This window comes from Boleophthalmus pectinirostris, unplaced genomic scaffold (assembly GCF_026225935.1).
Source record: "Boleophthalmus pectinirostris isolate CB_2022bp ecotype Guang Dong unplaced genomic scaffold, ASM2622593v1 HiC_scaffold_22, whole genome shotgun sequence".
Classification (NCBI taxonomy): domain Eukaryota; kingdom Metazoa; phylum Chordata; class Actinopteri; order Gobiiformes; family Gobiidae; genus Boleophthalmus; species Boleophthalmus pectinirostris.
This window is the reverse complement of record NW_026571190.1, coordinates 13412436-13529965: the sequence shown is the minus strand read 5'-3', so window position 1 is coordinate 13529965 and position 117530 is coordinate 13412436. Positions and strand designations below refer to the sequence as shown.

The window sequence follows — 117530 nt, the reverse complement described above, 5'->3', positions numbered from 1 at the left end:
CCAGAAACTATTTATTGTTAGTCAGTATAGTATTGGTTGCATTTTAAAGAAGTTTTATTACATAATCTAGTCATATTTTAGAAAAAGAAATGTGTTTATTAGTCACCAAGTTTTATTCTCAGTGGCTAGTGTCTGTAGTGTTCAAAATGAGTTCAGTATAATAAACAGGACGAGTAATAATAATAAAGAGTTTATTGAAATGGCATTCTGCACATTAGCTGTGTAGTGCCCCTGCCTTCTGGTGCCTGTACTATAAGTAGAGGATGAATGAACATTATATTTTCATGTTCTTTGTCTCTAAATTATTGACTCGTGGTGTAAAATGCGTTGGTGCGTCTGCTTTAAGACACACCTCCAAACGCTGCACTCTGATTGGTCGGTGGAGCATCGTCTCGCATCTTCTTGTTTGTCCAGATCTGATCCTGATAACTATGAGCAGATTGAGTTCAAATATATTAGTTCAAGTTCAGATCTGGGCTGGAGGACCACAAAATCTTATGTCTTGTGATATTTTCATCTGATGATGACAAAAATGTAAAAACTGACCATTTTTGGTCCTAAAAACATTAAAATGTTCCTAGACTAATAATTATGTACCATACACGAGGCCTATTGCACTTGAATAAAGGATCCCTCATTATGCTGAACTGCCTAAAGCCTTTAAAGGAGCGATATTTTCTTCTAAGTTGTCCGACAGCAGCTTGTTACCATGGAAATTTTATTGCTTTGCCTGGAATGTTCAACATACTGTATATGAAAGTGTTTTTTTTTGCCTTTTTTTTTATTACAGGTGATTTTTTGCACAAAAACATTGTTTTCCCAATGATGCAGATGAGGGTTTTAGGAATGTAGATGGCCCAATAAAGACCAATCTGTGGCCAAGGCAGGAAAAAACTGCTCTTTTAACTTCAATCTAACCTAATCACTCTAGAGTAGAGCTGGGTGTCAATAAAAAGTTGCCAATATGATACATACCTCGATACATAGGCCATGATACAGTGCACTTTTGATTCAATACAATATATATTTCAAATCGATTTGATATGGTTCAGTAAAAACAAAAGCTAAAGCATGGGTGTGATACTAAAAGTATCACACTTCTTAACAACTACTTGTACAAAGTGAATATGAAAAACAGCCATTTTATCATGAAAACTGTGAAAATGTCAAATGTGTAGCATAAATGAGTTTCCTTCCACTAAACAAGCAACAAAACTGTAGCATTGTAACAAAATAATTTAGTAAAATATACCAAAAAAATACTCTTGACGATATATCGATACAGCAGCCCATGATATCGATACTGTATCATCACAGTAAACGATATGATATATCAATATTTTGATATTTTTGCACAGCCCTACTCCAGAGGCAGGTGAAAATCACTTAGAGAGACAAAGTTCAAGTCCAGCGATGCTTGTGTTTACAAAACATAAAGGCAGGTATGGAGCAGGAACAGGTAAGGAGCATACACACACAAACACACACACATACACTTAATCTCACACAAACACACACATACAAGGGGCCCTCCACCAGCAGGGACTTACAAATGAAAACACTACTTACACTAGCATAAACAAACCTCATACACTGAACATTTAGGAGACAGACCAAACCTGCATTTAGTCTCACGCCCTAAGTTTAACCATCACAACAAACAAGCCATGCCTGCACGCTCCTCTGGGTACTGACTGTGACACTTTTACAACTGTAGGGGTCAGAGGTCAGGTGAGAGGGCCGAATGGAGGAGGTATGGGGCCTTTTATAGGCTAGCTCACTGTGCCCCAACACACCCTACTACACACCTGATATGTCCCCCAGAATGGCATTAATCTATGGCCACTGACCCACGCAGGTGACTCCAGGCCAAGTAACAGGTCAGATCTGTGGAAAGGTGCAACCCCACTCAGATTAAGAATGCTTTTTTCAACATATCTTTTCATTTTGTAATGATCTCTGTTATATGTTTAATGTCATACTGTGAAACATCTCCATGGAAACAAACAGTTGCAATAATCCTGATCAGAAAAATTAGAAAGTCACATGGACCTTTAAACTACTATGTCCCCCTCCATGAGTCCATGTTGTCCTTACAGCCCCATTTCTACAGTTACAGTTTTATTTTACAAACTTAACATTTGACATAAATTCTTCCAGTCTGCTCTCCTTCTGCGTCCTGCTCTCACTGTGTAAATGTCAGCCCCCCCACAGCGCCCCCCTCCTGCAGAGCTGAGCGGTGCAGGGCCCAGCACGCCGTCCCATTACTGATTAATAGCAGCGCTTCACGGACGTTCAATTAAGAGCCCACCCCCCTGCAGCCAGCTCCCCCCAGGACCCTGTCTGCTTCAAGTGCAGCCACACCAGCGGGAAAAAACTGTGCTAACAAGCTCCGAACCAGGCCACTGTAACCACTTCAGAGGAGCACGCACAACTGGAGGCAGCACCAAACCATGGAGCATGAAGGTTTGGTCAAAGTTTGAAAAAGAAAAAATGATCTTGTACATGATTTTTTCCATGTACTTGAGCAAAATCTGTCCCCAGTGCAGATATATGGTATAAGTATAAGCTCTGGAGGTCAAAATAAGTCTGCTGTGTAACATTTGCATCTAATTAGAGAGTATTTTATTGTCCAGTAATCAGGAAGTGCATGTTAGCATGTTAAGTGTTGGCTTTATCGCCACAGCAACACTTCGCACTGATCTCTGAGAGTAGAGAAAAGGATGCTCAGAATGCACAAAAGGAAATGAGGAATAACTTTGGACCACTGCATATATTTAAATGTTTTTCATGTTTTAAAGACAGAAAAAATCAGTTACAGCATCTTGAAGTGTACTACTATTTTTTTTTTTTTTTTTTTTTTACCATTTTGGCTGTGTTTATTACACCTAAAGACATACATAAACATGCGTCCTTACTCTGAGCAGGCGTTCAACTCCACAAACCTGACTCTTATTTAGCCTGGAAGATTTATTTAGTCTTCTCCTGCTTGTTTTCATGGAAATGTTGATCCTTTGTCTATACAGTATGTAATCAAACATATCTAACAATATGATTTTAGAAACAGAAATATTTCCATGGAGTTACATTTTGATACTTTGCAGACACATCATGTTGGGGGTGTTCTGCATGTAGCCTATTTCTATTTGCAGAATGTTCAGCAGTTACCATGGAGACATAATGCACACACAGACAAAAAGTTTTAAGATAATGCGAATATCAAGAAAAAATATGAAATGGATTTAAACAACACATTTTCCCCGAGTCTGTGATCAATACTAGATTGTGTTCAAATAAAGGCCAGATTAAAGTCTTAACTGGAGTAACAGAGCTTTTAACAGAGCGGTGCTTTCAGTTACCATCACACCCCAGGGAATGTTGACATCAGCTGTAAAGTATCAATACTGTACAAGACTCTGTTTACACTGAAACAAATGCACGTATCACCGTATCACCGTATCGGAAACGATCTGCATCCACACACGTCATTTCTGTGTCCACAATCCTTCCTTATTCACACAGCTTTGAGCATATTTGTTTACGTTTTACAGAAATGAAACTTAAAATCACATTGCTAATTTGCGTAACCTGAGTGCTCAGAACAGCTTGCTATTGTGCACTGATGCGGTTCAGCTTTTGTTAGACTAAAGAACACGATTCAGTGGCATATGAGTGTTCTTTCTGTGACAGAGGGGTGTTCTGCTAATGGAGAGTCTATTCTCTGCTTCTATCGCCTTGGAGACAGTTCATGTTATTTTTTTCAGAGATTATACATCTGCAGGTCATACGCATAGACCGTATATATGAATATATTCTAGCCTCTTAGGCTGCATTCAGACTGCCGCCTGAAGTGACCCAAATCCGATTTTTTGGCCTCTATGTGACCTGTATCCGATCTTTTAATGACAGTCTGAACGACACAGATCTGATTTTTTCAAATGCAACCCAGGCCACTTGGATATGTGGTCCTGAAACCGATACATATCCAATCTTTTGACATGCGACTTCAGTGTGAACGGCCAAAGCGCATTCATTCAAACTACATATTATCAACAAGCGACAAACGTCACTATTCTGCAGTGAAGTAGGCGAAAATTGTTAATGAACTCCGTGTCACTGAAGCGAAACACATTGCCACTCACCACTCTTGGCTACGTCTCTGCATCCAGGTGCTCAATGCTCGCGTCCATGTTTGGACAACTTCTGTAAACACAGAACACGCTCACTGTGGTTGATGTCATCGTGTCCTCCAGTGTGCATTTGGGACACATTTCGGGCCATTTAACATTCACACAGGGGATCGCATACAAGTCGCATTTAATTGGAAATGTGAACAACCTCGCAAAAACATCGGATTTCACAAAAAAATCTGAATTGAGCATTAAGCCCTGCAGTCTGAACGTAGCCTTGGTGTTTTGGCAGTGAATTACCTACTTCGTGGTGCATAGATCTACATCAGTGTATCAGCATTTTCAGGTGTCCACACAGTGCTGGATCAGATCCATATTCAGATGAATTCATGGGAGCTGGCGGCACCAAATGGAGCCGTTTTCCATTGGATTAGTGTGGACAAACACTGCATCCGCAACTAAAATGACTCGAATACGTACTAGTGTGGACAGGAACCAAGATACCTGTTCCTAAACCTAACTACACCAAGGCAAAGTGAGTGTTGTGTGCTCAGGTGGGTTGGGTACAAAACAGTCTAGTTAGAAACACCTCCATGAAAAATTCCACAGTGTACCAGCCTGTTAATTACACTTTTATGAGTACAGTCTTGCTTTCGTACACCTTTTTAATACTTTCTATCAGTTCTTCACAGTGGCAGTCCTATACATACATACGCACCTTCACCCCTAAAGACACTCTGCATTCTAACTTTGTCATTAACTTTGATTCACAGTTTAATCAGACATGAAAAGTGTTCAAAGGTCAATGATCAATATTGAGAAAACCCTATGGAGAAGACAAGGCCATCCTACTCCAAAGGACAAACTGAAGACGCTCTGAATATCCAATCTACATGTGGTTGATTACAAGAGCGCCAAGGCCCTGGCTGTGAAAGAGACAGGTCCTTTCAAAATAAAAGACACTGGCAGCATTTTTTAAATTTGACACTGAATGAGGAGATAAGCGAAGGAAGGTCGCAGCTAATTGGAAATGTTTGAGACACTGCAAAGAACATAGGGGGAAAAAAAGACTTTCTTCTTCATGGTCAAACTGCAAAATATGAAATCCTGAATATGAATATAAAATGATTTGAAATGTTAATTGAGTCTGAGGTAGTTTTAGGTTTGTTAGTTTGTTGGGTCACAGTTTTTCCACTTGTTCATTGTATTTTCTTATAGTTAAAATAAAACTAAGTTGAGTTAAAGGTTTTATTTATTTTTTTGACATTTTAAAGGCGCTCCATCTAACATTTCTGATGGAGGGTCTGTCAGCTATCTGTCTCCATGGAAATGTCAAGCTAGGTTACAAGTCATATCTATAGAGAGTTCAGCCCACTCACTGCATCTAAATTGAGTAGCAATTAAATAAAGGCATAAGATACATATTTACATAATGCAATACTGTGGAACATTCCAGTCAAAGCAGCAATGCAGAGACAAGAGTGATTTTCAAACTGTAAAATTCTGGTTTTAAATCTACAGCCCTCACAAACCCTTTAGTATTCACATGCATGACTTACTGGACATGTGCACAGCTTTAGAACTGCTTTTTCAGACTGAAAAAGTCTTACTTTGTCACAAAGTGCTGCTTCACACTCTACTCACTATACTATTACCACCCACACCATTAAGTGCCATTTTCTAACTCCACCGACCAATACTTTCACTTCAATATGAGAACATTGATGGTCAATACCAGTGATTTTTGTTTCGATCCAGTACTATGGTAACGAGCACAAAATTGAGCCAATATCCAAGTTTTGCCTTAAAATGCCTTGAAGGTCCTTTACTATAAAGCATTTTACCTTAGTGTCATTGTTTTTACTTTAGTCAGCTTGAACTGATACTTTAAAAGTACATTTATTTGCAGATAAACTAAAATATGAACAATGTATTTGCAAAAAATGACAAAAATGTAAAACAAACAAAACAAAAAAATAAATAAAAACTTACTCAATACTTTAAGATCTCACATGAGTCACTGAAAAAAGATTAGAATAAGAAAGAATAGAAAGAAAGCATAATGTTTGACTAGACTTGAGGCGTGACCACACGAGGGCGTGGGGATCAAACTGATATCAATCTGTATACAAAATACTAAGAGATATCTTTCTGGATTTGTCAGGCAAATGAGTCAGTATTTATATATAGAAATATTGAACCACCCATCACTAACATTTATTGAAACCAGTCTAAAATACATTGAAGTCAAATAGATTAGTGACTAAATACGTTTTTTATACCTTTAAAATACCAAAACTCAGCTTAATCACTCAAAATATCTATTCTGAACCCAGTCATCTGCACACATAGGTGTTGCAGAGCTCCTCCTCCTGTACCACTGTAATTTGGCTCTGGATTGAATCGTGCACTTTGCCTTTGGCCACATGTTCCCATCCCCCACAGAGCTCCATTCATCCCCCATCCTTCCTCACATCCTTGTTTCCTCATCTCCTCATCTTTGACTTATTTTGTGTGTTGGAATCCAGATGCTTTCGCCGCTGGGCATGTACTGCATATATGTGTGTGTGCGTATGTGTGTGTGTGTGAGGGTGTGCACAATGGGGAGCAGAAGACATTTTTTTGTGATATTATGGGCCTATTGTTTAAAACTGAGAAGGTCAGCTCTGAATTCAGTGGTTTGAAACACAGTTTCATCTACATGGAGTCGAGCAGGTGCCAGACCCTCCACCAGAAAAGTTCCAGAGTGCTCTTTTAATAATGACCACAGGTTGCTAAACAGAGGATTTGAACAGCTCATAAAAGTGGATTTGCATATGTCTGTGTGATTGGAGTTGACTCTCTCTTTGGCTCTTTGTCCCTGAGAGCTCTTTGTTTGCTCGGCTGGGTCTGCGGCTCATGTTGTAAGTGAAATATTGTGGGATGTTTCGTGGACGCAGGAGCAGAGCCTGTGCAGCAGATGTCCTCTTAAGGCTGTGATGATGTTATTGCTCTCCAGGTGATCATTGGACCAGCAGCTGTGTCTCTGTCTTTATGAGGACAAAACAAGAGCCAAGGACATAGAAGGGGGAGGGAGCTTGACATTAAACAAAATTTGGGAAATCGTTTTTGCATATATTGATTTTTTCAGCTTTTCAATTTTCAATCTAATCTATTCTATTTTCAATCAGAAAAGAATGGAAGAATTACAAAATGTGAATATGTGTTGTTAGTTGGCGCAAATATAAAACAAAAGGGAATCAAATAATATTTAAAAACATTTAAAGGGCCTATGATATGGTATTTTCTGATTATAATGAGTTACAATGTTGTTTCCTCGTCACAAACATACCTGGAGTTGTGTATTATTTCATTCACACGTTTAACACACAAACCCTGCATATTTAGGTTGAGTTCTTCTCTCTAACAGAAAACACTCTGTTCCACGTTGTGATGTGTGATGTGAGAATGAATCAAAGCACAATGCCAGGTTTATTTTTAAGGAGAAAACAACATTCTAAAATGGCCTAAAGAAAAGTAAAAATGTTAACCTAAAATAAAGTCTTGAATAAGCACTATGTACAAAATATTATATATAAAATGTATATAAAGAATTTGTATATGTACAGAAACTTGAGACTGCCAGGTCTTTTTTAGGTTATTTGCAATTGCTACAAAACATCTGTAAATACTTAAAAGATAGGTAAGTCTAATGCTATACTGTGGAACTTTCCAGGCAAAGCAAGTGCCACATAAACAGAAAAAAACAAAACAAAACTGTTACATATCAAATGAACTCAACTGGTTTCACTATTTTCATTATTAGAGCAGTGTTGGCTAAAAAAAGGAAGTGGATAGAAAATCAAGAGCACAATCACAGGAGAAAAGTAAAGTGAACTGTTGCCCACGGTGATGAGAGAGCCAGACGTGAGGAGACAGTCACGGTAACATACAGGGTTTGTGTTCAAGAGACAATAAAAGAAATGCACGACAAAGCAGAGGAGCAGAGGCCAAGGACAAAACCACGCTGAATATTTGAAAGGAAACCAGAGGATCCATATACAGAGGAAAAAGGGAATGGGAATATGAGAGAGTGAAAGGAGTGAAAGGATGGAGAGAGGAGAGGAGGGAGAGAAAGAAAAAGAGCGAGGGGCAAAGAGCATCACAGGCCAGAGGAGTGAAGTGGCTAGTAAGATTTATAGGTGCTGTACATTTTATCGTCTTAAAACATGAAAAACAGAACTAGTTAATTTTAAATGATTTGCAGTGGTTCATGTTAGGAGATAGTGAAAAAGGGAGAGATGGAGAGAAGAGAGGAGGGAGGAGGGAGAGAAAGAAAAAGAGCAGGGGTGGGGACTTGCAAGTTGTGACTTGGGCTTGAGTCAGACTTGAGTCACTATTTTTAGGACTTGAGACTTGACTTGATAAAATGGACTAAAACTTGGAACTTGAGTTGGACTTGAAGGTCAGTGACTTGGGACTTGAGGAGTGTGACATGAGAAGTACTTTTAAATCTAAATTCTTTCTTTTCTGACCATAATGATTCACACAGAAGATCTTGTCAAGACATTTAAAAAGGACAGATTTACTTTTCTACAACTCTTATATACTCTATAAATCCTGATAAATAAATATACTATGATTTTTTTTAAGTACAATTTAGTTTAAAATTCATATCAGTTGCAGATGACTTGGACTTGACTTGGACTTATGGGCCAGTGATTTGGATTTGCCTGTATTTGACTTAGGACGTGACTCAGACTTGAGGTCAAAGACTTGAGACTTTACTTGAGACTTGCAAAACAACAACTTGGTCCCACATCTGAAAAAGAGCGAGGGGTTGAGAGCATCACAGGCCAGAAGAAGAAGAAGAATTGGCTAGTAAGACTTAAAGGTGTTGTACATTTTATTTGCATTTGAGAGTGGTTTAAAGCTAACAAAAACTAGGATGCTGATGCCTTTTTGATTTATTTTTTTACTTTTAATAAAATGCTTTCTAATTAGCTGCTGACAGCACACAGTACACTTATTTTGACCTGAAGGGCGGCTTATACAATACAATAATATACAATACAATATCTGTGCTGTGGCAATATTTTGCTCAAACACATTGAAAAATTTGGTACATCTTTAAAGTTGATCTAAAGAAAATACTTTAGATTTGAAGATCTAAAAACATTAATTAAGCATAACATTGAAATATAATGTAGTGACTATATGTCAAAGAAAAGTGACAAACAAAAGCGGTGAGCAAACTCAGAACAAAACATAACTCAAATAATCACTTTTGGGCACCATGGGTTTGTGGTTTACGCAGTGACGGAAAAAAACAAATCAATATCCATGACCAGAGCTGTATTTCCAAGATTTATTTCCAGTTTTTAGGCAAACATCAAGGATAAATGATTAAGGCCTACTCTTGCTGCCTCTCCTGTCTCCTGGGGTAAAAGGATCACTCTGGTGTACGTGTACCACTCTCCTTTATCCCCTAGGTGACCCACAGATTAAACTAAAAACAAAAGTGCTAAAGGTAAATAGTACCAAATTAGACTAAACAAATTAGCTACTTAATCCATTAGTCAGGGACGACAGTGTTGTTGAGTCCTTGGGCAAGACACTTCACACACCTTGACTAGTGGTGTGTGAGTGTTGGTGACATTATTGACGTAAGACTAACATGGTAAGTTTTATGGAGCCAGTCTCTAATCAATAATGTCAAAGTTAAACATTTGCACATTGATTGTTTGGTTATTGGCAAGTTTTATGGAGCCAATCTCTAATCAATAATGTCAAAGTTAAACATTTGTACATTGATTGTTTGGTTATTTAAGTAAATTCTCTAGAGAGTTCTATAGTCCCCTGCCCTCCATGTGAAATACAACATCAGATTCTACAGCATCTTAAACCCAAAACATGCACAGTATAACTCAGTCCTTATAGTCAAACTGAACTTATGACTTTGCAAAATAAATCAAATAGTTCAACTTTTATATTTTATTTTCTCGTCTAAATGTGTTATTTCAAAGTATCCTTGAAGTACCTGCTGTAATGGGTTCTGTACAAAGAAAGCATGACTGGGTCAAATATTTGAGCTCTATTCATGCTGGTATTCACTTGTGTTGTAAACTTCAAGGCCTCTTCACTCCAAACTTGTGCACAGGTCTGCTCTGCTCTTGACCGCTCTGAGAGGCTTTCACTTTTCACTGAGATCTGAAAGCCACACGGCCGTGACTGAGACAGGAGAATGGACGCAAATATAATTCAAAAGAAAGGGAATATAGCTCCTTTGCAATAAATGTTTGGATGGATTTGGTAAACAAATTACTGCACCCTACTAAAACTGCTGCTGCTGCTACTACTACTACTATTGCTACTACCACTACTACTACTACTACTACTGCTACTACCACTACTACTACTACTACTACTACTACTACTACTACCACTACTACTACTACTACTACCACTACTACTATACTCTTACTATGGCTACTACTTTTACTACTAATGGGCAACAGTAGCACAGTTGGTAGTGCATTCAATTCCCGCTCTCGATATAAACATCACTGCTAAAGCTGTCAGATCCACGGACCCACAGGTTGGCGGTGCGATTCCAGCTCCCACAGATGAATGATGTTGTTGTGTCCTTGGGCAAGACACTTAACCCATCTTGCCCCCAGTGCCTGTTTACACTGATGAGTGAAAGGGTGAGTGCTTGTTCCTTGATGTAAAGGGCTTTGAGTGCCTTGAAGATGTAAAAGTGAGACAGTTCAGAATTTTGGACATAGGACCTAATTTCCTAATTAGCCAGAGTGTTGGAGACGTGTGGAGACACTTTTAAAATATTCCATCCAGTCCTTGTATTTGCAGAGGTCACTGGTGCTAGGCTAGTGCATGTCAATGGCCATAGTTAGCCTGACACTAAAAACAATCTTACCCACTCCACAAAGCATAGAATAATTTTAGAAGTAAAAACAACCTTGCATTTGAAAGATTTATGTCTGAGCAGCAGCAGTGAGTTGTACTTCCTGATAGAAAGCTTGGCAGCGGCAGACTGATATATGAGAAAATATCCCTCAACATGCGATGATTCATGTGAATCAAGATTAGCTTTATTTCAAACATTATTCCGTCAACACAGACATTCACATCGACAGTCTGGTGTAATAATAGATTTGCTTCGGGTGTTTTGTGGAGTGCATAAAACTGTTTTTAGTGGCAGGCTAACTATGGCCATTAACATGCACTAGCCTAGCACCAGTGACCTCTGCAAATACAAGGACTGGATAGAATATTTTCAAAAGTGTCTCCACACATCTCCAACACTCTCACTAACTAGGAAATAAGGTCCTATGTCCAAAAATTCTGAAATGTCCTTTTAAAATGTGACCATTTACTACCACTTCTACTATTATACTACTACTGTCCATTAATATTCAATTATATACTTTCTTATTCGTTTTATGAGTTACCCTATTGCTGATGATTACCTGAACTACTACTGCTTCTGCTACATTTATTACTACTAGCTGCTTTTGCTACTATACGACTATTTAAATTTGAGTTATGAATCACAGCCAAATATAATTTTACACTATTATAAATATCAACATATTCTTCCTTCTATCATACATGCACTGACTGACCCGGGCTCACATTCATTACTTGAGCCCTGATACGGACCACTAAACAAACACACCATATTTGGGCGTACAGGAAGTGTCTGGATCCATAGTTCGATCAATGCGTTCGATCGGCGTTTCTCCTGATAACGATACATCAGGACTATTCGTTTCCTCCTCCTTCAGAGCTCTTCCTTTGTGCTATTATTAAAATCAGCAATTAAACAGCACCTAGTCCACTGCAGCGTGTGTGTGTGTAACCCTTTAATGTCCACACGCAGATCCTATGTGGTTTCCATGGAGCTCCACATCTCATAGCTATATATACTGTGTCTAATGTAAATATGATCAGAGCAACTGCTTTCATATCACTAACTTTATATCTATGCCTCCTGTTTCCTGGCAGATCTAACCTCGGCATTCTAGCCAGCTGTGAGTTAAAGGTCTTATGTTACAAAAAATTGACTCTTGTGAGTTTTTGGCCTTGCTTTAATGTTGTTACCTTGTCAAAAACATACCTGGAGTTCTGTTTTGCTTCGTTCACTTCATTGAGTAATCCTTTATTATTCAATTTACATCTTGAAAGCTCAAAATAATAAAAATAAAAGGCTCTGTTCCACCTTGAAATGTCATGTAGTGATAGTTTTCAAGTCAACATCGAGCACCTTTAGGTTCAGTAGAGATTTTCAATTCCAGGGCTGAAATCGTCTAAATGATTCTAGTGAAGGTGTATGGAGTTAAAAACACATTGGAGCCCTTCCTGTATTATCACATATTACAAAGTGGAACAGGGTTTTTTTGTTTGAGAAAAGATCTCAGGGTTTTAGCTGGGAAACATGCAATCCTACTGTGAGCTGGTTCCACAGATCTGACCTGTAACTTGGCCTCACCTGCTTGTATCCATGGAGACAGGCCCAACTAATTAACACATCATTTACTCTCTCAAAGTCACATTTGGAGTGATTCGTGCATATTTGAGCAATCTTTAATCACTTATTTTCAAGACACCATATTGCCTATCAACCCCCGCTTTTACCGTCCACCGTATACTCCCACTCCTTTGTTACTTTATTCTCCAATTTTAAATAATTATATAATTTGCGATACACGTAGGATTTGGTAGCATCACACGGTCAATTCCATACAAATGCACAGTGTCTTTTTAAATAAGGATTTATATCTATTTCATGTTTTGAAGACAGTCAAATCAGGTAAAGCATGAAGTCATTTATTTTATGGAACAATAAAATTTGTTGTGCACTATCACTCATCTACATCCCCCAAATCACCAAAATGTTGTGATTATTAAACCCTTCACTCACCAGTCACTTTTATAACATGTAAGATCTTACTCTGGCAAAGATTTAATCTGGTAACCCTCTGGTAAGTGGACAAACACTTCACAGCCTCTCCACAGATCTGACCCTGTTGACATAAATAACTGTAATGCGATATTGTGGAACAATCCAAGCAAAGCAATAACATCTTCATGTAGAGAAGGAGATGGTTTCACTTCGTGAAAACCGTCTGACCTCTCAGCATTAGAATTTGTTCGCTCAACGGTAGGTGGGTACTTTTTTATTTAACCAATCACTACTACTTGGTCGTGACATATGTAATGCACCAAATCCCGTAGGAAGAAGGGCAATAATGTTTTTCCCTTGATAAAATTCACCAAACATTTTCTTTGCTCCAGCTTTAAATCCTCGATGTCGGAAATCGTTGCCAACACAGAATGTATGTCTTTGTCTACATCCATCTCGACCGCTTTGTTTACTGTTGTGCTGTACCACAAAAGGGACCCAGACAGGCGCGACGAGTTTGATGTCATGGCTTCACAACTCTTGATTGGCCGGTGCAGGGTCTACAACTTTCAGGGTTCTTGCAAACTGTCTAGTGTATTCCGATTCCTGACCTAGTCGCTGGAGAGAAATTAAATTGAGCAGAGGCACTCGATGGCAAGAAAAGTTACACAGTGCAAATTTAAGTATTATGAGCTTCCTAGTTCACCATGATGAGTTTATGAGCACTATTCCACAACTCTCAGAGATCAGAATGGTGTTTTGCCATCACAATAAAGCTAATAACAACTAGCATGACATGGAGACAAGCAGGCTACAGTACAGATCAGTACAGTGGAACAAAAAATGAAACAAAGGGTGAATAGGCTATTAATGCCATACTGTGGAACATGTCAAGCAAAGCAATAACATCGCCCTAATGACAAAAAACATGGCATACCTCTCCCAGAAAAGTTACACAATGCAACCTTTAAATAAAAGCGTGACACGATAATATGTTTGAATAGCATCACCTTTCTTCCTCCTCCTCTCTCCATCCTCACACAACATCATGCTTATTTTTTTCTTTATGCAGACATACAGTATTCCCCTGGTTGCCACGGAGAGCAGAGCCTGGATCGGTGGACTTTTATTGGGAGGAGGTGGGGGTTGGTCGGCGGAGTGCTGTAGGTGTGGGGAGAGGGGGGAGGGGCCTGTCATGGCGGATATGGCATATATTCAGTTTTATGGTTACGAGGGGACGCATAAATCACCCGTTCATTAAAACAGGCTAACAGCTACCCCCCGTTAGCTTCAGGATCAGTTCTTTTCCAGCACTAAAGTCCAAGTGCAAAATGACAGCGCTACGTCACTCCATCAGGGTGGTATGATAAGGTATGGAATAATTACAGGCAGTGTTGGGAAGTAACTGAATACATGCACCGAAAATACGTAATCTGAATACTGATTTGTGTAACTGTATTCTATTACAATGTTCGATCATTTATTTAGGCTTTAAACTGCACAACATCAGTGAGAAAAATAAAACTCTGCTTTGTGGTGAGTGTGTGTGTGATTTTCCTATTTCCAGTTAGTGATAGGAAATAATTTAAAAACAGTGAAACAAATATGAACCTGTGATCTTGCGTTTTTATACTATCATTTAAATGCAGCTCAAAGTATTCAGAATACAGTACTCTGATTAGACCATGTATCAGAATACACTACAAAAACATGTTAATGCAAGTATTCAATATTCAGTAACTAAATACATTTTCAAAATATTCTTCCCATCACTGATTATAAGACATTTGGAGAGAGAGAGCTGTTATATTTTAAAGATATTTTCAGCTAAAACTGTTTCAAAGTGGGCTTCAGGTAGGGCTGAGAATCACAGGATCCCTCACGATTCAATACAATACATGATACACGATACAAGATATGGCGATACATGTGATAATTGATATATTGCATGATACTCTGTGATAAATTGCTGAACCAAATACCAAATCTAAATTGTTACTAAACCAGGATGAGGACCAAACCAATTCTAAAGAAGGATTAAACAACAATCAAATCTTTCTTTTGTCATTCAATCAAAAAAAAAAAGAAAAAAGATTGCATTGCTGATAAATGATGCTATCTTTAAAGATGCACTGTGTAACATTTCTAGTGCAGGATCTGTCACCTGCTTGTCTTCGTGGAAATGTTTTTGCTTTGTCTAGAATGTTCCACTGTATAGATTAAACTAAACTAAATCTATCAGGAGGGAGACAAGTAGGTTAGAGTGTTACACTACATTGCAGTTCAGATCTGTGGAGAGTCTCCCCAATTCACAGAAGGAATTATTGTATTTTTGAGCAGTAGAAACACCCATAATACATTAATAAATATCATACCACGGAACATTCCAGGCAAAGCAATAACATCTCCATGGAGACAAGGAGGTAGCGGACCCTCCCCCAAATATAGACTTTGATTAGATCTTATGAAAGGTTTTCATTCTCTTCTCTCCTATTTATGTCTCTCTTTTTAAAATTTTAATCTTCATGATTATTTATGTTTTGATTTGTTTTTATTATGATTTTAATGCATTTCTTATTCTGTAAAGCACTTTGAATTACTTTGTGTATGAATTGTGCTATACAAATAAACTTGCCTTGCCTTATTGACCAAAAATATTTACGTTCATTAAACATTAATTATGATGGGAAAAAGGTGACATACAACTGGGGGCCATGTTTCATTTTTTCACTATTAAGGTATTAAACTAATTATGGGAATAGACATACACACACACACACACACACACACACACACACACACACACACACACACACACACACACACACACACACACACACACACACACACACACACACACACACACACACACACACACACACACACACACACACACACACACATACAAATGACATCTTCTTTCACAGATTTACAGTTTTATTTGACAGAACATGTGTTAAAGTAAAAGGAGGTAAATAGTGGAGAGCTCACACTGAGAGGCCAGTGCATGTACTGCAGTTTATCAATCTGCTCTGTTTTCAATGGCCTATAAACTGATTCTTAAATTATTACTTTATTTAGAGATTTCTTTCTTTATGCAATAAGTGTGCTGCTGTTATGTTTGTTGATCAAGCCAATGGTCAAAATTTTCAATGACATTTTGAAAGAATTTTGTTTTTATGCTAAGAATGTTGTTTGTACTTCTATTTTTCAATTTTCCTTTTCTCTCCTGGATTCATTTAAGCCTCAAATTAAGCAGGTTTAATTCATGCGCCTGTGGTAAATAGATGTGATTATCCCATTAGGGCTTCATTCTTCTGCTGCTGCTCGGTGCCCTGCCTCCACTCTTCCGTCTTCTCTTTATATCTAATGTTCTATCTGTGATCATCTCTTCTCTTCTCCCCACTTCTTCCTCCTCTTTTGCTCTCTTCATTCCTCCTCTTTCTCTCTCCTACCCCTCTCCCAGCCTTCTCTCTCCACCTTCTCTGCTCTCCTTTGTATATCCCTCTATCTCTTCCACTCTCCCCCTTCTTACATCTCTCTCTTCCTCCCTTTCTTTCTTTCTTCTTTTCCCTCCTTCTCTCTCTTCTTCACTATCACTACGTCCTTTTGTTCTCCTCCCCTCCCCCTCTTTTTCTATCTCTTCTCCGTCTCTCTCTCTTGTTGTTCTCCATCTCTACCCACTCCCTCCCTCTTCTTCTCTTATCCCTCTTTCTCTCCTTCTCTCTTCCCCTCTCTTCCTTGTTCTCTCTCTCCTCTGTCTACATTCTCCCTATCTTTTCTCTCCTCTCTCTCTCTCTCTCTCTCTTGACCCCTTCTCCCTCCCTCCATCTCTCTCTCAACCCCTTCCTCCCATCTTCTTCTTCTCCTCCTTTCCTTCATCCCTCGCTCCTCTATCCCCCTTCTCTCTCTCTCTCTCTCTCGTTTTTGGAGGACTAAGATACCACAAAATAACGAGTGTAATGATGAATGGTTAGAGGAGGCCATAATGTGTAATTAATGTGTTTTAAATTGCTTTTTGTACCAAGGTAGGACCGACTTCTGGTAAACCAAATCTAAAACAATACTCACCCAAAACAGGACTGAATTTGAAAACTAAAGTAAACCTAACAACACTATAGTTTGTGAAGTAACGGAGTACATGTATCTGTATTCTGCTACAGTTACTTTTTCATTTGCTGGTATTCAGAATACAGTTACTTTCCTAAATTAAAAAGAATACATGCAACTTTGTCGTTGACTGCACAGTATTAGTTAGAAAAAAAGAAACCATAGTTCTTGTAGTGCGTGAATGAATTATTTTTCACCTCTAATTAGACATAAGGTCATGCAAAAAAAAAAAAAAAAAAAAAACTATATAAGTTGCAAAAATAAACCTATTTGCATTTATATCTCATGTTCTTTACACTATAATATAACTTGGTGTAAAAGTATTCTGAGTATTCACAATACAGGACTCTGATTGGCCCATGTAACAAAATACATTACAAAATGCAAGTTAATTTGGGTATTTGGTATTCTGTCACTAAAGTTTTCTTCCCGTCACTGTAAACTAATAAACCAGGACTAAAATGGGACAAAGGACTAGACCATAACTGAACCCACAACAACAGTGAGAGACCAGGCTGTACCATCAACAGCTTTTATTTCAATAAATAGAAAAAACAAGACAAGAGGTCTATCGGACTATTTTCAACACAAAACTAATATTTTCTCGGCAAATAGAACAAATGCACAAGATATTTGGCAAATCAACGAAAAAACATTCTTCAAAATGAAAATACTAAAGCTTATAATAATCAAATCAGAATATATTACACTTAGTTAGCTGGTTTAATGCTACATTAGTGGTTTCAGTGGTTAATATCAAGCAGCAGCAGTTTTAAAAATATAAAATAAAAACAGTTTTGTGGAGACGGCAAAATGAAGATGATATGTGTATTTGAGCTGCAGAGTCTGGTCTCAAATAAAACAACAAAGAGAGGAACTGGTCATACTCATTTGAAAAGCTTTGTTTTGGGGGAAAAAAAAAACAACAACTAAGGAATTAATGACCAAAATACATTATAGCCACACATTACAACCCCATCCTAAGAAATCTGATTTGTGAATTTCAAAAATATTAATATCGTATATTTGATAATGATTTGCCAATTTAAGTGTTTGCAAAAAGAAAAATATCTTGAATTTAAAGTATTTTTTTATTTAAAAGAAAATTTCCAACATGTATTTTTCATAACAAATAAAAAAAATAGTAATAATGAAAAAAAAAAAATTTAAGTTTAAAAAAAAAAAAGTACCTGTGATTAAACAATATTACATACTGGTAAAACACAATTTGAATAACTTAATAATGACCCATTCATTTTATTTTGATAAATGTGTATATATATATATATATATATATATATATATATATATATATATATATATATATATATATATATATATATATATATATTAGAATTGTTTATTGCTAATAAGATTTTTTTCCTCATCAACAAAGGTAAATATCTCTTCAATTAAAAAATTCAGTTTTGCAGATGTTATCAGAGAATTTTATAAAAAAAATAATAATAATAAAAAATTGACATTTTCAAGATAGAGTTTAAGTCCACCAAAACAAATCTGCTCTGCCACATTTAGCTGACAGAAACAGAAATAGCAGAGAAAAAAACAACCAAACAAAAAAACAACAGAATCCTTAGGTAAAAAGAACAGCACATTTGCGACAGAGGCCAACTCCAATTTCCAAATATTTCCTTACAGCCAGTGCCTCGCAAACATCTTGTTGTTGAGTCGTGTGGGGACAGAATGGGGACATTTTAATTTGAACCCCTCGACCTCGTGACCTTTACCCCCTGAACCCCTCCAGGAAGTACCCTGTCGCTGTGGAGACGTGTTTGTTTAAGAGACGCCGCAGATGTCGGTGTCATTCAAATCATCATTAGACCGATTACCTCAACATACGCTCAGATACACTACATGATTTTAGCATTTCTGTCAAAAAGCTAGAATGATTTCAATCTATTTTGCACCTAAACATGCCCCAAAAGGCTTGAATCTGATATAATATGGTCACATGACAATTCAGAGCTGGTCAAATTCAATCATTTTGTGAAATACACATATGTTCAAAATGTATACATCCTATTAAATTGAGTTTCGTTACTTAATACTTCAGGTAATCAAGTGTTTTTCCCAGACAGAAAAACAAGATGAATTCAAATGAAGTCTGATCTGCTAACCCTCTTGTCGGTTGCCACATTCATAATAAAAAAATACTTTTATCCCGTATCCTGTAGATAAAACAGATTGGCTGGTCCGACTTTATAATAGCTCCACCTTAATTAGGTGGGGGCCTGAATCGTTCTTATGAATCGTTCATTATGGATGGTCTTTGTTCATGCTTTTTATGGCTATTAAACACGTAGTTATATAAGTGTTAGCTGAACATCTGAATAACCTTACTGAAAAAAATATAAATTATTAGGTCAATTATGAGTGACTGGCAGCAGGCTTCTCTTAAACACTATGACCGGAAAAGACTGAATAAAAATCACACATTAGGACAAAAAAAGAATCAGAATTGAAGCAGCGATCAAGGCTTTTGTCCCAGAGCTACAAAGGTGAGTGGTTTCAATATAAAGTAATTTTACAGCTCTGCACACTATCACCTTTATAATCACTTTAACTAGCTTCAGCACTCACCTCGACAATGAGTAAAATGTCCATGAAACGGAAATGGAAGGAATTCACATAGCAGGAAAAAAAAATAAAAAATCAGGTAAATTATCCCCAGTGTATTAAACTGTATGGACCACATCGTAAGACTATCATCTCCACATTCTCACATAAAGGTCCTATATTATGCAAAATTGATTTTTTTGAAGGTGCACTATTTAAATTTTCTGGTGTTTCTGGTTTCTGCCATATTGCATTACACTATTTATCTTGCATTTATTAATTTTCCAGTGTAGGGCCTGCCACCTGCTTGTATTCATAGAGATGTTACTGTTTTGCTTGCAGGTATTATCTAAATCCATGGAGACAAGAGGGTGACAGCACCAGGCCAAGTTACAGGTCAGATCTGTGGAGAGGCAAGTTTTTGCACAGTAAGAATGCATGCAGGTGGAATGGCATTAATTCAAGATAGATACATTTAATGACATACACATATAGTTTAATCATACTGTACAGCACCTCAGGCAAAGCAATGACAATCTCCTCGGAGACAAGCATGTGGTGGAAAAGTTACGTAGTGCACCTTTAAAATGGCATATTCAGACATCCAACCACAAGTGACCAGTTACAATACATAAACAAAGAGGTAAAGAGAACAGCAAGAGGCTTAAAGGTGCAGTGTGAAGGGAAAGTTACAAGAGCGGTCACAGATTTTGTTATTGGGGTTCCCAAACTCGAAAATTCAAAATCAAATTGTCTGTGATCACTTCAAGTTGCTAAACATTTAACACCAGGTTTAAACGAGTTAGTTGATAGTTTATTGTGTTATTTAACCTAATTGTACGATTCGCCCCAAAAATACATTGCATACATTGTCATAAATCTATCAAGTCCTCTTGACCCCAGTGCCTTGAGACAAAATTTATGCTAAATCTCAAATCTCATCATGTGCAGAAATTTTGGGTGTCAAAAAACAAAGTATGGTGTCTAAATACTGATCTGAGGAGTAAATGTGCTTGAGTAACTGTAACCGGGTTCTATTCATACAGATTTTATTAATTCAATTTTACACTTGACTTCACCATACAGCTTAATATCCTTGCAGCATAACTTTTCACAGACTGTTGAAAGCTAGTGTTTGTGGTATAAAAATATTAAAGGTGCACTATGTTACATGTCAGGCTACCTGCTTGTCTCCATGGTTATGTTAGTTTTGGCTGGAATATATGGCATTAAATGTATCTGTCTAGAATTGATTTCATTACGGGTGTTTTTATAAAACAAACATCTTTTAAAAAACACACATCCTCATTCAAGTACTGTTGCCTCTTCACAAATCCAACGTGTATTTTGGTCTGCTTGTCTCCATGGTGATACATATGGTGCAGAGATAAAAAAAAAAAAAACATTACTGAGGAAACCTCATGGACAAGGAAACAAGCAGGTGATGTATCCTCCACCAGAAATATTACATAGTGCCTCTTTAACAGTTACAGCCAAATGTCAAATTGTACACACTGCCCCTTTAATGCCATGTATGAAAACAGCATTAGCCACTTGCGCCTGGTTCACTTAAACCATGCTAAGTGCACCAGGGTTAGCAGTACATGAACATCTCTGGCCCTAAAGACACTCCTTGCAGCCACACTCCACAGGCTTCTCCACATCCTGAGTGACGGTTGTCCCATCCTCGCACTCGAATGTTAGCTTCCGTCTACGCACCCTTAGCGGCGAGCAGCAGTACGATGTGTTATTGAGGCTCAACTCTGCCCCGGCCTGACAGCGCCCCCTACAGTCCACCCACGAGAAGGGCTTGGTGGTCTGACAACGCAGGCCTCCTCTCTGCAGTTTGTGGAAGTCTCGCACTGGCTCGCCGCGACAAGGAGACTCTGGAGACAAAATACATGTGAAAATATAACTGGCGACATTAGCTGCACAATGCCTCCAGATGCACAAAAAGACAGTTTAACTTGAAATAGCATCATGTCTAACTGTAACTTTTCTGCGGGAGGTTCTGCCACCTACTTGTCTCCATGGAGATGTTACTGATTTGCCTGAAATTTTAGCATTAAACTTGTCTATATTACTTCTCAATTTTTATTAGAGCAAGTCCCATTGGGAGGAGGCTCCGGAGAAAACCCACAACAGGAGGGACTATGTCTCTCGGCTGGGCTTCAAACACCTTGGGGTTCCACTAGAGGAGCTGGAGGAAGAGTCTGGGGTGATAGAAGACTGGGAATCCCTGCTTAGACTGCTGTCTCCATGACCCAGCCCCGGGTAAGATGAAGATAACCTTATTGGATAACCTACACCAACTGCTTTTTGTTACAGAGATAAATGAGTTGAGTTGAGGGACCCTCTACCAAAAAAGTTTCACAGCACACCTTTAAGCCAAACTGAATGTTTACTAGAAAACTAGTTCTACTTACTTTTTAACAGAATTTTTAGTAGCCCCAAAATTTACTGAATTATAGTAGCATGAGTATTTTTAAATTAATTATTTTCCAACTGTGGCTATGACCAAACCCCGAGACCAAAGTGCAGCCATTATTCCACTTTTGCACCTTTGAACCTTCACTACCTGATAAGAACACATGCAAGCCCCCACACATGCCAGGAAAAACAAGTGTAAACACATGTCCTGTGGTAAAAAGTGACTCTTGGTGATGTGGTTGTGGAGGTGAGGCAGAGGGGGGCGCTGTTCTCACCGATGTCGCAGCTCTGTCCAGTGAAGCCCTGGTTACAGGTGCAGCTCTCACCCCTCTCCGTCTGCTCACACACTCCATTCACACAGGGCAGGCCTTGGCACAGCGGAGCCGGCGCCCCCTTCTGGTTACACAGCACACCATGGAAACCCGGCTCACATTCACAGCGGTACATTTGAGAGTCCAGCACCACACAGCGCCCCCTAACACACCTGTGAGTAAAAGCAATACAGACTGTAATGGGCCAAAGGGATAAGTGAAGAGGCTGTAATCTTTAAGTTTCAGATGACATCACAACATATAGGACAATATTATTTAATATTTGAATTGAATTGCTGTTTAATGGCCAGATTCCAGATATGTTGACCTGGTTTATGGTTAATATCGCTGTAATTACCACATGAAACAAAAACTGGCACAAAGTTGAATGTCTTTTCTGTCAGTATAAAACAAAAACAAAAAACAAAACAAAAAGGAAATTCAGAATAGTTTCAGAAACAGATTTTTGTATAGTTTCTGTTATTCAACCCCCAAAACCAGTTTGTTGACTTAAAAACATAAAATGTATATGGCATTTTATAATGTTAAGGTTATGAAATTCATGGATCAAGTTATGGATCAAGAAAAAACACATGTCCCAGCCCCCTTCCCCTCCATCTGAAATGATGACATCATGAGGGATCAATAATGTAACCATAGCCTTCGATTCTTGTATGCTGAAATAAAGCTATTTGCTAACCACAATGGACTTTGCAGTTCAAATATTACTGATGCAAATTAATCAATACAAAATTGGTGTTAACATTGTTATCGTACTCACTTGCTGTTTTCACATGGGTTGGGCTCTGTGGCCTTGGTGACGACATCACTTCCTGTGAGGCTCGCTGAGATTGGCTGATCACAGAGCTCCCCACTCCAGCCCAGGTGACAGACGCACTGAGGGCCCTGTGGAGAAATGTACATTCAACATTTTAAAAAGGTTGTTCAAACAGGCACTCACTAAGTTAAACTATGCTCACTTTGGACCCAGTCATCCACATACTTTGACTGGAAAAGTACTACATATAATTTAACAGAGCATTTTATCATTGAAGAGCCTATGTAAACACAAAATCTTTGAAGTGACATTGTGTAACTTTATGGAGGTGAAAAGTCCTGCATGATTCCATGAAAACAGAAAGTTAAAAGCACATTTTTCTGTGATAGATATTACATTTTAGTGTAATAAAATGAAAACAAACAAACAAACAAAAAAACAACAACAAAAAACAGGCTTTTATTTTAGATGGCTAAAAGGTTACATGGTGGGACTTTAAAATGCATGCATGTAATTAGAATTTACATAATTAGATTTGCTTGTTGAGAAAATCACCTCTTAAGGCAATAAAAAACTTCAAAGGAATAGTAATGTAATAATGTAAGTCAAGATCCTGGAAATAACAATCATTTTATTTTACCTTCATTTTCTATTGACTGAGGCCCTGTGAGGTGACTGCTGATGTGATTTTTGACTATACAAAAGTAAACTACATTGAATCTCATAATGCAATCTGTAATGTCATGTGACAGGTCAGTTACCAGTGCTGCATTGGGCTGGCAGAGTCCGTTTACACAGGGCACTTTGGCACAGGCCTCACACCCAGGCACCACCCCCGGCTTCATGTGAGTCTGAGTAAAGTCCTGCAGCTCGTGGTTTATGTACAGGTTTCTGATGCAGCCGTGAAAACTGGAGATGTTCAGAGGAGTGGAGGAGAGAGAGAGGGAGGGGGGCAGCACCTCCTCTGGCATCCCTACAACACAGGGCACAGGAGTGAGCTTACCAGTTTATCCAGTTTAAAGTTATATGACTGGTTAGACTACTTATTTCACTAAAACATAGTTACCTTCATTTTAGTTTAGGTATGAACAAAGACTGTATAAAGAAGAGGAATAAGGGAGTGCGACATTACTCACAACGTTCGGCTCCTGTCAAATGAAGGTCACAAGGCTAGCAGTTTTAGGGGCATATTTGGAGCAGAGTTCCATATTAGGAATAAGACTTTATTTACAGACAAAATATCTAAATAAAAACACCAGGATCATGTAGAGTGAACTAATAACAGTTCAAGACCAAAATTACGAGGCTCACTGCAGCAGTTACAGAGAAAGGGGTGATAATTTTTCAATGTAAAGTCAAGTGGAACCAGTGTCGATGGAGCCGTATGCTCCCCTTTGCTCATTTCCTATTTGTAACCCAGTAGCTAGTGGGTTAGCTATGTCCATTTATATATACAGTCTATGGATTTGACTAAAAATCTTTCCTGCTTTTTTTTTTTTTTTTTTTTAATGCTTTTTTAGTTTTGGTGAAGTGTACAATTTTGCTTCCTGGTTGGACAAGGGCAGCAACCCTAACATAAATAAAGGCTAAAACCTGTCAAAAATGCACAATAGTTACGATTTGACCAATTTAAATAACAACTAAAATTTTGTTAAAAATTGTATTTTAGAGAACATACAGTATTTGGTGACATAGGTAAAGGGATTCCGTTTTAGAACTCATTGCTTCCTGCATTTTTTGTGGTCTTGTTTTCAATATTCCATTTCCACAAACTGCCATTAACTTCATAATTATGATAAAAAATTTTTTGTTTTCCCCAAGAGTTTTGTTTATAAAAGTAGTATTGACTGTGCTGTTGTGGTCAGTTGTGTGTGCACGGCTTGATTAAAAATTCACCCATGTGAATATTAACCATGTGCCAAAACGTTTGTGAGAGATAGGGACTAGTTAGATAGATTTAAATATGTATTTCCTATTTTCATGATTTGAACTGGCAGATTGCAGTTCATAAAAAATGTCATTTTGAAATGTTTGTGATAATATTTACAGCAAAAAACAGTTGAATTTGCTGTACCAATACATAGTCTGGTATGCTGAAGTTATTTATGAGCATTTAATAGACAGATCTCCCCTGGGCTCTTCTGGAGCAGGGTTAGTGTCCTCACCTCCCACGTACAGCGGTGTCTCTGTCGCGGTGCTCTGACTCCTGCCCAGACTGTCCAGACTTTGAGGCTCTCCTCCATCCACAGAAAGGTTCACCATGTGGTTAAAAGTCACCAGCTCAACTGTGTGGAAGTGCCCATCGTTCACCGTCTCTGCACTGGGCACACAAGCATACAGTATAGAACACAAAAGTAGTGATGCTGTGGGTTCAAGTCTATAGTGAGGTGACTGAATGTAATGGCAAACTTCTGTGTTCTTTTCTGTCTGATCTCTGAAGCTCAGCAAGGCAGGGGCCTTGCTGAGCTTCTCTCCTGGTTAGTACCTGGATGACGGATCACTGGGAAAATCAAGTGGCTCTACTGCATACTGTTGTAGTGTCCTTAGGCAAGACACTTCACCCACCTTAACTAATATGAATGTTGTGTATTTATGAGTTTAGGAGGAGCTGATGGTGCAGATTGTCAGCCTCAATTCCACCAGTCTAATCCAGGGCAGCTGAGGCTACAATATTCGTTTACCACCAGTGTGGAGTGATTGAATAAAGTATTAAATAATGCATTATTATTATTATTGTTAATGTTACCTGTAGATGGCGCTGGCGGGCTGGTTGCCGGGGTCGTAGGTGACTCGGACACGGCCTTGGTGAAGCTCCACAGCAATTGGTTCGTCATATCCATTGTACAGTAATATACCATTATCTTCAGCTGTGGACACCTGCAGTACAAGGAAGAGTTCATGTCCTCTGAGAAGAACTGAAAAGCTTACCTTTAGGAAATCTTTCAAAACACCTGTTAACCCTTGGAGTTCAAATCTTTAAAAAAAAAACTAAATCTACTTCAGTAATATTTTCTTGAAGTGTGTGTTTTTGCTATAACGTGTGACTGGTCTAAGGGCTTCCCAAACTTTTCAGATCACTAAAATAACCAAGTGAAAGAGAAACAGTCTTTGACAACATTTAATTACCAGCATATTGATTTTCCTCAAAAAGCCTATATATCTTCATCTCAGTGCCTTGCAAACCTCATTTAATAACAATGTTTGTGTAGCCAAATATTGCAGTACAGAGGAAAGTGATCCTCTGATCCTTTTGTGAGTTGACCTGTAGAGTGATATTGGCCTGGCTCCAGTTGGGCACCTCCGGCAGTTGGACGTATGAGTCTCTGTTGATGAAGTTCACACTGACCAGTCTCTCACAGCTTGGGCCCTCAAACCCTGCGGCACACTGGCACTGGGGGGCGCCAGAAAGCTGCACGCACAATGCCCCATTCTGACAGACTATGGCCCCACACGGAGAAGGGCCGGAGGGCCGCACTTCACACAGGTCTCCACTGGGTACAGGGACAAACAAAAAATGTATCAATATAGTTTTTTAGTGATAATTATACAAATAACATTTATTTTCTAAAGACATTTTTAAAGTATGAATACTGACAAAAAAACAAACTATTCCCCTTCAGGGTGGGAGTGGTTAGTATACAAAACATGGCTTTACACTTTATAAACACTGAAAAATCATATGGTAAGATTGTTTTTCTTGTATATTAATATTTTTGTAATATCAAGTTTATGCAGCAGGAGTTTAAATTGTGAAGACATTGACCCAATAAGCAATCAACTGACGCATAGATCTTATGTTACTTGATGTTGTTTTATAGGTTTGTGCCCAAAGCTCCTTGTCAAAGCCTGATCTTGTCACTGGATGGGAGACTGATGGGAAGATCAGGTGCCAGAGTGTGGCATCAGTAGCAAACCTGTTGTTTTATCCTCTGGCAAGACACTTCAACCACATTTCCTGGTATGAATGTGTATGTTGGTGGTGATTGGAGGGTCAAATGCCACAATTTGGCAGCCTGTCTCAAGGCAACTGTGGCTACAATAGTAGCTTACCATCATCGATTTTGGAGTGAATGAGTGAATGCAAAAAACTATAAAGCAACATCTCTATAAAACTTGTAACAAAGTGAAAAATGTCTGGTACCTGAATCCTTTGGGGCAGAGGCAGCTGTATCCGTCTAGTTTGTCGACGCACTGAGCTCCGTTCTGACAGCGGTGGTTCAAACACTCATCATAATCAGAGCCACAATCAGGACCCACCCAACCCGGCGCACACACACACCTATGACATATACAACAGGGAAAGATTATAAACAGTAAACAAAAGGAGGCAAAGATTTCACACACTGTACACACTGAAATCACTACACACAAGTGGGCTGACTGTCAAAGAAAAAGGTAAAAATGTTCAACAATATGACATTTAATGTATCTATCTCCACAGTGACAAATAAGTTACAGGAATGTGTGAGGTGATCATGTGCAATGCATTTTAATTAAACCTTACATAGTTACATAGTGCACCTTTAACATCTATATCTTATTTACTTTCATGTGAAGCACTTTGGTCAGATGTTTACATGTGCTATCTAAATAGACTATATTAGTTGTCGAGTGTGTTCACCATTGTACACACATTACATAAAAACACACAGATTTTCTTTTCATCTGCACGAAAATGACTATGGAACACTGCCAAATCCTATGTGTATCACAGATTAAGAAAATAAAATTGGAGAATAAAGTAAGTACAGAGTAGTGGGCGTATGCCGGTGGCAGTGAAAAGATACCAAAATGGTATCTTAAAAATAAGCAAAAAACAAATACAACTTTGGGTGATACCTGGGGCCACTTGGAGCACTAATGCAGGTGGACTGGTGGAGACAGGGGTTTCTTCCTGGAGCGCACACATCCTCTTCCTCTTCACACAACAGTCCTGACCATAAGCACAAGATAATAGGTACACAAGGTTATCATTTATACAGACGATGATACATTCATCAAATCTCCCTTTAAACAGTTAAGTACACTTGTTTGAAGGCTCTCCACAATTCAATCTGAGAATTCTTTTTTAAATGGTGAATGGTCACATTTATACACTTCTCTACCTTCAAGGTTCTCAAAGTACATTATATCAAAAGACCCATTCACACACATTCACACTCCAGTACACACAGACACTTGGGGCAAGATGGGTTAAGTGTCTTGCCCAAGGACACGACAATGGCATTCATCTGTGGAAAAGGGATTCAAATCTCTAATCTTCAAATTAGAGGACAAGCACTTTACCAACTGAGTTTGATTGTTTAATAACCCTTTTTACAAGTCTGATACATTTGTCAAACGTGTTCATTTTATCCACTTTATTTTCCAAATTTTGATAATTTCTTGTTTAAAACTACAGTGAAAATGCCCTTGTGCTCGTTTAGCACTACATAAGAACTGGAATAGTCCTGTATAGTTGGTTTAGATCTGGTGACACTTGAAAAGTCATATCTTTTCTTTGGTGGTACATGGTGGCTACTGATATAAAGCAATATTAGACATTAGACAAGTGGTCTGAAAAACAGTGTATTTCTCTGTCTGGGGGGGATACCTGTGTAGTTTGGGGGGCAGAGGCAGGTGTAGTTTCCCACTCCGTCCACACAGGTGGCGCCGTTCTCACAACCGTGATCTTCACAATCGTCAATATTCACTTCGCAGAATGCCCCGTGGAAACCAAAAGCACACGCACAGCTAGAAAAATAATAACTTATAGAGTACTTTTTGGGATACTCAAAGATGCTTTATAAACAATAACAAAAACACACAGTAATAACAATTATGAGTATTAGTAACTACTATAATTACTAAAGTCGCACTATGTAACTATGTGATTGCAGAGCTTGGAATGTACAGTATAGCACTGTAGCCTTGTATGGCATGAAACATACTGTATCCATCTTATCTAAGTTACAGGTCATATCTGTGGAGAAGTGATCCTGCTCAGAGGCCCTGCTTTGTTGTTTTTTCAAAGGTACTTTTCTGAATTTTTTAACTACAGAAATCACTCAGTAAAGCATTTCTTATAGTTCCTCTGTATTTTTCCTCCTTAAGGCCCCTTAAGCAAATCTTGACTTTTAACTATAGGATAAACTCAAGTCAAAATTCCTTAAACCTCCAAAGTGTCTTGACCGCACAGTGACCCTCATAGCCCTCTGGTGGTTTGGATTTTACATCTTTTATTTACTGTACATTCACTGTGCTTTGGTCTTTTTCATCTGTTTTTGAATCGGGGACAGTGTGTGGCTTCTGGTTCAACTGCAGTTTGTCCCAAATTAAGAAATGAAGCATGAAGCGTGAAATATCAAGAACTCAGTCTGACTGTAAAAGCATGTGGCACAACATAGAAAACCGGATACACAAAAAGAACCCTATATATTCAGTGGTTTGAGAATATATTTAGCTATACAATACGGGATACGTCTGTTGAAGGGCCCAAGTTACACTATTTTCTGATCTATGTTACAATGTTGTTTCATCAAAAACATACCTGTAGATGCGCTTTGTTTGTTTTGCCTGCATATTTAGACTGTGTTCTTTTCTCAAATGGAAAACACTCTCACAATGTCATGGGGTAATACAGGAAGTGCTCCACTGTGTTTTTAAACTCCATAACCTTCACTACAATCATTTGGATGAATTCAGCCCTGGAAGTGACAATCTCTACTAAACAATGTTTCATGACATTACAACAGCAATAAAAAAAGGTTACTCAAACATGTGAAACAAAACCAAACTCCAGGAACATTTTTGAACATTATAATATGGCTTAAAGCTCAAATTAGACAATTTAGCGCAATATAGGACCTTTAAAAATGTTTTTTCTTTCTGTGGTATTCTGGTACATAGTCCCATCACAGTACTCTGTTCTGAATACTTACAACACAGGACACTGAGTTGTATTTTATTATAGTGGAAAAAGGTAAATTAGGATTAAAACAGGGTTATGTTTGTTGCTATATGTCATGTATTTATTTCTCACTATTAAAAAACAAAACAAACAAACAAACAAACAAAAAAACTACCTATATAAACTGTTACCTGAACCCTCCGGTCTGCTCATCACTGATACAGGTGCCTCCATTGGTACAGGGTTCACTCACGCACGGGTCCACTGGAGTCTCACAGTGTTTCCCCTGTACAGAAGAATAACATTTCAGTTAGACCCATTAGAAATTATATTAAAGATGCATTATGTCACTTTTCTGGTGGAGGGTTTGCCACCTGCTTGTCTCATTGGAGATGATATCTCTGGTGGAAGAACGTACCAGAGAATGTGCCAGTTTGTCATTAAACTTAAAATTATGGAGATAGGTACATGACCAAAACTGACTCAAACTTATGTGAAGAAAACCATACAAATCCCTAGTCCAATGAAAACAACAAGAGAAACTTGCAAAAAATGCATTTTAATAAAGTATGGTCCAAAATATACATAATTAAATCACAAGAGTCATTTTGTGTAATATAGGAGCTTTTAATGGGAGATTACATTTTTGCTTTAGAATGTAACACCAGATTTGTCATTGATTGGCTATATAATTATAACTCCCCTTACATTTGCACTAATTACACAAATCTATAGTGTGTGAAAGGTGCTCTGTTCTTACAGTGAATCCGGTGGGGCAGGTGCAGCTGTACTCCTGACTCTGGTCGTCATGACACTGGCCCTGGTTTAAACACGGAGACGAGACACAGGGGCTGCACTTCACCTGCACCCACTCCTCCACTGGGCCTGGGGGACACAATCCATACAAATGCAGCACACATACATTAAAAAACACTGCTCCACCAGACATAATACATGTGAAAAAACAACACACTTAGATATGAATCACTTCAATCAGACCAGAACAAAAATACACAAGTCCACAGAAACTGCTCCTCCACAGGGCTTAAAGAAAATATACAATAATACTAGGGCTGCGTAATATGAGAAATAATAGTTCATATTATTGCAACTTTTCAATATACTTTTTGATTTGTTTTGTTGCAGTTTACTTGCAAATCAAAGTCAAAGGGATCAACATCAGCAGTACCGATCTGGAGGATTAACCTATTCTGCACATTTTAGGAAAATTTAAAAATACTTTACGCCAATTACACAATTATAATAGAAAACACTGGTATACAATAGAATGTAATGTTACACACAAAATAATAGTAATATCTTAAATATTACCGTGTGGTACTTCTGACATAACCATAAACCTAAAACTATTCAGATTTTTAAAATAATATTTTAAGTATCAATTTTCTTTTTTGACAACCCTAATATAGACACAGGGAGAACATGCAAACTCAGCCATTATATTATAGTAACATTCCTCTCCTTATGGTATGAATTAATGTGTCCATATTTTCAAGAAAGTACATTTTCCAACATTTTTTCCCATAGACTTTGATTTGAAAAGGTTTGAAAGCTTGGTTGGGGGCAAATTAGCTATATAGTAATGGAATGGCATTTGTATTTCCAGAACCAGGGCTGGAGTGGGCGAGTGGGCGGGACTGTTGTGTTCCATAAGTATACTAGTATCTAATTTTTTTGACAATCTATACTGGACATAGGGAGAACAGGCAAATTCGATACAAAAAGGCTCTACTTCTTTCATGTATTAAATCAGTTAAATATATGCAGTTTTTCTCAGCCTCATTATTGTTACAGTGACATTCTTAACACCAGTGTGATTTGGTCCCCATGGCGATTCCTCCTGTCTGCCCTCACCATTTTAAAACACTGCTAAAGAAGTGACCACAGAGAGCCTATGTTTTAAACCAGCCTAAGCAATATAAAGGAAAAATTTACATTTAAAAATACCACAATTAGCACCTAGCTTGATTTTTCGCAGTCAAATAAGTAGAATAAGATGTAGAGTTTTAATGGAAAATCAAGTGCAACACATTCACAAATAGCTCACTACCAGGGGGCACTTTACTGTTCATTTGCAAGTTTTGTGATGGAAATTAGCAATTAGCCAGATGTATGTATGCACCTAATAGTAATTGATAAAAGCTTTTGTTAATTTATTTATCAAATATTCTTTTAAAGATTAGTTTAATTAAACCTTTATTGTTTTCTTGGTAGCAGGAGTCTTCAGAGTTGAATAATGGCACCACTGTCTGAAGATATTGTGAACACAGATTTCTGACCTATCATCCAGCTCAATTTAGAATGTTTTGATGTAAATTTGATACAGTATATTCAATTTATTTTTGGTTCATGAATATTAGTCTAGAATGATATGAAAATAAATAAATTACATAGTGCTTATTTTGCATTTACTTATTTCTTATACAGTATGTCTCATGTGTCTTGCAGCTGCTCTTACCACAGACATAGATTATTGCATTTACAAAACCCTTTAACAAACAGTGTATTAACTACAGCTTAAGCCCACAGCAGACGTGTTTTATTCTTTCTGTGTATACACTCTGGTCTATCGTATCCATAGTGACTAGGTGACCCTTGTATCCTGGCCTTGGACTGGTCCAGATCCTGCTCTACGATTGCTCTGGTCTCTGAAGTCTAAAGGAGAGGCGACGCTTGTGTGCGACAGGTGTGTGGGAGGAGAGAGCAGACACACACAAAGAGGAGGTGTTACAGAATGTATCGTACTGATAAAGAGAGAGAGCGAGAGAGAGAAGAGGAGGGAGGGATGGAGAGAGGGAAGGACAGGACCGAGCGAGGGAGAACGAAGAGAAACAGAGCGGGAAAGAAGAGAGAACAAGACGAGAGAGACAGAGACAGAAGGAGGATAGTGGACAGAGTGGGGGAGAGAGAAGAGAGATAGAGAGTGAGAAAGGGAGAGAAAGAGAGAGAGAGACAGAAAATAGAAGACTTGCATTAGACAGGGGAAAAAATGCATGCACTCACTACAACGGCATGTTTTTTTTTTTTTGGAACAAATATTGTGCATTTTGAAGCCCAAACATTGTTATGAAGTATCAGTGTACGTTTTTGATATTTGCTAAGTAACTAAGTAACATAAATAAAAAGAGTAAATCTAACACAATTCAGTAACTCAGTAATGTGTATTCTACATACATATTTTTGATTGGGACCAGTGTGAACTCAAGCCTTAGAGCTATGTGCAATTTATGGCTGTGTTGCATGTAATTAAATATTGGGAGGAATATTATTTCAGCTACAAAACTGATGTGTAAATGAGAGCATTCAGCGAGTACAGAGGTGTGCATGCCCCTGCTTCTACAGCAAGGGTCTTCAATTACATTTTCCAGGGGACCAGATTTTTTGGAGGGCTTCGGTCTGTGGGCTGGATGCTGAAACTGCAGCTCAATTTCATGCTTGATCTCTATAATATCCACAAACATCTCAAGTGGTACAATTCAACAACAGAAATCGACATAAAAATATCATAACATTATTGTTCCGTGAAGCCAAGACAAAATGCAGTGACAACCTGAAACCAGTGCAGTAGCAGGTCTAATACTAGATTAGGTTTAAACCAAGACCAGGACTAAGCAGGTTTTGGACTAAAGCAGAACAATCAGGTCTAGAGTTGAGTAGGCTACCACAATAAAGATCTAACTTTGCTATTTAGTGCACTAAAAATAAATACAGCTTTGTTAGTACATACACAGCAGTCTGTCCTACCTCGCAGTCAGAGATTAAGTCCATTCAAACAGCAACGTGCTGTCCAAACTTGTACGTAATGCTTCTCGGACTTCAAAGCACACAGAGCACACGGCCCTTGTGCATGTTACATTCACACCAAATCATCATTAAGCTTTTATTCTCTGTGTCTGCATTCCACATGTGTGCTTAGTCTGTGTTTTTTACAAGAACAGGGCTCTCTGACCCATCATGCATTTGGCAGCACCCGCTAAACAACTTCAGTTGCATTTCCTCCACCTCAAATTTTGTGCCCTGTTTTTCATATTCATTCACAAATAGGAGCAAAATGGCGCTGTGCCTTTTTTCATGTCTATGTGAGATGCAAAAGTCAACTGTGTCATATTTTTGCTCCACTTTTAGCATGTTTATCTGTTTAGCACATGAGAAAACACTTTCCGAATAAGGCTTTAGTGTACTGTCCTCACCGTTGCACTGGAACTTGTCTGCGGGCGTGGTGAGCAGCAGTTTCCCCTCCATGCCCTTTGGTCCAGCACAGCGCGCGATACCCGGCTCCTTATACCCACTCTTCACCCAGTCTGATAACCATAGCAACCGGCAGTCGCAATACAGAGGGTTAGCTCCGATTGCTCTGGGAAACAGAATACAAGCACATCATTCATGTAACTACATTTTCAATTCCTGATTTCTAGACAATAAAACACAATGAAAATCAAATGTATTATATCAATTCAATTTTCACTACATCTTTATTCCAGACTCATGGTCCATTTTTAAAACAGACAAGGACAGTGACAATACAAAACAATAAACATTTATGTTTTCAAAAGACAGCCATACCAGTGCCTCCACATATTGGACCGATATAGCATATCGCACTGAATCTCATATTTGTGAATGACATTATTATTTCATTTTCTGATTTGTTGAGTACGCAAATAAAACTGTACATTAAAGTTCTTAGTACAGCTTGCAGAGAGTTCACTTATGCAGTAACAAACATCTCAGTCGCACTCTTAATACCAGCAACCTTAATTTGATAATTGTCACTATTCAATTTTTATTTAGTTGCAACTAATCTCATAGCCCAAATTTAAAAGTAGCCACCAACTAGGCCCCCACACACTACAGGATTTTTCAGTCTTAAACGATTTTAAAATGTGCGACAAAAAGCACACACCACATACACAAGAAGTATCTAAATAATAATCAGATTTTAAAAATCTCCAATCGCAAAGACTGCAGCGGGATATGGCTGCAGAGCACAGGCTACAAAGCTGTGAGTGCACCTCCGTCAACCGTTTCCTGTTTACAGTAAAAACACTCACTTTGATACTCTAAAGCAGAGGTGCTCAGACTTTTTCAGTATGTGAGCTACTTTTAAAATGATCTTGTCTGAAAGATCTACCACCTAATACAAACATTTTAAACATATATTTATTTGTAAATGTATTATGAATTCTTACATGTACAACACATTTTGATGTATCTTGCATAACGTCATGAGATAATACTGCACAACACAATTAAACTTTTTACATGTTCGTAATTACTTGAATCAGGGGTGCCCACACTTTTTCAGCATGCGAGCTACTTATAAAATGTCCAAGTCAAAAATGATCAACTGACTACAAAGTCAAGTAAACTGTACTGGACTTAAAGGTTGTATGGAGGATTTTTTTTGTTTCAAGTTGTCAATGATAGCATTATAAAGATGCAGTAGCCTTGTAATTATGATGACCAAAAAAAAGAGAATAAAAATTCATCAACTCTGGACGTGGTGGGGCTAAACATTTGCCAATAGATAACGACACTGCCTCGTTATCTGTTAGCTGACAGGCTGTCAATAAATCTCCCTACGTTTCTAGCGTAACTGACTTGCCTGCGCGCTGCCGTTACGTGGTTTACGTACGCCTGTCACGCAGTCCACAGACGCAAGCCGCACAGACGCTGTTTACTCCACCAACGCAACAGTTCTTAGCGGCTTTTTTTGACCTATATCTTCCTCGCAGTTAGCACAAAGTTTGTTGCAATGGCGACAAGAATCCAGGAGCAGTTAGCCGCAAAAGAAAGTCCGTTTTTGAGGTCGCTGAAAGAAGAAGACAAGGGGAAAAGCAGCGAAGCCAAACTAAGGTGATTCTTGAAGATTCATTCCAGCGATGGCGCGAACTGAAGCAGACGCAGGGTCTAAAGACTGACGCATTGGTCGCCAAATTACTCCTGGACAGGTCACTTCTGCTTATTATGAAAACGTCTTTTATTTCCAAAACTAGCTTTAGTTTCCAAGAGTAGTCAAACGTTTTTCAGGACACGAAAGCGATATTCTGATCAAACGTTATTCATAAAAGAAAAAATTTTCTTAATTTTCAAGGCAAAGAAAGAGTCCGCTTGCTGCTGCGTGTTGTAGCTAGTTCATTCGCACGGAATCTCCGCGCAACTCTTCTCTGCACCCCTTTCCTGCTCCTCTCCCCGCTGCCCGATCCGCTCTTCCCCCTGCTCCTCACTTCTCCGGGATTTAGCCTCTGCACATTTACCAAACCAAACCCAGTTGTGCACGTTTATTAGGCAAACTTTAGCCACATGTCACGGTAGGTCTGCTCTGTGCTGTTGGCATCCTCTGTGCCAACACTCTAACATAAATTTAGATCAGTTTTTGTTTCGCGTTTTGTCTTGTCCTTCTAATCTGCGCACATTGTGGCTGGAGCCTGTGTGCTTTACCCGGGAAAGAGCGAGAGCGTGAAAAGGCGAGGAGCGGTGCGCTGACGTGAGCAGATGGACAGGTAGGATGTTTTAAAAAAGTTTAACCTGCCCTGTGATACACGCTGGTACACAAGGACTAACGCTGTTGCGGACAAGCCGCGCGCAGGGAGCGTGTGTGATTGTGATGTGCCGCACAGTATCCGCGTGTTCCAAATGGCGCACAGGCTATAGTGAGACGCTCCGCACGCTCCCGCACCCCGGTACAAGTTTATTGCCAACAGCAGCGTCCGTAATATGATCGCACTTGTCCAGTGTCAGACCTCGAGTGAGAGACAAGACCGAGTCCAAACGTGACAGAGTCCGAGACGAGACACGGCGATCTACCCACACGACCTTGGCGATCGATCGACTGGTAGATCGCGATCGACGTATTGAGCACCCCTGCTGTAGAGGGTTCAAAAGATCAGATCACTGCACTTTTAGTCTAGACACAAGTAAAACATGTGTTATTATTATTTGTGAAACGTGGTGCATATGATTTTTAAAGCATAAAAGACTGGCGATAGTTGAGTCACTATCGCTAATCTGCAGCTTCACCTCCTGCCTGCACTTTGTGGATGTAAACAGACACGTGAGGAATTTTTTACTCCTTTTTACTTTTAAAGAACACCTCAAACTGGATTAGTATAATGCTGTTTTGTGGACTGGGGGTAATTATTTGCGAAGGATAAATTCTATGGATAATGTGGATGAGATGCTGCGGTTTATATTTACAACTCCACCAGAGGTGAGTAATAGTTATTTTCGCTATTTCCTGAGTTTGTATCTTGCGTCTCTGTCTCCGTCACTCTGTCTGCCCCTGATGCTCTGTTTTAATGGCTGTTACTGTAGCATTGCTGATGTTTAGTGGTTATGATCTGACAGAGCAGCTCAGAGTCACACTGACACCACACATAAGGAGAGCAGCAGCTTCAAAATCGCACACTAAAGAAAAGTCGGGTCACGCTTCCCTGAACTCTGGGAGAAGCAAATCACAGCCTAAATCGGTCAAATTCTCCTGTAGTGTGTGGCGGCCTTTATTCATTCAAGATTCAAAATGAAAGGTTCAGGGATTTACACTGACTTCCTTTTTTTCAAAACATTATTCACAAATTACAGAGAACTGGCATTTACATCTGGACTTTCTATTTTGACAACTTTGATCAGTTGTGTTGTGACAAATGCATTTCTATTTTGAACAAACGTTAAACTAAAAAAAAAACTGAATTATGCCTTTCAGTGGTTTGTGATATCATGTTTAGCCACACGAGGGAGCTCTGCCACTACTACTGAGCTATACATTACAACAACAAAAAAGTATATAATTTTCTTTGTACGAGTAGAAATATTGCTGAAATGGCTAACTTTTACATATAGTGGACAAAATGCAATAGAAACAAGGTCAAAGTGAGAAACAGACTTAAGATCTATAGCTCATGGAACAGGTCTACTGATGGAGACAGGAGCAGGGTCAGTGAGTTCATTGTGAGTCATGTGACCTCATTGTTCTTATGAGAAGGGAATAAATGTCACAGAGGAATGCAACAAAAATGCATTTTCAATATCAGCTCAGATTTTGTCCCAAAAACAAGACCAAAATTTAAAAAATTGTCTGTAAAAATGTTTGATTGTTATTCAATTTTACATTTTTATTACATTTGCAATTTGTGCACTTTATAATAGCTGCCTTTGCATGTGTTCCACACTATGGTCTTTCTGTGTGTGAGGCAGTCTCTCCACAGATCTGACACGTAATCTGGTTTGGTGCTGCCACTTGCTTGTATCTATGGAGATAGATAAATTTAAGGTCTTACTGTGGAACAATTCAGACAAAGCAATAACATTTCTTTGTAAAGAGGCAGGTAGTGGACCCTTAAAATGTCTTTGCAAAGAAAGTAGAAAATTACGTCACCTTATTTAAGTCATGCATGACACATACTTGAGTAATATTTCAAAGTTTATAGTAGGTTTTTAAAACACTTTTCTCATAACAATGGATTCCTACGTACATTTACTAGAATGCCCTTATTGATCTAAAGACAGAAAGAGGGTCACTTCCTCTGGTGTCTGAACTGAAGTCTGCAAGAGTTCATTCAGATCAATAGAGTTCTGTTTATACCAGGATCTACTGTAAATTCAATTAGACCAGATGACACAGACAGAGAGGAAGAGAGACAGAGAAGGGGGAGACAGAGGGGAGGATCAGGCCAGAGAGGAGAGAGAGGGGTGGGGAAGAGGGATAGTGAAGTGAGTGAGGAGAAGAGAAGGGGAGGTAAAAGGAGAGGGAAAGAAAAGGGAGAAAGAGAGAGAGGGCTGAGAGGAATGGAGAGAAGAGAGAGAAAGAGACAGAAAGGAAAAAAGAGAAGAGCGGTAGCAAGTGGGGATGTCCGAGAAAGGCAGAGAGAGAGAGAGATACAACTACTAACTCTGTAGTTTAGAACTAACTAAAGTTTATGAAGAGCATGTGATTTTTGTATTATTTCATTAGTTTATTTGATTATTGCTACTGGATGTGTTAAAAATGTGCAGTGTGTGTTTACGTTATTTCCAACCTATTTTCCATTATAATATTGGAAAAAAAAAACTGAAAAAAGAAATATATATGTGTGTGTGTATATATATATATATATATATATATATATATATATATATATATATATATATATATATATATGTATATATATACACACACACACACACGCACACACACACAGATATATATATATATATATCTCAAAATGGTTGATTGAAGATCACAATAACTGACATATTTTTCATTTGTCAGGAAAAGCATGTGGTTTGGAGGAGTCTGGTCATTTATTTAAAATGATCTGTGTAATAGTATTGATGGTGTATGTTTATGAACAAAGTAATAGAAATAACTATAGTAAAAATAGTAAATAGTAATAGTAGTAAATAGTAAAAACTCACAGATGAGAAAGTGAGGCCACGTCACTGAAGATTCCCTTCTGCAGCTCTGAGATCTCGTTTCCGTGGAGAGAACTGGAGAAACAAACAAACAAGCGGTATGAATAATCAGATTAAGAGGAGAGGCAGAGCGCTTCACTGGGTCATAAAAAATATCTTTAAAACTGCAGTACAGGTGCTTTATGAGGGTTAAGTTCAAATCTCAGCAGAATTTGGCCCTTAATTAATAATGTAAAAATGGGCAAGGTACAAACCCGTGACACACCAACCGATTATATTAAAAGTCCTTACATGGGGAGGGACGCCAACTCCTTCCACCCAACTGGATGGTCTTCATCAGGGTATGAGTAATCACATTTATTTGGAGTGAGACCTGTTACTTTTACTAATCATAATAATAATAATCAATTCAATTCCATTCAAATATTAATAATGATATCAAAATGTTCAAACTAAAGAAATTATTTTCTGCAATTCAAAACAAAAAGTAAACATGGTCTACGAATAAAAAATCATTAATAAATGAACACATTTTAATCTCTCAAATGTTTTTGAAGTTGTCAGTATATAACATTGGTATTACAACTGTCATCAGTAAGTCAGTATTTGCTTTGAATATAATTAAGAACAAAGATATTTATTTGCTACATGCTGATTCATGTGCATGCCTTACAGCAGTCGGAGTGAGCGCAGTCCTGCCAGGGCCTGAGGAGGGATGCAGCGAAGAGAGTTGTAACTGAGGATCCTGAAACACACACACGAGTAAGACTTTAAACCTTTATATTCTTTATATGAAAGTACCCATGACAAGCTGGTCCACTCAAGTCACTAAACACAGCAAAGATAAAATATTTTCCAAAGTCTGGCAATTTCTGTGTTGTGTTGTGTCTTTTGGACATACACTAGGACTATACAATTATAGGTTATCCATCATTGTAGTTATACTGTATCTAATTTGCACAATCTATAAAATTTGTATTATTTAACAAAATTTTAAAAACTATATGACACCTAATTAGTTTTGTTAAATTATAGTCTGAATGACCAGAAAAATGAGTTCCTTGCACATAAATATTTGGATGGAATTTATGTCATCAATAGGTTTTGGAACTCAGCTCTAGTTTGTGTAATTTTCAACTCATTTTCCAAAATGACTGATGTAAAACTATGATAAATATTATATACCATATGAACTATCCCACCAAACAAAGTAATAATTAGAAAACCATGGAAACCTGTCATATGCGTTTCAAAGAGACAGAGCCTGTGGTTAGTGTAGTGGACTCACAGAGTGGTGAGTTGGCTCATGTTGGAGAAGGAGTCGTCTGACAGAGAACTGATCTTATTGTTGCTCAAATCACTGAAGAAAAACAACAAACAAAAACTGTTAGAAAACAAATGAGGATAATGTAAAGTGCTAGAGTGAATTGGATTAGTTTAAATGTTATTTCATTGGTTTGTCTATTTGACTATTGTTTTTGTGTGAAATTTATCAAAATAGTTTAATTGGATTCAAAACAGGACTCAAATGATTGCACATTCTGTATGAGGTGAAAGCTGGGGAAGGTGTGTAGTGCAGTCCACAGCCCCCTCTACTGGAGCAATGCATAACTACATACACATTAAACTCCACTAAATGTAAGTTTAATTAAGAATCTCACATACAGTAAAACAAAGGGACATGTTGTGTTTGTTGTTGTGCTAACATACATATGAAGAAAATAATAAAATATATTTTGTGTTTTTGACTCACACAAGCTGCAGATACTTGAATGAGGCCAGCTCTTTAGGGACACTGATGAACTGGTTTCCATCCAGGTAACTGCCACAGACTCAGATTAGATTAGCCTATGCTTTATATTATCACAGTAGAGGCTACACTACATAGTATAATACTGTAATATTATGGCAGAAAATTATTATACAGTCTACACCACAGTGAGGGGTCACACTCACAGTTCGGTGAGGTTGCGGGGCAGTCCTCGGGGCAGACTCTGCAGGTGCTTGTTGCTGCAGCGGACCACAGTGTCCACACAGGTGCACTGAGCAGGACACAGGGGCCCGGGGCCACACAGAGAGTCATCCACCCAGCCTGAGAGGGACAGAGGGCACAATGTACCATCATTTTAATCAGATAAAACCTCTTCTCCAGTAATGTCAAACTACTTCTACAAGTACTAGTATTTAAACACACACAAAAGCACTTCCTGAATTACCATCTTGGCACTAGGGGCTTCATTTATCAAACTCATGTACTAAACAGATAATCATTCTAAAAGTGGAGCAAAAACCCAAGGCAGTGCAGTTGTGCTCCTATGAGTTAATAAATATGCAAAACAGGAAGTCTTCACCAACATGTGGAAAATTGAGGTGGGAGCGATGCAACTTAAGTTGCTTAGCGCTGCCAGATTTATCACACCTATGAGAGTAAAAACTGCATGACATTATAGAATGTTGAAGAGACACAGGTGCAAACTTTTTATATAGGATAGATGCTGCACCAGTAGGGCATTTGATAATGATTTTAAATACTTTTAACGACCCACAAGAACACAATAACATGTTGTTTTCAAAGCAGTGGTAATAAAGTATACACTATTAACAAGTGACCCTTTGGCCCTGACTCCCACAACCTTTCCACTGAACCAGAGCACCTGGATTAATAACTGATTGATCTGAGCTCTGGTTGTTGATCACAATACAATTTTTTATGGAAAAAATTTGGAAAGCATCAATAAAATGAGAGAAACAACCATTTAAATGGTTAAAGTACTATTTGTGAGTCTGTACCATCTTCACATCTGAAGTCTGGGGTGGCGACATCCTGTAAGGGGATCTCGCGGAGGAAGGCAGGGCTTTGACAGCGAGGGTTGCCTGTGACAATTCTACGACTTCGAAGCCACGCCCCAAACCATGACAAACGACAGTCACATTTAAATGGGTTTGCCAGCAGATTTCTGTGGTAACACAACAGAGAGGAGAGGTACACACAGTAAATGTATGCAGCAATTCAAGAATAATCACAATCAAAATCATAATTTTAATGGTCGCAATTAGAAAATGACAGAAGTTGTAATAATTTAGGCAATATGATCTATTTTCTATTACATTTGTAGTGTAGACCTCAACAATGTTCTGAAATGCATTTGAGGTGATGTTTTTTGTTTATTCATATTTCTGTGTTCCCTTCAAATGTAGCACTCCTGGATGAGTTTAAAATGTTTATATTGTTAAAAAAGAAAAGGTGGTTTTCAACAGAAAGGGTGAGTATGACAAACTAAAAACAGCTTGTGACTTCTAGGTTATTTAAAATATCTTTAAAGGTATAAATACTACATGTAATTTGAGTGTCTAAAATAGTTCTATATATGACCGATGCATTATTTGTATTAAACCATAGTGCAAAGTTGGTTACTTAGTGTAGTCCCTTACAAAGTGGAGAGGTTGGGCAGGGCGTCGAAAGCCCCTGGGAGGATGGTGCTGAGCTGGTTGTCATACAGAGACAGGAGCCGGACGTGAGGGAGCCCAGTGAAGCTGCCATTGTGAATACAGCTAATCTTATTATTCCTCAGCATCCTACAAACACACCAAGACAGTGATACAGAAAACAAAATCAATGAGGAAAAAAATATGCAGAAACATATTAGATTTTTAAAAGCTCAAAGGAGTTAGTATAAAAAGGACCACTTGTGGAACAATCTGAGATTGTTATTACAAAATAATGAGTGTTGAATCTGGGGAGTTTTATAGATATTATATTAAGTAAAAATTGACTCGTTTTAGCTTTTTGTCATGATATTATGTTGTTAGCTCCTCAAAAATATTTCCAAAGTTGTCTTTTGTTTCATTCAAACATGTTTGAGTTAGTATTCTGTCAACATCTCCAATGCTCAAAATACTCTGTTCCACCTTGTGATGTCATGAAGTGGTAATTTTCAAGTTAAAATCTACCTTTACCCTTTTGTCTTAAATCAGCCAAACAATTCAACAAATTATCCAAATGATTCTAGTGAAGGTATACGGAGTGAGGTGGAGCACTTCCTGTATTAGCATCAAAAGGTGGAGATTTCTCTCAGTCTAAATATGCACGGTTTGTGTGTTAAACATGTGTGAATGAAACAAAACACAACTCCAGGAAGGTTTTTGATGAGGAAACAACATTATAACATAGCTGAATATGTGGCCCTTTAAGTTACCAAATAATAGATTTAGATATAGACATTGACAGTTAACCCTCTGCTCAATTTTACACATTTGTGTGCTTTGTTTTAGACACAATAAATTGTAGTTTGTAATTAACAAAGAGAAATATTAGTTTTCAATATAATACTGATAACATTCCTGTAATAGAGTATAACTGTAGACATAGACAAAGCATAAATAAATACATTTCTTTATAGTTCCAATATATTTTTTATATGAACTTGTAGGCTTAGCTTAAAATCTTGTCTTTAGTTTGACTTTAAAAAGGTACAATATTGTCAGTAAGTATCAGTGTAAAGTTGAAATGTGTTATACTCACAGCATGCGCAGTCCGTCCATGCCTCTGAACATGGCTCCTCTCACAGACTCCAGGTGGTTCGCTGTGAGGTGCAGCTCCACCACTGAAGAGGCGCCCTCGAACGCACCGTCCTCTATCTCTGAGATCTTATTGTTACTCAGGTTTCTGCAAAAAACACACAGTATATGTTGTTTATTTATGTATGCCTTATGCACAGACATAGACCAAGCTACTTTTCAGCTACTGTCATTGGGTAAACTAACATTTTCACATTAGCAAATTTACAAACTAATTCATCTGAATCTTTTTTTAATTTGACTTGCAAAATATTATATTTATTTCTCTTATTTGTATCACTTTTTTATGTAAACTACAGAGCAAACAAATATAAAGTTACACACATTTTCTTGAGTTGTTTGAGGCCTTTGAATGCACCAGTGGCCTCCAACACGGGGAGGTCATTATTGTTCAGACGCCTGGAGGAAAAACACGACAATTGAAAACTCAATAAAACTTTACTTTATATATACTTTATTATATACTTTTCCACTCCAAATTGTTAAATTATTAAAATTATGAATATATTAGATGTTTTAGATATTTTAAAATAAAATTAGATCATTAGATATAGATATGCATAAGATGAATTAATGAACTGGGAGACTAGATTCAAGTTCCACTTTTTCAGTCCCAAAGCCCCAAATCACACCATGAAGAAATGCAGTACGTGATGGAAAAAATGTAAAAGTCTAGTTGACTGAAACTATTGTGGATTTAATCAATTAAATGAGCATGACTTAGATTTAAACAAATATGATACTATATTGATTTGAGTCCTCACAGCTCCTCAGTGGCGGGGGGCAGGTGCTCGGGGAACTTGGTGAGTCTGAGGTTAGAACAGTCGACTACATTGGCCTCACAGCGACATTTGGACGGACACACAGGTTTACTGTTACACTCATACGTCAGACGCTTGTCATCTGAACCTAAAAGCAGTACAGACTTAACATGCATTTAAACTTTCAAATGACAAGAAAAAAATAATCAACAAAGTGTATCATTTACCTGGGATGTAATACTGCTCTTTGGCTGTTGAGAAAAGAAAAACCTTAATGAAATTCAAAGATAAAATACACAGATATTCAAGGACATGTTTCAGATAATATCTCCTTTTTCCACTTTACTCCAAAGCAGAATGACTGGTTTTACCCTGCGTCATGTAAATCTGTTTCTCAACAGCAGAGGGTGCTGCTGGTCACATATTCACAAAGACAAATTACTTTGTAGTTTTTAAACATTGTTAGTCCCAACCCACACAGCAACATTAGGATTCAAATTTTCTGCTTTATAATCTAGTGACTGCCTAAAACTGTCTCACATTCCTCATGGGGATTCTGACCCCGAGGTTTAAAAAACAGCGTTTTTTGATTTGCATAATACAAAATTTCTGGTGGAGGGTCTGCCACCTGCTTCTCTCAATAGAAATGTTATTCCTTTACCTGGAATGTTCAGTATGGCATTAAACATATTCATCTCCATGAAGAAAAGCAAATGATGCCACTAGGCAAAGTTACAGGTCAGGTCTATGGAGATCTGACACTTAAAAGTTACATGTAGATAACATATATTAACCCATACAGATCTCTTTTAAATAAGAGCTAATATCTGCAGACATTTTGGATTAATTTACACCAGAACTAATTTAGAACTAAACCAGGTCTGACCCCAATCTAAACCAGCTCTAACTCCTGTCTGATCCAGTCTCATTTGTGTCCTCTTACCGGAGCACCTAAACTTGCTGCTCTTGATCTGTGCGATGCGTTTGTTGGTGAGTCTTCGTGGACTGGCACAGCGTGCTCCACTCGTTTCTATGGGGTTGGCCCTCAAGAAGTCAGACAGCCATTTTACATGACAATCACACACGAACGGGTTCTGAGCCAGGTGACTGGGGGAGCGAAACAACACAATAACTATGGTATTGATGATAAAGTACTAACAAAATCAAGCCTACATCAGAACATACAAACTAATGTTAACCCATTCCTGAACTACAAAGTCAGATCTGAATTATTACCATTACATCATTAAACCAGTTCTGAAGACAGACTCAGGGTCACACACACTGGGTTAAAAATGTTAAGATTGTTAACACACAAAACGTCATTAAAAATCTGTTGCTTCCTATGGTGAAATGTGACTATAAGAAGGTGGGGCCTATCAGTTCTGCTGTTTTGAACAGAAAGCCAATGAAACCATTTCTAAATTAAATTCATTACTAAGTGTCAGAAATAAATATTATTCTTAACCAGGTCTAAATTTGGAATAAACCATTTCTAAACCAAACCTTACTCAGTCCAGCTGTGGCATACTAATAGTACTATGAATACTAAATGGTGGTGAGTTGAAGCTCTTTTTAGCCAAATCAGTAGGGGGTTAACCATTTCTTAACAAGCTCTAACCCAGGCTGGACCTTAACCAGGACTAATTGGGTCTCCAGATGTAGTGGGGAACATTGTCTGAATACTTGGAAGTGAGCTGAAGGTATCTCTTGCCACACTTTGACCCAAACATTAACTAGGATTAAATCAGGAGTAAAATAGTTCTAAACGAAGTGTACACAAGATCTAAACAATACATCAGGCCTAAACTAGGACTACATCAGGTCTAAACCAGGTTTAAACCATGTCTAAACCAGGTCTAAAACAGGTCTAAAACAGTTCTAAATCAGATCTAGCATAGTCAGTGGTACATACAGTGTCTGAATACTGTGCAGTGCGTTGAATGTCCCTTTGGCCACACTCTGGATCTTGTTGTCATAAAGAGAGAGCAGAGCTAGGTTCTCCAAGTCTTTAAAGGCTGTGGCCCGGACACAGTGGATCTTATTGGCATTCAACAACCTACAGGGACATAACAGTATTTTACAGTTATATATTATTATTATTAACCAGGCATATACTATATAACATATATATATATATATATAGTATATAGACATTATTGAGAAATTATCTTAACTTCACACGACAGTAAAATGCAACAACAACAAAAAAACAAAAAACAAATACAATTTCTGGTTTTATTTCATTTTTTAGTAAAACCAAAGAAATGTTACAAATAACTCCCTGAACAAAAACTAACAATACTTTTAATCATAGCCACTGGACTGGCTATAGACCTCTCCATTAAAAAGACTCAAGCAGAACACTAACAATTAGAAGTAGTAAGAAGTAATTAAGAAAAGGTTTCCATAGAATAAATGTCAAGATAAGTATTTCTATAAATAATAAAAAGTCAAAATATAAAGTTGATGAAACGTGGACTTACAGCAGCTCTAGAGACGACAGTCCATCAAACACTCCCTCAGGCAGCTCAGTGATCTTGTTCCCATATAAGACCCTGAAAGAACAGGACATAGAATGAGATAGTGAAAGGAAAATAAAACAAATCGGTGTAGTGAAATGAATAGTTCAATTTTTACTGAATGCACATAGACAGGTAGGGCAGTATGAGAACATTTCAATTTACAATCTCCTTTACAATTTACAATTTCCTTTACAGTCATATTGTAGTGACTTACAGTGAGTTGAGGGCCTTTAGTCCATGGAAAGCATCAGGTGCGATCTCTGAAATCTGGTTGTTACTCAGGTCACTAAAAAAAGAAAATCCACAAAACACAAGTTGTTTTAATATATTGGGTTTTTCAAGATGGTGTAATCTCTCATTCATTCAGGAATGGTCAAATACACAATTATGTAAGAATTAAACAACAATGATCAGTGCGTTACACTGCTTTAACAGCATGATGTACAGCAGACTACCTGTGTGGTTATACAAGAATAATGCACAGCAGTTAGGATTAGAATTCTCACTGACCATGGCATAAAAGGAGTTAGTTATGCGCTGTACTCACATCCTGCGCAGTTTCTTGTAGGAAGTGAATGCTCCTGGAGGGACAGATTTTATGCCATTCTGCTCCAGACGGCTGTGGAAAGAAGTGAATTTGGTGTAACATGAGTTTGACATAAAACAAAAACTCTTGATAAATCTGCAAACCCACATCTCTGTCATGGCTTCGGGCAGGTGCGCTGGGATGGCGGTGAGTCCCCTGCCTCGACAGTCCACAATGTTGTTGGAGCAGGTGCACATGGGAGGACAGGAGCCAGATGCCAAACTGCAGGGCTGCACAAACGCACTCACGCCCTGACCTGGACCATACACAAACATTTAAGTCTTTTCTCTTGTCCATTATGACCTGAAGAATATTTTTTTTTTAAAAACTATAACCGTTCTTGAAATTTTTACTTCTAGTAGAATACGTTGAGGTAAATGTGCATTATGGAACTTTAGTTATGGACATTAGAATGTAATTACCTTCTCAAAAACATACCTGGAGTTGTGTTTTGTTTTATTCATACATGTTTGAGTAATACTTTGTCTGTCTATATCACCAAAGTTGAAAATGCTCTGTTCCACCTTGTGATGTCATGAAGCTGCAGTTTTCATTAGCAGACATCTTTAACCTTTTGTTTAGTAAAGATTGGAAATTCCAATGTGCAAATTATAAAATCATTCTAGTGAAGGTGTATTGAGTTTAAAAACACAGTGAAGCACTTCCTTTATTAATGCATGACATCACAAGGTGGAACAGAGTTTTTCCTGTTTGATATAAGAACTAGAACCCAGAGAGAACTAGAACTAGAACCCAGAATATGCAAGGTTTGTGTCTTGTGAATGAAACAAAACACAACTCCCAGTGTATCTGAGATGTGGAAATAACATTATAACATAGATCTGTATATTTTATTACACATTATAATAAAGTATAATATAATTTTACATATTATTATAAAGTATAAAGTGGGTATAGATTTTGTTGGTAAGGTGAACAAATTGAATCGTACCAGAGCAGGCGAAGTCACTCTTTCGTAGCTCGGCCAGGTTGAGCCCCCTCAGAACAGGAGGGGAACTGCACTGAGTGAACAGACCCAAGGCGGGTCTCTGCCGTAGCCATGGAGACAGCCAGGCCATGTGACAGTCACAGCGCAGAGAGTTTGAGTGGAGGCGGCTGGGGAAATGAAGGGGGTTATGTCATTGTTATTGTTAATATTACTTTTACTATCACATATATTGCTACTTACTGACCTTATGGTAGCCCAGATTATTCAAGTGAGTTTGTCACAGCGTCATTGAATGAGTATTTCTATAGCTACTACTATTACAACTGCAGCTTCTAAACCAGTCTACTACCAATACTACTACTATGACAATTAGAAAATATCAAAAGTGTACAATGTACAAGCAGGTGATGGACTCTGCAGCTGAGATGTTGCATAGTGCAACTTTAACAGCAAAAAACCAACACACACACAAAAAAATCTATTATTTTGCTTTTAGAAAACGACTCACAAAGTGCGCAGTTTGGGCATGTGGTTGAAGCTGGACACAGGGATTGTGGTGATATTGTTGTTGTTGAGAGTCCTGGAGAGAAACGTAGAAATAGATATAAAGTAGGATTTTATTAATTACTTTACATATTTATTAATTTATTTATTTATTTACACAAAAATGTACTCACAGCACTTCCAGAGAGCGCAGAGCTCTGAAGGCTCCCTCCTCAATGCAGCTGATGTGGTTCTTATCCAACTGACTGAAAAGGAGACAAACATTCATATGTAAAAATACAAATGTTCAGTGATTTAGAAGAACATAGGAAGTAAGTTTTTCCCTCCCCGTCAGTTTGATGTTGTGAGCCTGTAGTGGTGGCACGGTACATGAGAAAAAAAACAAAAAGAAAGCGCATGTTGTGCTGATGGCACTGGTAAACTCTTTTAATGCCGCATCCTAAATTGTGGATAATTAAGCTAACATAGCATATGATGAAGTATATTTCTGAAGATTAAAGATTAAAAAGAAAAAATGACAACAAGAACCATACAAAACCGAAAACCGCAACCTTAAACTGCAATACTAACTGAACCGTGAATTTTGTGAACCCTGCCACCCCTAATAGCCTGCCATTTGTTTTTTTTATTTTACTTGCTTTGTTCACACTTCCACATTCACCACATCAAAATTGTAAGTAAACCTGAAACTAAACCCAGACTAGACGAGGACTAATCAAAGACTAGAACAGGACCAAAGCGGGTCCACATCAGGACTACAAGAGGCTGATTTTAGAACACAATAATGACAAATACCATTGTTTCAAGTTTAATATAGTTAGTGCTGTTGATTATGTTTAGAAAGAGGCATAAACATAATTGGACATTCCTGTGTAAAATATATAGAATATCTTGGCGTAATCATTACATAGAACATTCATATGAATTGTATAGTTTTGTCATGCTGCATATGTGCTGCAGCTCTACCGCTGAACCACAGAGACAGTGTGAGGTCAGAGTGAGGGTCAGTGAGTGTAGAGACAATACTGTAGTGAGACACTCACAGGTTTTTGAGGTCGATGGCTCCTCTGAACGCTCTCCGGGGAATGGCCTGGATCATGTTTTCGCTCAAGTCTCTGTAAGTACACACAAATACACACAAGAGGAAGTCAGGGTTAGGGTACAGAAGAGTGTTGAGGGAGAGTAATAACAATTCAAATATATGTGACAATTCATGTGCATTTATTGAAAACATAAAAGTATAAAATAAGATATGCTAAGATAGGATTTATTATCTCACAGTGTAGAAAATGAATCGTCCTCAACTCAAAACATGCAATACATTAGTTATACTTTATTGTCCCCATAGGGAAATGTATCCTTGCCATTTGATTTGAACCATACTTCAGTGTCACTGGGGCAACCTGTCAGGAGCAGAGCTAAGCCTGGTTAGAACTACTTTAGCTGAATGATTTTTTCTAATGAGCAAGATTTTGGCTAAATGGAGAAAACCTGGAGTTCCCATTTCACACAAATTTACACAATTTGGTCTTGCTCAAGAGCACAACAATAATGCACTTATTGATAAGAAAGCTCTGAGGACAAACTCCAAATGAGTTACGGCCAAGCTATACCTGCATACAGCTTGCAGAAATCACAAAGTCAGTTTTGTTGTGGTTGTGCATTTATTCAATTCAATGGTCAATGATCAAAAGTACATGTATCACTTTTTCACCTTCAAGGAACCACTCACCCAATCACACATATTTATTAATAAACCAGTGTACAATGACACTGGGGGGAGGTGGGTTAAGGGTCTTGCACAAGAACACAACAACAGCATTGATCTGTTGAAGCTGTAATCACATTGCCAACCTGGTGGTCAGTGGACAAACACTCTACCAACTGAGCTACTGTCAATCACCGATTGTCACTGAGCTAAAACAATACTTAGCCTGTGGAGTCACCTACTTATCTCCATAAAGCTAGATAAGATTGATGCCAAATTATGGAACATTCCAGGTACAGCAGTCTCCATGGAGACAAGAAGATGGTGGATCCTCTACCAAAAAAGTTACACAGTGCACTTTTAAACTCTCTAAAAGTGTGTTCTTCCACAACCTGACTTTTCATGAAATGATTGTACAAATTGGAGCATCCACTAAAACTACCATATCTCACCTATAGCCTATTCTATCCTATATCCTCTAGCCTATTAGTTTCTATAAGTCCATAGTGAATGTAAGTCCCTGACACTAATGAGTGGGCCATGTCTCCAGAGGCTCCATGTGCATCATTAAATCTGGACTTATCTGTTTTATCTGAGCCTAAATGTCCTGTTTCCTTCCTCTGAATCTACAGGGACCAGATTAGCTCATTCACAAAGTGCACTGGACTACAGCAGGGGCAGCACTGGGTCTCATTTGGTCACAGTTTAGACTTGTATTTATTGTAGAAAAGGTGAAGATATTGTGTACTTTAATAAGTATTTCTCTACTTTTTGTTCCTATAGTGTAATTCAACAAAGGTCCAAGTTCACCAGTCCTCTATATAAGAACTTTTAATTGTACTGCAAGTCTTAAATCCATGGCTTCAAATGAGGACCAAAAACATCGCAAAACACTTTCAGATCCTACTGTTACACATTTTGAAATGGTAACAGTCCTTAATATCAGGAAATAATGTCACTGAAACCCAACAAACTCCAGGTACTCAAAATAGTTTTACAATTACATGCATTTACTGCTCTTACTTCATGTGCTAAGCTAATTCTTTAGTCCTGAGGCAAACTGATGGAAGTGAGGAACCAGGGTAGTGTCTTACCCAAGAACACAACTTTTTTTTTTGTTCACTTGTCTCATGGCTGGAATACAATTGCTATTGATAGTTTTGGATTTGACAGATAAATTAACTTTGTTGTATGGAATAGATACATGTAGTAATAATTTTATTTATTCTTTCATTCTCATGTACTCTTATTTAAACCGAAACCATGACTCACTCCTTTCACTTCTACTTTACCCAAATCCAAACTCAGTCTCCTTTCTCTCAAAAATTAAAAATGCCTTTGCTTCTCTCTTGTCGCCATGTTTCTGGTTGCCGTGGGAAACGGAGGACGTTTTAGACGGAAGGCTCTGATTGGTCACAGCTGGACCTAAGTCTTTTGCTTCTTTCTGAGTTTAGCTGTGAGAAAAGTAAACCTTCCCAGTATTCTGAATGTCTCTTTTGGACAGTTCATGTGTTTGTACAAAAGGGTCAAATGTTAGGGACACTTTCAGATTAAACACAAATGAAAAAAAGTCTATGGGGTTGTGTAGACTGAGTGAGTGAGTTTTAAATTGACAGTGTCTTGAGATAATCAACAGAAATTTGAGAAAAAAGAAAGATGAATCGATTTGTGAGCAGAAATAGTACTCAAATGCATGTTAAAGACACATTATAATGATATAATATTAGAGGGCATGAAACAAGGCACTGCAAAACAGCTTTATAATTACAATAAAATGTACTTGTACACTGCAAAAAAGTAATACCTACAAGACTTTAACTTTGATTCAGGCTTTCTGAATCAAAGTTAAAGTCTTGTAAGCCAATCTTCCAGCCAGTAGTTGTACACCTAAATAAAGCTAACCTAAATAACCAAAGTGAAAATTCCTACTCTACAAGCAGATAATTTAGCTTGAAAAAAAAAAAAAAAAAAAAAAAAAAAAAGAAAAAAAAAAAAGAAAATGTATCTAAAATAAACAACAGATATGAAATTAAGATTAACTACTACAGTCATCCACTATGGCTACAAGTATTAATCAGTAAAACTGTCACTTGTTGACTATTGCAATAATTATAATTGTATTTTGATTGTTGTTATGGTTACACCAAATAGTTTTTAGCTGCTGCCATAGACTGTATAAAGAAGTGGACTAAGGGAGTGTGACTCTCATAGTGTTCAGCTCCAGTCAAATGAAACTCATTGAGGTTGACAGTTATAGGGGCTGATTTGAAGCTGAGTTCCATATTTGGAATTCCGACCACGAGTATCATAGTGACCAAAGAGCCAATCCAGAGCCAGGTTGTTGAAGATAATGCCTATTCCCGTCCACACCATTGGTTTTGCAGGGAGCAGGCCCTTAGCAGCAGTGTCAGTCAAACCTGTTGTTAACGCTGGGGGAGCGACCTCGGGGAAAGAAGACAAGGAGTTGTCTGTTATTAATGCTCATATCTTGATATACCGACAAAACAGCTAAATAATGAGAGCTGGTTAATATGAACATTTTAAGATTAAAATGATGAGCCTGACAGCAGGAGTTACAGAGAGAGGGCCCATGATTTTTTCAATAGAAAGAGAATTGGAACTGTGGAGCTGGAAATGTGCCCATGCTTACTTCCTATTTGGAACGTGGCAGCTAGCGGGTTACCTATGGTTGCAGCCCTAATGTTAACTGTCAAACACACATTTGATTTGTGAAGAAGTTGGATAGAGTGAGTGTCTATTTTGTTTTGTATGAAACAGCACAAATAAGCCTACTAAGAATAAGACAATATTCTTAGTCTTATTATGGGAAACTCCTCCTGGTTGGTAGGTAACAGGAAGTGTAAACTCTGTGACCCCAGGGAAAAGGTCATGACCTCAGTGACCCTGAGCTCTGTGTTGTTTACAGACTTCACTCTTCAACAAGACAGTGTATTGTTGTGTTTACAATTAAACACCAGTAAACAGCACAACAACATGTATAAATCCAAACAACCAAAGTGACTACACAGCGCAAACTAGTTAGGCCAACTTAATCATTGAACTAACCATCCAAACAAAGAGGAATAGGCATGGGATGATATTCAAAATTTTGTGTAACAATTATCAAGAACAAAATAATTGCAATTAACAACACTATCACAATAATTATTAAAACATCTATTAAACTAAACTGACTTTTCTGAACTTTTGACCATGTTATAATTGTTTCCCCATCACCAATTACTTACCTGAAATTTGGAGTGAATCGTGCCTGCAACCTTTAGTCTCTTATTTTCAACATGCTATTCTGACGATCAACTCCCGTTTTCACCATCACCAGTCTACGCCTACTGCTCTGTACTTACTTTGTTCTTCAGTTTTATTTTCTTAATCAGTTATACGCGCAGGAATCTGCAGTGTTGTGTGGTCATTTTGGTACAAATGAAAAAAAAATGCAGCTGGCTAGTGTGATGTGCATCTATCCTTAGGACATTTAAGGCAGCATTGGCTCCCATTGGGCACTGCAGTTTTCTAATGCAGAAGTCAGAGGATTTAAAAAAAAAAAAAAATTAAGCTGCTTTACATCAATATTGTTATTTAAATCTCTAAATTATAACATAATGATCCATGAATGTCACAGATTATAACTATATAGCAGACAAGAGCATAATATGTCTTCTTTAAATGTTTTTGCCAGATGGATTGCCTCAGTATTTTCTGTATATTGTGATCGGGATAATGCCCTCAAAACCAGCCTATAATGAAAAATTAAAATTCACAGATTGGTAGTAACTCTTTATAGAACAGACAATGGCTTCTCTCCTTACTGATACTGTGCTTTTGTGTTGGTTTTTGCAGTTATAATTGGTCTGTTCTCAGCAGGTTGTTGGATGATAGTATCTGTGTCCAGTTTTTCTCTCTCTGCTCTAGTGTCCTGCGGGGAAACCACACACAGGAGCTTTGGCACGCTCCTCTCTCTCTTTTACTCGCACTCTCTATCTCTCCATTTGTCCCTCTCTCCTCTCTCTACCCCATCTTTTCATGTATCTCTCTCTCTCCCTCCTCACTCTTCCCCCCTCTCTCCCTCCTCTCCCAAACCTTTTCACACCCCTAAATCTTATCTGGTCCCGCTCTCCCCTCTCACTTTTTTCTCTCCAATCCTCCCTTGTTCTTTCTTTACCTACCCCCTCTCTCTTCTCTCCTTTTTCCTCCATCCATCCCCTCCCTCTCCCCCTTCTCCCACATCTCTTTACACCCCTCAGTCTTTTCCCTTTCCCCCCTCTCTCTCTTTCCATCTCCTACAACCTTCAGTCTCTTCTCCCTCTCCTTCCCTCTCAGGTCCCAAACGTCTCCCTCTTCACACACTCTCCCCCTCTATCCCTCCCCCATCTCTTCCTCTTCTTATCTCTCTCACTGTCTCTCACCTCTCTTCCCCCTTTTGTCTCTCTTGCTCTCCTCTCTCTCTCACCTCCCCTGCCTCCCCTTTCTCTCCCGTTTCTCCCACTTTCCCCTTCCTCCTCCTCTCCTCTTTCTCTCTCCCCCTTCCTTCCCCTCTTCACACCGTCCGTCTTAGTGCTATACTGTCACGTCCCGCTGCATCATTTTCCATTCTCAGGTTTTGGAGGGAGTCATTTGTGAGGCTCCCGCAGAGAGGAAACGTCGCTCTGAGACAAACACAAGATCAGCAGCAAATTCAGCCAATGATATCACATACTCCCTATCGCTCTGTTTTTTTTTTTTCCTTTTTTACAAGTCACTGCTTTTTGCATTATTCATATCAGATACTTTAACATAACCACTGTTAAGTTCATGCTGTATATTTTGTGTTCAGATTTAGTTTCAAAAGGAGGGCTATGCAATTAACTGAAATATGATCTATCTATCCATCCATCAATCAAACCTCAGAGAAAGAAGGCGCCTGATGTGTCTGTTATTAATGTTCATATCTAGATTTACAGACTAAATTGCGAAATAAACCCCAGGATCATGTAGTTGGTTAATGCAAACAAAATGACAAGAATAGAATATAATAATAGTTCAATAGAAACAGAATTGGAACCAAAGGAGCCAGAAGGGTGCCCATACTCACTTCCTATTGGGAACATGGCAGCTTTGTTTATATATGTAGGCTATAGTCTACTAGCCAGGCTGGCGCCACCTAGTGCCTCTGCTCAATTTCATTTCTCTCCAGCGACTACGTCAGGAATCGGAATACCCTAGATGGGTATTCAGCAAAATCAGCGAAGAGCCATACATTCTGTGTTGTCAATGATTCCCAAGATCAAGGATTTAAAGTCGGTATAAAGACAGTATTTGGTGAATTTTATCAAAGGGAAAGACATTATTGCCCTGATTCCAAAAGGATCTGGGAAAATCTTAATATACCAGTTAGCCCCATTAGCGGTGCATTACATACGTCATGATCAAATAGCAGCGATTGGTTAAATTTAAAAAAGTACCTGCCTACTGTCGAGCGAATGAATTCTAATACTGTGAGGTCAGACGGTTTCTATGAAGTGAAACCGGCTTATGAATCAGGCTAATAGTCTGCATCTAATCCTCAAATACTAAATGTACATGGTTTGAAGTAGAGTTGAGATTGTTTTCAGGTAAATACACACATTAAAAATTTTTTATATTTTAGGAACGCCAATAACCAAAAAAGGGCATTCTATATCTCTATCTATTAATCCTGATATTGTTTTGTATTTATTGCTATCTTAAACTGTGCTGGTTTAGTACTTGTTGAGTTCTTAGTCAGATCTGCATTGGCTTCTAAACTGTCTACTCTAAATAATATGTTCAAAGTTCTGATTTAGACATATTGGTCCTTATATAGTCCTGGTTTTAGTGCTAGTTTAGACTTAAGGAATCTTAGTTTAGTCCTAGTTGAGTTCTGGTTCAGACCTGGATTACCTTTTATATCTCAATGTTTAAAGTCCTTCTCCTCTGAGCGCTCGTCCTGCTGCAGTCTCCTCCTGAACAAAAGCTCTTTTTTTATAGTGAAATAAAAGCTCCGCTGGGATTGACTCAAAGCGCTTAGAGCCTGTGGGACCAGCTCCACTGTCTACTCTGCTCCAGGCAAAATCAACTCACCTCCAGATTCAGAATACACGCTCACTGAGATCTATATTACTTCCATACAAAGACCTGTTTACCATACGATAATTTTATAGTGGAATAAAGGCCTAATAATATACAACCAATATACATCATCAAAATCAGATAGCTCAATAATTAGACCAGATTTTTGGTATGTATTGCACAAAAGAAATGTGATAATCAAAAACTCCAGTTAATTTGTGGATTGTAAGAATAACTGGTGTCTTTGGAAAATCAGATAATGGTCCTTTTTGATGTCCATGTAAATATAGCCATGGTCAAACAAAGATTTATACACGTTGGAGTAGTTCATAAAGCAAGATTAAGCCAAAGCCTGCCTTATTTGGGCAATCCAGGCTCATCAAATCCACAATTCCGTTCCATTTTAGATTTGTCTCTAACAGTGTCCAAAGAAACATTTTAATCAAAAGTATTAGCACGTGCATCCCCTTATCCGTGTTAGATCACTTTCATCTTATGTCTTACTCATCAAAAAGACACAAATTATATACAAACCTAAAGCCATTATTTTATAAAAATTATCTTGCACCCGTACTTGTGTCATACTTCTATCATGCTCTTTAGGATCATTGTTAATCATTTCAAATACTGAAGCACTTATAGGGCTCTATCTTGGTGCAATTGTTAATGGGGGGGCATGTCCAGGTGGGGCTGTACTTGTTTGCTGGAGGCTGGAGTGGGACAGGTACACATATGGGGATGGCATTTGAACTAATCTGTGAATGCTGTGGCATTTAAAATCACTGCCAGTGTCTGCAATCTTTGGTGGGGAAGGGTCTCGCCCGGAGAGTAAATCAGTATAGGATCGCCATTGCATCTCTTGCTGACTGCTTGCATTTTTGTCTCACAGCATTGCAGGTGTCCACTGCATTTGGTCCCAAAGAGGCCAGCAAATTATGGAATATGGTTATTGTCATATAAATGCATGTGTATAAACGTAGAAGGAGTTGCCACGCCATGTGCAGTACCCTGCAGACAGGGTAAGAAAACACACTTGAGGATAGTGCTGTAAACGGACTCATGTGAATGAGCAGCTTTTGTACAGATCCAGATCAAAACAAATCATGGCCGTGTGAGGCGGGGGTGCTGGTGAGAGCAGCCCTCAACCAAACTGTAGAGCAATGCTAAGTCGATGCATGGAGTGGGTGCAGGACAGTACTCTGCTGCGGGAGGGCATGAGCACGGCACACGCATCATATATTTAAAAATCAAAGAAGGTTTTTTTATGCATTGAATATGTAACACATAACGTTTTACAATAGACTGGTACGATATTTATTTTTATGATGCTGGCAATTCACTAAACATGCCAGACCACACCCTCAGTCTGCTCCGCTCCACCTGATATTTAGGCACAGCACACCTCTTGTTTAGAGCTCCACACTTGTGCTCGCGCAAAGACCAGAGGCAAGATATGGCCCATAAAATAGGCTTATAAGTGCTGTGACATTGTTTTTGCGCTGGTTTGGAGTCTGTTTCAGTGGAGGTTCAGTGGATTCTGGCTCATACATCACAGCTGTCTGTGCCTCCTCTTTCTCTAACTCCCATCAAAGTGCACCCATGTAAGGGATTTGATTGGCTAATTCTCGTTATACGTGAAGAATTCTGTTACAGCTTTACATTTACGCACAGCAGGACAAGCTCCACACGTGCACCAGGAAGGGGTCGAGCAACTTCTTTTGCGGCATTAACTAGGCTATGTGCTCAGCCTACTTTCTGCCAACAGAGTGACCAAGAGAGTAGGAGAGAGGTCGCCTCTTTCCCCTCTCTCCTGGGTTCTGAAATCTCAAATCAAAACTATTGTCCAATGTCCATGCACGCTATGCCTCCTCTCTTAATTAGTCAAATAATAAAAAACAACAACTGCGGCACATTTTAAGATCATTTTCAGGTATGTCATTGCTCCACTGATCTGGCCTTCCCAGAGTCACCGGAAGCACAGTGGCTCTGTACCTGATTTCTACTGTCTTAAATGTGAAAAAGAAAAGTAGTTTTAGTAAATTTTACAGCTTGTAGCGGTCCAGCATTTCAAGCATGTACATACACAGTACTGAACATTTATTTTCTATTGTCATTTTGCGGTCATTGTATTATAATGCAATGTGACTGCTTCTGTGTAATAAATTAACTAAAACTACACCTTAGTTGTTCAAGTGTTCAAAGAGCATATACAATCACTTAGTTACTCACAGTCTGGATAGGGCTTCATTCTTCTGAAACAGCAGCTCAGGGATTTGTGTCAGACGGTTCCTGTTTATTCGACTGTAAAAGGACAAAATCAAGTTAAAAACTGTCATAATAAATACAAATTTAAAAATTGAATAACAGGCACTTACAGTCTCTCCAGCTCTTTCAGATCGTCAAAGGCCCCTCGTTCCACATTAGTGATCTGGTTCTCCATCAAATGTCTACAACACAGAATCAATACACAAGTTATGGTACCACTTTATAATAACTACAACTTAATTAGCCTTAATAAAGCATGAATAAAGATTTAATTAAGGGTCCTATATTACACATAATTGACTCTAATGGATTGAGCTTTAAGTTATGTTATAATGTTGTTACCTCCTCAAAAACATACCTGGAGTTGCGTTCTGTTTCACTCACATATGAGGGAGTAACCATTTATTATTAGTAGTCTCTTAAACCTTTTAATTTTGGATATTGGCAATTCCAGGGCTGAAATTATACAAATGATTCTAGTAAAAGTAGAGCAGAATTTATATGCTAAATATACGTAAATGAAAGATTACAAAACTAGTATGTTTTTGATGAGGAAACAACATTAAAATGTCTCAGAAAAAGCATAATATGGGCCCTTTAATAATTAATACATTGGTGTGGTTACTAAAAAGTGCTATCCAGTTTAAAAGTAACATCACTGACAGTTTTAATTTTATCCCTTCATGTTAGGAAACAGTGGTGCAATAGGACAGTGTGTCTCGGGCCTAGTGAGCATACTGCCATTGTGTCCCTTGGCAAGACACTATGCCCTCATTTAAAAAAACTTGATAACTGTTTTGTAGAACTTTAACAAGTACATACAAGTGTTACATTAATGTCTACATTTTTTTTCAAATACAAAAAAATGTATTTGTAAATTCTATACAATTATTTTAAAACGTTTAGTTTTTGCTGATATTAATACAACAATTTTCATCTGTGTTTGAATGTACTGGATATAGCAAAAACTAGGTCTAATGTTTATTTTTTAACATTTAAAGGTGCACAGTGTAACTTTTTGGTTGGGGATCCATCAATTGCTTGGTTCTATGGACATGTCTGGAATGTTCCACAGTATGACATTAAACAGCTCTACCTTATATTTATTCAATTACAGGTGGTTGTGTAGCTCAAAAATAGCTAAAAAACAACAACAAAAAAAACAAAACAAAAAAAACAGGCGTTCTGACTGTGAGCGAGCTTGCCTCTGCACAGATCTGATCCATAACTTGGTCTGGTTTGGTCTCCATGAAGATAGAAAGGTTTAATACCATACTGCGAAACAAAGAATGTGATGGACCCTCCACCAGAAAAGTTACACAAAGCACCTTTAAACCAGAATTCTTCATTCTTGTCCACTTTATTCCTCATGGACAGATAACCACTTATAGACTTCAAGGAGTCCCCATTGGCCACTATTATAACATAAAGCACATTTTCTGCACTTAATGAAAAGACTCGTCAGACAGGCACACAGTCGCTGGGAGCAGTACATTAGCCCTGCCTGATCCGTGACAGCTGCCATCATGTGAAATTAACTCCACAATGAGGCGAGACTAAACCAGACACGATGCTGCGTCCCTCGCCGCTAATTAAACAACATTAATCCAATTAGACCTAAGCACAAAGGCCCAGCCGAGAGACACTCCAAAGGAGGAGGAGAGGAGGCTGTAGGCTAACGGTGGCTAACGTTAATCCCAGCCGCCAGATGTGATTAGCCTGTGTTTCCAGGTCAAAGGTCACAGTTAAATCTTGTCCCAGATGTATTGTTAAAAGGATGTTGTACAAGACAGTGAAGGCCAACAGGGTGGAGAAACTGGATTTCTGGTACAAGCAGCATCCATTAGTCGTAGTAGTGTAAATACTATTAATACCATTATTGTGTCCCTGGGCAAGACACTTTCCTCAAATTGCCTAAACAAAGGTAGTGTGTAATTATCCTCTATGTTCTTAGATAGCAGGTCAGAGTGAATGACAAATACATGTATTCAGACTTGCAACTTAAAGTTGCACTTTCTAATATTCTGAGGGGGGCCTGCCACCGGCATGTCTCCATTGAAAAGTTAATACTATAGAGGTCTCCAACCTTTTTCCTTTACATAATGAAAATGCCAGAGAGCTACTAGTTGTAGCAGTCACAAAAAAATGAGTATATATAAGCCTTATATATTAGTTAGATGCGTATAAAACATAAACCATTATCCATTTATTAGTGTACAGTGCTAAGAGGCATTTATTTAATCAAATTTTACTTATTCAGCATTATACATGTAGAAAGGGATTCAGAAATCTCTTGGTGAGCTATTTGGAAAGGGGTGAAGAGCTACCGGTAGCTCCAGGGTGGAGACCCCTGGACTATAATAATCACATTTTTTTTTTCAGATATACCTTAAAAAAAACATTGAATGCATTCTTACTGTGAGTGGGCTCACCTTTCCACAGACCTGACTTGTAACTTCACCTAGTAGCAACACTAGCAGTTGGCGAACTCTTCCTTAACAGTTACATAGAGCACCTATAAGACTGAAGTCACTTACAGCACTCTGAGGTGTTTGAGTCCAGAGAAGTCAAACTTGGTGATGACTGTCAGGTTGTTCCCGTTCAGATCTCTGAAAAACAACACAGTCAGGAACAGACGTTTAGTTTAAGTGAAATGTGTGAAATGTGCTAAAACGTTTTAGCACTGAAAATAAACTAATGAAATACAATCAGAATGCATATCAGCAAGAGAATTTACAGAAAGCCCCAAACAATCTGAGAATCAAACCTTGGATCTTTTTGTTGTGAGTTGAGAAAGTATTGTTTCTTGTAATTATTCAAGGCATTTAACAGAAATATAAAGCCAAAGTTCACCTGTTGTGTGATGTTAAAGACAGATAAAACAAGGGCTATGGGCGAGGCTTAACCCAGTGACCTCAAGACACGGTTTGATTGACAGCAGTGAAAAGGATGATGTCATGGTTCCCACGGGTCTCCCACAGCGACAGGTAAATGGACACTAGTGTGTCCATTGAATGACAATGACATTTTAAGCAAAAAATATAAAATAAGCCAACCTTTTTCTTTGCTTATTTTAGAGGTCCATTATGTAACTTTTCTGGAGGTGGATCAGCCACATAATGTTATTCCTATGTTCCAACAAATAGCATTAAATTATAACCTATGATCTCTCTCCATTGAGCCCAAAAACACCCAAAACTGAATACATATATGTTAGAGAAGTTTAACACTGTAGAAAATTCTAGGCAAAGCAATAAAATCTCCATGGAAACAACCAGGTGGCGGACGCCCCAACAGAAAAGTAAGGCAACACAGTGCACTTTCAAGCAATTTCAAATATCCAATATTTATTAACATTGTAATAAGTAATTTAAAATGCACTGGTTATAGTTATGGTTCCAGCATGTGGTTAAACAAGGTTCATAGTTGTAAATCTCAAATAAATATAATTATTTTCATGCTTTTAAATGTGGTAAAATATGGGTTGTTCTAATAACAAAAGCATAACATGTGCACATAGATACACAATCATTCATACTAGTAGTCTTAATGTTGCACATTCGGTTATTGAACAGGTTACAAAAACACGCTAAATTGATCATTATTAACTCAGAGAAAAAAACTCCACTAAAAATAAACCATTGATTTTCTATTTCTCCCTCTGCACTGTCGCCGTGGAGATGTACAAACTGTGTGGATCATGTTTCAGATACAGTAAAAGGCGGATGGTGCTGACCTTGGCCTGTCCTTTGAACAGAATAGAGTCCTCATACGTATGTGAACCGGAGCCAGGGACACATCTGCAGACGCCATTGTTGTCTTTGTCACAGGTTTGAAAAAGTCCAGCCCAACACAGAGGACAGTCATTTGTTCACGTCTAATAGGGACAAAACCACCAGGCGTTTCCCCGGGCGACCATGAGTTATAGATGAGACCAGCGTAAGTAGTTAAAGGTGCACTATGCGACTTTTCCGGCACGACAGTTTTGCCTGAAATTTCCATAGCTTTTTTTGTTAGTGTTAAAGATATTTCTATGTCAGGATGGTTTGTGCCATATTGAAGAACATTCCAGACAAAGCAATAATATCGCTATGGAGACATGCCGCTTTACCACAAAAGTTACATAATGCATCTTTAAATGAAATAGTGCAAATAAGACTCAATAAATAATCCTGATCCAAAAAAGATAATCTGAATACTAAGGAACAATAAAACAAAACTAAAACTGAAAAACTATTTTTGTTTGGCAATTAGTGACAGGACTTCTGGCTCCTTTGTGGGAGTCTTTTAGATATATTCACTTCAAAGAGCCATTCAAAATGCTGGCTCTTTTAGTATTTATTTATATGATAGAAGCCAACATGAGAACTCATTTTATCTACAAACTAATCAGAGAGAAAAAGGCTAGGGTTTATTTAAAATGGTTCAAACTGAGAGCGGGAGTGTGTTTATCCTTTGAAATGATGAAAAATATGTTTTTTGTACACAAAGCTCTCGTGTTGCCTACTCTACTTCTATGCTGTCTCTTGTGTTGGTTCAGTTAAAATCAGTATAAAAATGCGTAAAAAGTAGAAAGAAAAAGATTAAGTTCTTTTAAAAAATGAGACCCGATTCCAATAGTTCCCACTAAGGAAAGATTCAAAAGAGCCGACTCACTACTGGTAACTTCTTAGTTGTTACAGGTAATGTAGTATGTCTATCTTTCTCATTTCAGCATCCATTAGTCTCTCACTCCTCCTCCCTTTCCTCTCTTTCTCTCCATCCTCCCCTCTCTAGCCACCCTGCATCCTCGAACCATTCCCTTCTCTCCCTTCCCCAGTCTCTCACTCTTCCTTCCTCTCCCTCTCTCTCCTCTCATCATTCTGTCCTTCAGCAGACCCCCCCTCCCTCCTCTGCCTCCTCTCCCTCTATCCCTCATTGCAGGCTGTTTTGAAGAGCTTGTGGTTTTAATGAGCTGTTGTTTGTAAGAGTCACCACTCGAGTGCGGGCTGACCCTTGACCTCTGCACACGGCACTAAACCAATTATCCATGCCTCGTCTCCGCAGCACAAAACTGCAGGCCAGAGGAAGGAGGGAAAGACGTTACTGTGCTGGTACAGAAATACTGCAATACAACTGGAACTGATAGCAACAAGAAGTACTCTCAGAGAAGGCCACGATTAACAGTTAGGGAAACAAATATAGTTTTTAAGTAGGGATGCATCAATACAATACTGGCATTAGATACTGGAGCTGATATTGACATTTTTCATGGATCAGTTTCAAAATATCGGTTCAATCGATCCCATTTTAGTCTATAAACTAGTGTAAAAACACTATTTGTTAGCCCCAAATGTCTCTCAATATTAACCTTGCATTTTTCAAAGCTGTATCATGGTTACTTTAAATGATTTTCAGGCTTAGTATATATCAAGTGTACCTTTCTTTGCACTAGTGGGGAAATTTTTTCATAGTTCCAGTGTAGTATTAGGCCTATGTAATGACATTTGAGTTGTAGATGGTCCATTAATTAACTACTGTACTGACTACTGTAGTGTTTCATTGAACTGTTTATATATTACTGACCACATTATGTTTAAGAGTAAAAATTTTGGCATTTCAAAACTGAGCTGATTTCTGCCTGCCTCTCTACGATACTTCACCATAAATGTCATCAAAACAAACCAGTTCACCTAGCAAACAGAACATTTAAAATATGTGGTGACTAAAATGCCGATAAAGTACATGTCTAAGTGTTTTTGAAAATCAATTCAAAGAGCAATATAAGTACAGGGCAGTGGGGTGGGTGAAAACAGGAATTTTCAGAACAATAGCGCCTCAAATGCAGGACAATAGAGATTACTCAAACATGCATGAATCAGTCAAAAACAACTTTGAGTTAATGATGAGGGGAGACCATTATAACATGGTTAAAAGCTCTTGACATTTGAGAACTAAAAGCAAGTGAACATAAAACACATGCAGCAATGATATCCAAACTTCAACAGCAGATGAAGCAGTGAGAGCACTGGAGCTGAATGGTATATGAATGAAATATGTCATTGTCATTTTCTGACAAACACATAATTTGCGACTTTTGTCTTTTGTTCATTTCTTTAAACTTGTCCAGAAGTATTGACATAAAGAATCACATTTCAGAACATGTTTGTACAAATCTAAACTACAGGATTAGCAGATTATTATGCAAAACAAGACAGGATGTTTTGCTGTTTATGGAGGAAGTTATGGCATTTAAAAACATGCAGCAATTTTCTAACTATTTAGAGTTGCAAGATTAATCACAGTAGTCAAATCAAGAGTGAATTATGATTAAATAAACTTGCAAAGACTTTTGCTTGACTAAATACCAAGATTTAGATGACAAATTTTGCCTAAAAAATTGTTGTGGACTAAACTGTACAAATAATCACTTTCTAGCGCTTTGTCCACATCTTTATATAAACCATAATGTTCTCTCATCTCCTCCATTGTCCCCTGACAATTTCTCTCTCTGTTTTATTTGCTGAGAGCTGCTCTGCCCCTCATCACTGCACTAGGACGTGCACTAATATTAGAAACAGCAGGTAGAGGGGGTCTCAAGACTCTTTGTTAAAAGGATGTTTTGTAAGATTCTTTTTTTTTTTCTGCACACACACAATAAAATAATAACTAATACTGCAATTGTTTGAGAAACTGCAGGCAATTTATTTATGGTTGTCATAAGTCAAAAATTGACTCTTGTGAGCTTTAAACCATGTTGTTACCTGGAGTTGTGTTTTGTTTCATTCACATATGTTTGCATTACCCTTTATTATTAGGCTGTCTACATCTCCAAAATTCCAGGACTGAAATTATTCAAATGATTCTAGTGAGGGAGTATGGAGTTTAAAAACACAGTGGAGCACTTCCTACATTACCACATGACAAAAAACGGTGGAACAGACTGTCTCAGTTTGGGAGAAGAACTCAGTCTAAATCTGCAGAAATTGTGTGTCGAACATGCATGAATGAAACAAAACACAAGTGCAGTTCTGTTTTTGGTGAGGACACAACATTATCACATAGATCGGAGAATAGTGTAATATGGGCCCTTTAGCGTAATATGGGACATAGAAATGCAAAAGGGAAGGGTTGAGAATCTAAAATGAAACTTAAGACAAAATTTCACACAAATATTCATCATCATTTTACGAGTTATAGAAAAAATGTCAACCTGTACTAAAGTAGTTGTATTTTTATGCTGACAACCAATGCCACTGATGTTCCAATTCCATTTTAACTCACTATGCACATCTCACGCAACAGAAGGACAAACTAAGAATGACACATCAGAGAGATGATACATGAAAGCCTCTCACAATATTAACAATTCAACAATGAACAAAATTACTTCCAATGTATTGTCCATTCCTACAGATACCTTGCAGTTGATTTCACCAACATTCCTTGGGGGTGTGATGCTAATGTGGGCGCTGCTCTCTCTGAGTCTTTGGTAGATTTCAACTTATTTTAACACAAGACCAGCAACAGGTGGCCTATTTGGAACTAGTGAGCTGATTTGTGTTGTTAAATAAGTCTCTCTCAAAAATGATACATTAGTCCCTCTCACCTTTTTGTGTAAAATCAATCAACTAAACAGGACCATAAACGCTCGTATTGATCACAGACTCCATTTTATCATTTCTGATGAGTTTTTCAGACAATCCTAAAACTTTTTGGTAATCATTGCTTATGTGTGCATTGTGTCACCATGGTGACTGCTGAACATTCCACTGTATGCATACGGGACACCCCCAGTGTGATGTCAGTGCAAAGTATCAATAGGACATTACACAACAAATAGACTGTCACAGAGTTCAATTAAGAACAGACTGAATTTATGATTACTCTGGTTTACAGAATGTCAGATTTTGTTTACAGATTTTCACTCCTTGAAATTATTGGTAAATTAGTCTATATTAAGATATATTACATGACGGATCTTACATGACATTAACATTTGGAGATTTAAAAACAATAGTGTAATTTTTTAAGTTTATTACTTTAAGTAGGGATGTATGATCTGGGAAAAATATCTCAGGACAATTTCAGTTCAAAGATTACATTTTATTCACGACCAGAGGATATGACAAAAAAAATTAACTGACAAACTAATACAAGAATCACATTTCAGAACATATATGTACAGATCTAAAGGGTTAGCTGTTTTATACAGAATAAGATAAGATGTATTATTGTTTGTGGAGGGAATCATACTACAAATATTGCATACTTTGCATTTTGCCAACTGCGTCCATTCAAATTGTGATTTTAATTCAATTGTGGCTAATCGTGCATCCCTACTGTCAAACACTTTTAAATCATGTTTCAAATAATCCTAAAGTGGATGTAGTCTTTGCCCCTCTCCTGTCAGGACACATCACTGATTCTTCATTTACTGTTTCAGAGCTCACTCTCTCCTCTTTCTCTCTCTCCCTCCTCTGCCTCTCTTCTTTCTCTCTCCTCTTGCTCTCCCTTCCTCTTTCCCTTCTCTCTCTCTCACTCTCTATTAGATTTAATACACGAGCAGCCGGTTGCACTAACCTCAAAGGGACCAACCTCGTATCATTTTTACTTGAAAATAATCACCACTGTCTCAGAGTCTGTTTTCTCAATCCATGTTTTCTGTCTGAGCTGTAGTATTCACAGTATCCAAGAGTTACCACAACCTTGACCAAACACTCTCATGGTTTAGACATAAATTCATGAGAAGAAGTAACAGTCCATTTTTGCACCAGCTGGGGTCATTCTGGGTCAGGCATAATATATGGACAAGTAAAGTGTGTGAGGGAGAAGTGAAAACAAGGAGAAAAGATCCTTAGTCCTTCGTCTACTGTTTTGTCAATGGGCAAGACACTTCACCAAATGGTAAAGGGTGATTGTCACTGGTGGGGACAAGAAAGACAGTCAGCAGCCAAGTCTACGAAGCTATAATCTATGACATGCATTGATCATAATGTTATCATTTGGACATTTTAAATCACAATATTCATCTAAAACAAATGAATCAATAAAACATGTTTGCTGACTTCTGCATTAGAAATATGGTGTCTTGAAAATAAACTATTAAAGATTGCTCAAACATGCACAAATCACTCCAAATACAACTTCTAGAGAGTAAATTGTGAAAGGAAACAACTATAACAGTTAAAAGTTCTAAAAGGTTGATTAATAGGTCTGCTTTAAACTTATCTACCTCCACATAGACAAGCAGGTGGGGCTTACAGGTCAGGTCTGTGAAGAGGCGACCCCTGCTCAGAGTAAGAATGCATGTAAAATTATATGGAACATGACCTGCAATTAATTTTGATTGTCATGCCATTTTGATTACATTCCCGGTTTCCAATTTTCAAATCCAGACAATTTAGAGGAAGACTAAAGTATAAATGGCTAAACTAGTAAAGTAAAATCGAGTATTTCAAAATATGTTTATGAAGATCTGAACTATAAGGTAAGTCTATATATTATTGTTAGTATGGGACATTACTTAATTTGACCTCAGTTTTAGCCTTTTTGCTTGGCTCACTGTGACCATTCAAATTCCAATTTCTATTTGGAAACTGCACCAAATGAAAGTTCTCCCAACAGAGCTGTATTGTTGTGAGGTATAGTCCATATAAACTCCTCGCCCTCCTCTTGCTCCCTGATCCTCTCCACTGCTCAAATATCATCTCCTCTGTAGCCGAGGGGCAGCCATTTTTCATGTCGCCATGACAATGTAACTATGCTTTTTTTTTTCTTTATTCGTTTGAGCGCTGCCACAGTTAGCTTGATAAATGGGAATGCAATGGCCACAGTGTCCCTGGGAACACTCTTATACACATTCCAGATCACTTTACATGCTAATTACCCACCAGCCCCCTGTACAAATATGGCTGCTCATATGTGTTGTTATGGTAGAGGTTAAGAGGTCAAAAGGGGGCTAAACGCTCCACTCAAATTATTTCTGGTTTGACCTCTAGAGGCAGTAGTGACATTTACATAGACATACAGGGCAAATATAGAGCCACAGAGAGACTGTTTAATCTCAGAGTGCAGCAATGTGAGGGAGAGAACGGGTGAAAGGTGGGTTAAGAAGCCAAAAGTGTTCAAAGTAAAGTCAAAGTAACGCCACAGTTACCAAAGAAGAAAGTATTTTTTAAATCAGAATGAATAGCATTTGTGTATCGCGGAGAACAAGCGAGCTAGTTGCGTCATTATTGTTGTCAATGCTACAATTCTAAAATTTCAAACTCACAAACTTGAAATACTAACTTTCAAACGTAATAGGCTACTTTCTTAAACAATATCATGTGGTCTTATATAGATCCGAGATCCTAGCTCAAGATCCTTCTGAAACTATTCAGCAATGGTATTATTTTGTATTGTTGTTGCGTTTTTAGTCAAGTGTGATGGATGAATTTAACAAATTGTTTAAGGAACAAACCTACTCTGCACTGGAGCACTGTAACACTTTATTTGTATTTTGTAATTGTGTTTTTATACGTGTTTATTGCACATAATGTGGATGAATGAAATGTGAAATGTGGGACCTGCCTCTCAAAGCTGCAAAACTAATTTACCTACAGGTACGAATAAAGCAACATAACCTAACCTAGTGGAGGTATGTGAGAATCTGCATACAGATGTTCGCTTTAATTTCCCATTGCAAAAAAATTTGCTTCTGCATTTGACGCATTATATAAATGATTGAACCAGAATCCTGAATCTATATTAATAATAATATTATTATAATAATAATAATATTTCTTTCCTCTCAAAAACAAAATAAAAATATCTTTTATTATTCACTTCATCAAAATAAACAATACAGACTTTCAATTATTGTTATTTAGCACATAAATAGTCCAATTTCTTCCTTGAAAGTCTGAACTCTGCTCCAAACTACATGACAGAGCACTGCCTTCAGACCTCTAGATTAAAATCACCCAAGCAGATCATTGACAATTAGGCACCGATTCTCAATCTCTATTAAAACGTGATCAACACAGCTCATCTGTGCGTCCCTCTGTAGTGTTCCAGGTCACGGCGCTGTCTCAGTTTCTCTAAATGTCAAAGTCACTGAACTCAAATCATCTGCAGGTTTATGAAGCGAGATACTGCCCTGATCCATCAAGACACATGTGGGTCCTCCTCATATCTGCACTGTTTCCACTCTATTTCACCAATGCTTCAGAGAGAGGGGAGGAGGAGAGTGCAAGAAAAGAAACAGGAAGAGAGAAAGAGAGAGAAAAAAATAGAAAAGTGAGAGAAAGAAACAGAAAAGAGAGAAAGAGTGAGAGGAACGGCCGGAGGAGAGAAGAGGACAAGAGGGTAAAGTAGGAGAGGGAGAAAGAAAGGAGAGAGGCAAGGAGGAGAGGGGGAGAGAGCAAGAGATGCTGGGTGGTAGAAAAGATAGAGAGAGAAGAGGAGAGTAACAAAATTGAGCAAAATAGAAGAGTGGGAGTGGGGAAAGACGACAGCAAAGACAGAGGGGGAGGCAAAGAGAGAAAAATGAAAGAGAGGGATAGAAAGATTGAGAGAAAGGGAGGGAGGAGAGAGAAAGTCCACACTACGGGAACTCGATTGAGGCGGATGAGGTTTCTGAAAAAAATCATTAATAATTCAAACAGAGTCACTCCATAAGCCGGGTACAAATAACACAACATCCACGAACACAACACAGCCCTTTGGAGAAACTACAGGGAGATTTTTATGTCACTTTAAGAGAAGGACAGGGTGACAATATTCTGTGATTTTAGGTTTACATTTGTGCAGATTTTAGTTACTTTTATCAGTTTAAAAAGTACAAAATGCCATACTGTACAACATTCCAGACAAGGCAATTACATCTTTAGAAACACATGGATATTTGTGACTTTAAAGGTCCTATATTACGCAAAATGGACTCTTATAAGCTTAAAGTCATGTCATAATGTTGTTACCTCATCAAAAACATACCTGGAGTTGGGTTTGTTTCATTGAGCAATCTTTTATTATTAGTCTGTCTACATCTCAAAAGCTCAAAATGTTCTGTTCCACCTTGTGCTACCAGCTACCTTTTACCTTTGGTGCAGTAGTAATTTGGTTCAGTGGAGATTGGTATTTCCAGGGATGATTCTTGTGAAGGGGTGTGGAGTTTAAAAATACAGTGGAGCACTTCCTGTATTACCACATGACATCACAAGGTGGAACAGGGTGTTTTTCAGTTTGAGGTGAAGAACCTAAACATGCAGGATTTCTGTGTTAAACGTGTTAATCATACAAAACACAACTCCAGGTATGTTTTTGATAAAGCAAACAACATTATATAAAATAGCATAATATGGGCCCTTTGAGGTCGGGGTCTACCACCTGCTTGCATAGATGTTATTGCTTTAACTGGAATGTTCCACAGTATGGCTTTGAAGACAATGACATTTCCATGGAAAGAAGCACTCGGTGGACCCTCATCAGTAAAGTTACATAGGGCACCACTGAGTATAGTCTAAGCCTGGACTAAACCTGGATTCTAACATGGACCGGAACTTAATCAGAAAATTCAAGGTGCATTGTGCAACTTTTCTAGTGGAGGAGACACTACCTAATTGTCTCCATGGAGATATTGATTTGCCTGGAATGTTCCATGGTATGGCATTAAACATAAACATCTAGCAAGTGTTTCTATTGCATAAAAGTAGAATATTCCATCTGTGAATATGGGTGATTCTCCACAGATCTGACTTGTAATGTAACACAGTGCTGTAATCTGTTTGTCTCACTTCTGATAAATAGGTTTAATCTATACTGTGGAACATTCTAAACAAAGCAAATCCATTTCTGTGGCGACTATGAGGTGGCGGACCTTCCACTAGAAATGTTACGCAATGCAATACCTTTACTCAGGTTTAATGCGGTTTAGTCTACTCCTACAGGTCTAAACAAATAAATCAAGATTAAATCAGGTTTAAATCATATACAAGGCAGGTCTACGTCATTTTACATATTATCTTGGCCAGATATAAATTTAGAATCTTGATTAAACCAGACTAACAAACAAGCCTAAAGTACATAAGGTGCCAGACTGACCTAGGAATAAAACTAGAACTAAATCAGGCTTAAATCACATCTAAACCAGGTCTAGTCTCAGGTCTTTATCTTGTCTAAACCAGGACTAAACCAGAACTAAACCAGGACTAAACCAGAACTAAACCAGGACTAAACCAGAACTAAACCAGGACTAAACCAGGACTAAACCAGAAATAAACCAGGACTAAACCAGGACTAAACCAGAACTAAACCAGGACTAAACCAGAACTAAACCAGGACTAAACCAGGACTCATCAGTCTACATCAAATACAAAATAAAAAAAAACAGGCTTAAATCACATCTAAACCAGGATTAGACTAGGTCTAAATTTGTACTAAATCATGCTAAACTACCAGAAAAACTGTAAGACCCAAAAGAAGCAACACTCATGATAATAAATTCTAAAGTGCGATATCTTGCTTGATAAATTTCTGCCACCAACACAAAAACCAAAGAGCAGATTTAAATCACAAAAAACTTTCTAATTGTATAATATTGTAAAAAAAGATGAGCTACAATAAATTACCAGAGGAATTGAAAATGCTGTAGTTACTTTGCATCTGTAATGAGTCATAGAAGTTATGTATTCAACCTTTTACAAGTTATATCTTATTGTACAGGCAAAAAAAATAACAAAAAAAATCACAGTAGTATATACACAATAAATACTGATCCCTCCCCCAAAAAAATAATGTTCAGGCTTTCATATATTACTCTGTATAGATCACCACATCATAATAACCCATAATGCAACAGAGTCTACTCACAATCTCTCCGTTCCTTTGGGGATGTTTTTGGGCACCGCTTTGATCCCCAGGCCGTGACAGTCCACCAGTGTCCCCAGGCAGGTGCAATGAGCTGGGCATGCCTTCGCCGTGGACTCCCCCTGTCCTACCACCAGAGCCAGCAGCATGACCACAAGTCCTCCCCCTCCAATCCACCCCATCCTAGTAAACAATGTCCCTGAAAAATGGCAAAACTGTCAATTCTTCAAGCTTGTTCAAGTTTAAAATCCAGAAATTCTGCTCCAAAAATAAACCAAAACTTCAAATTGTTAATTCAAGGCAATGTAATGTCTGTTAATTTGTACCTAGATTGTATAAAGGAAGGAATATAACGTACTAAGACTCAAGTTTTGTCCAGTCCGCTGTATATCTAGTGGAGAATAATAGTAGGAGCAGTAGCATGGAGTGGTTGTCTCATTGAAGCATTGTGCAGAGGAGAGGGAGCAGAGCCGTACTATAAGGGGAATGAGAAGGGGAGGGGTGATCTGTCCCTCTATACACACTCACATAATAGAAAAGAGTGGTCCATCGCCATCAAGAGCAAATAACACAGCACTTTAGACTCCGCCCACTACTCGCACACACACACAGGTTGGGTTTACACACTTTTGGGGACATTACATTGACTTGAATTTCTCTGAAACTGATCCTAATCTTAACCATGATTACTACTTGCCTATTTTTAAAGTAACACCATGTAACTTTGTGTACTATACTTTGAAACATTCATCCATGGAGATAAATAAGGATTAAACAACAAACAGAAGTGGTCTACAAATCAAACTGTAAATAGTTCACTTTTAAATCTGACAGCATTTTTTTATTGAAGCTAGTCCCTCCTATGGATAATACATTTGTTTACCAGCTTTGACAATGATTAAGAGTTGCAGGACAACCAAGATAAAGGTAATAGGCTTTATTTATCCCAAAGGAAATTCATTACGTGTGCGGTTATATAAAAATAATGCATGGCAAATACATAAATAAGAGTTTTGCTGAGATGCAAGCCTGCACAGAGGAAAGACACAAGTTTTTCTGTGTTTTTCCGTGCAATAAAAAGGGAAAAAAATGCAGGAAACATTTATTAAATTTCATGCTTAACCTTAACCTGTTGTTGATCTAATATTAAAAGATCAATCTCATGAAGACCTGATTTTTGGTTACTACAAAGCAGAAGGTTCCCATAAAGTGTGACCATAGTTTGAGAAACACGTGTATAGATATAAATATGTAATTGCTCTGAGACACGTGCCTCTGAGCTGAACTGTCTCCTTGGTCTCCACAAATAAATGACAAAAATGTTCATGAGATATTTAGAGAGCATTGTATCCCCTTAGACCTGAGAACATCTCAAAGTGTCTTTTGTTCTAATGTAAACTTTAACAGCTGAGCTCATTTCCATAAATCAACACTACGACAACTAAGACACATTCTGTTGGGACAAAAATCAAGTTTAAAGATGGGGTATTCCACTTTAATAGGGTATTAATTGCTAACACATAACATATTTAGATCACCATGTTACCTTTTATTGTTTTAAAAATGCTATATCTGCTGTTAACACGTTATAAATTTCACTTCGGATTTTGGCTCTAGTTCCTTTGCTCCCTGCACTGTGTCACTCCCCCTTCAGAGTGAAATTACAACAGAATCAGCGGGAGTCCAGCTAATGGAACTACTGCACATCACAAGTTGCTGTGTACAGTTTTGTATCATGTTTTTGTATATTTATGGAGAATTGTTGTTTGAGAGCATGACTGATGTAGGGCTGAGCATTTGACTCTCACACCCTCACACCTTTGGCTTTGGGCTTTGAAAAGATAACTAAAATACTCAAACATTAATAAATTACATATAAACCCTCTTCAGGCATGTTTTTGATGAGGGAAAATGTTATAACATTAGGGATGGTACAAGGTTTTGTGCCACAAGATCTCGTGAGACAAAATTGCCATAAGATTGCTCACACACGAGAAAAACTATCTTGTGACATTTTTTGTGTTTTTTGTGTTTGTGTTTTTTGTGTTTACATTTGGATTAGACAAAAATGCATCAACTACTGGTGAGTTACATCTTTTACAGTCCCAAAACAAGTACCGGAATGGAAACAAAAATATGAAATCAAAGAAATTAATGTACATAGTAGGAATTATGTTAAAATCTCGTCTTGTCTTGTGCTTGTGGACCCAATCTCTCAATATCTCGTCTCATTTTGTGGAAATTATATCTCGTCGTAGCCTGATATAACATGGCAGAAAACAAAAACAAAAAAAAACAAAAAAAAAACAAAACAAAAAAAAACTAAGAAGAAAGCGAGGGGGCAGAGAAATGGAAAAAGAGAGAAGAAAAGAGGAGGGGCCATATAATAAAAACTTAGTATTTTCTTTTCATTAAACCCATATTGGTGATTAAATAATTATGTCCCCATGTCCCATAGGGTAATTAAAATGATGCAGTAGCAGCAGTAAGCTAAGAAGACCACTGACATTACAGCCAACTATTTGTACACACAAAACTGATTTTAACTTCTATGAAAACCTTTGCAATTTTCAACATTTCAGGAAACCATTAAAAGCCTTTAGGTCAGGCATGTCCAAACTATGGCCCGTGGGCCAAATGCGGCCCTCAGAGGAATTTTTATTGGCCCTCAGGCTTCCAGGGGAATTGGCCCAAATTACCTTGCATCAATTAAAAATGAACGTTTTACTGCAGGATTTTTGAAAATCTACCTTGATAAAGCTAATATTTAATATTAAGTGTGTGGTTTTAAGGATCTTAGCATGAATAAAGACTGATGGCACATTCTAACGTGTTAAACATGCACATATTTCAATTATTCACTGTATTGAGCACCAGTCTACAGCCCTCGATCAGTCCTTTGCTTTGTCTCTGTTTAGATATGTGTCCCTTCATGAAAAAAGTTAGGACACCCCTGCTTTAGGTGGTTTGAACCATAGACACACTATGGTTTCAACAACTCTACTGACCTCTGGTGGACGAAAGAGGCACTTCTGCAACTTGTGTTAGAGCCTGTCTTTGGCAGTTTACGATTGTGAAGAAGAAAGACGTTTATTTTACCAGTAACTGCTAAAAGATATGGAGGCAGAGAACAGCACACTCACCTGACCGGACCCGTGCAGGAAGCTTCACAGGACGAAGGAGAGCCATGGAGATATAACATAATAATACCCGCTCACTTTCTCTCAATAAACAGAGATGGTCCTCCTGTCCCCCAACTATTATTCTTGCCTTCTTCATATTTACCACACCGCATTCACCTCGGTCGCCCAAACAAAACAAAAACAAAAAGGCGCACAAGTAAAGAAAAAAACGCGCACATGGATAAAGGGGTGTGTCACACTAAAGAATATCCCGCGCAACAGGTAGGATATGGAACTCCGTAAAACATCATTTATAGTTGAAATAGTGGGTGAATTGGGTAAGTAAAAAAATGAACGGGGAAATAATTAATGAATATGTTGTTTTCTTTATTTCTTGTTGGCTTAAGGGACTTTGACAGCTCTTGGTTCAAGTTCAATTTATGAACTCACAAGCATCGGGGGAATTGCTTTGCTGTGCAAATGCAAAGAGGTTGAACAGAGTTTATTCTACCAAAGGTAGAAAAGTTATATATAAACGGAAAAGATGATAAAGCAGCAACTGAGGAGTGGTCTGTGCAGAAACAGAGAGATAGCTCAGTGGTGTAGTAAGATCAGAAAGCAAAAATCCATAATCTAGAAAACTATTAGTTTCACAGTGTGTTGATTTTCTTTTATTTATAATGAAAATAGAATGCCCATACCATCTGCCCCCATCACTAGGATATAGAAACTGAATAAAACCCTACATATACGCTAAAAGAATATTTAACAGTGAGTCACTATTGGCCTTGATAGAAGAAAACAGGAGAGGATTTCTCTCTCTGGTTAGTTGGTATATATAGCCTCATCAGGAGACCTTCGTATGTTCGGCTGGGGTGTTATCTGCAACACCCAAGCTCCACAGGATACAGTACTATCACACCTTGTGTTTACCCTGTACATGTTGAACTTGAGAGCTGTGTCACTAAGTGCACTAATCTATAATATTGTTAAAAAAAACAAAACAAAAAAAAGGTCGGCAATACATAAATAGCCAAATGAAACACTTTAGTACTTAGTTTGCATCTGTAATGAGTCATATAAGTTATTAATTCAACAGTTTAAGGCTTAAATCTTATGTTGTCAAAATAAACAAATAAAATTAGTGCTGTCATGCGATTAAAAAAATTGAGAGATTAATTAATTATGATCTGTAATTAATTAATCTAATTAATCTCATTTTAATCTCACCTAAAAATTGCTGAGAAAAGCCTTCAATTTGAGGTATTTTCATTTAAATTCATTATTACATTATTGTGGCAGATCAAAAGACTGATATAGATTTAAAAAAGTGACTTTATAAAGTCATTTATTGTTTAACAAATCTCTTCAAATTGGCTGTTGAGCCCAAGTCTCCATGAATAAGAAACTGTTGTAAAGTAGCAAAGACGAGGAAATCTGAACATAATAACTTTTGTCTACTTAAAGACAATAAGAAGTCCAGTCTTTCCTTAACCATATTAAAAATATTATTGATAGAGAAATATATATGAGATCACTGGTTTTAGTCCTGGTTTAGACCTGGTTTAGTCCTGGTGTTAGTCCTGGTTTAGCCCTGGTTTAGACCTGGTTTTAGTCTTGGTGTTAGTTCTGGTTTAGAGGCGCACAGGAGGAAGCGCGGTTTACGCCGCGTACGCGAGAAAACACGATCCACACGCAGCTCACGGGAGGACAGCGATGTCCGCGCAGTAACTACGGAAGGAAACGTGGTCCGCACGTTCTCAGGTTAATGACGATGATGAAGGTGTGTGTTTGTTTGTGTGTGTTTGTGTGCGTGTCCCCTCATGTGGCAGGTCACTATAGGACAGTAGTGCAGACATCATGAGCCTATGCAGGTTGTTTTCAGGCGATATTATATTTGTTATTTTCTTTTATATTTCACGTCGGGAGAATAATTTCCAAGACACGAGTGCGTTTTTACCTGTGCACTGCTGCCTCTGTTCTACTGGCTCTTCGACCTCGTCCATTGTGCGACTGATACCGCCAACGTTAACATGAAGTTTACATCGCTCTTACTGCGCGCGTTTTGTGTGGCTTTCCGGCAATGAGTGGAATTACCGAAATAAAAAAATGTATAAATGTGTTTTGTGTGTGTGTGTGTGGTTGTTGTCCCAACAACACATAAAAACAGGTTTTATAATAAAGAAACTCACATACAGAAACACTAAAGTTAGAGATTAAAAATGAGATTAACGCGATTAAAAAAGATAACGCGCTAAATATGACTGTAATTAATTCATCGCAATTAACGCGATAATTTGACACCCCTAAATAAAATAAAATAAAAATAACCATAAATTGCAAGTGTATGTCTGCATGATTTACATTGCATTGGTTCATGTTTGAAATTACACTTTTTTTTTTAAACAATCACTTACCACTTGAACCTGTAGAATATTATCATTTAACTTTCCTAGTAGTGCAAAGAAACAATAAAAACAGACCCCAAAAATATTGTACATGTGTAATATCTAACATGTAGGCCTTTTGAACGATAAGTCGATATACGTAATTATTGTGGTAGGCCTAACTCACACTGGATTATTTCATTTATGTTGTGATGAATTTATTTGTGCGGCAGAGGGCGCTGTACGACCTCTACATACAGAGAGAGGTAGAGGGATGTAAAGAGAGGTAGAGAGAGATAGAGAGAGATAGAGAGAGATAGAGAGAGATCTCATCCCGAGTCCGGGGACAGCCTGGCTTTGCTGCAGCAGCTCGCGCCAAACCTGCATCTATTTTTAGAAGGTGACATCAGCGGAGGACCATCCCCCGTGCGCAGGACCAGCTTCAAAGACAGTCTGAGACATGGACGGGACCGGAGGCACGTGACCCTGGAGGAGCATCATGGAGCCCCGTGCACTGCTGCTCTTCTTGTCCGCGTGCTGCCTGCTGCCCGTGGCGCGCGCTCTGCTGGGCTTCAGACCGGAGGCCACAGGAGCAGATCTGTCGGTGGAGGACGGCGTGCTTGTGTCGGCGGAGGGCAGTCGCTTCTTGCTGCGGGTGTACTTCTCTCTGCCACCGCCCGGAGCTGCCGCGCGGAACCGCAGCGCCGCGCCCTGGATCGCTTTTGTGGAGGAACCGGCCCCGGGGCGAGAGCGTCAGGCGCATCCAAAGCGGAACCTGTGCGTTGACCGCGCGGCGAGAACATCCGACATCGAGGTCCTGGGCTCGTTCCGCTCAGCATCCAGCCACAACTCTGTGCTCGTGGAGCTGTGGGCCAAAGAGCTGCGCCGTGGTGAGCACATCAAGTACTACTCCACGTGCGCCTTTGACGGGGCGCGCTGGGAGCACTATCGCACACGGGACTTCTGGGTGGCAGTCCGGGAGCGCTCGGCGACCCCCGGATTGTGGCTGCAGTTGCTCGTGAGCGCGCTATTGCTCGCGCTGTCGGCACTTTTTAGTGGCCTGAACTTGAGCCTCCTCGCGTTGGACCCAGTGGAGCTGCAGGTGCTGCAGAACAGCGGCACGAGCTCAGAGCAGAACTATGCGCGGCAGATTGAGTCTGTGCGTCGCCACGGTAACTACGTGCTATGCACGTTATTGCTTGGTAACGCCGTTATCAACGCAGCTTTGGCCGTGTGCACGTGCCAGATTCTGGGCATGACCTGGATGTCCACGCTGCTCTGTGCTTTTGCCATCTTCTTTGTAGGAGAAATCTTGCCACAGTCCGTGGCCTCGCGCCATGGCCTCGCGATCGCCTCCAAAACCATCTGGGTCACACGCCTGCTCATGGTGCTGTCGTTCCCAGTCTCGTACCCCATCAGCAAACTGCTGGACCTCGTGCTAAATCAGGAGATCTCAAACTTCTACACGCGGGAGAAGCTCTTGGAGATGCTGCGCGTGACGGACCCGTACCACGATCTTGTGAAGGAGGAACTGAACATCATCCAGGGCGCACTGGAGTTGCGCACGAAGACCGTGGAGGATGTCCTGACGCCGCTGCAGGACTGCTTCATGCTGAGCGCGGACGTGCTCCTGGACTTTGGGACCATGTCCGAGATCATGCAGAGCGGGTACACGCGCATCCCCGTGTACGAAAACACGCGCTCCAACATCGTGGACATCCTGTTCGTCAAAGACCTGGCCTTCGTGGACCCGGACGACTGCACTCCGCTCAAAACCATCACACAGTTCTATAAGCACCCACTGCACTGCGTCTTCAACGACACCAAACTGGACGCCATGTTGGAAGAGTTCAAGAAAGGTAAGAGGTCAGAGGTCAGATAGTTTGGGTTTTTGAGCTGTTTTTGGAGCAGGTTCGTCATGACTTCATCTGACACAAAGCATTTTACTTTTCAAATGCCTTGTGCTCAAAGAGATAACCTCTGGTTGAGAAACAGGGACTTCAGTATCTGCTGCAAACACAGAAAAGTAAACTTAAACTTAAATTTCTAGTTTGATTGATTTTGAACATTTATTTATGAGTGAAGTCCTGTTTGACTCTAGTAATAATATAAATTCTTATAGCAGTTCTTTTACAAGGGCTCTGTCAGTGCAGTGCAGTGTTTTGGTTTCATTCACTCAGGAGGATGTAAACAGATGGATGCTGCAGTGGGCGTGACCTCTTTGGCCAATCACAGCTCTCCTGCTCTGTCAGCTCTTTCTATTGAGACTTTATCTGGGTTTAAGAAGTAAGAACACATCTTCCAGTCTGCCAGATGTCCACGTTGTCTTTAAACTGGGTTTGAACACTGGATTATAATCAATTATAAAATATTTTCAAAAGCAATGGAGTGAAATAAGGCCTAAACCTAATCCTGCAAGATTTAAACGTAAAAAAAAAAAAAAGTAGAAGTTTATTTTTTATTTGGGATTACTGAAACCATGACATTGCTATCCTGTTTCAAACACTATCTGCAGTATGGTGTGCATTTTAGGCCTACTTATTTCAAATGGTTTCTGACAATTCAAAACATTTGATATAGACAACACTGTGTAACTTTCTGGAGGTGGCACATTACCTGCCTGATTCCATGGAAATACTAAATTAAAACCACAGTTTCCATGAGTTTCCACAAGATAGAAATGTTTTATGCCATACTGTGGAGTATTATAGCCAAAAGAACCTTTCCATGGAAACAAGCAGGGGGAGGCTGTCCTCCAGGCCAAACAAGAGTTAGTTTTGTAGGCTTTGGACGCGTTTTTCTAGATTTTTCAGTGCAATGAATTTTAGTCAGTTCAAGTTCAGTGGTGGAGCTTTAATTTAACATTTAATTTGAATTGTTTGTAGGTTCACAATATCAATACTTTCAATCTCTCTGATTATTCGTATATAAATATAAATCATTTTTTAAACCAGTTATAGGCTACTAGGATACTGGGAAATACTGGTTCTTCAGTAAATATGAGTTTGCTATGAGTTATAAGCCTCCAGTGATTTTGTCCTGTCTTATGTCATTTCCACCACATTGGAAGTGCAGTGTAACAGATGTGCTCCAAACACTCAGGGATAATCTGGGATTATAATCTGGCCCCATGTTTTAATCTGTGTTTTACCTTAAAATAGTGCATTTGAAAATGTGCCTTGAGCATTCGGAATCTCAATAATCCCACTTTACCCATACGTGTGGATTATTCCTCTAATGATATAGAAATACTTAAAGATTCGAGCTAGAGATAGTTTTGGTGCTCAATTTGGTGACGAATTTCTTTTTTTTTTTTTATTTAGCAAATTTAGCATAATAGTAGACTGATCTTTTGGTGAAGCTGTACTGTAATTGCTCTGCAACACTGCATTTGCAAGTCTATAAAACTGAAGTGTTGCCACATCTATATTTCTGGATTTTAAATAATGTCACAACAATCTAAAGGCCAATAATATTTAATACTGAAACATTTAATATTGTTAAAATGCATTCTTGTAATTCAAGAAATCAGTGGGTCTAGTTTCTGAATTTACTTTAGTTCATGTTATCAATAGGTAGGACCATTGTTCATCTAGGATTATTGTCATTAGGATATCTTGTTAATGCTGCTGGAGTTGTTTACAAAATTTCACTCTGAACAGAATTTTACTTTTTAACACATCACAAATTTAATTGCAATTGCAATGCTTGTCAGCAAAATCGCACAATTTTTTTTTTTCCCCAAAATTGTGCAGCCCTAGTAGCCGACTAATGAATGCATTGTGTGTTTTGTTTTAGGGAAGTCCCACTTGGCCATAGTGCAGCGCGTGAATAATGAAGGAGAAGGAGATCCATTCTACGAAGTGATGGGGATTGTGACTCTGGAGGATGTCATTGAAGAAATCATCAAGTCTGAGATTCTGGACGAGACAGACCTCTACAGTACGTACACATCAGTTATTTTCACGTAATTCTTACAAGCCCAATATGAGCTGGAGGCCTGTCAGAATTGTAATGTAGAATCTGTCTTTTAACTGCTAATATATCAGTGTGGCCAAACCCTTTTGTCATTGCCCAGTCTCTGCCCAGTCTGATTCTTGAAGTTAAGCAGGATTGGGTCTGGTTAATACTTGAATGGGAGGCCACTGAGGACTGTCATTATGCAGATACGCAAGACACAAAAATACAAATACAAACTTGTCTGTGTTTTCAGCGGACAATCGCACAAAGCGCCGTGTCTCACACCATGAGAGAAAGCAGCAGGATTTTTCCATTTTCAAACTGAATGAAAATGAGATGAAGGTGAAGATCTCTCCTCAGCTGCTCCTGGCCACGCACCGCTTCCTCTCCACAGGTACTGCACCCTGCACAATAAAGAAAAAGTTATATTTGATATTTATATTTATTTATTTATTTATATCTAGTCACAACTCATCTATTGTCTAAATAAACCTCTTCATCCAAGATAAGTTTTTAACATGTCACTGTGCTGTGTGGAGCGGCCCCAGTGCTCACTAGATCTACTCCTTTCCATTATATTTGTTTATATTATTATGTTGGTTGTTTCAGCGCAGGGGTGGGGGGGAAATGGGGAAACCAAAAAAACACAACATAAATACTGTGCCCAATGTCACATACTGTAAGAATAATATTCCATGACACAATAAAATATTCATCAGTTTTGTAGTATTAGTATCAGCATTGATCAGCTGATCAAAGAACTTCTTTCCATGACAACTTTTTTTTTTCTGTCAGAGGTGGAGCCGTTCAAATCGTCTCACATCTCAGAGAAGATCCTACTGCTTCTAATCAAACACCCCAGTGTGCTCCAGGAACTGAAATTTGATGAGAAAAACAAAAGAGCTCCTCAGCATTTTTTGTTCCAGAGAAATAAACCTGTGGACTACTTCATCCTTGTTCTGCAGGTAATTTTACTTTTCCTAGACGAAATTCTTACCTCAGCAAATTGCAGTTTTTCATTCAAAACTGATCAATCATCTCCCAAAAGCAAGTTTAAACGTCAAAATGTTAAACCCTCATGAGGTGTTTTTCTGTGCTCTTTCATTCATTTGACAAAGCAGCTCAGAAGTTTTAGTCCTGCTCTCAGGGACTACAAAGAATCATTGGTTTAGTGCAGTCTGAGACTCGGGTTCAGAATTTACACATATAAAATTTGGACTGGAAAAGAAATGTACACATTAACAACTGCAAAGTAGAGTCTGTAGTATAAATATATTTATGCTAAAGAAAATTGAAAGATTTTGGAATAGCAAATACATCAACACTACTTTTGTACTGTAATGTGAGATGTATGTATTCTCTATTTTTACACAGTCTGTTCTCAGCTGAGACCCTTCTCCCTGTTTGACTCATGTGTGTAATCTTTTGGTGCTAGATTATTGATGCCCACAAATTGTAGAATTTGAGAATTCTGAGAAAGAGCCTAAGAACTGTGTGAACTGATGAGAAATGTTCCAAATGATGTGAGCACCTGTGCCCCTGTTCAGATACATGTTTAAACCAAATGATCAAACCAAGATTCAAAAAGTGTGCTACGACTGAAAAAAAAAGTAAATACATTATACAGTTTTACATACAAGGTCACATACTGTACATATTACAGTATGCCCCATATGCCATTATATTAGCATAAGGGGAGAAGTTTGATGGGGGGAAACTATTACATAATCACATATTTAAAAGCTCATAAAAGTCAATTTTTGCAATTTGTGTCATTTCTTGTAGAGATCTAAATATTCATACCATTTGACTTGAGTAAATTTTTGCAGTAGTTTAACTTTTATATTTACAATTATGGATATCTGTGTCAGTATTCTTACCTAATTTGTTTCAGGGTCGTGTTGAGGTGGAATTTGGAAAAGAGGCCTTAAAGTTTGAAAACGGTGCCTTCTCGTATTTTGGTGTTCCTGCAATAATGCCAACAGGTAAGTCTTAACTTTAAAGACAAAAAAAAAACATATCCACAGACACAACATTGTACATTTCTGCTTTAAGTTTTACATTTTAATATTGCTCAGGTTAACAGATAAATGAAGGTGATGATAACAGCTGCAGGTAGCAATGTCAAAATTTACTGTTAGGAGAGTTATGAGAGTGAAAGATCTTTTTACTTCTAAAATAGTCCCAATTATATATTTAATTTAATTTATATGATTATGTTGTAACTTAAAGAATCCCAGTTATCAATTGAATTGAATATTCTTGACATCCCTAGCTGCAGGTGTATTTCCCTGTCCTTTGCACTGACCGAGTGTGGTGATGGTACAGTCCACAGATCCCCCTCACGTAGCAGTGGATTGGACCGGTCTGACTCCATGCTTTATGGGGGCAGTATGGGACAGCTGAACGGAGGGTCAAACCTGTACTTACCTGACTACTCCGTCAGACAACTCACACATCTCCAGATCATCAAGGTCAGTCCTGACTTCATCTCAAATGATCTCTGTTCTCTATATCACACTAAATTACAATGTGGTCAAAATAACATACGTTTTCAGCTATATGAATTAAAGTAATTGTAAATGGTTTTCAGCATCCAAAGGCAAAAAAAAAACAAAAAAACACTGACATTACTTCTGACAAGAAGACTGAGTGGCTAGCACTCGCACCTCACAGTAAGAGGGTCCCTAGTGTTTCTAGTTAAACTCTTTTGCATGTTCTCCCCATGTGTTCTTGAGCCACATGTGCTTTCCCCATCAAGTAGAATCTTACAGCTCATGAGATTCTCCTAGCAGCTTCGAAGGATGGGTCACATTAAGCTAGAGCAGCATGGCTGATGAGCTCCACTGACGTTTTTTGGGGCAAAAGGACAGATTTTTATTTTCTATCCAAATTATATTTTATATTAAATTTTACCTCTACTCTGACCTGTGCTCAGATCAGCCGCAGTCACTATCAGGATGCGGTAACTGCTTCTCGGATGGATAGTTCCCCCCAAAGTCCAGACCCAGAAGGACGCCCCACAGATGGGACCGGCCTGACTCCAGATGCCCCGCCCACAGATCAGATGAACAGGCTCCTCCCACCAGACCACGCTCCTCCCAGTCATATGGCTAGACTGCTGCCACCTGACCACACCCCATCTGATCACATGACCAGACTCCTCCCCCCAGACCATGCCCTTTCGCAGCAAAGCTCTGCTCTCATGCCGCCACCACGGGAACCAGGGCGCCCAAGCTCCGCTCGCACGCGCTCAGTACAGGCCACTTCCACACACTGCACCTCTCTGCTTAACGAGAAGAACCGCATTGTTCGTAAGTTAAAAGTCCTTTGATATATCCTTAAACCATTATTGTATGAGTTAATATGTACATTATTATGCATATTATTATTTTCAGGCAGTAAGTCAGACGGCCAGAGGAAGTCCCAGTGATTCTGTATTTTTGAGGATGGATGATATCCCGTACATCCGAGAGGACCGCACAGAGACAGACACTAACCCTGGTACAAATTTAACCTACTCCTCTTTTCTCTCTGTTTGATTTAGCTATAATTTGATTTTTCATCTTGTTCTGATGTTGCAACGCTTCGACCAGTCAGATTCAAATATTTGTTCTAAAGCCTTTTCCCAATTGCTTTCAGTAGCAGCCATTCCAAATTGATAATGTGCAGCACTCAATTCATGAGCCTGGCATGAGCCCGGTTGTTTATCCCTGGTTTTCTCACTTCCATTTTAGCTCTAGCTCAGTATTGGTTCAATCCTGGTTCACTTCTGATTCAGACATGGTTTCTTTCTGGTTCAGTTCTGGTTGAGTCCTGGTCTAATTCTGTCTCTGCTCTCGGTCTAGACCTGGTTTCCGGCCTGGACTCTGACACGTCTCCGTTCCTCAGCAGCAGTGGTCTCTCTATGAGCGGGTCTGAGGATACTCTGGGGAAGAAACTCCTGCTCAAACTGAGTCAGTGCTGCTTTATCCACTTCTCATTCACATTCAGACTGCAACCTCTCAAACCCAACAGGCCAATACAACAGCCCCAAGTCAGGACACATTCAAGTACACTGGCACCACTGGCTCATTCACTTTAAGAGAATGAGATCAGAACATGAGCAGTATTTATCTTAATTAGGTCTGTCATGATGATCACTATATCAGCTTATTGTTAAATCATGTTAATAACATTTTCATATTGTTTAACAGTATAATATCATTTGAGCTGTAGAGAATTTAAATAATTAAGATCAGTACTTTCCTTGTTTTTTGTTTTGTTTCATTTTAACTATAGCCAATGGTTTATTTATAAAAGGGTGTAATGGGATTTTCCCATTTAAGGGTTATTTCTTGACCAGGGTAAGAGTCAATTTTCATATCAACAAAAACCTGAAATCCACAAATGTTGAACCTGATTATTTATATTAGTGACAATTCTTACAACTATATGAGCTTATAACCCTGTTCAAATGTTCACATGTTTCCTCAAAGAATATATAGGTCTACACATTCAGGTTTCTTTTCCATGGCATATTGCATGAAATAACTTGCAAAAATACATTACTTTTCTCTTCCGAGTTTTATAAATATTTTTAAAATATAAATCTGCCATTTTGTTTTGTTCAGGTCACAAAAAGAGGAAAAGGTCTCGCGAAGGAGAGAGGACTCCAGAGGACATCTCAGAGCAGCCTCTAGTCGAGACTTGACTTTCCCCATAGAAACTGCAGCTGTTTGAGAAGACAGGCACACATGCACTTTCAGAGTTTTATCTGAACTACACTGAGAGACACTTTAACCAGGACAGTGCAAATCCAATGGTGGTCTAACTTTATGGCAGCATATTTGGCATTATTTAGAGAGTAAGAAAACATGTCTTTTTAGATGCAATGTCACAAATCATTTAAGTAATAATTGCTACAAAATGACAATGGATAGTCTAACATATTTGCAGAACTTAAAAACATGTTTTCCTATTTATTTTCTAATCTCTAAATGAGCCAAATGCACCTGAAAAATATTTGGCTTTCGGTGCAATAACTATGCATGGCTAAATCAGAACAAACTGGGACTAAAACAGGAATGAAACAAGAATGACGAACAAATAAAAGGACTAAATATGTGCCTAAATAAGAAGTGAACCAGGTCTAAACTGGGACTTAACAAGAACTGTTACTGTGGGACAGACCCAGCACTTAACCAAGAAAATAAGAAAGACCTTTTCTGGTGGAGGATCCACCACCTGTTTGTACATGGAGATTTATGCTCTGCAATATTTCACAGTATGGCATTAAAGGTATCTATTTCCATGGGAGAAATAGGTGAAATAGGTGAAATCACCAAGTTACAGATCAAAAGAGAGATGAGGCCACACACTGTAAGTACAGGTTTTGAAATGCTTTGCAGACCCCATGAGAAAAGTTACGACGTGCACCTTTAAATTAAGTTGGATTTTGATTTGAACTGCAAAAACTCCTACATGTCACTTATGTTAAGAAGGGGAAGTGGTATTAGAGGTGGGTTATACTTTGTGTAGTAATTAATATAAGAAAATTAATTGCAAAATTATAGTACATTTAACATAGTTAATAATAGAATTAGGCAAAAACATGGTCAAAAGGCTGCAAAATAATTTGATTAATGAAAAACAAACGACCACTGCAGCATTTCAATTTTTTTTTTAAAGTATAGTAATTAATTATACAATATGTTTATGCCCAAAACATCAACAAGAACATTTTAGCACACTGCAAAAATACCTAATTAGCCTATCATTTTTGTTCACTCCTCAGCAGTATTTAATACAAATCAAATACTTAATTTTAAATCTAATTATTTTAACAGGGTTAAGGGTTACGATTAGGCATAACATTAAAAGGCCCATATTATGCTATTTTCTGATCTATGTTATTATTTTAATGCACTTTCTCGCCACAAACATATCTGGAGTTGTGTTTTGTTTCATTCACACATGTTTAACACACAAACCCTGCATATTTAGGCTGAGTTCTTCTCTCAAATAGAAAACACGCTGTTCCACCTTGTCATGTCATGTGGTAATACAGGAAGTGCTTCACTGTGTTTTTAAACTCCGTACACCTTCACCGGAATCATTTGGATATTGACAGCCCTGGAATTGGCAATCTCTACTTAAAAAAAGGTAAAAGGTGGATGTTAACATGAAACTACCACTACATGACATCACAGAGTGGAACAGAGCATTTTGAACTTTGGAGATGTAAACAAACAAATAATAATTACTGTGAATTACTGTGAGTTAATTTTGCATAATATAGGACTTTTAAGAACAAATACCACCTCGTAAAACAGACGCTATTTATTTTAAATGCTTTGCAGTGGTCCAAAGTTATTCCTCACTTACCTCTTGCATTCTGAGCATGCTCAATTACACAGGAAAAAATCTGGTACAGCCACTGGAAAGATGAAGTAAAAAGCTGAAATAGTCAAATTTATAATAGTTATTTATTGTAAAATGTATGGAGTGTTCCACAGAAAGTATATAATTAGGCATAACAATCAAGCAATGAAAAACATGAGGTTTTTCTTAAGCATGGGTGAATGAGTCTTTCAAACTGAACTGACTTCTTCTGGTATATGACTGAATTGAAAACACCCTGGCTGTTTGTGGGCAAAACTGTAAAATATGCATCCTTCCTCTTCCACCTTTTAAGCTTGAATGTAAAGGAATGACCATGAATGTAAGAAATGTACAGACGGTCATCAAATAATTTTATATACTGAAGTTTAAATAAATATATTCTCCCTGTGCCTTGCATGTTATCTGGAGGGAGTGAATCCAATTCATTTCACTTTCACACAACAATGTACAGCTGTGTAAGTCTTACTTGGTTTTTGATATATTTTATTACTGGATGTCTTAAAATCAGTATGAGTTAGACAGTTGTGACACTCCTTGAAAGCTTTATCTACTTTCCTCAGAGCCTCCATTACACAAGAGTCCTTCATAAAGACAGAAAAAGAGGAGACGCCAAAACAATGAGGACCTTAAGCTTATCACTGACTCTGGCATGCCTTTTTTCTTCACTGTGTGTCCCATATCTAGCCATTCACAGTGTTTAGCAAAAAGCATTTAATCGTTTCTGCTTAGACTCTCTCAGCCTAATTCACAGACTAATGCTAATTGACAATACACAGTTTTTGAATTGAGTTATGAGAAAATGGTTGAATTATGAAACAAAATCAAATAGTCTAACAAAACAATTTTATAGAAAAACATTAACATTAACATATTAATTCATATTCAGCTTGATTAGCTGCTGTCCATTTAGCTGCAGAAATTCTACTATCAATCTGGAAATGCACATGTATTGCTCCCCTCTCAGAATGTGACCAGCCCCTCGCAATATTTAATTTAATTCATTGTTTGACTTATAATCATTCCAATAATTATTTAGGTTAAACATAGAATAGTTCAGTGCAATACAGATCCAGGCCATTATTTTCAGTTCACTCAATGTATGTTTTGTGCCTGGGCGCTGCTCCTCATGCTCTCTGCATCCTGACTTTCTTGGTTCCATTAGCCGTCTGTTTGCCTTGCCTTGGACTGGAAAGAACTGACTTTGCAGAAGGCATGGCAAGGTACTCGCATTTGAGAAACAGCCAAAAACACAGACCTTCTTTATACTGATTTATATAAAGCTACTGGATTCAAATCAACCAATTACAGTGCGGGAATTGCAGAAGTGCCCGCCTTTCTTGGAAAAACAGCCAATGGGAGTATTAGGTGGGCGGGGCCTGTGGCACAACAGCGAAGCATTCAAACCGAACATGGCAGCTGGGAAAGATGACAACGAAAACACGCTAAATAAAAGGTAAGATTTACACGTTATTTAGCGAAACTACAGCAGATTTTACAGTAATAAATTAGCTTTCATTGCGAAAATTCGACGTTCGATATTAATACAAAATAAAACAATTGTGAAAACAGTTCATGCATGCGTACTGCCTCGTTAACTTACTAGCCATTGATGCAGATTATTGACCATCAAAAACATTTGATGGTCAATAATCACTGGTCAGGCATATACATGATTCTTTTAACAGTGTTGATAAAACGTGTACAATGAAGTGAAGCCTAGAGTGTGCTGCGAAAGTTCTTTGCAGTGTTGTCAGTGTGCAAGAGTGCTTTGGGAAACACTGTAATGCTGCTAAACTGTTACCAAGTCTGCAACCTCTTCTCTCGCCCCCTTTCTACTAATAAAACATATCCCATTTATTTATGTATACCAGTATTTATCAGTACTCGGTTTATCAGTGAAACAACATGGCAATATTACTGCCAGTCAAAATGTCAAATAAAAGCAGTCTCTTTATATTAATAATAGCATAATTATACCGTGCAGCTATGGTCTGGTGAGTTTATCTACGAACTAGAGCTGGGTGATGTGACAAAATGTACATATTTTTTCCCTTGTATGAACTGACCACAATACATTTTTTTTTTTTTTTTTTTAACAATGAAACATTAAATGCATTCATTACTATTTTTCTGAACATGAACAATACAGAATTTGAATAACTGCAATAAAAAAAAAAAAAAAAAAAGTCAAATTTCTTCCTTCAGTGTCTGAACTCCAGACCACATGCTTCTACTGACAGAGGATTGGCTTTGGACCTCCTTGACTGAAAAGGCCCAACCATATTACTGACAGTTAAATGACTCTCAGTCTTAATTCAAATTTGACTTTATAGTGTTTCTACAAAGTGATTTGTAAGTGGGTGAATTGGGTAAAATACTTTTCTTAATAGGTTAACAAATGATTGAATTATTTAAGTTTTCTGTTCCATTTCAAGAAGTTTTTAGTGCTTGTTTCCACAATTGTATTGAGCTGTAAGACATTTTTGAGTATTCATTGTATTCTTACCTCTGTCTCTCCAGAGTTGCCGAGACCACAGCAAGGATGCCTCCTGCAGACTCGGCTCCTCTCACTCCCCTCGTCTTTAACCCAGACTTCTTTGTGGAGAAGCTTCGTCACGAGAGTCCAGATGTGTTTGTGGAGGTGGTCCTGAGTAATGTGACACGCCTCATAGATTTGCCCGGGACAGAGTTCTCTCAGCTGCTCGGAGAGGACAGCCCCAAGACCCCAACAGGCTCCAACACAGGCTTCTTCAGATCCTTCAACTTCCTCAAACGCAAAGGTGAGAAGGAAATTGAGGCTGTTTATTTGGTTGTACAATTATATGTATGTTTTCAAATCAGGATTCAGTTCACAGTGCAAATTTAAACATGCCTTGGATCAAACATACAAACAACGTACACAGACATGTCTTGGATCATGGAAAGATGCTACAGTACGTAACTAAACATAGACTAAAATAAAAGCATGTTCTTTCATGTTTAATTTAGAAAAACATGCATCCTTACCCTGAGCGAGCTTGCATCTCCACAGACCTCTGCAAAAATACTCTTATTTGGCCTGCATTAGGGCCTCCTGCTTGTTTCCATGGAAATGTTGTTACTTGGCTGGCTATAATCCTCCACAGTATGGCATCAAACTGATCTATCTCGATGGAAAATGTTTAACTTTCATGTGGTCATGCAGGTGCCTTGCCTCCTCCAGAAAGTTATGTATGTATGCATGAAATGCATGAAGCCATAATTCCCTTCTTTGCAGATAAAGGCGTTCTCTTTGGGACTCAGTTGAATGAAACTTGCATCGCTCAGATCTACCAGCTCATGGAATACCTCAGCAAGAGTAAGTGCAGGCACTTTTAATTACAAACGTGAATAATTTATCTGAGTATCTGTAAAATTTGTTGCCTTACACATCAAAAGTGCTGGTAGACGATCCAGCTGTTATGAGTGTATGTATTACATAGATCTTTTGTCTGTTTGCCTTAGACCTGCATGTGGAGGGTCTCTTCCGTGTCCCGGGGAACAGTGTGCGGCAGCAGACCCTCCGGGAGCTGCTCAGTCTGGGGCGGAGGTGGATTGGAGCTCAGGAGACTTCCATCCAAACGACGTGGCCTCTCTGCTCAAGAGTCTCCTGGGAGAGCTGCCTGAACCCTTGCTCACACACAGACACTTCCATGCTCACCTCAAGATTGCAGGTACATGATAGACCAGGGGTGTTTATTATTTTTTCCATGGGATCAGAAACAGAAAATATTGTGGAGGGCTGGGCCAAAATGCTTAACTCAATTCTGCATAATATTAATTGTATTTCTATATAAAAAGCATCAAATAGCATTGTTTTGACAAGCTGGTAAGACTAAGAGTTTATGTTTTGAATAAGCAATGAAAAAGTTAGGCTGCCTTACAAAAAATGTAATTTAAAAAACACCTCTAATATAAAAGCAATGCAGCTTTAGTCTATGCATGAGGTAAAATGATAAAAATATGTTTATTTTTTAGTAATTCCAAATTAGCTTAAATGGGCCAGTCAGAGTCAGCCAAAGGGCGATATGTGGCCCGGGAGCTGTACAATGCCCAGGTCTGTGGTAGAAGGTAAATCTTTTATTGTCACTTAGATTAGAACATGCAAAACATAAATACTGATGAGTGTAGTAAGAGGGGAGCAGTACAAGACTTATATCCAGGAAAACGTCCTTCATACACTAGGCTTATTTAGCTTATAAAGTCTTGACTTATTTGATGTCTTTTTTTTTTTCTTGTCTTTCATGGCTGGGCCTTGTTATTGCATGGATGGAAGACATCCAGGAAAACCAATTGCCAGCAGTTATTTTAGTGCATGTTGTCATTGTGTCCTCTGGCAAGACACTTCACCCACATTACCTAGTATGGATTTGCTGATTGAGTAATTTGAGATGGTTGGAGAGATGATGGCACACGCAGATTGCCAGCATCACTTCCATCAGTCTACCCCAGGGCAGCTGTGGCTACAGTATTATCTTACTACCACACAGTGTGGAGAGAATGAATAATGCAGGAAAGTGTAAAGCAACTGAGTGTCTGGAAAAAGCCTCATAGACGAATGCATTATTATTATTTATTTGAGTACACAAATATAATGCCAGTTTAAGGGTCAGGACTGAACAAAGCACAAATCAGGATGCAGCCACATTTTCCCAGTCATCACTAGTTAAAGGGAGCTGGAATACCTGCTTCTGACAGCACACATTATATTTGATTGCACTTTGTCCTTCCTTTCTTTCTTCAGACATAACCCTACTTGACGAACACGGGAACAAGACGGCTGTGCCGAATAAAGAGCGTCAGATCGAGTCCCTGCAGCTTCTGTTCCTGCTGCTGCCACCCACAAACCGCTCACTCCTGAAGTTACTGCTGGACCTGCTGTACCACACGGCCAAACTCCAGGACAAAAACAAGATGTCCACCTTCAACTTGGCCCTGATGTTCGCCCCACATGTGCTCTGGCCAAAAAATGTGAGTAGGAGTGGGCAATATACAAACATACATACATACATACATACATACATACATACATACATACATACATACATACATACATACATACATACATACATACATACAACCCAACAAATTTTCTACAAGTCAGATCACCATTTTAGATTTTTTTTATATTGGTAAAATAAATGGTTAAATCCACCTGTCACTTAGAATATAGCACAGGCTGAGCAGTAGGAGGCGTGGGTGGAAAAAGTGTCTTTGTTTGAGCATCAAGTGACATTCAAGAGAAAATCTTCAAATCTTTGTTTAAGCTGCCCCTGCTCCACTATTCAGAAATCACTGAAAAGGGCCATTATGGTGTTTAAAAGAAACTATAATGTTGGACTTGGCCTGGACCTGTTTCAGATTTTGTGTTTTACCAGTCCTGTGGTACACCCCCACTGGATGATGGCTTGTTCACAGTGTTGTATATTGCCGTACACCTCTTAAATATTACTTAAGTTATCATTAAAAATGTAGAAAATACCTGTAAAATTTGTTATTGTTGCATTTTATGTTTTATTTGTCTTGTAGATGAATGCCAACGATCTGAAGGACAACCTGAAGAAACTGAACACCAGCATGGCCTTCCTCATCAAACACTCACAGAAGCTCTTCAGGGTCAGGAATCTGTGTTTAAAAAAAAAAAAAATGTTGTTATCCTTTTTAAAATACCTCCCTCTGATGCTTTAGGCTCCTGGTTACCTCAGAGATTTTGCCAAGCAATACTTCAGTGGGACCAATGTTCTACAGAGCAAGGTAAACTTAAGGGGCCTTTATTACAGCTTTGCAATTCAACAAATTTTAATAGAATCCTGATTTGATTGCTTGAAAGACTTAATGATGGGTGAGGGGTTATCACTCAAATATATCTTGGAAAACATGCATTATTACTGTGAACGGGTTTGGCTCTCCACAGATCTGACCTGTCACTTGGCCTTGAGAGTAGTTGTTGCTCATTGAAACAAGCATGAAGTGGACCCTCAACCCCCAAAAAATAAATGTTTTAACTTTTTTGTAACTGATCAGAACAATAATTACACAATTGAACAGTCCTTCTTGACCTGTCCTTGTTGTTTCAGGATGACCTGGAGCTTATGTCCCTGAACGCCTCCCCGGTGCAGAGGAGAGCTGTGCCCCAAAAGAGGACTGCAACTGGTGCTTTAGTTCAGGACCACTGCCCCTCCCCTGCCTCCCAGTACACGGAGGACGCCCTCAAAGAACTTTTCAGACACGTCAATAACAACATGCCCGACTCCGCTAAGAAGAAGAAACTCGTCCGCCAGGTCGGTTGACAGATTGAAGGTCATTTGATGTCATTATACAGTTTTTATAGTTTAAATTGAGCTGGAGGGCAGCTCAGAATTTGAATGCAGATGTTGTGACCTGGTTATGATTAATGTCACTAATATTGGGCCTATCCACAAGCACAAACAAACTAGCACTGGCCAGTTCAATGTCTTCTCAGGCTAGTTTACATGTAATATTTTGGTCCCAATTATTATTGTGTACTTCTTTCTTTTGCTTAATGCTTATTGTTTGTAGTAAAATAGTTCATCTATAAAGGGGTTTCTTGGGATAATCCTGCTTTTACACCTAGGTGTTATCATGCCTACAGATGCACAGACGTCAGCTTCCTCAATTCAGTCGTAGTTGGCCCAGATTTAACTTTTATTTACTGAACAGAAAAAGATGGATTGGTGTATCTCTAAGTTTTGTCTTATTTTATTTATGTCTAAAAGAAATCAATATTGTCAACCTCTGTACTGGTATCGGTTGATATCGGGTATCTGCAGCTACTTAAAGACATAGAATGAGAATTTGTATCGGAGCTGAAAAAGCTAGTCCCTAGTCATGACCTATATGACCTAGGCCTATATGTTTGTGTTTATAGTTGGTGAAACAGACTGGAACCCCGACCTCTGATTGTCTTCAGGTCTCTGCAGGTCCCAAAAAACATCCACGATCACGCTCCTTTGGTGGACTCATCAAGGTACTTCAGCATGTGCTGGGAAAAATAGTTGTTTGGTCACGATTTGATCCTGGTTTAGTCCCTCTTTAAACATGGTCTAGTTCTGGTTCAGTTCTGGGGTTAGTAGTTTAGTTCCAATCCACTCTGTTTAGTGTACAAGTGTGAATGTACTCAATGAATCAGAATGCTAGGGCTGTGGTCCTTTATAAGGATTTATATGGGCCACAGGAGAAAGGAGAGGCCATGGAGTAAAATCAGTTTTGGGAGTGACAGTTTAATCTGCCTTTTCATTTATGAGCATGTGGTTTACTAGGAGTTGTGGGCATATAGTAGTTTTTGCAGATCCTAATAATTTTGAAAGCAGACATTTAATATATCACATTTTTAGCGTAAAAATCGTGGTGACCAGCTGACTGCAGAGAGAAGACTTCGGCATATTTCTCCAGAGGTAGCTATGAGAACAGGGAGAAAAACAGGAAAAGAAAATGTTTTACTGCAGACTGTGAGTAACCATGGAACCATCATACTTTCATTAATATCGGTGTTACTTGATTGTATCTTAATGTATTGTATCCACAGGTGAACAGTCCAAATGGTCATCTTATTGGAAAGGCAGGGCTAATCGTAAAACCCAGACTTTAAGGAAAAAGTTGTCAAGACTTCAAGGGTAAGTTGCATCTAGTATCTACTCTACCCTGTAATGTAATAAATTATGCTATTTTAAAAAAAAATTTTCTTAATTAAAAACGTAATTCTCACTTTTTTAATGCAGTCTGAGCATCCAGTTATTTACAGTAATGAGTTTATAAGGGTGTTTCTAACCACAACTAGCATGCTAACAGTGCTTTCTGGTTCATAAAAATAAAAACACAAGACAGAAGACTTATGCTACATGGACAAACATTGGGTACTGGCTCTTGAATCCTGGTATTTCACTCTTTAATAATTGATAACGGATGTAATGTATATGCTTGGACATTAATTTATCATACAAAAACTCAGTAAAGCTTGCGATGATGCAGAGTAGTTAAGCAGTATAAATAACAAAATAAAGTTGAATGTCTCTTCCCCCTTTTTCTCTGCTCACTGTCCAGCAGAATAAATCTACCCAAAAATATTGGTATGTTGTTGTTTATGAAACGTGATCCTCAGAAAAAAAGTTGACTGCCTGTGTTCTTCTGTTTTCAGCCTTCTCCGCTGATGCCCCACTCCTGTTTCTCTCCTCAGGATGTCTCACTATGAGCCCGCACTTGTCACTCTCTCTTTTTTTCTTAATCTTTTCTTTTTATTTTTAGTGAGTTTTAGCTGTGACTAACTGTTTGGAACTGAGAAACCAAACCATGACTCAAGAACCTATTTGACATTTTGAGACTGTTGGTATAGCTATTAATGCTACTAGAAATGTATCTTAAATCCTAACCTTTAGACATTTAAGGAACTCTGAAAGTATAATGCCTGAAATGTTCCACAGTATGCTATAAAACATTTTTTTTTTTTTTTAAATCTGCTGATTCAAAAGGAAAAAAAAAAAACTCGAAAAACATGGATTCTTACTGTGAGCACTTGGTTTGGTTACGCCACCTCCATGGAGATAGATTTTTTTATTATTTATTTTTATACCATACTGTGAAACATTCCAGGAAAAGCAATAACATCTCCATGCTGACGTGGCAAACCCTCCACCAGAAAGCGTACATAATCTACCTTTAAACCAAAATTAGGCACAGTAAAGTTATGTGCTTTGTAAATTTGCTATATAAAAAAATAAAGTAATGTCGTATTATACAAACTAATACCAAAACCATCTTTCAGAAAAACACAAAAAATATATAAAATACATTTATGAATTAATTTAACTGGTGATACACAATATGGTCCAATCTAATATCACAAATGTATTAATACACACATTTTTCATTTAGAGTCTTGACATTTCGTTTGGTTTCTTTGTTTCATAAATGCTTTTAAACTTGTGTGTGTTGTGTTGCTGCTGTAAATAAGTAACCACTATCTTGCTGAGTCTGTAGTCTGGAGTATTTATACATGTACAGAATAAGCCTCTTTTAATATGAATTTTATAATGTTTTTGTAACACTGGTATGGTACAAAATGATGAAATGAAAAGCAGGCATAATATTGCTGCCTCCAAAAAAAAGTCTCTGCCCCTGCTCTGGGTGGCAGTGGGTCAGGGCTGGCCATTGCCGCTTGCGGTTTTAATTTTGTTTTAATTTTGTTACTGGGACTGAATTTGGTCAGTACATGTTTGACCATATCTACGTTAAATGTGAATTATTACTTGAGTTTGTGGATTTTTGGGTGATTTTAAGAAGCTGTGAGTCGTTGGTTACAGAAAGTTGGTAGAAGGTTGTTTTATGTCTAGGTTTGTTGGAAATGATGGTCTTAAAAAACAGTGTCAATATTTAAGGGACAACTTTTTTATATATATAACACTGTCTATAATGATGACTATGTCAGCTATAAAAACTTGAATAGTGTTGATTTTTCACTTAGTGACCTTGGCTTATTTGTAATAGAAACTTTAAGTATTACAATTTGCATTTGCGATTGTTTACAAATCAGGATTTTGTACGCCAACTAATGTTAAAGGGGCCCATATTCTGCTATTTTCTGATCTATGTTATAATGTTTCCTCATCACAAACATACCTGGAGTTGGATTTTGTTTCATTCCCACATGTTTAAATACAAACCCTGTAGTTCTTCTCTCAAACCAAAAACACTCTGTTCCACATTGTGATGTCATGTGGTACAGGAAGTGCTTTTGTGGTTTTTAAACTCCATACACCTTTCTTCTAGAATCATTTGCGTGATTTCAGCCCTGGAATTGCCTGTAATGATTGACTGAGTTTGATTGATTCTAGTTGTTGTTGTCTAGTAGTTGTAATAGTATTTTTTTTTTAAGACAAAAAGTAGTCATAACTACCACTTATCATCACAAGGTGGAACAGAGCATTTTAAGCTTTAGAGATGAAAACCGACTAACAATATAGGATGACTCAAATGTATGAATGAATCAAAACACAACTCTAGGGATGTTTTTGATGAGATAACAACATTATAACATGATTTAAAGGTCACAAGAGTCAATTTTGTATAATATAGGACCTTTAACTTCTAAACAAAAACAGAAATCACATACAGTTGACAATAGGTTTGCTGCAGGGACAGCAGTTTTAATTCTAAAATAACATTGTTTGCAGAAGACATTTTTGCATGTTTGCAGTCTTAGTCTAAGAGATCATTTGTGTAGTCCTTGTTGAAGTTTTTACATTTAAGTCTTAATTTGCACATTTCAAAGGTACAAAAATATACATTTTACAGTAGTCAGTACGATTGTTGTCTGGTTATAATCTGATTTTTCCAGAGAACTGGCCAAAGTTTGCAGTTGGCCAACCAGAGTTATTTAAGTCACATAATTTAATCTTTAAATAATACAATATCAAGTCTGTAGACATAAAAATTGCAGGTTTGGGGCTTTTTATATATGATGAAAATGTTGAATGCATTTTTAGACTTTGGGATTTTCAGTTAGTTTTTTTTTTTTTTTTAAAGTGCAGAACTTCAACAGTTTTTGTATCAGTTTCTGTGTATGAAATACTTTGAGGGTTTGATGGTGCAGTGGACGTTGACATGAGGGTTCTGTGAATTGTATATGTGAGGCGTTTTACTTTAGGAAAGGTTTCTGATGGGACTGGGCGATATGGCAATAAAAAAAAAAATCTATTTTTCCCCTCCTTCGATTGTCAGCGACGGGTGGATTAACAATCACAGTAAAGCCTAAACTCTCAGAAGATGGCTTTAATATCCCTCCGTGGAAAGAGCTACGAACTACATGAATGTGATAAAAAAAAAAAAATTGCTACATCGCCCATCCCTAGGTTTTGAATCATTTTGATGGGAAAACATTTTATTGTACCAGTGTCTTTTTTTTAAATGAGTTTATGAACAAATTTTTCTCTTAAATGTTTATTTTAATTACCTGAACTACTGTCTACTGTATGTAAGTGGGTCAGATTCATTTGTAGCATGATACAAGATTTAAATGATTCTTAGTCATATGTTACACCACATTTCTTAATATTTTTAGGTGTTTTAAACAGTTAATACTTATTTTACACATTTCCTCAAACTGAAGGGACTGTTACAAAGTTTAGTTTATTTTTGTATTTGTTGATAATAATGACACTTAAGAGAACAGTCCGCTTTGGATTAAAGCGAGTTTCTCATTGCGTCTGTCTGTTTATTTATACTTGTATGTAAGCATTTTTGTTTAGTTTTCTTCACATATTAAAATGGGCTGTATCTATTTTTTTTAGCAGTTATTAGAGAAAAGTTGTAGTATATAGTTAAATATCTTAACCTGTATATTTTTATTGCATGGACTGAGAGAATACTACCTCTCCTACATTAATATAAATTGAGAATTAATTCAATACGGTATACTAACATTACTTATAAAACACACACACACACCTTACCTTTCCACAAACAACACACAAATATGATCTGACAGTACAACTTTTATTCATTTGAAGTGAAAACCGTTAAGAGCGTAATGCTGCCAACTGAAATTTTATGCATTTAATCGGAAGTACTATTACATTTTAACAATGCAACATTTTGTACAATTATAGTTGACTTGATACTTAAATGTATACCCCCATAGAGGTATAATAATGTCTTATTAGTAATTATAGATTCATGATTGAGACAATAAAAAACAAGACATCAGTTTTCTTGTTAAAAAAGGATACTTGAAATGCATTTGTCTTCAGTTGGCAGTAAGACACTCCTGCACTTTACTATAGTAACAATGAAATGTACATTTGTTCTTGTTCTCAAGTCAATTCCAGACCAAAATATGACATCTGACCCATTTAAGTAAATCACCCTGTGCATTTATCTGGGAGTGAATTCATTTGAAGGACAGCTCACAATAAATATTTTGAAGATAGACATGTACAGAAGAGGGATAGTGAATTTAGAGATAACATTATAATTGTGCTACTTTTTTCATTTATCTTATGAATTAATAATCATTTAAAGTTTTCCTATTTCAGTCAAGCCAATTATATATACACAGTTGTATTTAGGAGGATTTTCATTTGCTTTTGACCAAAATACAGAAGTAATATGGGGATATATTTATATTTTACATATGATTAAATGTTTGTTCAATATCACATTTAAAGATACAGTATTCCATTAATTCAAATCATTAAAGTGTCTTCTTCGGTGAACAGCAAGGACAAAAAAGTGCTTTTATTTTGCAATTGTTCCTTCACAGAATCTAGCTCCCTGACTGGTTAAAGCTACGGCCAAGCAGAGTAAAGAGGAGCGGAGAGAGGAAGTGGAGGAGAGTATAGAGGTGTTTCTTATTGGATTTTGGTGACAGCTTCGTGGATGGATTGAGCTACGTAGTCGATGTTTTTGGTGGTGAGTCCGCACATGTTGATTCGACCGCTGGCCATAAGATACACATGTTTCTCCTTCACCATGTATTCCACTTGTTTGGCTGTGGACAAGACAAAACACGAGTTAGACTAAAGAAAATCATGTTTGATATACAAAAATTAACCCTTACTACTGTACAAGTTACCCTGTTTCCCCAAATGAATTTACATAATTTTATTACAATAATAATAATACAATTTGCCAATCAGTGCCACCCCATGACCACCACCAACACTCTCACACAAGCCGCATTCATGCTAGACACAGTGCTTCAGTCAAACATTGGTATGCATGCAAATTTCAGCTTTCTGTTTTGCATCATTTTGACAACTTTTTCCACATTCAAAAGATATATTTGGATCCGGTCAAGCGGTAATGGAGGGAAACAGGGGCAGATTTTTTACATTCAAATAGCTCTTATTCAGAAACTAGAGGGACTCTTGAAATAAGTAAGGTATCAGAATGTAGGAAAGAGTTAACACTCCAACAGGGTAAAGTTAACCCTGTGATATTCTTTCAAGTTGTTGACAAAAAATTTAAAAAACTCATGACGGTAACGGAGGGAATGAAATAAGCAGCACTTTGTGGGCAATAAATACAAACAGCGATAACTACCGGTTCCCACTTACATATCCTTAACAAACTGGTTTGAATATTTGCTTAATATAGTTTTATACCATATGGTACAAGATTAGGTTGAAAAAACCTCTTACTTTTTGAGTAATGAGAATTTTTATTAAGAAAGGTCATGGTAACGAAATTGTGCAAGCAAGTAGATTAGAAGGTGCATGATTTTACATAATTTGTCATCTTTTTTCTTACGAATACTTTAATATTACTTCAAAATGAAAGGTAACTATTTCTATAAAATATGTCAGTCCTTCCAAGCAAATTTTTATCATTTTAAATAATTTTTTTTGAAAAATCATGTACCTTCATCAACAGTTCAAAGATTGAATAACACAAGATATGATGAAATACATCAATTTGCAGGTCTTTGAAATTTGGGAAATAATTTTTGTTCCATGTTGCATACATGGTATGTTTAAAATGTATGTAACTTTAGAACCAAAAATGGTACAGAAAAAAGGTCAACAGTTTCATAAACTAGAGTATATATACTATCTGTTGAATACATTTTTATATCAGATGTATTAACTTGAATTTTTGGTCTTGCTGTATACTTCTGCTTGACCGGGCCCATTTGAAAATAAAACAAAAATTTTAAGTCACTATAGCAATGGTCTTGTTTTTTGGATAATTTTGAAACTCATGGATATCTTTTGAACCAAGTTTGTATGGAAATTGCTCTATATTTCCAGACATTTGATAGTATATGGTTTAGTGTTACTCACGGTTGAGGCCGGTGAAGCTGAACATTCCAATCTGAGCTGTGATGTGGTCCCAGGTCCCAGGAGTCCCCAGAGCTAGGAGCTTGGAGCGAAGCTGGTCCCTCATCAGCAGCACTCTGTCTGCCATAGTTTTCACGTTGGCCTTCCTACACAGGACAGAGACAGGGAATTCGTTCAGCTATTATTTGATCTGTTATTTCATAGGTTTTCTTAAAGTTTAATTACAATATTGCACAATTTTGTCTGTGCAAATAAAAATAAATAAATCATGGGAAAATGGGCTCATACATGAGTTATACAGGGACAAAACTTTAAATGAGTTAGCAAACTAAAATTTCTATTTTGGTCAATAATGGTCATGAACAAATTAAATGTGTGAAACAGTGCTAGCCCCAATAAACCCCCAGTGTAATGAAACTGAAATTTGTTCATGATAGACTTCTGTCATAGCAACAATTTAACCCAAACGTTTATAGGATGAAAAAATGACCGCAAAACTCTCATCTTAACATTCACCTGGTGTAAGGATTTAATGGTCACCCATACACTGGACAGGTTTAACTGCACAAGATCTCACCAAACTGGAAAGTACAATTTCCCTTTCACACAGACCTTATTCATAGTAAACAGCAGAAATGGTGATCCTTTACCATTCTGTGAAGAGCTCTGGACAGTTGAGTGTTTTGCTGACGATACGTGCGCCCTGAGACGGAGGGTTGGACCAGGTTGTCCTCACAATCTTCTCCATCTGAGAGAGGGTCCTGGCCAGATTCTCACCATCTTTGGCAACAACTGTGAGGTTCCCCACTCTCTCATCTACAACAGAGCACAGAAACATACAGTGAGAGATTGAATAAAAATACTAAACTAAAACACAGAATTCAAGTGGGTTGTGCCACTGTGGCACCATCTATCTAAAGTCAATAGTAACTAAACAATGCACTGGTATAACAAAATTATACTTTTTTGTTATGACCCACTGATTAACTAAAATTAGAAGCTATAAAGTTACATTTTGTACAAAAACAGGGGCCCCACATTTTTGCTTCTTTGTTTTTATTTTTTTCAGCCTTTTAATCCATATTCTCGAGTAATCTCCTGAATTGAATGTGAAGTAGTCAACTAAAATACAATTTCTTGAAATCGACCTTGATACTTGTATCATAGTTATGCTGATTGACTGATGTTCTAATGTAAATTAAAGTACATTCTTCATCATTCTTGATTCACGCTATAAATACACATTTCTTAAATTTCATTACCAACTCGACATGAGAAAAAAAGTTTCAGATTTTTATTCTGAAAAAGGAACCTCTTTTGCACTACTCTAAACTATGACAGGGGACTCACTGTAGAGGCCAAAGTTCTTGGAGAAAGACTGAGCCACAAACAGTTCAAATCCCTGAGAGACAAAGTAGCGAATGGCCCATGCGTCCTTCTCCAAACTTCCAGAAGCAAAGCCCTGATAGGCCGAGTCAAAGAACACGAACAGGTTCCTCCTCTGGAAACAAAAACATGAACAATTCTTTCAGGTCAACCTCAACTCTCTCAACAAACACACAGCATCATTACAAAGCCTGCCCTATGCTACAAAATCAAGTTAAAAAGTACTGAAGATTTTTTTTTCATGCATACTTTGAAACTTTTAAGTACATTTGGAGAGCAGTACTAGAGGCAGATTAACAGAAATGGGCTGCAGCCTTATGGAAAAAAAGCCTTCAGGAATTCAAACAGCTTTCAATTTTCCTCTTCTTCCCTTCACCTGTTCCTGATAATTGACAGTAGTATTTTATATTTGTAGTAAAACATGTAGTACTAAAAAGGCCACAGATTGCCTTAAAAAGACAGATTTTGCCTCTTTAAAATGGCGATTACCTTCATGATTTCTGCGATCTTCTTCCATTCGTCCTGTGTGGGGTCGGTGCCAGTTGGGTTGTGGGCACAGGCGTGAAGCACAAAGATTGAATGCTCGGGAGCTTTCTGTCAGATACATAAACAAAGAAAATATATTGTTTAATCAACGAGCAAACAAATTCTTTTTGTTGTACTCTACTGCTATTGTTGTAATTCAATATAATTTGGTGCTTAAAAAGGTGCACTATGAAACTTTTGTCTCCATGGAGGCGTTATTGGATTGACTGGAATGTTCCACAATTAGGGATGGGCATGATTAGTCGATTAATCGATAATTGATCATTAAGAATTTCATCGATTACGTTACATTTTACTCGATAAACCGAATGTAAGTTGCTGTGCGTAGCGTGACCAAACAGGGATCCGTACATGTAGCTCTCTGCACTCAGAAGGAGCGAGACACAAACAGTCGGTCAGCCTGCTAGTGCCAAAGCGCAAATGCGTATTTAACGATGACACGCTTTCCGTTCCGGTCGGGACAAGTGGGAGGCCATGTGCACAGTGTACAAAGCAGCACATATGTTTCGGTGTCCAGTGGTTTTTCCCACTGGACAAAGCTTTGCCAGGTGAGAGTAGCGCAATGTTGATGATGAGTCCCTGTACGGTGTCCTGGTTTTGACAAACGCAAATATAGTCACACTAACCTGTATTCCACTGAATCATGTCTTTTAATCTAAGAGAAGTTGACTGCATCAGCGCACAAGAGCTGTATTTTTATCTTCGCTTAGTTTATGCAAATAAGCGATGCGGTTTTAAGTTTCGTTTCTGTGAGAGTTGCGCAAAATTGAATTAAACACATTATAATGTCAAACGGGCTGATGTGGCTCTAGAGTGGTTACGGTTTATATGTTGTAAAGTTGAATTTATTTATGCAGATTAGTAGTGCAGATAGTAATAATAATGATGATCATTTTAATATAAAAACGTTAATGATTAATCGATAATCGATCGTTAATTCTTCCGACGATCGATTAAGAAAATTTCATCGAATGCCCATCCCTATCCACAATATAACATACTTTACAAATTATGGGTGCATTATTGTTCAAATGTCCAAATAAATTTCCGAGATCAATAAAAGTTTAAATGCTGAAATTTAATTGAATGAAATATAAACCTCCAGATCGTCCACAAGTCCATCCAGGTCCAGGCCTCGTTTGTTAGCGTCCCAATAATGATACGGACGGATGTCTTTGAACCCAGCATCAGAGAAGACACCATTGTGGTTCTCTGGAAGTAGATGATTGAAATTTTAACTGCTGTTTACTTAAACATAGCACACTTCAGTTGAATACTGACCCCATGTGGGCGCAGAGACATAGACAGGAGTGGCCGTGTTGTTGGTGCCATTGTACCAGCGACGGAGGAAGTCTGCCCCAATCCTCAGAGCTCCAGTACCCCCCAGACACTGCACTGCTCCCACCTGCAACACACAAGGGTTTACTTTCATTACTTATTTTTAATCAGTTCAGATGTTTTCTTTTGACTAAGGTTATTTTAGATTTTGTCAAATAAAGGCAACATTTATAAAATAATTAAATCTCATCTTCAAAAATCATTTTTATCCAGTGTCCACTGGTGGAGTCATTCCCAACCTGGGGGGTCCCTGGAGTTCATAGAAAAGCTGTCTAAACTACATTGAGTTTTAAAGAAGGAATGGCATTTTAATTGCTTCTAAAGTATTTTCTAATGTTCTATAACATCATTATTAACCAGAAAACAATGATATTTTCCTTTAATAAGACAAAGGTTTCTCAGGTGAGAGAAGGACGTTAAGGAGTTAACATGGGGTCGCTAGAAGAAAAAATTGAAAAGCACTGCTCTAATGAGCCAGCCACATAACACATAATAAAATGTGCTGGGCAACTGCCGTTCCTTCCAAGCAAACTGCCCAACTGTTATTTTATGTTCCCTCATTCCCTCCCTCGTTCCCTCTATGTCTGTTTATTACTAAACGGTTTTGCCCTTTTTAAACACAACACTGTCCCCTGGTGGCCGCTGCTCACCCTGTTCTCTGCGATTGCACTGCTCTCATCTCCCAGAGCCACTTTGGAGGCTGCAGACCTGAACTCTGGCAGTCCCAGAATGGGAAGGTACTCATGATTCAAAGATGTATCCTCCACAATAAGGCGCTCCACCTTCTTCACCACCGGCAGCACCCACGGCTGGCAGTCATCTGTACGGTACGCTAAGAGACAAAAATGATACAATGTTATTTTAGGGCTGCATAATATTAATAATTTCTATTTCTATAGTACTTTTCTGAGCAAGTTCCAAAGTGCTTTACATACAATCAGAAAAGAATAGAAATTAAAAACACAGTTTAAAAAGTACTAAAGGAAATACAAAAATACTGACAAATGCCTTTTCAATCATCACAACAACTGTATAGATTATGATATCAGAAGTGTTCGGCCCTAGTTTGCAAACTAGACACAGTATTACACATGGCCGTTTTTACACATTTTAATTTGGTAGGTTTTTACAGTATTCATTTTAGACAAAATTTGTCCCCTCACTCTCCATACCCTTCCTGTGTTACTGTGGCAGAGTGGTTATTCCGTCTCCTACCCCTCAGAAAGGAGGATGTGAGTTAGAATGCTGAGCTTTCCATGTGGAACTGCATGCTCTTGTGAAGCAAGAGTTGTTTAGTTGTGGCAACAGTGTAAAACCATAAGCATAAAGCCATAATCTTGTATGTGGGAAAGCCTAGAATAGCACAGTAACGTGAGTATTATCAAAAATCTGAGGTTAACCTTAATCAGACTCTAAGATTCCACTGATCCATTGTACATTTAATTACTGAGAATCGTGTTGCAGCAAGTCAGAGCCACAGCTGCCAAGAGCCAACAACCCCTTGAACAACCAAACACAATATTGTCATGCAACAACAAGATCAAATCCCACATACAATTTAATCATGGTATTCTCCTCACAATAAAAACCTATTATTTATTAGGCTTCAAGACCCAAATGCAAATCTAAGTAGGGTGGACAACATATCATTGCCAATATTGGTATTAGTAATATTACAGGATTTGTTCAGATATTGTTAATGAAAAAGTATTGTGATATCAGACCAACATTATTTTCTTAGTTGGCCTAGTCTATGTGCCCATGTGTCATTCGGTTTGGTCTCAGCGCATCAGATTAATTAGTTAAACTAGCAAAGCAATAGAAGATGCTATATGTTCTCATAATCATTATAAAAAAATATATAAATATAGCATATAACATTTCAATATTTTTGTGAAAAGCTAATTTGTGAAAGTAGATTTTCGTGGGCCATTATTTTTGGCAAAAATCAATCAACAGTCACAATAAATAAATGGATACAAGTTTGTTTCTTTTTTTTACTCAAAATCTGTATGGTAGGACCTCTGTGTTACATCATTTGGAGCAGTGGGTGTAAGTTACCTGCATTTTTGACTAAGGTTAGGACAATAAATGATAATATCTTTTATTGTGATAAAAAGGGTTGACTATAATTGTTTGTAGGACATCTTATATAACTGTGATAATAGGCAACAAAGATAATCAACATTATATATTGTCACCAGAAAGGGCAGAGAAAGTTATCCATGATGTTTTCTTCTAGATCACTGTTGTTTTCACTTTTCAATTCTTTTCAGTTATTCATAAACTGTCAGCAACTTTCATCATTATTGTGAAATAATCATTAATCACAATTATATTGTCCATGATACTCGTGACATCAAATTTCAAATATCATCCCATGCCTATTTTTGACTCCATAGGAACTCCATGAATCCTGTATCAAGTATCACAGATTCAAAGTCCTGCTGCGTCCCAGACAAGGAGTATTACAAGGTCAATCCAGTAATAGTGGGTGTACCTTATCACAAAGAAAAATTCAAACAAAGACTAAATTTGAACTAAATCAGATAAAATGGGACCAACCCAGATGCAACTGATTCAGAAATACATGACATCTTTCCAATATGCCGTAGAGCTTCTTGGTGTGATTTAGGAATTATATGCAAAGTCAAACCAGCAGTGAGGTTAGCCACTGTAGTGTAAACAAACTTACCAGAGTATACCAGTAAAATACAGAGAGCTTTTAAATTCTGGTCTAAAGAGAAAGAGGGTAACAAAACATAAGTTGAATAGCCCCGAATTACACCCTCTGTAACTATTATGCCAGAAGATGCACATTTTAAGAGGTTTAGACAGTAATTGTTATTAATTGTTCCAAAATAAATAACATACAAAAGCAAAGCGTTAACTTTACTGAAAAACAAAATGTAAAATCAATAACAGACCGTTTTTGGCAATTTAAGGAATAGAACTACTTAAAGCAGGAATGGGGAGTTTTGTGTTTTTAGTTTTCTTACATGATAAATCGTATTCCTTCAACAAGAATAGACAGACACCAAAACTAACTTTTATGACAAAATTATAATTATAGCATACACCAATCTAAGCACTAAACTGAGCAATCACAAGCCATGTCACGCTTTTCTAAATCCCTTTCATTTCATAAACATTTGCTGCAACTGTCAAACTATAGGCTAATTCGTGGTTGCTAGCTCCAATGTTAGCATGCTGCAAAGGTCAAACCATAAACAATGACCGTAAATAGCCCTACGATCATAAATATTAGGTTTGACTGATATGGAAAGTTGTCGTAATAATTAGGATCCAAGTGCATTGTCATGAGTCGTAGTTCTCCCATTCATTCTTCCAGACAAGGCTAACTTAGTATTAGCGTAGCATTAGCTTGGAGGACGTTCATAACCCAGGCGTTTCAGTGAGGGGCGGAGCTATGGTAGGTCACTTGCTTAGTTGTTGGAATTACCTTGGAAAAATGGGAAAACTACTCAAAAACAAACAAAAATAGAGTTTATAACTATAAGAGAATAGGAGAAAATTTCTTTGTTTTTGCGTAGGGTGATCATGGGAAATTCACACATCTTTCACTTTCATCGGTCACTACTTTCATAAGATTACTTTTAAATCGTGCATTTTAAACGTAATTTAAGAGTGTTTAATAATTACTTCAATCCTCATTCATGACCATACATTAACAATACAGTTCATGATTATTGCGAAAAAGTGCATAAACTAAACCTACGCTCAATGGGACGAAATGCCAAGGATTTAGTGCGCTTCACTTAGCTTAGCATTAGCTTCCCCTACCTCCGACTCCGAGGTTCACCTTCTGCGGATGTGGGTCCTCCTTGAAATCGGCCGTAAGTTTGAAGACAGCTACCGGTGGGGCTTGGGGCACGTCTGTGAACACCGACATAGCTCGTTGGCTCTGTAAAGACAGGGAGTGTGGGGAGAATACACCGAGTTGCAGCTGATCGCAGAGACCGGAGGAGGGAGCAGGAGACGCCGGGAACAGTTCAACCTTCAGCCGCTTCAGGACGGACACAAGGGGGCGTGGGCGCAGGGAGCCAATGGGAAAGCACGCACTACGGGCGAAGTTGACAGCTTGCCAATCAGAATGCAATAAAAAAGGACACAAGAAGCAGCAATCAAAGCATTGTAAGACTGATAAGAGATCACTTTTAAGACTGATACGAGATAATAAAAGATTATTATCTCGTATCAGTCTTAAAAATCTAATTAATTGATAGTGCATAGATTTAGACTTAGACAAAATATATATCCACAAGAAAAATTTATTGGACACAGTAGCTCACTCATCACAATATAAAATAATAACAAAGAGTAAAAAAAAATATATATAAATTGTAATAATAAATTCTAAATAAGTAGCAAAAGAGATATCAAGAGATAGGTGTCAAATAAGGCATAATTATATAAATGTATATCTACAAGTCAAAGTAAAATAGAAAAATAAGTAATAAAATATAAAGTCTCAGTTATATACAAGATTATCTGATGAATGACAGGGCAAAAGGTTATCTGTTACATAGGGGTGAGTTGTACAGTTGTAGGAAGCGTTATCTGTTACATAATGGTGAATTGTTGTACATCTGTATGGAGTAAGTAAGTCCCTATTTATATAGCACTTTTCACAGACATTTTTTGTCACAAAGACACTTTACAGATCATTACATTCAGCATTATTCATTCACTCTATACCTGGTGATGGTAAACCATTGTAGTAGCCACAGCTGCCCTGGGACAGACTGAGAGAAGCACAGCTGCCATGCCAATCAACACCAACAGACTTCCATCTGCGTGGAAATGTGTAAAGGTTATACCCCTCCATAAAGGGAGTGACCCCAGCAAACTTAATAATTATAGACCAATCTCAATTATCAATAGCATTGTTAAAGTCTATGAGAAATTAATTTTTAATCAACTGTCCGAATATTTATTGAAAAATAATCTTCTATCAGTCTGGTTTTAGAAAGTATTTTTCAACAACTTCTGCTTTACTAAAATTTACCAATGATATTTTTTCGGGTTTTGACAATAATATGCTCACTGGTGCCTTATTTATTGACCTCACAAAAGCTTTTGATATGGTTGACCATTACCTTTTACTGGACAAGCTTCATTCTATAGGCCTTGACAGGTCCGCTCTCCTTTGGTTCAATTCATATCTTCATCACCGCCAACAATGTGTTTTCTTTAAAGGCAGCTTTTCAAATTTCTCCATAATAGAGAGAGGCGTGCCTCAAGGTTCCTCACTGGGTCCCCTTTTATTTTCTATTTTTATTAATGACCTTCCCCTTGCGTGCACAGACTGTGATATTCAACTCTACGCTGATGATACAGTTATTTATTCGTCTAAATCTAATATTACCGATATTCAGTCCTCAATTCAACATGATTTTAATACTGTTCAATTATGGCTACAGTATAACAAACTTCTTCTTAATAAATCTAAATCTTATTTCATGTTGTTTCAGAAACAAATTCGTCCTTTTTCTGTTAATGATATAAATTTGACATGTACCGATTCATCACCAATTATAGCAGTTGATAAATTTAAATATCTTGGCTTATGGCTTGACCCGTCTCTTTCATTCAGCGCCCACATACAAACTATTACAAACAAAATTCCATATCGCTTAAAATTACTTTATCAGTCCATCAGTTGTTTTAGCTTTTCTGTTAGGAAAAAGATTATTTCACAACAAATTTTTCCCATTTTAGATTACTGCGATATCATTTATCAAAATACTACAACTTCTATTCTCCAACCACTCAACATTATCTATAACAGTCTGTGCAGATTCATTCTCCGCTGTCCCTTCAGAACTCACCACTGTACTATGTATCACCAACTGTCCTGGCTTAATCTGTCCTCCCGACGTCAACTTCACTGGTTATTATTTATTTTTAAATGTATTAATCTCAGTTATCCTGAATATCTTAAACAGTATTTAATTCCATTTAGATCTTCTTATAGTTTACGTCATGCAGATCAGATTTTTTTTGTTGTCCCAAGAGTCAAAAAACAAATAGGAAAACACTCATTTAAATATAAAGCTCCTTCTGATTGGAACAATCTTCCCTCATCGATTCGAGCTTTAACTTCTGTCCCTTTATTTAAAAATGCTCTGGTTCAACATTTACATAACCCATGTAATTGTTTTTGATTACTTTGTTGAATTTTGTTGTTTATCTTGTTGTATCCTGTGATTATCTTTGTCTATTATTATTATTGCTATTATTATTATTATTATTATTATTTTATTTATTTATTTTTATTTTATTTTTTTCAAATTTTTTTTATTATGTGTGAAACAGTCAAGCGTGAGAGAGTGTGACTGTGTGTGTGTGTGTTTGTGGTTGTGTTGATTTTGTTGTTTTGATGCTTATTTGAATTTATGTCTCCTACTGTCTGTCCTACTGTGTCTGTCTTTTGTTGTTGTATTTATGAGGACCCCCTTGAAAACGAGATGGTGACACATCTCAAGGGGCTTATCCTCCAAACAAATAAATTCAAATTCAGACCCTCCGACCACCACTTTCATACTAGGCTATGTGGGTGAAGTGTCTAACCACTAGCACCAGTGCTAATTTCCATCTGTAGTCCCTGGCCAGGTTCATTGATTGATTGTATTTAATTGACCTTGACTATCAACTGTTCTGGAGACCTGTAGCATGTTTGGGTTGATGGGGGAAACTGGAGCACCCAGAGGAAATCCATCCAGACACAGGGGGAAACATGCAAACTCCACACAGAAATGCCCGGGCGACCTGGGGATCAAACCCAGAACCTTCTTGCTGTGAGGCATAAGTGCTAGCAACTCAGCCACCGTGCCGAGTATGGTATGAACATAGTCCTGTATCTTTCATCCGTGTCTAATTAATTGATTGTGCATAGTCAAATAACCAAAAAATAGATCCATAAAAATAGGTAATGCATACTAATAAAAACATGACTTTGTGCAGTAAAAATGCAGTAATAATATATTCCTCAAAATGGAATACACATTTTGCTATTACTGTGTTTCTTCAATAGTTTTAGCACATTTTCAAAACTTGATTTCGTTTGATTATTTGATTCAAACATGTATCTGAACAAGAGGCTTAGGTGGTCACTTTATTTGGAACAGTTCTCATCAGTTTACAGAGTTTTCAGGCTCGTTCTCAGAACACTTGACCCAGCTCCAATTCACAAACATACATAATAAGTGAATTCTCCTTGTTTTTTCAATACTACAGGTCTGTTCTCATGTGGTAAAAAACTTTGGCCCAAAAGGATGTCACACATAAGTCAAACAAGGAGAAGGGTCTCAGCAGAGAGTGCAGTCTGTGTGACTGTAGATATATACACTGTGAGATGTATCTTGTTTGATTTTCAAAAAAACATTACATGTTACAGTGCAAAGTAGTGTTGGTGTATTTGCTATTCCAACATCTTTTAATTTTCTGCATAAATATTTTTGATCAAATGCTGCAAGATCTACTTTACAATTGTCGTGTGCACATTTACATTTTACTGAATAGAATACAATTTAGACAAAGCAAAGCTGTTTCCAGTTGAAATTTCAGACCGTGTAAAATGGGAACCCCAGTGTAAGTCTGTAATAAACCGGTGATTTTCTATAGTCACTGAGAGCAGGAGTAAAACTTCTGAGCTGCTCTGTCAAATGAATGAAAAAGCACAGAAAAACACATGACCAAAATTTAAGAGTTTTGATGGTAAAACTTGCATTTGGGAGATCATCAATCAGTTTTGAATGAAAAACTGCATTATATTTGGTTTAGGAAAACAAAAAATATGTTTAAGATTTTCTGTGAACTATTGAACTTTTATAAATTCAAATTCAATAGATAAATGTGCCAAAGCGACTGGAAAAAACGATATTATTCCACATGGCATGTTTACTAATTCTCCCACCATCTTTAGTCGTTAAAATAAATACATTCTTTTATTCCCCTTAATCGCAGGGGCAGGATGGCAAGGGTGGTGTAGCCTATAAATCTGGCCACAAGTGAAATTGGAGACAAGAAAGGATAAAGGTTAACCACAGATGTCTGCTTGATTCAACGCCCAAATGCATCATCATTATGCAAGGCTTTGTTCATTACTTAATTAGTTTGCCAGAGGGATATGCATATGCCATAAAAGTATCTGCATTATTATAGGACTACCATGCAGGTCTTAACCAACAGAACTAAATTGGGCAGGTCAAACAATTATTAGCAAACATGTTACAAAGAAAGAGGGTTTTTGCTATTATAATAATGGATGAACCAGCATTACAGAATGCAATATCATGCAATTTTTGTGTTGTTTTCTCGTCTTTATTGGGGAGGCTGCCTACTGTCTACAGTTTGAAGTTTCAAAGTTTTTATGCCATTAAAATATGGTGAGCCAAAGTGCATCGTCATAGTACCAAGTACCACTGAAGTTACTTATTTTAGCCACTAGAGGCCAGTGTGTCTACAGATAATACAGTCAGAATCATGTGCAATTCCCAGACCGTGTTGGACCTTGCACGGGCTTCACATGTCTCTCCTGCGGGTATTTCTGACCAAAACACTGAGTGCTATTGAGAGATTGTGAAGTGCAAAAGTTTGTGTTATTACACTTTTTAAATAGTGGCTATGTTTTCATGCACACCCACAATATCACTGTAGATTATTATATGATTTGCCTCCTTTTAAGATTGTTTAAATGATATGCAAACCACCAAATCTGATTTAAATAACCACCAGATAATTTTGCTGTTTACATGCCATTTTAACAGTCAAAAAATCGGATAATAACCAAATTGCGAGTGTGCATGTAACTGCAGCCAATGTTAAAAGAGTAATTCTTGCTTCTTATTTAGCTTATTCTAAAAGTCAAGAAGCCACTGAAACAATCGTGGTTGGAGGGTTGTTCCCAGATCCGACCTATACCGTGGGTGTCCTTGGGCAAGACACTTCACTCACCTTGCCTGTATGCATGTGGTATATAAGTGAGTAATTGATAGTGATCAGAGAGGCCATTGGCGCAGACTGGATGCCATGTGTCTCTTAATCTGACTCATGGCAGCTGTGGCTTCAGTATTTGCTATATATTTCAATATTTCAGCATAGAGAGTAAAAAATATGTAATCTATGGGTGATTTTCAAATCAGTGCAATATAAATCAGATGCTTCATTATTTAGTAAGTAACTTTTGTTCAATCAGTGGTGTTATCTTACTTAGCCCATCAGTAGCCTTCTCTTTGGTTCAGTTTGGACTTGTCTTTCTTTCAGGGTCGTCTCCTCTCACCTCTCATTCTTGTCTCGAAGGGCAGTGAAAGCACGTGGCGTCTGCGCAGGGGCCACTAAATGTCCATCATGTCGACAAATTGCCTCACTCAGCTCCTGTTAGCGTCGTTAGCATTAGCCTTTGAAACCCTACACTGTTGATGGTTTGGAAGAGCAGAGGCCTCTAGCTGCTGTTTGAAGTCTTCAGGGACAACGGAAGATACGGGCCACACCAAACACAAACCTATAGCTTGGCACATAGATCAGACTGATTCCTTGGAGCTTTTAACCATGTTGTTATTCTGTTTGCACCTAAAAATACTTTGAACAGTCTTTTGTTACAGAAATGCAGGTTTAAAGATAACTTTCAAAGAGCTATGGTACTGAATGGTAGAATATTAAACTCATCAATAATACTTTATTCAGTGCATCTTTTTATTGCTCAAAAATAAAACATCATACATTCTTATGTGAGCCGGGTCACCTCTCCATAGACCTGACCTGCAAACTGGCCTAGTGGCATCTCCTGCTTGCCTCTATATAAAGACACTGCAACAATTATCGCATCAATGCAACAAAGTCTTCATGGAGACAAACAGGTGTGAGCTCCTCCACTAGAAAAGTTACAGAGCACGTCTAAATAATCCTGTTTGGTAATGTACTGTACCTCTTAATACACAAGCATCTGAAAGTCTACTAAAAAAGAAAAAGTGTTGCAAAGGAAGACAATTTCAACTGCAGCATATTGTGTATAAATCCACACTATTAATAAAGATTTTCTGGGCACTAAATTGCGAGGTGGTCACTCTAATGAAATGTTTGTCCGAAATATAGCATTAACTTTATTGTGTGTCAACAAGATTTTCACACCAAATTATAACACATTGGACCCGAATTGTTGTTTAGAGTAGCCTCATTTGGGTGTATATGTTTTTGAATGGCAGAGTGTGTGGGCCTCAGACTGTTATTAAAAACATCAGGTATGATTGTCTTCCTCTGTCTCCACTCGAGGGTTTGATAAATGACCTCCACTTCCTCCTCCACCAAAATACACCTCTGTTCAGTCTGCAGCACGCCAGCTCTCAACATGCACCAAAGATGGTACTTTTACGTAAACTTCAAATCCTAGTGCAGAATAGTAAAATATGCTTTTCTCCCTGTAGCTTTGTTAAAAGTATACGGCGTAACTTTTCTGATGATGGTCAAATATGATGGTGATGTTATTGCTTTGCCTGGAATATCGTGTCAAACCTGCATCCTTTCAAATATAGGTGTTTTTACTGCTCAGAAGTACCTTGAAAAAGAACTTCTCCACTTTAACTTGGACATTGTCATGTCACCTGCTGGTATTCATGGAAACAGATGTAATCTCATACTATGCACATTCACACAAAGCATAAGATCTTCAGAATTTTCCTTTGTGTCTGATAAATGCAAGTGCACTTCAATTGTGTAACACCAAGCAGTCTCACATTATGGCATCAAAATAAAAATAACAAAATAATACCTCCAAAAACATGCATTCTTACTTTGACCAGGTTCGCCTCTCCACAGATCTGACTGTAACTTGGCCTGGTGGTCTCTCAATCAATTTAACCTGGAAACTTATTAAAGTAAAAAAAAATCTTATATCAATATTCCTAAAAACATATATAAAATTTGGTTAAAATCTTGACCTCAGTTCCGAGTGATTCAAAGTAACAAATATTTTAAACCCCACATGAAGTGAAGTCTAAAGTGCTGTTTGTGTCTCTAGAAACTAATTGGTGGTTTTCAGTTTCTACAATGTGATTATGTCATACTCCAAGATGAGGGGCAAGAGCCAACTTTCCCCTGATTACATTGTACTTTGTCACGAAATACCTAAAACGTATACACAAATGTTGAACCCGATCATTTCTACTAATGCCTGACCCAAGAACTCACTATATTATTAAAAAAAAAAAAAAAAAAAAAAAAAAAGTGCATTGTGTTACTTTTCTG

General features: G+C 37.9%; 4 protein-coding genes across 4 annotated transcripts; 2 read left to right on the top strand and 2 right to left on the bottom strand.

Annotated features, from left to right (window-relative positions):
• Window positions 1-21342: 21342 nt before the first annotated feature.
• On the bottom strand, window positions 21343-73513 carry LOC110155971 (slit homolog 1 protein-like). The gene is made up of 39 exons (XM_055158434.1): window positions 73335-73513; window positions 62039-62110; window positions 59612-59683; window positions 59466-59537; window positions 50488-50559; window positions 49618-49689; window positions 49449-49520; window positions 48944-49107; window positions 48100-48247; window positions 47953-48024; window positions 47620-47691; window positions 47367-47438; window positions 46796-46939; window positions 45824-45987; window positions 45108-45131; window positions 44884-45028; window positions 44444-44518; window positions 44064-44207; window positions 42974-43117; window positions 42332-42498; window positions 41746-41748; window positions 41498-41633; window positions 41295-41363; window positions 40830-40901; window positions 40215-40286; window positions 39545-39616; window positions 34342-34505; window positions 30891-31015; window positions 30322-30416; window positions 28835-28974; window positions 28081-28174; window positions 27383-27520; window positions 26504-26732; window positions 25988-26118; window positions 25407-25561; window positions 24003-24214; window positions 23245-23369; window positions 22428-22636; window positions 21343-21608 (listed from the first exon to the last, which is right to left on the bottom strand). The coding sequence occupies exons 1-39, from the start codon at window positions 73511-73513 to the stop codon at window positions 21343-21345; spliced, it is 4653 nt and encodes a 1550-aa protein (XP_055014409.1).
• Window positions 73514-79339: 5826 nt separating this feature from the next.
• On the top strand, window positions 79340-87493 carry LOC110155970 (metal transporter CNNM1-like). Its single transcript, XM_055158777.1, is given in 12 exon segments — window positions 79340-80699; window positions 82639-82782; window positions 83054-83194; window positions 83596-83765; window positions 84695-84785; window positions 85129-85274; window positions 85739-85895; window positions 85998-86114; window positions 86199-86221; window positions 86223-86304; window positions 86649-86756; window positions 87414-87493. Coding segments are annotated over 12 exon segments (2619 nt in total).
• Window positions 87494-90573: 3080 nt separating this feature from the next.
• On the top strand, window positions 90574-100550 carry arhgap19 (Rho GTPase activating protein 19). The gene is given in 13 exon segments (XM_020920171.2): window positions 90574-90637; window positions 91705-91964; window positions 92441-92521; window positions 92668-92736; window positions 92739-92876; window positions 93947-94173; window positions 94732-94818; window positions 94891-94956; window positions 95280-95483; window positions 96092-96190; window positions 96558-96671; window positions 96749-96836; window positions 97358-100550. Coding segments are annotated over 12 exon segments (1452 nt in total). The 5' UTR covers window positions 90574-90593; the 3' UTR covers window positions 96812-96836; window positions 97358-100550.
• Window positions 100551-100689: 139 nt separating this feature from the next.
• On the bottom strand, window positions 100690-110304 carry LOC110155948 (aspartate aminotransferase, cytoplasmic-like). Its single transcript, XM_020920124.2, has 9 exons — window positions 110070-110304; window positions 106916-107097; window positions 106209-106332; window positions 106027-106139; window positions 104871-104975; window positions 104346-104496; window positions 103646-103811; window positions 102999-103141; window positions 100690-101704 (listed from the first exon to the last, which is right to left on the bottom strand). Exons 1-9 carry the CDS (start codon window positions 110176-110178, stop codon window positions 101565-101567), a joined length of 1233 nt encoding a protein of 410 aa, XP_020775783.1. The 5' UTR covers window positions 110179-110304; the 3' UTR covers window positions 100690-101564.
• Between the last annotated feature and the right edge of the window lie 7226 nt (window positions 110305-117530).

What these genes read in the sequence shown, in the direction of transcription:
- LOC110155971 (XM_055158434.1), bottom strand. Translation starts at nt 73,513, where the DNA reads ATGGGGTGGATTGGAGGGGGAGGACTTGTGGTCATGCTGCTGGCTCTG. An exon ending in CCCCGCAACCTCACCGAACT is followed by an intron (nt 41,364 to 41,497) that starts GTGAGTGTGACC and finishes AGTCTGTGGCAG; the next exon opens with TTACCTGGATGGAAACCAGT. An exon ending in GAGCAGACCGGAGGGTTCAG is followed by an intron (nt 28,975 to 30,321) that starts GTAACAGTTTAT and finishes TTATTTTTCTAG; the next exon opens with CTGTGCGTGTGCTTTTGGTT.
- LOC110155948 (XM_020920124.2), bottom strand. Translation starts at nt 110,178, where the DNA reads ATGTCGGTGTTCACAGACGTGCCCCAAGCCCCACCGGTAGCTGTCTTC. An exon ending in GACTTGTGGACGATCTGGAG is followed by an intron (nt 104,976 to 106,026) that starts GTTTATATTTCA and finishes TGTATCTGACAG; the next exon opens with AAAGCTCCCGAGCATTCAAT. An exon ending in CCAGAGCTCTTCACAGAATG is followed by an intron (nt 103,142 to 103,645) that starts GTAAAGGATCAC and finishes TGTCCTGTGTAG; the next exon opens with GAAGGCCAACGTGAAAACTA.